This window comes from Peromyscus eremicus, unplaced genomic scaffold (genome assembly GCF_949786415.1).
Source record: "Peromyscus eremicus unplaced genomic scaffold, PerEre_H2_v1 PerEre#2#unplaced_32, whole genome shotgun sequence".
Classification (NCBI taxonomy): domain Eukaryota; kingdom Metazoa; phylum Chordata; class Mammalia; order Rodentia; family Cricetidae; genus Peromyscus; species Peromyscus eremicus.
In genome coordinates this window covers 2,987,706-3,131,884 of record NW_026734292.1, presented here as the reverse complement: position 1 = coordinate 3,131,884, position 144,179 = coordinate 2,987,706, and positions in this window count along the sequence as shown.

Below are 144,179 nucleotides of genomic sequence, written 5' to 3'. Positions count from 1 at the left end.
AGTAGAGTAGAAGAGTGCTGTTTTTTCAAAAGTAGAGTGTGAATCTTGTAAGGCAAGCTAGTGTTTGATTCCCATTCATAAACAGAGTTGAATCACATGCAGTTTCTGGTCCTATGAGCAGGAGCTGTTTTCTGGTAATGAAAGTCACTTTTGTGTTTCCAGTGCCATATACAGTGCAAATAGAACTCACGTCTGTTCCCACTAAGTACAGTGCATTGGACTGAAGAGAAGCTACAGTTCTTGTCAGTTACCTAAGCAGAGTTGAACTAGACACGGCCCATGTGTAGGAAGTGCAGTTCTTTTGTTCTAAGCAAGCTCACTCTTCTGGCCCTTTAAGAAACACAGTAGAGTAGAAGAGTGTTCTTTTCTCATAAGCAGAGTGTGTTTCTTGTAAGGGAAGTTTGTGTTTATTTCCCATTAATAAACAGAGTTGAATCACATGCAGTTTCTGTTTATATGAGCAAGAGTTGTTTTCTGGTAAGGAAAGTCACTATTGTGCTCCCATTTTCATACATATTGCAAATAACACTCGCATCGGTTCTCAGCAAGGACAGTGTATTGGAATCAATAGAAGCTACTGTTCCGTTCAGTTACCTAAGCAAAGTTGAAATATATGGCTCGTGTGTGCAGGAAGCACATTTCTTTTGTTCTGAGCAAGCTCACTGTTCTGGTCCTGTAGGAAACACAGGAGAGTAGAAGAGTGCTCTTTTCTCAAAAGCAGAGTTTGTTCTTTGTAAGGTGAGCTAGTGTTTTTTTTCCCATTCATAAATGGAGTTGATTCACATGCAGTTTATCGTCCTACGAGCAAGAGTTTTTTTTCTGGAAAAGAAAGTCACTTTTGTCCTCTCAGTGCCATACAGAGTGCAAATAGCACTTGTATCACTTCCCAGCCAGTACAGTGTATTGAACTGAAGTGAAGCAACTGTCCTTGTCAGTTTCCTAAACAGCATTGAACTAGAAATGGCCTGTGTGTGTAGGAAGCACAGTTCTTTTATTCTGAGCAACCTCACTCTTCTGGCCCTATAGGAAACACGGTACAGTAGAAGAATGCTCTTTTCTCAAAAGCAGAGTGTGTTTTTTGTAAGGCGAGCTAGTGTTTGTTTCCCATTAATAAACGGAGTTGAATCACATCCAGTTTCTGATCCTACAAGCAAGAGTTGTTTTCTGGTAGGAAAGTGACTATTGTGTTTCCTTTGCCATAAACTGTGTAAATATCTCTCGCATCTGTTCCCAGCAAGTACAGTGTGTTGGACTGAAGAGATGCTACTATTCTTGTTAGTTTCCTAAGCAGAATTGAACTAGATATGGCGCTTGTGTGTAGGAAGCACAGTTCTTTTGTTCTGAGCAAGCTCACTGTTCTGACCCTATAGTAAACAGTAGAGCAGAAGAGTGCTCTTTTCTGAAAAGCAGAGTGTATTTCTTGCTTTTGGCGAGCAATTGTTTGTTTCCCATTCATAAACGGAGTTGAATCACATGCAGATTCTGGTCCTATGAGCAAGAGTTCTTTTCTGGTAAGGAAAGTCACCATTGTGCTCCCAATGCAGTACACAGTGCAAATAGCACTCGCATCTGTTCCCAGCAAGTACAGTATATTGGACTGAAGAGAAGCTACTGTTCTTGTCAGTTTCCTAAGAATGTTGAACTCAATATGGCCCGTGTGTATAGGAAGCACAATTCTTCTGTTCTGAGCCAGTTCACTCTTCTGGCACTATAGGAAACACAGTAGAGTAGAAGAGTGCTCTTTTCTCACAAGCGGAGTGTGTTTCTTGTAAAACAAGCTAGTGTTTGTTTCTCATTCATAAAAGGAGTTGAATCACATGCAGTTTCTGGTACTATGAGCAAGAGTTGTTTTCTAGGCAAGGAAAGTCACTAATGTGTTCTCATTGCCATACACAGTGCAAATAGCACTTGTGTCTGTTCCCAGCAAGTACAGTGTATTGGACTGAAGAGAAGGTACTGTTCTTGTCAGTTTCCTGAGCAGTGTTGAACTAGATATGGCCTGTGTGTTTAGGAAGCACAGTTCTTTTGTTCTGAGCAAGCTCACTCTTCTGGCCCTATAGGAAACACAATATAGTAAAAGAGTGCTCTTTTCTTAAAAGCAGAATGTGTTTTTTGTAAGGCGAGCTAGTGTTTGTTTCCCATTCATAAACAGAGTTGAATCACATGCAGTTTCTTGTCCTACGAGCAAGAGTTGTTTTCTGGTAAGGAAAGTCACTATTGCGTTCCCATTGCCATGCACAGTGCAAATAGCCCTCGCGTCTGTTCCCAGCAAGTACAATGTATTGGACTGAGAGAAGCTACTGTTCTTGTCAGTTTCCTAAGCAGAGTTGAACTGGATATGGCCCGTGTGTTGGAAGCACAGTTCCTTTGTTCAGGCTAGCTCACTGTTCTGGCCCTATAGGAAACAGTGTAGAGTAGAAGAGTGCTCTTTTTTCAAAAGCAGAGTGTGTTTCTTGTAAGGCAAGCTAGTGAGTGTTTCCCATGCATAAACGGAGTTGAATCACATGCAGTTTCTAATCCTATGAGCAAGAGTTGTTTTCTGGTAAGGAAAGTCACTATTATGCTCCCATTGCCATACACAGTGCAAATAGCTCTTGTGTCTTTTCACAGAAAGTGCCCTGTATTGGACTGAAGAGAAGCTCCTGTTCTTGTCATGTCCCTAAGCAGAGTTGAACGAGATATGTCCCGTTTGTGTAGGAAGCACAGTTTTTTGGTTCTGTGCAAGCTCACCGTTCTGGCCCTATAGGAAACACAGTAGAGTAGAAGAGTGCCCTTTTTGTAGCTAGAGTTTTCCTTACTGGCCCACCTCAGGTCAAATCTCTCACCTGCCAGACCCACAGCTGCTCAAAACAACCAAGTAAACCCAGAGACTTATATTGGTTACAAACTGTATGGCCGAGGCAGGCTTCATGCTAACTGTTCTGACAGCTGAAATTAATCCATTTCTATAAATCTGTACCTTTGCCACGTGGCTTGTGGCTTACCCGTACTTTACATCTTTCTTGTCCTGATGGCGGCTGGCAGTGTCTCTCTCACCCAGCTTCCTGTTCTCTCAATTCATCTGTTAGTCTGGCCTATACTTCCTGCCTTGCCACTCGCCAATCAGTGATTTATTTATTGACCAATCAGCAAAACATTTGACATACAGACCATCCCACAGCACTTCCCATTTTCTTTTCTTAAAAAGGAAGGTTTTATCCTTTACACATCTCCAAAGTCAGCTTGGTATATTTGCGAATTTGGGTGTAGCTTCTCTTACTACTTCCTGCTGGAGGTGGCGCTGTATCTTATGGGGACACAAAAAATATTTTAGGATTATGGAGTAGTCCATGAGGGTGTATTGTCTGAGCCAGTTGCCTTGAAACCGTTCTGGATATTGGATCATCTGGGCCATGGTGTCATTGGAGACCTTATAGGTGGTATTGGCTGGTCAAACCAGATGTATCTTAATCTGGAACAAATCCATAGCCTCTGGCTTTCTGTGGAAACAAAAGCAGAGCCTCCTTTCCAAAGCAAAATATCCTTACATCCAAATTTTGAAGTCAAGGTACCTTTAAAATATATGTTTTGGCATAACTCAACAGCTTTTGTAATCAAATATTTTTCTTCAGTTATGAATATCAAAGAGAACATAATCCAGATTCTCTGTGTGGTAGCCATCTTTACGTGGCTTATTTTTTTATATTAGCTTGCGCCTATTGCTTTAAACTGCAGCCTTCTAAGCCTGAATGGGTGCTGGCGCTGTGGCTGCTGGCTCTGCCCACTTCAGCTTCCCAACATGACGGTGGGCCAATGGCTTCTGATGTGCAATGGAGCAGCAGCTGAAACAGTTATTCTTGAAGAGTAACTAAGCTCACGCCTCTCAATAGTAGACTGGCATTTGATAGAGGGATGTGGGGAAGAATGGGATGCTGCGATGAAACCATATGTACACAGCCAAGAAGAATAGACAGATGAATTAAAAAACCATCAAAAATTTCCAGAATTTAAAATCCTGAATCATGACATGACACTAGTGGAATTCAGGTGTTTCTGGTACATGGACTGCTCTCACCCAATGTGAGGTTGAACTGTTGACCTTGTGTACATCCTGCAGCTAGAGTTTTTCTGCCTGGCCACAGTCAGGACAAATCTCTCTCACCTGCCAGTCCCACAGCCACTCAGACCCGACCAAGTAAACACAGAGACTTATATTGGTTACAAACCTTATGACCGTGGCAGGCTTCTTGCTAACTGTTCTTACAGATTAAATTAATCCATTTCCATTAATCTATACCTTGCCACATGGCTCGTGGCTTACCAGCATCTTCACATGCTGTTTGTCATCGTAGCAGCTGGCAGTGTCTCTCTGACTCAGCCTTCCACTTCCCAGCTTTATTCTTCTCCTTGTCCTGCCTACACTTCCTGCCTAGTCAATGGCCAATCAGTGATTATTTTATTGACTAATCAGCAACACATTTGCCATACAGAACATCCCACAGCAACATCCTACTTCACAAATGAATCTGTCAGATATGCTAAGCCTATAGACTGAAGATGATGCCTCAGCATTGTGGAGAAACCTCAGGTGACTGTCCAGGCAGCTGGCTGTTTCTGTCAACTTACAAATTTTTTGGAAGTTGCTTGCATGCACTTTCTGTTTTTATTTTCATTAGCTAATATAATTTCCTCCTTGGGTCTCTGAGGGAGTTCAAGGTTAGTTAGTTAGTTATAGTTGAAGATAGTTAGGTATAGTTGAAGATTAATTAGGATAGAAAGTGAATTAGATACATTTTTGGACTTAACAAAATAGGATAATGAAATTATTATCTCTTAATTTGTCAAATACAAATGGACTAGACATTGTTTAGACATTTGTTAATTGTATATATTGTATATAGTTATTGTACTTTTGTATATAGTTTTTCTTTTGTTAGTTATAACCTTTTTCTTTTTTTCCTTTTTGTTAGAACAGAAAAGGGGAAATGTGGTGGTATTTCACTTGTACTGAAATGAGATTTTAATTGTATGTTAATAAATAAAGTTTCCTGGGGGTCAGAGCTATTAGAGCCATAGCAAGGATGTGGCAGTGGTGGTGCACGCCTTTAAGGACCTGGAATGCAGTACATGCAGGCAGTGACAAGGCAGTCATGTGTTTAGGTTTACAAAAAATGAGAAGGCAGAACAGCTAGACTATATAAAGACATACACACAGGAAATAGGCCCTTTCGGAGAGCTCTCTTGAATGAAGAGGATCACTGAAGAAGGGCGGGTGAGGCTCTTAGCTCTGACCTCTTTGCTTTCTTCTCTGAATAGGCTCTGTGTATCTTTATTAATAAGACGATGGTTACATCTACACGTTTCTCAAAAGCAGAGTGTGTTTCTTGTAAGGCAAGCTAGTGTTTGTTTCCCATTCATAAACAGAGTTGAATCACATGCAGTTTCTAGTCCTACGAGCAAGAGTTGTTTTCTGGTAAGGAAAGTAACTATTGGGCTCCCTTTGCCATACACAGTGCAAATGGCACTCGCGTCTGTTCCCAGCAAGTACAGTGTATTGGACTGAAGAGAAGCTACTGTTCTAGTCAGATTCCTAAGCAGAGTTGACCTAGAGATGGCCCGTGTGTTTAGGAAGCACAGTTCTTTTGTTCTGAGCAAGATCACCGTTTGGGCCCTATAGAAACACAGTAGAGTAGAAGAGTGCTCTTTTCTCAAAAGCCAAGTGTGTTTCTTTTAAGGTGAGCTAATGTTTGATTTCAATTCATAAACGGAGTTGAATCCCATGCAGTTTCTGGTCCTACGAGAAAGAGTTGTTTTCTGGTAAGGAAAGTCACTATTGCACTCCCATTGCCACACACAGTGCAAAGAGCACTTGGGTCTGTTCCCAGCAAGTACAATATATTGGACTGAAGAGAAGCTACTGTTCTTGTTAGTTTCCTAAGCACAGTTGAACTAGATATGGCCCGTGTGTGTAGGAAGCACAGTTTTTTTGTTCTGAGCAAGCTCACTGTTCTGGCCCTATAGGAAACGCAGCAGAGTATAAGACTGCTCTTTTCTCAAAAACAGAGTGTGTTTCTTGTAAGGTGAGCTAGTGTTTGTTTCACATTCCTAAATGGAGTTGAATCCCATGCAGTTTCTGGTACTACGAGTAAGAGTTGTTTTCTGGTATGGAAAGTTACTATTGCACTTCCATTGCCATACACAGTGCAAATGGCACTAGTGACTCTTCCCAGCAAGTACAGTATTGGACTGAAGAGACGCTACTCTTCTTGTCAGTTTCCTAAGCAGAATTGAACTAGATATGGCCTGCATGTGTAGGAAGTTCAGTTCTTTTATTCTGAGCAAGCTCACTGTTCTGGCCCTATGGAAACACAGTAGAGTAGAAGAGTGTTCTTTTCTCAAAAGTAGAGTGAGTTTCTTCTAAGGCAGCTAGTGTTTGTTTCCCATAAATAAACATTGTTGAATAACTTCCAGTTTTTCGACCTACAAGCAAGTGTTGTTTTCAGGTAAGAAAAGTCACTCTTGTGCTCCTACTGCCAAGTACAGTGCAAGTAGTACTTGTGTGTGTTCCCAGGAAGTACAGTGTATTGGACTGAAGAGAAGCTACAGTTCTTCCCTATTTCCTAAGTAGAATTGAACTACATATGGCCCGTGTGTGTAGGAAGAACAATTCTTTTGTTCTGAGCAAGCTCACTGTTCTAGCCCTGTAGGAAACACAGTAGAGTAGAAGAGTGTTCTTTTTTCAAAAGCAGAGTGTGTTTCTTGTAAGGCGAGCTACTGTTTGTTTCCCATTCATAAACGGAGTTGAATCACATGCAGTTTCTGGTCCTACGAACAAGAGTTGTTTTCCAGTAAGGAAAGTCACAACTGTGTTCTCATTGCCATGCACAGTGCATAAAGCACTCACTTCTGTTCCCAGCAAGTACAATCTAATGGACTGAAGAGAAGCTGCTGTTCTTGTCATTTTCTTAAGAAGAGTTGAACTAGATATGGCCCGTGTGTGTAGGAAGCACAATTTTTTTGTTCTGAGCAGCTAACTGTTCTAGACCTATGGAAACACAGTACAGTAGAAGAGTGCTCTTTTCTCAAAACCAGAGTGTGTTTCTTGTAAGGTGACCTAGCGTTTGTTTCCCTTTCATGAACGGAGTTGAATCACATGCAGTTTCCGGTTCTATGATCAAGAGTTGTTCTCTGGTAAAGAAGAAAAGTCACTATTGTTCCACCATTGCCATACACAGTGCAAGTAGCACTCGCATCTGTTCCCAGCAAGTACAGTGTATTGGACTGAAGAGAAGCTACTGTTCATGTCAATTTTCTAACCAGAGTTGAACTAGATAAGGCCCGTGAGTGTAGGTAGCACAGTTCTTTTGTTTAGAGCATGCTCACTGTTCTGGCCCTATAGGAAACACAGTGGAGTAGAAGAGTGCTCTTTTCTCAAAAGCAGCGTATCTCTTTTAAGGCAAGCTACTGTTTGTTTCCCATTCATAAATGGAGTAGAATCACATGCATTTTCTGGTTCTAGGAGAAAGAGTTGTTTTCTGGTAAGGAAAGTCACTATTATGCTCCCATTGCTGTACACATTGCAAATAGCACTCATGTCTGTTCCCAGGAAGTACAGTGTACTGGACTGAAGAGAATCTACTGTTCTTGTCACTTTCATAAGCAGAGTTGAACTAGATATGCCCTGTTAGTGTAGGAAGCACAGTTCTTTTGTTCCGATCAAGCTCACCATTCTGGCCCTATGGGACACACAGTAGTGGAGCTGAGTGCTCTTTTCCCAAAAGCAGAGTGTGTTTTTATAAGGCGAGATAGCATTTGTTTCCCCTCATAAACAGAGTTGAATCACATGCAGTTTCTGGTCCTATGAGCAAGAGTTTTTTTCTGGTTAGGAAAATCACTAATGCGCTCCCCCTGCTATACACAGTGCAAATAGCCCTCGCATCTGTTCCCAGCATGTACATTGTATTGGACTGAGGAGAAGCTACTGTTCTTGTCAGTTTACCAGAGTTAAACTATATATGGCCTGTGTGTGTAGGAAGCACATTTCTTTGTTCTGAGCAAGCTGACTTATCTGGCCAAAAAGCAACACAGTAGAGTAGATGAGTGCTCTTTTCTCAAAAGTAGAGTGTGCTTTTTGTAAGCAGAGCTAGTGTTTGATTCCCATTAATTAAAGGAGTTGAATCACATTCAGTTTCTGTTCCTATGAAGAAGAGTTGTTTTCTTCTAAGGAAAGTCACTATTGCGCTCCCATTGCCATACACAGTGCAAATAGCACTCGTGTATTTTCCCAGCAAGTACAGTGTATTGGACTGAAGAGAAGCTACTGTTGTTGTCGCTTTCCAAAGCAGAGTTGAACTAGATATGGCCCGTGTTTAGGAAGCACAGTTCTTTTGTTCTGTGCAAGCTCACAGTTCTGACCCTACAGGAAACACAGTAGAATAGAAAAGTGCTTTATTTAAAAGCAGAGTGTATTTCTCGTTTCTGACGAGCTAGTGTTTGTTTCCCATTCATAAACGGAGTTGAATCACATGCAGTTTTTGGTCCTTCGAGCCAGAGTTGTTTTTTTGGTAAAGAAAGTCACTATTGTGCTCCCACTGCCATACACAATTTTAAACGTGCTCACATCTGTTTCCAGCAAGTTCAGTGTATTGGACTGAAGTAAAGCTACTGTCAATTTCCTAAGCAGAGTTGAACTAGATATGCCCTGTGTGTTTAGGAAGAACAGTTCATTTATTCTGAGCAAGCTCACCCTTCTGGCCCTATTAGAAACACAGTAGAGTAGAAGAGTGCTGTTTTTTCAAAAGTAGAGTGTGAATCTTGTAAGGCAAGCTAGTGTTTGATTCCCATTCATAAACAGAGTTGAATCACATGCAGTTTCTGGTCCTATGAGCAGGAGCTGTTTTCTGGTAATGAAAGTCACTTTTGTGTTTCCAGTGCCATATACAGTGCAAATAGAACTCACGTCTGTTCCCACTAAGTACAGTGCATTGGACTGAAGAGAAGCTACAGTTCTTGTCAGTTACCTAAGCAGAGTTGAACTAGACACGGCCCATGTGTAGGAAGTGCAGTTCTTTTGTTCTAAGCAAGCTCACTCTTCTGGCCCTTTAAGAAACACAGTAGAGTAGAAGAGTGTTCTTTTCTCATAAGCAGAGTGTGTTTCTTGTAAGGGAAGTTTGTGTTTATTTCCCATTAATAAACAGAGTTGAATCACATGCAGTTTCTGTTTATATGAGCAAGAGTTGTTTTCTGGTAAGGAAAGTCACTATTGTGCTCCCATTTTCATACATATTGCAAATAACACTCGCATCGGTTCTCAGCAAGGACAGTGTATTGGAATCAATAGAAGCTACTGTTCCGTTCAGTTACCTAAGCAAAGTTGAAATATATGGCTCGTGTGTGCAGGAAGCACATTTCTTTTGTTCTGAGCAAGCTCACTGTTCTGGTCCTGTAGGAAACACAGGAGAGTAGAAGAGTGCTCTTTTCTCAAAAGCAGAGTTTGTTCTTTGTAAGGTGAGCTAGTGTTTTTTTTCCCATTCATAAATGGAGTTGATTCACATGCAGTTTATCGTCCTACGAGCAAGAGTTTTTTTTCTGGAAAAGAAAGTCACTTTTGTCCTCTCAGTGCCATACAGAGTGCAAATAGCACTTGTATCACTTCCCAGCCAGTACAGTGTATTGAACTGAAGTGAAGCAACTGTCCTTGTCAGTTTCCTAAACAGCATTGAACTAGAAATGGCCTGTGTGTGTAGGAAGCACAGTTCTTTTATTCTGAGCAACCTCACTCTTCTGGCCCTATAGGAAACACGGTACAGTAGAAGAATGCTCTTTTCTCAAAAGCAGAGTGTGTTTTTTGTAAGGCGAGCTAGTGTTTGTTTCCCATTAATAAACGGAGTTGAATCACATCCAGTTTCTGATCCTACAAGCAAGAGTTGTTTTCTGGTAGGAAAGTGACTATTGTGTTTCCTTTGCCATAAACTGTGTAAATATCTCTCGCATCTGTTCCCAGCAAGTACAGTGTGTTGGACTGAAGAGATGCTACTATTCTTGTTAGTTTCCTAAGCAGAATTGAACTAGATATGGCGCTTGTGTGTAGGAAGCACAGTTCTTTTGTTCTGAGCAAGCTCACTGTTCTGACCCTATAGTAAACAGTAGAGCAGAAGAGTGCTCTTTTCTGAAAAGCAGAGTGTATTTCTTGCTTTTGGCGAGCAATTGTTTGTTTCCCATTCATAAACGGAGTTGAATCACATGCAGATTCTGGTCCTATGAGCAAGAGTTCTTTTCTGGTAAGGAAAGTCACCATTGTGCTCCCAATGCAGTACACAGTGCAAATAGCACTCGCATCTGTTCCCAGCAAGTACAGTATATTGGACTGAAGAGAAGCTACTGTTCTTGTCAGTTTCCTAAGAATGTTGAACTCAATATGGCCCGTGTGTATAGGAAGCACAATTCTTCTGTTCTGAGCCAGTTCACTCTTCTGGCACTATAGGAAACACAGTAGAGTAGAAGAGTGCTCTTTTCTCACAAGCGGAGTGTGTTTCTTGTAAAACAAGCTAGTGTTTGTTTCTCATTCATAAAAGGAGTTGAATCACATGCAGTTTCTGGTACTATGAGCAAGAGTTGTTTTCTAGGCAAGGAAAGTCACTAATGTGTTCTCATTGCCATACACAGTGCAAATAGCACTTGTGTCTGTTCCCAGCAAGTACAGTGTATTGGACTGAAGAGAAGGTACTGTTCTTGTCAGTTTCCTGAGCAGTGTTGAACTAGATATGGCCTGTGTGTTTAGGAAGCACAGTTCTTTTGTTCTGAGCAAGCTCACTCTTCTGGCCCTATAGGAAACACAATATAGTAAAAGAGTGCTCTTTTCTTAAAAGCAGAATGTGTTTTTTGTAAGGCGAGCTAGTGTTTGTTTCCCATTCATAAACAGAGTTGAATCACATGCAGTTTCTTGTCCTACGAGCAAGAGTTGTTTTCTGGTAAGGAAAGTCACTATTGCGTTCCCATTGCCATGCACAGTGCAAATAGCCCTCGCGTCTGTTCCCAGCAAGTACAATGTATTGGACTGAGAGAAGCTACTGTTCTTGTCAGTTTCCTAAGCAGAGTTGAACTGGATATGGCCCGTGTGTTGGAAGCACAGTTCCTTTGTTCAGGCTAGCTCACTGTTCTGGCCCTATAGGAAACAGTGTAGAGTAGAAGAGTGCTCTTTTTTCAAAAGCAGAGTGTGTTTCTTGTAAGGCAAGCTAGTGAGTGTTTCCCATGCATAAACGGAGTTGAATCACATGCAGTTTCTAATCCTATGAGCAAGAGTTGTTTTCTGGTAAGGAAAGTCACTATTATGCTCCCATTGCCATACACAGTGCAAATAGCTCTTGTGTCTTTTCACAGAAAGTGCCCTGTATTGGACTGAAGAGAAGCTCCTGTTCTTGTCATGTCCCTAAGCAGAGTTGAACGAGATATGTCCCGTTTGTGTAGGAAGCACAGTTTTTTGGTTCTGTGCAAGCTCACCGTTCTGGCCCTATAGGAAACACAGTAGAGTAGAAGAGTGCCCTTTTTGTAGCTAGAGTTTTCCTTACTGGCCCACCTCAGGTCAAATCTCTCACCTGCCAGACCCACAGCTGCTCAAAACAACCAAGTAAACCCAGAGACTTATATTGGTTACAAACTGTATGGCCGAGGCAGGCTTCATGCTAACTGTTCTGACAGCTGAAATTAATCCATTTCTATAAATCTGTACCTTTGCCACGTGGCTTGTGGCTTACCCGTACTTTACATCTTTCTTGTCCTGATGGCGGCTGGCAGTGTCTCTCTCACCCAGCTTCCTGTTCTCTCAATTCATCTGTTAGTCTGGCCTATACTTCCTGCCTTGCCACTCGCCAATCAGTGATTTATTTATTGACCAATCAGCAAAACATTTGACATACAGACCATCCCACAGCACTTCCCATTTTCTTTTCTTAAAAAGGAAGGTTTTATCCTTTACACATCTCCAAAGTCAGCTTGGTATATTTGCGAATTTGGGTGTAGCTTCTCTTACTACTTCCTGCTGGAGGTGGCGCTGTATCTTATGGGGACACAAAAAATATTTTAGGATTATGGAGTAGTCCATGAGGGTGTATTGTCTGAGCCAGTTGCCTTGAAACCGTTCTGGATATTGGATCATCTGGGCCATGGTGTCATTGGAGACCTTATAGGTGGTATTGGCTGGTCAAACCAGATGTATCTTAATCTGGAACAAATCCATAGCCTCTGGCTTTCTGTGGAAACAAAAGCAGAGCCTCCTTTCCAAAGCAAAATATCCTTACATCCAAATTTTGAAGTCAAGGTACCTTTAAAATATATGTTTTGGCATAACTCAACAGCTTTTGTAATCAAATATTTTTCTTCAGTTATGAATATCAAAGAGAACATAATCCAGATTCTCTGTGTGGTAGCCATCTTTACGTGGCTTATTTTTTTATATTAGCTTGCGCCTATTGCTTTAAACTGCAGCCTTCTAAGCCTGAATGGGTGCTGGCGCTGTGGCTGCTGGCTCTGCCCACTTCAGCTTCCCAACATGACGGTGGGCCAATGGCTTCTGATGTGCAATGGAGCAGCAGCTGAAACAGTTATTCTTGAAGAGTAACTAAGCTCACGCCTCTCAATAGTAGACTGGCATTTGATAGAGGGATGTGGGGAAGAATGGGATGCTGCGATGAAACCATATGTACACAGCCAAGAAGAATAGACAGATGAATTAAAAAACCATCAAAAATTTCCAGAATTTAAAATCCTGAATCATGACATGACACTAGTGGAATTCAGGTGTTTCTGGTACATGGACTGCTCTCACCCAATGTGAGGTTGAACTGTTGACCTTGTGTACATCCTGCAGCTAGAGTTTTTCTGCCTGGCCACAGTCAGGACAAATCTCTCTCACCTGCCAGTCCCACAGCCACTCAGACCCGACCAAGTAAACACAGAGACTTATATTGGTTACAAACCTTATGACCGTGGCAGGCTTCTTGCTAACTGTTCTTACAGATTAAATTAATCCATTTCCATTAATCTATACCTTGCCACATGGCTCGTGGCTTACCAGCATCTTCACATGCTGTTTGTCATCGTAGCAGCTGGCAGTGTCTCTCTGACTCAGCCTTCCACTTCCCAGCTTTATTCTTCTCCTTGTCCTGCCTACACTTCCTGCCTAGTCAATGGCCAATCAGTGATTATTTTATTGACTAATCAGCAACACATTTGCCATACAGAACATCCCACAGCAACATCCTACTTCACAAATGAATCTGTCAGATATGCTAAGCCTATAGACTGAAGATGATGCCTCAGCATTGTGGAGAAACCTCAGGTGACTGTCCAGGCAGCTGGCTGTTTCTGTCAACTTACAAATTTTTTGGAAGTTGCTTGCATGCACTTTCTGTTTTTATTTTCATTAGCTAATATAATTTCCTCCTTGGGTCTCTGAGGGAGTTCAAGGTTAGTTAGTTAGTTATAGTTGAAGATAGTTAGGTATAGTTGAAGATTAATTAGGATAGAAAGTGAATTAGATACATTTTTGGACTTAACAAAATAGGATAATGAAATTATTATCTCTTAATTTGTCAAATACAAATGGACTAGACATTGTTTAGACATTTGTTAATTGTATATATTGTATATAGTTATTGTACTTTTGTATATAGTTTTTCTTTTGTTAGTTATAACCTTTTTCTTTTTTTCCTTTTTGTTAGAACAGAAAAGGGGAAATGTGGTGGTATTTCACTTGTACTGAAATGAGATTTTAATTGTATGTTAATAAATAAAGTTTCCTGGGGGTCAGAGCTATTAGAGCCATAGCAAGGATGTGGCAGTGGTGGTGCACGCCTTTAAGGACCTGGAATGCAGTACATGCAGGCAGTGACAAGGCAGTCATGTGTTTAGGTTTACAAAAAATGAGAAGGCAGAACAGCTAGACTATATAAAGACATACACACAGGAAATAGGCCCTTTCGGAGAGCTCTCTTGAATGAAGAGGATCACTGAAGAAGGGCGGGTGAGGCTCTTAGCTCTGACCTCTTTGCTTTCTTCTCTGAATAGGCTCTGTGTATCTTTATTAATAAGACGATGGTTACATCTACACGTTTCTCAAAAGCAGAGTGTGTTTCTTGTAAGGCAAGCTAGTGTTTGTTTCCCATTCATAAACAGAGTTGAATCACATGCAGTTTCTAGTCCTACGAGCAAGAGTTGTTTTCTGGTAAGGAAAGTAACTATTGGGCTCCCTTTGCCATACACAGTGCAAATGGCACTCGCGTCTGTTCCCAGCAAGTACAGTGTATTGGACTGAAGAGAAGCTACTGTTCTAGTCAGATTCCTAAGCAGAGTTGACCTAGAGATGGCCCGTGTGTTTAGGAAGCACAGTTCTTTTGTTCTGAGCAAGATCACCGTTTGGGCCCTATAGAAACACAGTAGAGTAGAAGAGTGCTCTTTTCTCAAAAGCCAAGTGTGTTTCTTTTAAGGTGAGCTAATGTTTGATTTCAATTCATAAACGGAGTTGAATCCCATGCAGTTTCTGGTCCTACGAGAAAGAGTTGTTTTCTGGTAAGGAAAGTCACTATTGCACTCCCATTGCCACACACAGTGCAAAGAGCACTTGGGTCTGTTCCCAGCAAGTACAATATATTGGACTGAAGAGAAGCTACTGTTCTTGTTAGTTTCCTAAGCACAGTTGAACTAGATATGGCCCGTGTGTGTAGGAAGCACAGTTTTTTTGTTCTGAGCAAGCTCACTGTTCTGGCCCTATAGGAAACGCAGCAGAGTATAAGACTGCTCTTTTCTCAAAAACAGAGTGTGTTTCTTGTAAGGTGAGCTAGTGTTTGTTTCACATTCCTAAATGGAGTTGAATCCCATGCAGTTTCTGGTACTACGAGTAAGAGTTGTTTTCTGGTATGGAAAGTTACTATTGCACTTCCATTGCCATACACAGTGCAAATGGCACTAGTGACTCTTCCCAGCAAGTACAGTATTGGACTGAAGAGACGCTACTCTTCTTGTCAGTTTCCTAAGCAGAATTGAACTAGATATGGCCTGCATGTGTAGGAAGTTCAGTTCTTTTATTCTGAGCAAGCTCACTGTTCTGGCCCTATGGAAACACAGTAGAGTAGAAGAGTGTTCTTTTCTCAAAAGTAGAGTGAGTTTCTTCTAAGGCAGCTAGTGTTTGTTTCCCATAAATAAACATTGTTGAATAACTTCCAGTTTTTCGACCTACAAGCAAGTGTTGTTTTCAGGTAAGAAAAGTCACTCTTGTGCTCCTACTGCCAAGTACAGTGCAAGTAGTACTTGTGTGTGTTCCCAGGAAGTACAGTGTATTGGACTGAAGAGAAGCTACAGTTCTTCCCTATTTCCTAAGTAGAATTGAACTACATATGGCGCGTGTGTGTAGGAAGAACAATTCTTTTGTTCTGAGCAAGCTCACTGTTCTAGCCCTGTAGGAAACACAGTAGAGTAGAAGAGTGCTCTTTTTTCAAAAGCAGAGTGTGTTTCTTGTAAGGCGAGCTACTGTTTGTTTCCCATTCATAAACGGAGTTGAATCACATGCAGTTTCTGGTCCTACGAACAAGAGTTGTTTTCCAGTAAGGAAAGTCACAACTGTGTTCTCATTGCCATGCACAGTGCATAAAGCACTCACTTCTGTTCCCAACAAGTACAATCTAATGGACTGAAGAGAAGCTGCTGTTCTTGTCATTTTCTTAAGAAGAGTTGAACTAGATATGGCCCGTGTGTGTAGGAAGCACAATTTTTTTGTTCTGAGCAGCTAACTGTTCTAGACCTATGGAAACACAGTACAGTAGAAGAGTGCTCTTTTCTCAAAACCAGAGTGTGTTTCTTGTAAGGTGACCTAGTGTTTGTTTCCCTTTCATGAACGGAGTTGAATCACATGCAGTTTCCGGTTCTATGATCAAGAGTTGTTCTCTGGTAAAGAAGAAAAGTCACTATTGTTCCACCATTGCCATACACAGTGCAAGTAGCACTCGCATCTGTTCCCAGCAAGTACAGTGTATTGGACTGAAGAGAAGCTACTGTTCATGTCAATTTTCTAACCAGAGTTGAACTAGATAAGGCCCGTGAGTGTAGGTAGCACAGTTCTTTTGTTTAGAGCATGCTCACTGTTCTGGCCCTATAGGAAACACAGTAGAGTAGAAGAGTGCTCTTTTCTCAAAAGCAGTGTATCTCTTTTAAGGCAAGCTACTGTTTGTTTCCCATTCATAAATGGAGTAGAATCACATGCATTTTCTGGTTCTAGGAGAAAGAGTTGTTTTCTGGTAAGGAAAGTCACTATTATGCTCCCATTGCTGTACACATTGCAAATAGCACTCATGTCTGTTCCCAGGAAGTACAGTGTATTGGACTGAAGAGAATCTACTGTTCTTGTCACTTTCATAAGCAGAGTTGAACTAGATATGCCCTGTTAGTGTAGGAAGCACAGTTCTTTTGTTCCGATCAAGCTCACCATTCTGGCCCTATAGGACACACAGTAGTGGAGCTGAGTGCTCTTTTCCCAAAAGCAGAGTGTGTTTTTATAAGGCGAGATAGCATTTGTTTCCCCTCATAAACAGAGTTGAATCACATGCAGTTTCTGGTCCTATGAGCAAGAGTTTTTTTCTGGTTAGGAAAATCACTAATGTGCTCCCCCTGCTATACACAGTGCAAATAGCCCTCGCATCTGTTCCCAGCATGTACATTGTATTGGACTGAGGAGAAGCTACTGTTCTTGTCAGTTTACCAGAGTTAAACTATATATGGCATGTGTGTGTAGGAAGCACATTTCTTTGTTCTGAGCAAGCTGACTTATCTGGCCAAAAAGCAACACAGTAGAGTAGATGAGTGCTCTTTTCTCAAAAGTAGAGTGTGCTTTTTGTAAGCAGAGCTAGTGTTTGATTCCCATTAATTAAAGGAGTTGAATCACATTCAGTTTCTGTTCCTATGAAGAAGAGTTGTTTTCTTCTAAGGAAAGTCACTATTGCGCTCCCATTGCCATACACAGTGCAAATAGCACTCGTGTATTTTCCCAGCAAGTACAGTGTATTGGACTGAAGAGAAGCTACTGTTGTTGTCGCTTTCCAAAGCAGAGTTGAACTAGATATGGCCCGTGTTTAGGAAGCACAGTTCTTTTGTTCTGTGCAAGCTCACAGTTCTGACCCTACAGGAAACACAGTAGAATAGAAAAGTGCTTTATTTAAAAGCAGAGTGTATTTCTCGTTTCTGACGAGCTAGTGTTTGTTTCCCATTCATAAACGGAGTTGAATCACATGCAGTTTTTGGTCCTTCGAGCCAGAGTTGTTTTTTTGGTAAAGAAAGTCACTATTGTGCTCCCACTGCCATACACAATTTTAAACGTGCTCACATCTGTTTCCAGCAAGTTCAGTGTATTGGACTGAAGTAAAGCTACTGTCAATTTCCTAAGCAGAGTTGAACTAGATATGCCCTGTGTGTTTAGGAAGAACAGTTCATTTATTCTGAGCAAGCTCACCCTTCTGGCCCTATTAGAAACACAGTAGAGTAGAAGAGTGCTGTTTTTTCAAAAGTAGAGTGTGAATCTTGTAAGGCAAGCTAGTGTTTGATTCCCATTCATAAACAGAGTTGAATCACATGCAGTTTCTGGTCCTATGAGCAGGAGTTGTTTTCTGGTAATGAAAGTCACTTTTGTGTTTCCAGTGCCATATACAGTGCAAATAGAACTCACGTCTGTTCCCACTAAGTACAGTGCATTGGACTGAAGAGAAGTTACAGTTCTTGTCAGTTTCCTAAGCAGAGTTGAACTAGACACGGCCCATGTGTAGGAAGTGCAGTTCTTTTGTTCTAAGCAAGCTCACTCTTCTGGCCCTTTAAGAAACACAGTAGAGTAGAAGAGTGTTCTTTTCTCATAAGCAGAGTGTGTTTCTTGTAAGGGAAGTTTGTGTTTATTTCCCATTAATAAACAGAGTTGAATCACATGCAGTTTCAGTTTATATGAGCAAGAGTTGTTTTCTGGTAAGGAAAGTCACTATTGTGCTCCCATTTTCATACATATTGCAAATAACGCTCGCATCGGTTCTCAGCAAGGACAGTGTATTGGAATCAATAGAAGCTACTGTTCCGTTCAGTTACCTAAGCAAAGTTGAAATATATGGCTCGTGTGTGCAGGAAGCACATTTCTTTTGTTCTGAGCAAGCTCACTGTTCTGGTCCTGTAGGAAACACAGGAGAGTAGAAGAGTGCTCTTTTCTCAAAAGCAGAGTTTGTTCTTTGTAAGGTGAGCTAGTGTTTTTTTCCCATTCATAAATGGAGTTGATTCACATGCAGTTTATCGTCCTACGAGCAAGAGTTTTTTTTCTGGAAAAGAAAGTCACTTTTGTCCTCTCAGTGCCATACAGAGTGCAAATAGCACTTGTATCTCTTCCCAGCCAGTACAGTGTATTGAACTGAAGTGAAGCAACTGTCCTTGTCAGTTTCCTAAACAGCATTGAACTAGATATGGTCCGTGTGTGTAGGAAGCACAGTTCTTTTATTCTGAGCAACCTCACTTTTCTGGCCCTATAGGAAACACGGTACAGTAGAAGAATGCTCTTTTCTCAAAAGCAGAGTGTGTTTTTTGTAAGGCGAGCTAGTGTTTGTTTCCCATTAATAAACGGAGTTGAATCACATCCAGTTTCTGATCCTACAAGCAAGAGTTGTTTTCTGGTAGGAAAGTGACTATTGTGTTTCCTTTGCCATAAACTGTGTAAATATCTCTCGCATCTGTTCCCAGCAAGTACAGTGTGTTGGACTGAAGAGATGCTACTATTCTTGTTAGTTTCCTAAGCAGAGTTGAACTAGATATGGCGCTTGTGTGTAGGAAGCACAGTTCTTTTGTTCTGAGCAAGCTCACTGTTCTGACCCTATAGTAAACAGTAGAGCAGAAGAGTGCTCTTTTCTGAAAAGCAGAGTGTATTTCTTGCTTTTGGCAAGCAATTGTTTGTTTCCCATTCATAAACGGAGTTGAATCACATGCAGATTCTGGTCCTATGAGCAAGAGTTCTTTTCTGGTAAGGAAAGTCACCATTGTGCTCCCAATGCAGTACACAGTGCAAATAGCACTCGCATCTGTTCCCAGCAAGTACAGTATATTGGACTGAAGAGAAGCTACTGTTCTTGTCAGTTTCCTAAGAATGTTGAACTCAATATGGCCCGTGTGTATAGGAAGCACAATTCTTCTGTTCTGAGCCAGCTCACTCTTCTGGCACTATAGGAAACACAGTAGAGTAGAAGAGTGCTCTTTTCTCACAAGCGAAGTGTGTTTCTTGTAAAACAAGCTAGTGTTTGTTTCTCATTCATAAAAGGAGTTGAATCACATGCAGTTTCTGGTACTATGAGCAAGAGTTGTTTTCTGACAAGGAAAGTCACTAATGTGTTCTCATTGCCATACACAGTGCAAATAGCACTTGTGTCTGTTCCCAGCAAGTACAGTGTATTGGACTGAAGAGAAGGTACTGTTCTTGTCAGTTTCCTGAGCAGTGTTGAACTAGATATGGCCTGTGTGTTTAGGAAGCACAGTTCTTTTGTTCTGAGCAAGCTCACTCTTCTGGCCCTATAGGAAACACAATATAGTAAAAGAGTGCTCTTTTCTTAAAAGCAGAATGTGTTTTTTGTAAGGCGAGCTAGTGTTTGTTTCCCATTCATAAACAGAGTTGAATCACATGCAGTTTCTTGTCCTACGAGCAAGAGTTGTTTTCTGGTAAGGAAAGTCACTATTGCGTTCCCATTGCCATGCACAGTGCAAATAGCCCTCGCGTCTGTTCCCAGCAAGTACAATGTATTGGACTGAGAGAAGCTACTGTTCTTGTCAGTTTCCTAAGCAGAGTTGAACTGGATATGGCCCGTGTGTTGGAAGCACAGTTCTTTTGTTCAGGCTAGCTCACTGTTCTGGCCCTATAGGAAACAGTGTAGAGTAGAAGAGTGCTCTTTTTTCAAAAGCAGAGTGTGTTTCTTGTAAGGCAAGCTAGTGAGTGTTTCCCATGCATAAACGGAGTTGAATCACATGCAGTTTCTAATCCTATGAGCAAGAGTTGTTTTCTGGTAAGGAAAGTCACTATTATGCTCCCATTGCCATACACAGTGCAAATAGCTCTTGTGTCTTTTCACAGAAAGTGCCCTGTATTGGACTGAAGAGAAGCTCCTGTTCTTGTCATGTCCCTAAGCAGAGTTGAACGAGATATGTCCCGTTTGTGTAGGAAGCACAGTTTTTTGGTTCTGTGCAAGCTCACCGTTCTGGCCCTATAGGAAACACAGTAGAGTAGAAGAGTGCCCTTTTTGTAGCTAGAGTTTTCCTTACTGGCCCACCTCAGGTCAAATCTCTCACCTGCCAGACCCACAGCTGCTCAAAACAACCAAGTAAACCCAGAGACTTATATTGGTTACAAACTGTATGGCCGAGGCAGGCTTCATGCTAACTGTTCTGACAGCTGAAATTAATCCATTTCTATAAATCTGTACCTTTGCCACGTGGCTTGTGGCTTACCCGTACTTTACATCTTTCTTGTCCTGATGGCGGCTGGCAGTGTCTCTCTCACCCAGCTTCCTGTTCTCTCAATTCATCTGTTAGTCTGGCCTATACTTCCTGCCTTGCCACTCGCCAATCAGTGATTTATTTATTGACCAATCAGCAAAACATTTGACATACAGACCATCCCACAGCACTTCCCATTTTCTTTTCTTAAAAAGGAAGGTTTTATCCTTTACACATCTCCAAAGTCAGCTTGGTATATTTGCGAATTTGGGTGTAGCTTCTCTTACTACTTCCTGCTGGAGGTGGCGCTGTATCTTATGGGGACACAAAAAATATTTTAGGATTATGGAGTAGTCCATGAGGGTGTATTGTCTGAGCCAGTTGCCTTGAAACCGTTCTGGATATTGGATCATCTGGGCCATGGTGTCATTGGAGACCTTATAGGTGGTATTGGCTGGTCAAACCAGATGTATCTTAATCTGGAACAAATCCATAGCCTCTGGCTTTCTGTGGAAACAAAAGCAGAGCCTCCTTTCCAAAGCAAAATATCCTTACATCCAAATTTTGAAGTCAAGGTACCTTTAAAATATATGTTTTGGCATAACTCAACAGCTTTTGTAATCAAATATTTTTCTTCAGTTATGAATATCAAAGAGAACATAATCCAGATTCTCTGTGTGGTAGCCATCTTTACGTGGCTTATTTTTTTATATTAGCTTGAGCCTATTGCTTTAAACTGCAGCCTTCTAAGCCTGAATGGGTGCTGGCGCTGTGGCTGCTGGCTCTGCCCACTTCAGCTTCCCAACATGACGGTGGGCCAATGGCTTCTGATGTGCAATGGAGCAGCAGCTGAAACAGTTATTCTTGAAGAGTAACTAAGCTCACGCCTCTCAATAGTAGACTGGCATTTGATAGAGGGATGTGGGGAAGAATGGGATGCTGCGATGAAACCATATGTACACAGCCAAGAAGAATAGACAGATGAATTAAAAAACCATCAAAAATTTCCAGAATTTAAAATCCTGAATCATGACATGACACTAGTGGAATTCAGGTGTTTCTGGTACATGGACTGCTCTCACCCAATGTGAGGTTGAACTGTTGACCTTGTGTACATCCTGCAGCTAGAGTTTTTCTGCCTGGCCACAGTCAGGACAAATCTCTCTCACCTGCCAGTCCCACAGCCACTCAGACCCGACCAAGTAAACACAGAGACTTATATTGGTTACAAACCTTATGACCGTGGCAGGCTTCTTGCTAACTGTTCTTACAGATTAAATTAATCCATTTCCATTAATCTATACCTTGCCACATGGCTCGTGGCTTACCAGCATCTTCACATGCTGTTTGTCATCGTAGCAGCTGGCAGTGTCTCTCTGACTCAGCCTTCCACTTCCCAGCTTTATTCTTCTCCTTGTCCTGCCTACACTTCCTGCCTAGTCAATGGCCAATCAGTGATTTATTTATTGACTAATCAGCAACACATTTGCCATACAGAACATCCCACAGCAACATCCTACTTCACAAATGAATCTGTCAGATATGCTAAGCCTATAGACTGAAGATGATGCCTCAGCATTGTGGAGAAACCTCAGGTGACTGTCCAGGCAGCTGGCTGTTTCTGTCAACTTACAAATTTTTTGGAAGTTGCTTGCATGCACTTTCTGTTTTTATTTTCGTTAGCTAATATAATTTCCTCCTTGGGTCTCTGAGGGAGTTCAAGGTTAGTTAGTTAGTTATAGTTGAAGATAGTTAGGTATAGTTGAAGATTAATTAGGATAGAAAGTGAATTAGATACATTTTTGGACTTAACAAAATAGGATAATGAAATTATTATCTCTTAATTTGTCAAATACAAATGGACTAGACATTGTTTAGACATTTGTTAATTGTATATATTGTATATAGTTATTGTACTTTTGTATATAGTTTTTCTTTTGTTAGTTATAACCTTTTTCTTTTTTTCCTTTTTATTAGAACAGAAAAGGGGAAATGTGGTGGTATTTTACTTGTACTGAAATGAGATTTTAATTGTATGTTAATAAATAAAGTTTCCTGGGGGTCAGAGCTATTAGAGCCATAGCAAGGATGTGGCAGTGGTGGCGCACGCCTTTAAGGACCTGGAGGGCAGTACATGCAGGCAGTGACAAGGCAGTCATGTGTTTAGGTTTACAAAAAATGAGAAGGCAGAACAGCTAGACTATATAAAGACATACACACAGGAAATAGGCCCTTTCGGAGAGCTCTCTTGAATGAAGAGGATCACTGAAGAAGGGCGGGTGAGGCTCTTAGCTCTGACCTCTTTGCTTTCTTCTCTGAATAGGCTCTGTGTATCTTTATTAATAAGACGATGGTTACATCTACACGTTTCTCAAAAGCAGAGTGTGTTTCTTGTAAGGCAAGCTAGTGTTTGTTTCCCATTCATAAACAGAGTTGAATCACATGCAGTTTCTAGTCCTATGAGCAAGAGTTGTTTTCTGGTAAGGAAAGTAACTATTGGGCTCCCTTTGCCATACACAGTGCAAATGGCACTCGCGTCTGTTCCCAGCAAGTACAGTGTATTGGACTGAAGAGAAGCTACTGTTCTAGTCAGATTCCTAAGCAGAGTTGACCTAGAGATGGCCCGTGTGTTTAGGAAGCACAGTTCTTTTGTTCTGAGCAAGATCACCGTTTGGGCCCTATAGAAACACAGTAGAGTAGAAGAGTGCTCTTTTCTCAAAAGCCAAGTGTGTTTCTTTTAAGGTGAGCTAATGTTTGATTTCAATTCATAAACGGAGTTGAATCCCATGCAGTTTCTGGTCCTACGAGAAAGAGTTGTTTTCTGGTAAGGAAAGTCACTATTGCACTCCCATTGCCACACACAGTGCAAAGAGCACTTGGGTCTGTTCCCAGCAAGTACAATATATCGGACTGAAGAGAAGCTACTGTTCTTGTTAGTTTCCTAAGCACAGTTGAACTAGATAAGGCCCGTGTGTGTAGGAAGCACAGTTCTTTTGTTCTGAGCAAGCTCACTGTTCTGGCCCTATAGGAAACGCAGCAGAGTATAAGACTGCTCTTTTCTCAAAAACAGAGTGCGTTTCTTGTAAGGTGAGCTAGTGTTTGTTTCACATTCCTAAATGGAGTTGAATCCCATGCAGTTTCTGGTACTACGAGTAAGAGTTGTTTTCTGGTATGGAAAGTTACTATTGCACTTCCATTGCCATACACAGTGCAAATGGCACTAGTGACTCTTCCCAGCAAGTACAGTATTGGACTGAAGAGACGCTACTCTTCTTGTCAGTTTCCTAAGCAGAATTGAACTAGATATGGCCTGCATGTGTAGGAAGTTCAGTTCTTTTATTCTGAGCAAGCTCACTGTTCTGGCCCTATGGAAACACAGTAGAGTAGAAGAGTGTTCTTTTCTCAAAAGTAGAGTGAGTTTCTTCTAAGGCAGCTAGTGTTTGTTTCCCATAAATAAACATTGTTGAATAACTTCCAGTTTTTCGACCTACAAGCAAGTGTTGTTTTCAGGTAAGAAAAGTCACTCTTGTGCTCCTACTGCCAAGTACAGTGCAAGTAGTACTTGTGTGTGTTCCCAGGAAGTACAGTGTATTGGACTGAAGAGAAGCTACAGTTCTTCCCTATTTCCTAAGTAGAATTGAACTACATATGGCCCGTGTGTGTAGGAAGAACAATTCTTTTGTTCTGAGCAAGCTCACTGTTCTAGCCCTGTAGGAAACACAGTAGAGTAGAAGAGTGCTCTTTTTTCAAAAGCAGAGTGTGTTTCTTGTAAGGCGAGCTACTGTTTGTTTCCCATTCATAAACGGAGTTGAATCACATGCAGTTTCTGGTCCTACGAACAAGAGTTGTTTTCCAGTAAGGAAAGTCACAACTGTGTTCTCATTGCCATGCACAGTGCATAAAGCACTCACTTCTGTTCCCAACAAGTACAATCTAATGGACTGAAGAGAAGCTGCTGTTCTTGTCATTTTCTTAAGAAGAGTTGAACTAGATATGGCCCGTGTGTGTAGGAAGCACAATTTTTTTGTTCTGAGCAGCTAACTGTTCTAGACCTATGGAAACACAGTACAGTAGAAGAGTGCTCTTTTCTCAAAACCAGAGTGTGTTTCTTGTAAGGTGACCTAGTGTTTGTTTCCCTTTCATGAACGGAGTTGAATCACATGCAGTTTCCGGTTCTATGATCAAGAGTTGTTCTCTGGTAAAGAAGAAAAGTCACTATTGTTCCACCATTGCCATACACAGTGCAAGTAGCACTCGCATCTGTTCCCAGCAAGTACAGTGTATTGGACTGAAGAGAAGCTACTGTTCATGTCAATTTTCTAACCAGAGTTGAACTAGATAAGGCCCGTGAGTGTAGGTAGCACAGTTCTTTTGTTTAGAGCATGCTCACTGTTCTGTCCCTGTAGGAAACACAGTAGAGTAGAAGAGTGCTCTTTTCTCAAAAGCAGTGTATCTCTTTTAAGGCAAGCTACTGTTTGTTTCCCATTCATAAATGGAGTAGAATCACATGCATTTTCTGGTTCTAGGAGAAAGAGTTGTTTTCTGGTAAGGAAAGTCACTATTATGCTCCCATTGCTGTACACATTGCAAATAGCACTCATGTCTGTTCCCAGGAAGTACAGTGTATTGGACTGAAGAGAATCTACTGTTCTTGTCACTTTCATAAGCAGAGTTGAACTAGATATGGCCTGTGTGTGTAGGAAGCACAGTTCTTTTGTTCTAAGCAAGCTCACTGTTCTGGCCCTATAGGAAACACAGTAGATTAGAAGAGTGGTCTTTTCTCAATAGCAGAGTGTGTTTCTTGTAAGGCGAGATAGTGTTTGTTTCCCATTCATAAACGGAGTTGAATCACATACAGATTCTTTATCTACAAGCAAGAGTTGTTTTCTGATAAGGAATATCACTGTTGCCCCTCCCTTGACATACACAGTGCAAGTAGCCCTCGCGTCTGTACCCAGTAATTAGAGTGTATTGGACTGAAGAGAAGCAACTGTTCTTTTCAGTTTCATAAGCAGAGTTGAACTAGATATTCCCCTTGAGTGTAGGAAGACCAGTTTTTTGTTCTAAGCAAGGTAACTGTTCTGATCCTATAGAAAACACAGTAGAGTAGAAGAGTGCACTTTTCTCAAAATCAGAGTGTGTTCCTTGTAAGGCGAGCTAGTGTTTATTTCCCATTCATAAATAGAGTTGAATCACATGCAGTTTCTGGTCCTATTAGAAAGAGTTGTTTTCTGGTAAGAAAAGTCACTAATGTGCTCCCATTGCCATACACAGTGCTAATAGCACTTGTGTTTGTTCCCAGCAAGTAGAGTGTATAGGACTGAATAGAAGCTACTGTTGTTGTCAGTTTTCTAAGCAGAGTTGAACTAGATATCACCCACGTATGTAGGAAGCACAGTTCTTTTGTTCTGAACAAGCTCACTGTTCTGGCCCTATAGGAAACACAGTAGAGTAAAAGAGTGCTCTATTCTCAAAAGCAGAGTGTGTTTCATGTAAGGCAAGCTATTGTTTGTTTCCCATTCAAAAATGGAGTTGGATCACAAGCAGTTTCTGGTCCTAAAAGAAAAAGTTGTTTTCTGGTAAGGGAAGTCACTAATGCGCTCCCATTGCCATATAGAGTGCAAATAGCTCTCACGTCTGTTCCCAGCAAGTACAGTGTAATGAACTGAAGAAGAGCTACTGTTCTTCTCAGTTTCCTAAGCAGAGTTGATCTAGATAAGGGTCATGTGTGTAGGAAGCACATTTCTTTTGTTCTGAGCAAGCTCACTATTCTGGCCCTATAGGAAACACTGTAGAGTGGAAGAGTGGTCTTTTCTCAAAAGCAGAGTGTGTTTCTTGTAAGGTGAGCTAGTCCTTGTTTCTCATTCATAAACGGAGTTTAATTACATTGCAGTTTCTTGTCCTATGAGCAAGAGTTGTTTTCTATTAAGGAAAGTCACTATTGTGCTTCTGTTGCCATACAGAGCAAATAACACTAGCGTCTGTTCCCATCAAGTACAGTGTATTGGACTGAAGAGTAGCTACTCTTCTTGTCAGTTTCCTAAGCAGAGTTGAACCAGATATGACCCGTATATGTAGGAAGCACAGTCTTTTGTTCTGAGCAAGCTCACTGTTCTGGCCCAAAAGGAAACAGAGTAGAGTAAAAGAGTTCTCGTTTCACAAAAGCAGAGTGTGTTTCTTGTAAGGCAAGATAGTGTTTGTTTTTCATTTATACACAGAGTTGAATCACAAGCAGTTTCTGGTCCTACGAGCAAGAGTTGTTTTCTGGTAAGAAAATTCACTATTGCGTTCCCATTGCCACACACATTGCATAAAGCACTCACGTCTGTTCCCAGCAAGTACAGTGTAATGAACTGAAGAAGAGCTACTGTTCTTCTCAGTTTCCTAAGCAAAGTTGATCTAGATAAGGGTCATGTGTGTAGGAAGCACAGTTCTTTTGTTTTGAGCAAGCTCACTATTCTGGCCCTATAGGAAACACTGTAGAGTAGAAGAGTGCTCTTTTCTCAAAAGCAGAGTGTGTTTCTTGTAAGGTGAGCTAGTGTTTGTTTCTCATTCATAAACGGAGTTTAATCACGTGCAGTTTCTTGTCCTATGAGCAAGAGTTGTTTTCTGTTATGGAAAGTCACTATTGTGCTTCTGTTGCAGTACAGAGCAAATAGCACTTGCGTCTGTTGCCATCAAGTACAGTGTATTGGACTGAAGAGAAGCTACTCTTCTTGTCAGTTTCCTAAGCCAGTTGAACAAGTTATGGCCTGTGTGTGTAGGAAGCACAGTTCTATTGTTCTGAGCCAGCTCACTGTTCTGGCCCTATAGGAAATACAGTAGAGTAGAAGAGTGCTCTTTCCTCAAAAGCAGAGTGTGATTCTTGTAAGGTGAGCTCCTGTTTGTTTCCCATTCATAAACGGAGTTGAATCACATGCAGTTTCTAGTCCTATGATCAAGAATTTTTTTCTGGTAAGGAAAATCACTATTGTGCTCCCATTGCTATGCGCAGTGCTAATAGCACTTGCGTCTGCTCCCAGTAAGTACAGTGTATTAGACTGTAGAGAAGCTACTGTTCTTGTCAGATTATTAAGCAGACTTGAAATAGATATGGCCTGTGTGTGTAGGAAGCACAGTTCTTTTATTCTGTGCAAGCTCACTCCTCTGGGCCTATAGGAAACACAGTAGAGGAGAAGAGTGCTCTTTTCTCAAAAGCAGAGTGTGTTTTTTGTAAGGCAAGCTAGTGTTTATTTCACGTTCATAAATGGAGTTGAATCACATGCAGTTTCTGGTCCTACGAACAAGAATTGTTTTCCGGAAAGGAAAGTCCCTACTGCGTTCTCATTGCCATACACAGTGCATAAAGCACTCGCTTCTGTTCCCAGCAAGTATAGTTTAATGGACTGAAGGGAAGCTACTGTTCTTGTGAGTTTCTTAAGAAGAGTTGAAATAGATGTGGCCCATGTGTAGGAAGCACAATATTTTTGTTCTGAGCAGCTAACTGTTCTGGCCCTATGAATACACAGTAGAGTAGAAGAGTACTCTTTTCTCAAAACCAGTATGTGTTTTTTGTAAGGCGAGCTAGTGTTTGTTTCCTTTTCATGAAAGGAGTTGAATCACATGCAATTTCCAGTTCTACGATCAAGAGTTGTTTTTTGGTAAAGAAAGTCACTATTGCGCTCCCATTGCCATACACTACAAAGAGCACTTGTGTCAGTTCCCAGCAATTACAATGTATTGGACTGAAGTGAATCTACTGTTCTTGTCAGGTTCCTAAGGAGAGCAGAACTAGATATGACCCATGTGTGTTGGAAGCACAGTTCTTTTTTTCTGAGCAAGCTCACTGTTCTGTCCTTATAGGAAATACAATAGAGTAGAAGAGTGCTCTTTTCTTAAAAGCTGAGTGTGTTTCTTATAAGGCGAGCTAGTGTTTGTTTCCCATTCATAAATGGAGTTGAATCACATGCAGTTTCTGGTCCTACAAGCAAGAGTTGTTCTCTGGTAAGGAAAGTCACTATTGTTCCACCATTGCCATACACAGTGCAAATATCACTTGCATCTGTTCCCAGCAAGTACAGTGTATTGGTCTGAAGAGAAGCTACTTTTCCTGTCAGTTTCTTAAGAAGTGTTGAACTAGTTATGGCCCCTGTGTATAGGAAGCACAATTTTTTTTGTTCTGATCAAGCTAACTGTTCTGTCCCTGTGGAAGCACAGTAGAGTAGAAGAGTGATCTTTTCCCCAAAACGGACTGTGTTTCTTGTTAGCCGAGCTAGTGTTTGTTTCCCATTCATAAACGAAGTTGAATATCATAAAGTTTCTGGTCCTACCACCAATAGTAATTTACTGGTAAGGAAAGTCACTATTGTGCTCCCTTTGCCATATACTGCAAACAGCATTCGAGTCTATTTTCAGCAAGTACAGAGTATTGGACTGAAAAGAAGGTACTCTTCTTGTAAATTTCCTAAGCAGAATTGAAATAAATAGGTACTGTGTGTGCAGGAAGCACATTTTTTTGGTTCTAAGAATGCTCAATGTAATGGCCCTATAGGAAACACAGGATAGTAGAAGAGTGCTGTTTTCTCAAAAGCAGAGTGTTTTTTTTTTAAGGCGAGCTAGTGTTGGTTTCCCATTCATAAACGGAGTTGAATCTCATGCAGTTTCTGTTCCTATGAGCAAGAGCTCTTTTCTGGTAATGAAAGTCATTATTATGCTCCCATTGTCATATACAGTGCAAATAGCACTCCCTTGTTTTGCCAACAAGTACAGTCTATTGGACTGAAAAGAAGCCACTGTTCTTGTCAGTTTCCTAAGCAGAGTTGAACTAGATATGGCGCTTGTGTGTAGGAAGCACAGTTCTTTTGTTCTGAGCAAGCTCACTGTTCTGACCCTATAGTAAACAGTAGAGCAGAAGAGTGCTCTTTTCTGAAAAGCAGAGTGTATTTCTTGCTTTTGGCGAGCAATTATTTGTTTCCCATTCATAAACGGAGTTGAATCACATGCAGATTCTGGTCCTATGAGCAAGAGTTCTTTTCTGGTAAGGAAAGTCACCATTGTGCTCCCAATGCAGTACACAGTGCAAATAGCACTCGCATCTGTTCCCAGCAAGTACAGTATATTGGACTGAAGAGAAGCTACTGTTCTTGTCAGTTTCCTAAGAATGTTGAACTCAATATGGCCCGTGTGTATAGGAAGCACAATTCTTCTGTTCTGAGCCAGTTCACTCTTCTGGCACTATAGGAAACACAGTAGAGTAGAAGAGTGCTCTTTTCTCACAAGCGGAGTGTGTTTCTTGTAAAACAAGCTAGTGTTTGTTTCTCATTCATAAAAGGAGTTGAATCACATGCAGTTTCTGGTACTATGAGCAAGAGTTGTTTTCTAGGCAAGGAAAGTCACTAATGTGTTCTCATTGCCATACACAGTGCAAATAGCACTTGTGTCTGTTCCCAGCAAGTACAGTGTATTGGACTGAAGAGAAGGTACTGTTCTTGTCAGTTTCCTGAGCAGTGTTGAACTAGATATGGCCTGTGTGTTTAGGAAGCACAGTTCTTTTGTTCTGAGCAAGCTCACTCTTCTGGCCCTATAGGAAACACAATATAGTAAAAGAGTGCTCTTTTCTTAAAAGCAGAATGTGTTTTTTGTAAGGCGAGCTAGTGTTTGTTTCCCATTCATAAACAGAGTTGAATCACATGCAGTTTCTTGTCCTACGAGCAAGAGTTGTTTTCTGGTAAGGAAAGTCACTATTGCGTTCCCATTGCCATGCACAGTGCAAATAGCCCTCGCGTCTGTTCCCAGCAAGTACAATGTATTGGACTGAGAGAAGCTACTGTTCTTGTCAGTTTCCTAAGCAGAGTTGAACTGGATATGGCCCGTGTGTTGGAAGCACAGTTCCTTTGTTCAGGCTAGCTCACTGTTCTGGCCCTATAGGAAACAGTGTAGAGTAGAAGAGTGCTCTTTTTTCAAAAGCAGAGTGTGTTTCTTGTAAGGCAAGCTAGTGAGTGTTTCCCATGCATAAACGGAGTTGAATCACATGCAGTTTCTAATCCTATGAGCAAGAGTTGTTTTCTGGTAAGGAAAGTCACTATTATGCTCCCATTGCCATACACAGTGCAAATAGCTCTTGTGTCTTTTCACAGAAAGTGCCCTGTATTGGACTGAAGAGAAGCTCCTGTTCTTGTCATGTCCCTAAGCAGAGTTGAACGAGATATGTCCCGTTTGTGTAGGAAGCACAGTTTTTTGGTTCTGTGCAAGCTCACCGTTCTGGCCCTATAGGAAACACAGTAGAGTAGAAGAGTGCCCTTTTTGTAGCTAGAGTTTTCCTTACTGGCCCACCTCAGGTCAAATCTCTCACCTGCCAGACCCACAGCTGCTCAAAACAACCAAGTAAACCCAGAGACTTATATTGGTTACAAACTGTATGGCCGAGGCAGGCTTCATGCTAACTGTTCTGACAGCTGAAATTAATCCATTTCTATAAATCTGTACCTTTGCCACGTGGCTTGTGGCTTACCCGTACTTTACATCTTTCTTGTCCTGATGGCGGCTGGCAGTGTCTCTCTCACCCAGCTTCCTGTTCTCTCAATTCATCTGTTAGTCTGGCCTATACTTCCTGCCTTGCCACTCGCCAATCAGTGATTTATTTATTGACCAATCAGCAAAACATTTGACATACAGACCATCCCACAGCACTTCCCATTTTCTTTTCTTAAAAAGGAAGGTTTTATCCTTTACACATCTCCAAAGTCACCTTGGTATATTTGCGAATTTGGGTGTAGCTTCTCTTACTACTTCCTGCTGGAGGTGGCGCTGTATCTTATGGGGACACAAAAAATATTTTAGGATTATGGAGTAGTCCATGAGGGTGTATTGTCTGAGCCAGTTGCCTTGAAACCGTTCTGGATATTGGATCATCTGGGCCATGGTGTCATTGGAGACCTTATAGGTGGTATTGGCTGGTCAAACCAGATGTATCTTAATCTGGAACAAATCCATAGCCTCTGGCTTTCTGTGGAAACAAAAGCAGAGCCTCCTTTCCAAAGCAAAATATCCTTACATCCAAATTTTGAAGTCAAGGTACCTTTAAAATATATGTTTTGGCATAACTCAACAGCTTTTGTAATCAAATATTTTTCTTCAGTTATGAATATCAAAGAGAACATAATCCAGATTCTCTGTGTGGTAGCCATCTTTACGTGGCTTATTTTTTTATATTAGCTTGAGCCTATTGCTTTAAACTGCAGCCTTCTAAGCCTGAATGGGTGCTGGCGCTGTGGCTGCTGGCTCTGCCCACTTCAGCTTCCCAACATGACGGTGGGCCAATGGCTTCTGATGTGCAATGGAGCAGCAGCTGAAACAGTTATTCTTGAAGAGTAACTAAGCTCACGCCTCTCAATAGTAGACTGGCATTTGATAGAGGGATGTGGGGAAGAATGGGATGCTGCGATGAAACCATATGTACACAGCCAAGAAGAATAGACAGATGAATTAAAAAACCATCAAAAATTTCCAGAATTTAAAATCCTGAATCATGACATGACACTAGTGGAATTCAGGTGTTTCTGGTACATGGACTGCTCTCACCCAATGTGAGGTTGAACTGTTGACCTTGTGTACATCCTGCAGCTAGAGTTTTTCTGCCTGGCCACAGTCAGGACAAATCTCTCTCACCTGCCAGTCCCACAGCCACTCAGACCCGACCAAGTAAACACAGAGACTTATATTGGTTACAAACCTTATGACCGTGGCAGGCTTCTTGCTAACTGTTCTTACAGATTAAATTAATCCATTTCCATTAATCTATACCTTGCCACATGGCTCGTGGCTTACCAGCATCTTCACATGCTGTTTGTCATCGTAGCAGCTGGCAGTGTCTCTCTGACTCAGCCTTCCACTTCCCAGCTTTATTCTTCTCCTTGTCCTGCCTACACTTCCTGCCTAGTCAATGGCCAATCAGTGATTTATTTATTGACTAATCAGCAACACATTTGCCATACAGAACATCCCACAGCAACATCCTACTTCACAAATGAATCTGTCAGATATGCTAAGCCTATAGACTGAAGATGATGCCTCAGCATTGTGGAGAAACCTCAGGTGACTGTCCAGGCAGCTGGCTGTTTCTGTCAACTTACAAATTTTTTGGAAGTTGCTTGCATGCACTTTCTGTTTTTATTTTCGTTAGCTAATATAATTTCCTCCTTGGGTCTCTGAGGGAGTTCAAGGTTAGTTAGTTAGTTATAGTTGAAGATAGTTAGGTATAGTTGAAGATTAATTAGGATAGAAAGTGAATTAGATACATTTTTGGACTTAACAAAATAGGATAATGAAATTATTATCTCTTAATTTGTCAAATACAAATGGACTAGACATTGTTTAGACATTTGTTAATTGTATATATTGTATATAGTTATTGTACTTTTGTATATAGTTTTTCTTTTGTTAGTTATAACCTTTTTCTTTTTTTCCTTTTTATTAGAACAGAAAAGGGGAAATGTGGTGGTATTTTACTTGTACTGAAATGAGATTTTAATTGTATGTTAATAAATAAAGTTTCCTGGGGGTCAGAGCTATTAGAGCCATAGCAAGGATGTGGCAGTGGTGGCGCACGCCTTTAAGGACCTGGAGGGCAGTACATGCAGGCAGTGACAAGGCAGTCATGTGTTTAGGTTTACAAAAAATGAGAAGGCAGAACAGCTAGACTATATAAAGACATACACACAGGAAATAGGCCCTTTCGGAGAGCTCTCTTGAATGAAGAGGATCACTGAAGAAGGGCGGGTGAGGCTCTTAGCTCTGACCTCTTTGCTTTCTTCTCTGAATAGGCTCTGTGTATCTTTATTAATAAGACGATGGTTACATCTACACGTTTCTCAAAAGCAGAGTGTGTTTCTTGTAAGGCAAGCTAGTGTTTGTTTCCCATTCATAAACAGAGTTGAATCACATGCAGTTTCTAGTCCTATGAGCAAGAGTTGTTTTCTGGTAAGGAAAGTAACTATTGGGCTCCCTTTGCCATACACAGTGCAAATGGCACTCGCGTCTGTTCCCAGCAAGTACAGTGTATTGGACTGAAGAGAAGCTACTGTTCTAGTCAGATTCCTAAGCAGAGTTGACCTAGAGATGGCCCGTGTGTTTAGGAAGCACAGTTCTTTTGTTCTGAGCAAGATCACCGTTTGGGCCCTATAGAAACACAGTAGAGTAGAAGAGTGCTCTTTTCTCAAAAGCCAAGTGTGTTTCTTTTAAGGTGAGCTAATGTTTGATTTCAATTCATAAACGGAGTTGAATCCCATGCAGTTTCTGGTCCTACGAGAAAGAGTTGTTTTCTGGTAAGGAAAGTCACTATTGCACTCCCATTGCCACACACAGTGCAAAGAGCACTTGGGTCTGTTCCCAGCAAGTACAATATATCGGACTGAAGAGAAGCTACTGTTCTTGTTAGTTTCCTAAGCACAGTTGAACTAGATAAGGCCCGTGTGTGTAGGAAGCACAGTTCTTTTGTTCTGAGCAAGCTCACTGTTCTGGCCCTATAGGAAACGCAGCAGAGTATAAGACTGCTCTTTTCTCAAAAACAGAGTGCGTTTCTTGTAAGGTGAGCTAGTGTTTGTTTCACATTCCTAAATGGAGTTGAATCCCATGCAGTTTCTGGTACTACGAGTAAGAGTTGTTTTCTGGTATGGAAAGTTACTATTGCACTTCCATTGCCATACACAGTGCAAATGGCACTAGTGACTCTTCCCAGCAAGTACAGTATTGGACTGAAGAGACGCTACTCTTCTTGTCAGTTTCCTAAGCAGAATTGAACTAGATATGGCCTGCATGTGTAGGAAGTTCAGTTCTTTTATTCTGAGCAAGCTCACTGTTCTGGCCCTATGGAAACACAGTAGAGTAGAAGAGTGTTCTTTTCTCAAAGTAGAGTGAGTTTCTTCTAAGGCAGCTAGTGTTTGTTTCCCATAAATAAACATTGTTGAATAACTTCCAGTTTTTCGACCTACAAGCAAGTGTTGTTTTCAGGTAAGAAAAGTCACTCTTGTGCTCCTACTGCCAAGTACAGTGCAAGTAGTACTTGTGTGTGTTCCCAGGAAGTACAGTGTATTGGACTGAAGAGAAGCTACAGTTCTTCCCTATTTCCTAAGTAGAATTGAACTACATATGGCCCGTGTGTGTAGGAAGAACAATTCTTTTGTTCTGAGCAAGCTCACTGTTCTAGCCCTGTAGGAAACACAGTAGAGTAGAAGAGTGCTCTTTTTTCAAAAGCAGAGTGTGTTTCTTGTAAGGCGAGCTACTGTTTGTTTCCCATTCATAAACGGAGTTGAATCACATGCAGTTTCTGGTCCTACGAACAAGAGTTGTTTTCCAGTAAGGAAAGTCACAACTGTGTTCTCATTGCCATGCACAGTGCATAAAGCACTCACTTCTGTTCCCAACAAGTACAATCTAATGGACTGAAGAGAAGCTGCTGTTCTTGTCATTTTCTTAAGAAGAGTTGAACTAGATATGGCCCGTGTGTGTAGGAAGCACAATTTTTTTGTTCTGAGCAGCTAACTGTTCTAGACCTATGGAAACACAGTACAGTAGAAGAGTGCTCTTTTCTCAAAACCAGAGTGTGTTTCTTGTAAGGTGACCTAGTGTTTGTTTCCCTTTCATGAACGGAGTTGAATCACATGCAGTTTCCGGTTCTATGATCAAGAGTTGTTCTCTGGTAAAGAAGAAAAGTCACTATTGTTCCACCATTGCCATACACAGTGCAAGTAGCACTCGCATCTGTTCCCAGCAAGTACAGTGTATTGGACTGAAGAGAAGCTACTGTTCATGTCAATTTTCTAACCAGAGTTGAACTAGATAAGGCCCGTGAGTGTAGGTAGCACAGTTCTTTTGTTTAGAGCATGCTCACTGTTCTGTCCCTGTAGGAAACACAGTAGAGTAGAAGAGTGCTCTTTTCTCAAAAGCAGTGTATCTCTTTTAAGGCAAGCTACTGTTTGTTTCCCATTCATAAATGGAGTAGAATCACATGCATTTTCTGGTTCTAGGAGAAAGAGTTGTTTTCTGGTAAGGAAAGTCACTATTATGCTCCCATTGCTGTACACATTGCAAATAGCACTCATGTCTGTTCCCAGGAAGTACAGTGTATTGGACTGAAGAGAATCTACTGTTCTTGTCACTTTCATAAGCAGAGTTGAACTAGATATGGCCCGTGTGTGTAGGAAGCACAGTTCTTTTGTTCTAAGCAAGCTCACTGTTCTGGCCCTATAGGAAACACAGTAGATTAGAAGAGTGGTCTTTTCTCAATAGCAGAGTGTGTTTCTTGTAAGGCGAGATAGTGTTTGTTTCCCATTCATAAACGGAGTTGAATCACATACAGATTCTTTATCTACAAGCAAGAGTTGTTTTCTGATAAGGAATATCACTGTTGCCCCTCCCTTGACATACACAGTGCAAGTAGCCCTCGCGTCTGTACCCAGTAATTAGAGTGTATTGGACTGAAGAGAAGCAACTGTTCTTTTCAGTTTCATAAGCAGAGTTGAACTAGATATTCCCCTTGAGTGTAGGAAGACCAGTTTTTTGTTCTAAGCAAGGTAACTGTTCTGATCCTATAGAAAACACAGTAGAGTAGAAGAGTGCACTTTTCTCAAAATCAGAGTGTGTTCCTTGTAAGGCGAGCTAGTGTTTATTTCCCATTCATAAATAGAGTTGAATCACATGCAGTTTCTGGTCCTATTAGAAAGAGTTGTTTTCTGGTAAGAAAAGTCACTAATGTGCTCCCATTGCCATACACAGTGCTAATAGCACTTGTGTTTGTTCCCAGCAAGTAGAGTGTATAGGACTGAATAGAAGCTACTGTTGTTGTCAGTTTTCTAAGCAGAGTTGAACTAGATATCACCCACGTATGTAGGAAGCACAGTTCTTTTGTTCTGAACAAGCTCACTGTTCTGGCCCTATAGGAAACACAGTAGAGTAAAAGAGTGCTCTATTCTCAAAAGCAGAGTGTGTTTCATGTAAGGCAAGCTATTGTTTGTTTCCCATTCAAAAATGGAGTTGGATCACAAGCAGTTTCTGGTCCTAAAAGAAAAAGTTGTTTTCTGGTAAGGGAAGTCACTAATGCGCTCCCATTGCCATATAGAGTGCAAATAGCTCTCACGTCTGTTCCCAGCAAGTACAGTGTAATGAACTGAAGAAGAGCTACTGTTCTTCTCAGTTTCCTAAGCAGAGTTGATCTAGATAAGGGTCATGTGTGTAGGAAGCACATTTCTTTTGTTCTGAGCAAGCTCACTATTCTGGCCCTATAGGAAACACTGTAGAGTGGAAGAGTGGTCTTTTCTCAAAAGCAGAGTGTGTTTCTTGTAAGGTGAGCTAGTCCTTGTTTCTCATTCATAAACGGAGTTTAATTACATTGCAGTTTCTTGTCCTATGAGCAAGAGTTGTTTTCTATTAAGGAAAGTCACTATTGTGCTTCTGTTGCCATACAGAGCAAATAACACTAGCGTCTGTTCCCATCAAGTACAGTGTATTGGACTGAAGAGTAGCTACTCTTCTTGTCAGTTTCCTAAGCAGAGTTGAACCAGATATGACCCGTATATGTAGGAAGCACAGTCTTTTGTTCTGAGCAAGCTCACTGTTCTGGCCCAAAAGGAAACAGAGTAGAGTAAAAGAGTTCTCGTTTCACAAAAGCAGAGTGTGTTTCTTGTAAGGCAAGATAGTGTTTGTTTTTCATTTATACACAGAGTTGAATCACAAGCAGTTTCTGGTCCTACGAGCAAGAGTTGTTTTCTGGTAAGAAAATTCACTATTGCGTTCCCATTGCCACACACATTGCATAAAGCACTCACGTCTGTTCCCAGCAAGTACAGTGTAATGAACTGAAGAAGAGCTACTGTTCTTCTCAGTTTCCTAAGCAAAGTTGATCTAGATAAGGGTCATGTGTGTAGGAAGCACAGTTCTTTTGTTTTGAGCAAGCTCACTATTCTGGCCCTATAGGAAACACTGTAGAGTAGAAGAGTGCTCTTTTCTCAAAAGCAGAGTGTGTTTCTTGTAAGGTGAGCTAGTGTTTGTTTCTCATTCATAAACGGAGTTTAATCACGTGCAGTTTCTTGTCCTATGAGCAAGAGTTGTTTTCTGTTATGGAAAGTCACTATTGTGCTTCTGTTGCAGTACAGAGCAAATAGCACTTGCATCTGTTGCCATCAAGTACAGTGTATTGGACTGAAGAGAAGCTACTCTTCTTGTCAGTTTCCTAAGCCAGTTGAACAAGTTATGGCCTGTGTGTGTAGGAAGCACAGTTCTATTGTTCTGAGCCAGCTCACTGTTCTGGCCCTATAGGAAATACAGTAGAGTAGAAGAGTGCTCTTTCCTCAAAAGCAGAGTGTGATTCTTGTAAGGTGAGCTCCTGTTTGTTTCCCATTCATAAACGGAGTTGAATCACATGCAGTTTCTAGTCCTATGATCAAGAATTTTTTTCTGGTAAGGAAAATCACTATTGTGCTCCCATTGCTATGCGCAGTGCTAATAGCACTTGCGTCTGCTCCCAGTAAGTACAGTGTATTAGACTGTAGAGAAGCTACTGTTCTTGTCAGATTATTAAGCAGACTTGAAATAGATATGGCCTGTGTGTGTAGGAAGCACAGTTCTTTTATTCTGTGCAAGCTCACTCCTCTGGGCCTATAGGAAACACAGTAGAGGAGAAGAGTGCTCTTTTCTCAAAAGCAGAGTGTGTTTTTTGTAAGGCAAGCTAGTGTTTATTTCACGTTCATAAATGGAGTTGAATCACATGCAGTTTCTGGTCCTACGAACAAGAATTGTTTTCCGGAAAGGAAAGTCCCTACTGCGTTCTCATTGCCATACACAGTGCATAAAGCACTCGCTTCTGTTCCCAGCAAGTATAGTTTAATGGACTGAAGGGAAGCTACTGTTCTTGTGAGTTTCTTAAGAAGAGTTGAAATAGATATGGCCCATGTGTAGGAAGCACAATATTTTTGTTCTGAGCAGCTAACTGTTCTGGCCCTATGAATACACAGCAGAGTAGAAGAGTACTCTTTTCTCAAAACCAGTATGTGTTTTTTGTAAGGCGAGCTAGTGTTTGTTTCCTTTTCATGAAAGGAGTTGAATCACATGCAATTTCCAGTTCTACGATCAAGAGTTGTTTTTTGGTAAAGAAAGTCACTATTGCGCTCCCATTGCCATACACTACAAAGAGCACTTGTGTCAGTTCCCAGCAATTACAATGTATTGGACTGAAGTGAATCTACTGTTCTTGTCAGGTTCCTAAGGAGAGCAGAACTAGATATGACCCATGTGTGTTGGAAGCACAGTTCTTTTTTTCTGAGCAAGCTCATTGTTCTGTCCTTATAGGAAATACAATAGAGTAGAAGAGTGCTCTTTTCTTAAAAGCTGAGTGTGTTTCTTATAAGGCGAGCTAGTGTTTGTTTCCCATTCATAAATGGAGTTGAATCACATGCAGTTTCTGGTCCTACAAGCAAGAGTTGTTCTCTGGTAAGGAAAGTCACTATTGTTCCACCATTGCCATACACAGTGCAAATATCACTTGCATCTGTTCCCAGCAAGTACAGTGTATTGGTCTGAAGAGAAGCTACTTTTCCTGTCAGTTTCTTAAGAAGTGTTGAACTAGTTATGGCCCCTGTGTATAGGAAGCACAATTTTTTTTGTTCTGATCAAGCTAACTGTTCTGTCCCTGTGGAAGCACAGTAGAGTAGAAGAGTGATCTTTTCCCCAAAACGGACTGTGTTTCTTGTTAGCCGAGCTAGTGTTTGTTTCCCATTCATAAACGAAGTTGAATATCATAAAGTTTCTGGTCCTACCACCAATAGTAATTTACTGGTAAGGAAAGTCACTATTGTGCTCCCTTTGCCATATACTGCAAACAGCATTCGAGTCTATTTTCAGCAAGTACAGAGTATTGGACTGAAAAGAAGGTACTCTTCTTGTAAATTTCCTAAGCAGAATTGAAATAAATAGGTACTGTGTGTGCAGGAAGCACATTTTTTTGGTTCTAAGAATGCTCAATGTAATGGCCCTATAGGAAACACAGGATAGTAGAAGAGTGCTGTTTTCTCAAAAGCAGAGTGTTTTTTTTTTAAGGCGAGCTAGTGTTGGTTTCCCATTCATAAACGGAGTTGAATCTCATGCAGTTTCTGTTCCTATGAGCAAGAGCTCTTTTCTGGTAATGAAAGTCATTATTATGCTCCCATTGTCATATACAGTGCAAATAGCACTCCCTTGTTTTGCCAACAAGTACAGTCTATTGGACTGAAAAGAAGCCACTGTTCTTGTCAGTTTCCTAAGCAGAGTTGAACTAGATATGGCCCGTGAGTGTAGGAAGTACAGTTCATTTGTTCTGAGCAAGTTCACTGTTCTTGCCCTATAGGAATCACAGTAGAGTAGAAGAGTGCTCTTTTCTCAAAAGCACAGTGTGTTTCTTGTAAGGCGAGCTAGTGTTTGTTTCCCAATCATAAACAGAGATGAATCACATGCAGTTTCTGGTCCTACGAGCAAGAGTAGTATTCTGGTAAGAGAAGTCACTATTGTGTTCCCATTGCCATATACAGTGCAAATAGAAGTCGCGTCTGTTCCCAGCAAGTACAGTGTATTAGACTGAAGAGAAGATACTGTTCTTGTTAGTTTCTTAAGCAGAGCTGAACTAGATATGACCCATGTGTGTACGTGCACAGTTCTTTGGTTCTGTGCAAGCTCACTGTTCTGGCCAAAAGGAAACACAGTAGAGTAGAAGAGTGCTCTTTTCTCAAAAGAAGAGTGTGTTTATGGTAAGGCAAGCTAGTGTTTTTCTCAAATTCATAAAAGGAGTTCAATCACATGCAGTTTTTGATATTAGGTGCCACAGCTGTTTTCTGTTAAGGAAAGTCACTATTGCACTCCCATTGCCAAACACAGTGCAAATAGTGCTCGTGTCTGTTCCCAGCAAGTACAGTGTATTGGACTGAAGAGTAGCTACTGTTCTAGTCAGTTTCCTAAGCAGAGTTGAACTAGATATGGCCCGTGTGTGTAGAAAACACAGTTCTTTATTCTATTCAAGCTCACTGTTCTGGCCCTGTAGGAAGCACAGTAGAGAAGAAGAGAGTCCTTTTCACAAAAGCAGAGTGTTTTTTTTGTTAGGCGAGACAGTGTTTATTTCCCATTCATAAATAGAGTTGAATCACATGCAGTTTCTTGTCCTACAAGCAAGAGATGTTTTCTTATAAGGAAAGTCACTATTGTGCTCCCATTGCCATACACAGTGTAAATAGCATTCGAGTCTGTTCCCAGCAAGTACAGTGTATTGGACTGAAAAGAAGCTACTGTTCTTTTCAGTTTCCTAAGCAGAGTTGAACTAGATATGTCTCGTGTGTGTAAAAAGTACAATTTTTTTGTTCTGAGCAAGCTAACTCTTCTGGGCCTATGGAAGCACAGTAGAGTAGAAGAGTGCTCTTTTCCCAAAACCAGAGTGTGTTTCTTGTAAGGCGATATAGTGTTTGTCACTATTGCACTCCCATTGCCAAACACAGTGCAAATAGTGCTCGTGTCTGTTCCCAGCAAGTACAGTGTATTAGACAGAAGAGAAGCTACTGTTCTTGTCAGTTTCTTAAGCAGAGTTTAACTAGATATGGCCCATGTGTCTAGGAAACACAATTTTTTTGTTCTGAGCAATCTCACTGGTCTGGCCCTTTGGTAAACACTTTAGAGTAGAAGAGTGCTCTATTCTCAAAAGCAGTGTGTGTTTCTATTTGGCGTGCTAGTGTTTGTTTCCCATTGAAAAACTGAGTTGAATCACATGCAGTTTCTGGTCCTAGGAGCAAGAGTTGTTTTCTGTTAAGGAAAGTAACTATTGGGCTCCCTTTGCCATGCACAGTACAAATAGCTCTTGCGTTGGTTTCCAGCAAGTACACTGTATTGGACTGAAGAGAAGCTACTGTTCTTGTCAGTTTTCGAAGGAAGTTGAACTAGATATGGCCCTTGTGTGTAGGAAACACAGTTCTTTTGTTCTGAGCAAGCTCACTGTTCTGGCCCTATGGGAAACCCTGTAGAGTAGAAGAGTGCTGTTTTCTCAAAAGCAAAGTTTGTTTCCTGTAAGGCAAGCTAGTGTGTGTTTCCCATTCGTAAACAGAGTTGAATCACATGCAGTTTCTGGTCCTATGAGCAAGAGTTGTTTTCTGGTAAGGAAACTCACTCCTGTGCTTCCATAGCCATTCGCAGTTCAAATAGCACAGCTGCTGTTCCCAGAATGTACAGTATATTGGACTGAAGAGAAGCTACTGTTCTTGTCAGTTTCCTAAGAAGTGTTGAACTAGTTATGGCCTGTGTGTAGGAAGCACAGTTCTATGGTTCTGAGCAACCTCATTGTCTGGCCCTACAGGAAACAGAGTAGAAGATTGCTCTTTTCTAGTAAGCAGAGTGTGTTTCTTGTAAGGCAAGATAGGGTTTGTTCCCATTCATAAACGTAGTTGAATCACATCAAGTTTCTAGTCCTATTAGAAAGAGCAGTTTTCTGGTAAGGGATGTCACTACTGCACTCCCATTGTGTGTTTCCCATTCGTAAACGGATTTGAATCACATGCAGTTTCTGGTCCTAAGAGCAAGAGTTGTTTTCTAGTAAGGAAAGTCACTATTGCGCTCCCCTTGCCTACAAACTGCAAATAGTACTCGTGTCTGTTCCCAGCAATTACAGTGTATTGGCCGGAAGAGAAGCTACTGTTCTTGTCAGTTTCCTAAGCAGAGTTGAACTAGATATGGCCCCTGTGTGTAGTATGTACTGTTCTATTGTTCTGAGCAAGCTCACTGTTCTGGCCCTATAGGAAACACAGTGGAGTAGACAAGTGCTCTTTTCTCAAAAACAGAGTGTGTTTCTTGTAAGGCGATATAGTGTTTGTTCCCATTCATAAATGGAGTTGAATCACATGCTGCTTCTGGTCCTATGAGCAAGAGCTGTTTTGTGGTAAGGAATGTCACTATTGGGCTCATATTGTCATGCACAGTGCAAATAGCAGTAGTGTCTGTTCCCAACAAGTACAGTGTATTGGACAGAGGAGAAGCTACTGTTCTTATGAGTTTCCTAAGCAGAATTGAACTAGATATGGCCCATTTGTGTAGGAAGCACATTTCTTTTGTTCTGAGCATGCTCACTGTTCTAACCGTATATGAAACAGAGTAGAGTTGAAGAGTGGTCTATTCTGAAAAGCAGAGTGTGTTTCTTGTAAGGCGATGTAGTGTTGGTTTCCCTTTCATATTTGGAGTTGAATCACATGCAATTTCTGGTTCTATGAACAAGAGTTGTTTTCTGGTAAGGAAAGTCACTATTTCACTCCCATTGCCATACACAGTACAAATAGCAGTCGTGTCTGTTCCTAGCAAGTACAGTGTATTAGACAGAGGAGAAGCTACTGTTCTTGTGAATTTCCTAAGCAGAGTTGAACTAGATATGGCCCATGTGTGTAGCAAGCACAGTTCTTTTGTACTTAATAAGCTCTCTCTTCTGGCACTTTAGGAAAAACATTAGAGTAGAAGAGTATTCTTTTTTCAAAAGCAGAGTGAGTTTCTTGAAAGGCAAGCTACTGTTGGTTTCCCATTCTTAAACAGAGTTGAATCACATGGAGTTTCTGGTCCTACAAGTAAGACTTGTTTTCTGTTAAGGAAAGAAAGTATTTTGCTCCCATCGCCATACATAGTGCAAATAGCACTCGCGTCTGTTCACAGCAACTACAGTTTATTGGACTGAAAAGGAGCTACTGCTCTTGTCTGTTTCCTAAGGGAGTTGAACTAGATATGGTTAGTGAGTGTAGGAAGCACAGTTCTTTTGTTCTGAGCAAGCCCACTGTTCTGGACTTTAGGAAACACAGTAAAGTAGAAGAGTACTCTTTTGTGAAAAGCAGAGTGTATTTCTAGTAAGACGAGCTAGTGTTTGTTTCCCATTCATAAATAGAGTTGAATCACATGCAGTTTCTGATCTAATGAACAAGAGTGTTTTTTATGGTAAGGAAAGTCACTATTGTGCTTCCAATGCCATACACAATGCAAATAGCACTCACGTCTGTTCCCAGGATGAACAGTGTATTGGAATAAAGAGAAGCTCCTGTTCTTGTCAGTTTCTTAAGCAGAGTTGAACTAGATCTAGCCGTGCGTGTAGGAAGCACAGTTCTTTTTTTTTTTTTTTTTTTTTTGAGCAAGCTCATTGTTCTGGCCATTTAGGAAACACATAAGAGTCGAAGAGTGCTCTTTTCTAAAAGGCAGAGTATCTTCCTTGTGAGGCAAACTAGAGTTGGTTTCTACTACATGAACGGAGTTGAATTCCATGCAGTTTCTGGTCCTTTGAGCAAGATTTGTTTTATGGTAATGAAAGTCACTATTGCGCTCCCATTACCATACACAGTGCTAATAGCACTGGTGTCTTTTCCACAAGTACAGTGTATTGGACTGAAGAAAAGATACTTTTCTTGTAAGTTTCCTACGCAGACTTGAACTAGATATGGCCCGAGTGTGAAGAAAGCACAGTTCTTTTGTTCTGAGCAAGCTCACTGTTCGGGCCCTATAGGAAACATAGCAGAGTAGAAGAGTGCTCTTTTCTCAAAAGCAGAGTGTGTTTTTTTGTAAGGCGAGCTAGTGTTTGTTTCCCATTCATAAACGGAGTTGAATCACATGCAATTTATGGTCCTCCGAGCAAGAGTTGTTTTCTGCTAAGGAAAGTCACTATTGCACTCCCATTGCCATACACAGTGCTAAAAGCACTCGCGTCTGTTCCCAGCAAGTACAGAGTATTGGACAGAAGAGAAGCTATTCTTCTTGTCAGTTTCCTAAGCAGAGTTGAACTAGATATTGCCCGTGTGTGCAGAAAGCACAGTTCTTTTGTTCTGAGCAAGCTCTGTCTTCTGGCTCTAAAGAAAACACAGTAGAGTAGAAGAGTGCTCTTTTCTCAAAATAGATGGTCTTTCCTGTAAGGTAAGGTATTGTTGGTTTCTTATTCATAAACGGAGTTGAATCACATGCAGGTTCTGGTCCTATGATCAAAGAGTTGTTTACTGGTAAGGAAAGTCACTATTGTGCTCCCTTTTCCATACACAGTGCAAATTGCACTCATGTCTGTTGGCAGCAAGTACAGTGTATTGGATGGAAGAAAAGCTACTGCTCTTGTCAGTTTCCTAAGCAGAGTTGAGCTGGATCGGGCCCGTTTGTGTGGGAAGAACAGTTCTTTGTTCTGTGCAAGCTCACTGTTCTGGCCCTACAGGAAAAACAGTAGAGTAGAAGAGTGCTCTTTTCTCAAAAACAGAGTGTGTTTCTTTTAAGGCAAGCTACTGTTTGTTTCTCATTCATAAACGGAGTTGAATCACATTAGTTTCTGGTACTTTGAGCAAGAGTTGTTTTCTTGTAAGGAAAGTCACTATTGTGCTCCCATTGCCATACAAAGTGAAAAGAAACCTGGATTCTGTTTCCAGCAAGTACAGTGTATTCGACTGAAGAGAAGCTACTGTTTCTGTCATTTTCCTAAGAAGAATTGCACTAGATATGCGCCGTGTGTGTAGGAAGCACAATTCTTTTGTTCTGAGAAAGCTCACTGTTCTGGCCTCATAGGAAACACAGTAGAGTAGAAGAGTGCTCTTTGCGCCAAAGCAGAGTGTGTTTCTCGTAAGGCAAGCTAGTGTTTGTTTCCCATTCATAAACGGAGATGAATCACATGCAGTTTCTCGTCCTTCGAGCAAGAGTTTTTTTTCTAGTAAGGAAATCACTATTGTGCTCCCATTGCCATACCCAGTGCAAACAGCACTCGCATCTTTTCCCAGCACTTACAGTGTATTGCACTGAAGAGAAGATATTGCTCTTGTCAGTTTCCTAAGCAGAGTTGAACTAGATATCGCCCGTGTGTGTAGGACGCACAGTTCTTTGTTATGAGCAAGCTCACTCTCTGGCCCTCTAGGAAACACAGTAGAGTAGAAGAGTTCTATTTTTTTCAAAAGCAGAGTGTGTTTCTTGTAAGGAGAGCTAGTGTTTGTTTCCCATTCATAAACAGAGTTGAATCACAAGCAGTTCCTGGTCCTATAAGCAAGACTTGTTTTCCGGTAATAAAGTCACTATTGTGCTCCCATTCCCATACTAAGTGTAAATAGCACTCGTGTCTCTCCCCAGCAAGTACAAGATGTTGGACTGAAGAGAAGCAACTGTTCTTGTAGGATTCCTAAGCAGAGTTGAACTAGATATGGCCATTGTGGAGGAAGCACCGTTGTTTTGTTCTGAGCATGCTCACTGTTCTGGCACTATAGGAAACACAGTAGAGTAGAAGAGTGCTCTTTTCTCAAAAGCAAAGTGTGTTTCTTGTAAGGCGAGATAGTATTTGTTTGTGATTCATAAACAGAATAGAATCATGTACAGTTTCTGGTGCTACCAAGAAGAGATATTTTCTGGTAAAGAAAGTCACTATTGTGCTCTCATTGCTATACACAGGTCAATTTGCACTCATGTCTGTTCCCAGAAAGTACAGTGTATTGGACTGAAGAGAAGCTACTCTTCTTGTCAGTTAACTAAGCAGAGTTGAACTAGATATGGCCCGTGAGTGTAGGAAGCAAAGTTCTTTTGTTCTGAGCAAGCTCACTGTTCTGGCTCTATAGGAAACACAGTAGATTAGAAGAGTGCGCTTTTCTCAAAAGAAGAGTGTATTGCTTGTAAGGCGAGGTAGTGTTTGTTTCCCATTCATAAAAGGAGTTGAATCACAAGAAGTTTCTGGTTCTACGAGCAAGAGTTGTTTTTGGGTAAGGAAAGTCACTATTGTGCTCCCATTGCCATACACAGTGCAAATAGCACTCGCGTCTGTTCCCAGCAAGTACAGTGCATTGGATTGAAGAGAAGCTACTGTTCTGATCAGTTGCCTAAGCAGAGTTGAATTAGATATGACCCGTGAGTGTAGGAAGCAAAGTTCTTTTGTTCTGAGCAAGCTCACTGTTCTGGCTCTGTAGGAAACACAGTAGACTAGAAGAGTGCGCTTTTCTCAAAAGAAGAGTGTATTGCTTGTAAGGCGAGGTAGTGTTTGTTTCCCATTCATAAAAGGAGTTGAATCACATGCAGTTTCTGGTTCTACGAGCAAGAGTTGTTTTTGGGTAAGGAAAGTCACTATTGTGCTCCCATTGCCATACACAGTGCAAATAGCACTCGCGTCTGTTCCCAGCAAGTACAGTGCATTGGATTGAAGAGAAGCTACTGTTCTGATCAGTTGCCTAAGCAGAGTTGAACTAGATATGACCTGTGTGTTTAGGAAGCACAGTTCTTTACCTCTGAGCAGACTCACTGTTCTGGCCCTATAGGAAACACAGATGGAGTTAAGAGTCCTCTTTTATTAAAAGAAGAGTGTGTTTCTTGTATGATGAGCTAGTGTTTGTTTCCCATTCATAAACAGAGTTGAATCACATGCAGTTTCTAGTTCTACCAGCAACAGTTGTGTTCTGGTATGGAAAGTCTCTATTTTGCTCCCATTGCCATACACAGTGCAATTGGTACTCAAGTCTCTTCTCAGCAAGTACAGTGTTTTGGACTGAAGAGAAGCTACTGTTCTTGTCAGTTACCTAAGCAGAGTTGAACTAGATATGTCCCATGTGTGTAGGAAGCAAAGTTCTTTTGTTCTGAGCAAGCTCACTGTTCTGGCACTATAGGAAACCCCGTAGAGTAGAAGAGTGCTCTTTTCTCAAAAGTGGAATGTGTTTCTTGTAAGGCAAGCTAGTGTTTGTTTCCCATTTATTAACGGAGTTGAATCACGTGCAGTTTCTGTTCCTAGAAGCAAGAGTTGTATTCTGGGAAGAAGTCACTATTGCACTCCCATTGCCATACACAGTGCAAATAGCACTCGTGTCTATTCCCAGCAAGTAAAGTGTATTTTACTGAAGAGAGGCTACTGTTTTTGTCAGCTTCCTAAGCAGTGTTGAACTAGATATAGCCCGTGTGTGTAGGAAGCACAGTTCATTTTTTCTGAGCCTGCTCATTGTTCTGGCCCTATAGGAATCACAGTAGAATAGAAGAGTGCTCTTTTCTCAAAAGCAGAGTGTTTTTCTTGTAAGGCGAGATAGTGTTTGTTTGTGATTCATAAACGGAGTAGAATCATATGCAGTTTCTGCTGCTACGAAATAGAGTTGTTTTCTGGTAAGGAAAGTCACTATTATGCTCCCATTGCTATACACAGGTCAATTCACACTCGCGTCTGTTCCCAGAAAGCACAGTGTATTGGACAGAGGAGAAGCTACTGTTCTTGTCAGTTTCTTAAGAAGAGTTGAATTAGATATGGCCCATGTGTGTAGGAATCACAGTTCTTTTGTTCTGAGCAAGCTCATTATTCTGGCCCTATGGAAACACAGTAGGGTAGAAGAGTGCTCTTTTCTCAAAAGCAGAGTGTTTTTTTGTAAGGAGAACTCGTGGTTGTTTCCCATTCATAAACGGAGTTGAATCACATGCAGTTTCTGGTCCTATGAGCAAGAGTTGTTTTCTGGTAAGGAAAGTCACTATTTCACTCCCATTGCCATACACACGGCAAATGGGACTCACGTCTGTGTTCAGCAAATACAGTGTATTGGACTGAAGAGAAGCTACTATTCTTGTCAGTTTCCTAAGCAGAGTTGAACTAGATATGGCTCGTGTGTGTAGGAAGCACAGTTCTTTTGTTCTGAGCAAGCTCACTGTTCTGGCCCTATAGGAAACACAGTAGAATAGAAGAGTACTCTTTTCTCAAAAGCAGAATGTGTTTCTTGAAGGCGAGATAGCATTTGTTTCCCATTCATAAATGGAGTTGAATCAGATGCAGTTTCTGGTCCTACGAGCAAGTATTTTCTGGTAAGAAAAGTCACTATTGTGCTTCCATTGCCAAACTAGGTGCAAATAGCACTCGCGTCTGTTTCCAGGAAGCACAGTGTATTGGACAGTAGAGAAGCTACTGTTCTTGTCAGTTTACTAAGCAGAGTTGAAATATATATCGCCTGTGTGTTTTGGAAGCACATTTCTTTTGTTCTGAGCAAGCTCACTCTTCTGCCCCTATAGGAAACACAGTAGAGTAGAAGAGTGCTCTTTTCTCAAAGTCAGAGTGTGTTTCTTGTAAAGCAAGCTAGTTTTTGTTTCCCATTCATAAACTGAGTTGAATCACATGCAGTTTCTGGTCTTATGAACAAGAGTTGTTTTCTGGTAAGGAATGTCACTATTGCGTTCCCATTTCCATACACAGTGCATAAAGCACTCTCGTCTCTTCCCAGCAAGTACAGTGAAATGGACTGAAGAGAAGCTACTGTTCTTGTCAGTTTCCTAAGTAGATTTGAACTAGATATGGCCCGTGTGTATAGGAAGCACAGTTCCTTTGTTTTGAGCAAGCTCACTGTTCTGCCCCTATAGAAAACACAGTAGAGTAGAAGAGTGCTCTTTTCTCAAAGTCAGAGTGTGTTTCTTGTAAAGCAAGCTAGTGTTTTTTTCCCATTCATAAGCAGAGTTGAATCGCATGCAGTTTCTGGTCCTTTGAGCAAGAGATGTTTTCTGGTAAGGAAAGTCACTGTTGTGCTCCCATTGCCATACACAGCGCAAATAGCACTGACGTCTGTTCCCAGCAAGTACAGTGTATTGGCCTGAAGAGAAGCTACTGCTCTTGTCAGTTTCCTAAGCAGAGTTGAACTAGATATGGCCCATGTGTGTAGGAAGCACAGTTCCTTTGTTCTGAGGAAGCTCACTGTTGTGGCCCTATAGGAAACAGAGTAGCGTAGAGAGTGATCTTTTCTCAAATCTGCATGTGTTTCTTGTAAGGCAAGCTAGTGTTTGTTTCCCATTCATAAACGGAGTTGAATCACATGCAGTTTCTGGTCCTGCCATCAAGAGTTGTTTTCTGGATCCCTGGGCACCAGCCACTCTGGGGAAGACCTGCCCAACTTGGTCACAGGTTCTGGCCACTGGACAGGTTCCCTTCTAGCCCCACTGGGAAGAATCTCCTTCTCCAAGACCCCTGGCAGTCCCTGCATTCTCCACGCTCTGCCCCCATTCCCATCCGCCCAAGCACCAAGCCTCTTCCTGAGACTTAGAGGCTGGCCCCTAGCTCCCATCTTGCCCCGGACTGCCCTTCTGGAGTACAGGTGAGTCCCCTTGCTTGCCCCAGACCCCATCCCTGGGCACAAGCCACTCCGGGGAAGACCTGCCCAACTTGGCCCCAGGTTCTGGCCATCCGGCAGGTTTCCTTCTAGCCCCACTGGGAACGATCCCCTTCTCCAAGACCCCTGGCAGACCCTGCCATCTCCATGCCCTGCCGCCATGCCCATCCGCCCGAGCCCCAAGCCTCTTCCTGAGACTTAGAGGCCGGCCCCCAGCTCCCATCTTGGCCCTGACTTCCCTTCTGGAGCACAGCTCTCATCCTGCCCCGGACTTCCAATTTGGACAAGAGCGCTCCCATCTGGACAAGAGAGAGAGACTTCCTGAATCTGTCTGCTCTGTCTGAACCAAGTGTGTGGATAAGGCCAAGAACGAACCACTAGGAGATGGGCAGACGTAAAGGCAGAAACACATACAACAAAATGAATAGCAATACAGCATCACCAGGCCCTAGCCCTCCTTTAACACCTAGACCTGAACATCAGAAATTGGAAGAAGCAGAAGAAAATAGCCTTATGAATGACATCATGAAGAAGCTAGAGGCTTGTGTAGAGGAAAAGACAAAAAAATGTGAAGAATGCTATAAACAACTAGAGGAAATGGCAAACAAATTAGAAGAAATCAATAAAGTCCTGGAAGAAAACAATAAAGTACTGAAAGAAAATCAAGAATAATAAATGAAACAAAGGAAGGAAACAGTCCAAGACCTGAAAAGGGAAATAGAAAAATAAAAAAGACACAAACAGAGGGAATGCTGGAAATAGAAAATCTGAGAAAATGATTGGGAACTTCAGATGCAAATATAATCAACAGAATGCAAGAGATGGAAGAGAGGATCTCTAGCGTTGAAGATACAGTAGAAGAAATAGATTCATCAGTCAAAGAAAACACTAACGCCAACAAAGTCATGAACCAAAATATCCAGGAAATTTGGGACACCATGAAAAGACCAAACCTACGAATAATAGGGGTAGAAGAAGGAGAAGAATACCTACTCAAGGGCACAGAAAATATATTCAACAAAATCATAGAAGAAAACTTTCCCAACTTAAAGAAGGAAATGCCTATGAAGATACAAGAAGCCTATAGAACACCAAACAGACTAAATCCCCAAAAAAAGTCCCCTTGCCACATAATAACTAAACAACTAAACATACAGAATAAAGAAAGAACATTAAGAGCAGCAAAGGAAAAAGGCCAAGTGACATATAAAGGCAAACCTATCACAATAACACCCGATTTCTCAATGGAGACTTTGAAAGCCAGAAGGACCTGGACAGATGTAATGCAGACACTAAGAGAACATGGATGTCAGCCTGGACTAATATACCCAGCAAAACTTTCAATCATCATAGATGGAGTGAACATGACATTCCATGACAAAGCCAGATTTAAACAATATTTATCCACAAACCCAGCCCTACAGAAAGCCCTAGAAAGAAAATTCCAACCTAAGGAAGTCAGATACACCCTCGAAAACACAGACAATAGATAAAGCCACAGCAGTAAACCCCAACGAAGAGAAGTACACACACATCACCACCAAAAAATAACAGGAATGAACAATCACTGGTCATTAATATCCCTCAATATCAATGGACTTAATTCACCTATAAAAAGACATAGGCTTACAGAATGGATACAAAAGCAGGACCCATCTTTCTGCTGCATACAAGAAACACATCTCAAATTCAAAGATAGACACTACCTAAAAATAAAAGGCTGGGAAAAGACTTTCCAATCAAATGGTCTTAAGAAACAAGTGGGTGTAGCCATCCTGATATCCAGCAAAATAGACTTCAAACTAAAATCAATCAAAAGAGATCAAGAAGGGCATTACATACTCATCACAGGAAAGATCCACCAAGATGAAGTCTCAATTCTGAATATTTATGCCCCAAACACAAGGGCACACACATATGTAAAAGAAACATTACTAAAGCTTAAATCACATATAGAACCCTACACATTAATAGTGGGAGACCTCAACACCCCACTTTCACCACTGGACAGATCTCCCAAATTGAAACTTAACAGAGAAATAAAGGACTTAACTGATGTCATGACTCAAATGGACTTAATCGATATCTACAGAACATTCCTTCCTAACAAAAAAGAATATACCTTCTTCTCAGCAACCCATGGAACCTTCTCTAAAATTGACCACATACTTGGCCACAAAACAAATCTAAACAGATACAAAACAGTTGAAATAACCTCCTGTGTTCTATCAGACCACCATGGTCTAAAGTTGGATTTCAACAACAACAAAACTTCAGAAAACCTACAATCTCATGGAAACTGAATAATACCTAACTGAATCACCAATGGGTTAAGGAAGAAATAAAGAAAGAAATTAAAGACTTCCTAGAGATCAACGAAAATGAAGACACCACATATCCAAACCTATGAGACACTATGAAAGCAGTACTAAGAGGGAAATTAATAGCACTGAATGCCCACATAAATAAGTTGGAGAAATCTCACACTAGTGACTTAACAGCACACCTGAAAGCTCTAGAACAAGAAGAAGCAAAGTCTCCCAGGAAAAAATAGATGCCAGGAAATTATCAAAGTGAGAGCTGAAATCAATAAAATAGAAACAAAGAGAACAATACAAAAAATTAATGAAACAAAGAGTTGGTTCTTTGAGAAAATCAACAAGATAGACAAGCCCTTATCCAAACTAACCAAAAGACAGAGAGAGAGCATCCAAATCAACAAAATCAGAAATGAAAATGGGGACATAACAACAGACATTGAGGAAATCCAGAGAATCGTCAGGTCATACTTCAAAAATCTCTATTCCACAAACTGAAAAACCTAAAAGAAATGGATAATTTTATGGATCGGTACCACATACCTAAATTAAATCAAGACCAGATAAACTATTTAAATAGTCCAATAACCCCTAACAAAATAGAAACAGTCATTAAAAGTCTCCCAACCAAAAAAAGCCCAGGACCAGATGGTTTCAGTGCAGAATTCTACCAGATCTTCAAAGAACAGTTAATACCAATACTCTCTAAATTGTTCCACACAATAGAAACAGAAGGAACATTTCCAAACTCCTTCTATGAGGCTACAATTACCCTGATTCCTAAACCAAACAAGGATACAACAAAGAAAGAGAATTACAGACCGATCTCCCTCATGAACATTGATGCAAAAATACTCAATTAAATACTGGCATACAGACTCCAAGAATTCATCAAAACAATTATCACCATGATCATGTAGGATTCATTCCAGGGATGAAAGGATGGTTCAACATAAGAAAGTCTGTCAATGTAATACACCATATAAACAAACTCAAAGAAAAAAACCACATGATCATCTCACTAGATGCTGAAAAGGCATTTGACAAAATCCATCACCCCTTCATGATAAAGGTCTTGGAGCGATCAGGAATACAGGGAACATATTTAAAAATAATAAGGGCAATTTACAGCAAGCCAACAGCCAACATCAAATTAAATGGAGAGAAACTCAAAGCAATTCCACTCAAATCAGGAAGGAGGCAAGGCTGTCCGCTCTCCCCATATTTATTCAATATAGTACTTGAAGTTCTAGCCAGAGCAATAAGACAACATAAGGAGATTAAGGGGATACAAATTGGAAAGGAAGAATTCAAGCTTTCCCTATTTGCAGATGACATGATAGTATACTTGAGCAACCCCAAAGATTCCACCAAGGAACTGACACAGCTTATAAACACCTTCAGCAACATAGCAGGATACAAGATCAACTCAAAAAAATCAGTAGCCCTCCTATATACAATGGACAAAGAATCAGAGAAGGAAATCAGAGATACATCACCATTTACTATAGCCACAAATGATATAAAATACATTGGGGTAACACTAACCAAGCAAGTGAAGGACCTATATGACAAGAACTTTAAGTCCCTGAAAAAAGAAATTGAAGAAGATGTCAGAAAATGAAAAGGTCTCCCATGCTCCTGGATAGGCAGGACTAACATAGTAAAAATGGCAATCTTACCAAAAGCAATCTACAGATTCAATGCAATCTCCATCAAAATACCAACACAATTCTTCACAGACCTGGAAAGAATAATACTCAACTTCATATGGAAAAACAAAAAACCCAGGATAGTCAAAAGAATCCTGTACAATAACACGACCTCTGGAGGCATCACAATCCCTTACTTCAAGCTGTACTATAGAGCTACAGTAATAAAAACAGCTTGGTACTGGCATAAAAACCGACATATGGACCAATGGAAACGAATTGAAGACCCTGACATTAATCCACACACCTATGAACATATAATTTTTGACAAAGAAGACATAAGTGCACAATGGAAAAAAGAAAGTATCTTCAACAAATGGTGCTGTCAAAACTGGATATCAATATGTAGAAGGCTGCAAATAGATCCATATCTATCACCGTGCACAAAACTTAAGTCTAAGTGGATCGAGGACCTCAACATAAATCCAGCTACTCTGAACCTGCTAGAAGAGAAAGTAGGAAGTAGTCTTGAATGCATTGGCATAGGAGACCACTTTCTAAGTAGAACACCAATAGCACAGACACTGAGAGAAACAATCAATCAATGGGACCTCTTGAAACTGAGAAGCTTTTGTAGAGCAAAGGATATGGTCAACAAGGCAAAGCGACAGCCCACAGAATGGGAAAAGATCTTCACCAACCCCACATCTGACAGAGGACTGATATCCAGAATATATAAGGAACTCAAGAAATTAGACATCAAAATGCCCAACAGTCCAATTAAGAAATGAGCTATAGAACTAAACAGAGAATTCTCAACAGAGGAAACTCAAATGGCTGCAAGACATTTAAGGAATTGCTCATCATCCCTAATCATCAGGGAAATGTAAATCAAAACAACTCTGAGATACCACCTGTCAGAATGGCTAAGATCAAAAACACTGAAGACACCTTATGCTGGAGAGGATGTGGAGCTAGGGGAACTCTCCTCCACTGCTGGTGGGAATGCAAACTTGCACAACCACTTTGGAAATCAATATGGCGCTTTCTTAGAAAAGTGGGAATCCATCTCCCCCAAGATCCAGCTATACCACTCTTGGGCATATACCCAAGGAATGCTCAGCCACACCACAAGAGCACTTGTTTAGCTATGTTCATATCAGCATTGTTTGTAATAGCCAGAACATGGAAACAACCTAGATGCCCTTCAACTGAGGAATGGATAAACAAAGTGTGGTATATATAGACAATGGAATACTACTCAGCAGAGAAAAACAATGACATCATGAGGTTTGCAGACAAATGGATGAATCTAGAAAAAATTATCCTGAGTGAGGTAACCCAGACTCAGAAAGACAAACATGGTATGTACTCACTCATAGGAGGATACTAGATGTGGAACAAGGATGACTGGCCTGCTACTCACATCACCAGGGAGGCTACCTGGAAAACAGGACCCCAAGAAAGACACGGGGATCGCCCAATGACAGAGAAATGGAATGAGATCTACATGAACAGCCTGGACATGAGTGGGGGTAGTGAAGGGCGAGGGTTGAGGGAAAGAGAGCTTGGGTGAGTGGGAGATCCCAGCTGGATAAACAACAGAGAAGGAGAACAAGGAATAGGAGACCATGGTAAATGAAGACCACATGAGAATAGGAAGAATCAAAGTGCTAGAGAGGCCCACAGAAATCCACAAAGATACCCCCACAACAGACTGCTGGCAATGGTCGAGAGACAGCCCAAACTGACCTACTCTGGTGATGGGATGGCCAAACACCCTAATTGTCGTGCTAGAAACCTCATCCAACTACTGCGGGATCTGGATGCAGACATCCATGACTAGGCCCCAGGTGGATCTCTGGGAGTCCAATTAGCAAGAATGAGGAGGGTTTATATGAGCGAGAATTGTTGAGACCAAGGTTGGAAAAGCACAGGGACAAATAGCCAAATGAACGGAAACATATGAAATATGAACCAATGCCTGAGGGGTCACCAACTGGATCAGGCCCTCTGAGTGGGTGAGACAGTTGATTGGCCTGATCTGTTTGGGAGGCATCCAGGCAGTGGGAATGGGTCCTATGCTCATTCCATGAGTTGGCTATTTGAAACCTGGGGCCTATGCAGGGTCGCTTGGCTGGGCCTGGGAGGAGGGGACTGGACCTACCTTGACTGAGTCTACCGGGTTGATATTAGGCTGCGGGGAAGGCTTTGCCCTGGAGGAGATGGGAATGGGGGACGGGCTGGGGGGGAAGTGGGGGGAAGGTGAGGGGGGCGGGAGGGGGAGAACAAGGGAATCCGTGGCTGATATGTAGAATTGATTTGTGTTGCAAAATAAAAATTTAAAAAATTTTATGTTGGGTACACTTATGGCCCAGTGCTATCTTTACCCTCTTCAGCTTACAATCTTGGTAGAATGAAACACTTGCTAAACAAGTCAACAAATGCATATACAAAATTTCAATTTTTCATGTACAATGGATTATCTGTGAGCTACATTCAAAACACTGCACCAGGATGGTCAGAGGTGGCTTTTATAGGTTTTGGATCTTTGCATCAAGGCTTAAAAATGGCAGGTGGATAGAAGAAGCCTACAGTAAGGGAGAAGAACCTCCAGATATAAGAAGACTGAGTGCCAAGCTGTTAATTAGTGTTCTGGATACCCAAGGAAAACTCATAAACTGTTGTGACTGGAGTGGATTCAGTGGGATTGGGAATTCTTTAGGGTAAGACAGGCTACACAGGAAGGCTGGTAGCTGGTGATGCCTTTGGACCACTCTAGACATGTATGAGTTTTACTTAGGGTGAGATAAGAATCCTCTACAGGGTATTAGTCAAAGGAGATACATACATCTTTGTTTCAAATGGATGACCCCCTAGTGTGGGAAATAGAGTTGAATAGATAGCAGGAGGAAAAACAAGAGGGGACATAGCAGTCTCAATACATAATGGATGGAGATACAGCACCAATATGGTGGATGTGGTCAGATCCAGGATATATTTAAAAGGATGAACTGACAGCTCTTCTGTGACATTGAATGTAGAATGTGACATTCATTAAGAAAGCGAGGAATCTTATGGACCTGGCTTAAGCGATTGCCAACACAGTACAAATAGAACTGGCGACTCTTCCCAGCAAGTAAAGAGTATTGGACTGACTAGAAGTTACTGTTCCTGTTAGTTTCCAAAGCAGAGGTGAACTAAATATGGCCCATGTGTGTTGGAAGCACAGTTCTTTTGTTCTGTGCAAGTTCACTTTTCTGGCCTTATGGGAAACACAGTAGTGAAGAAGAGTGCTGTTTTCTCAAAAGAAGAGTGTGTTTCTTGTAAGGTGAATTGTGTTTGTTTCCCATTCATGAACGGGGATAAATCACATGCACTTTCTGTTTCTACGAGCAAGAGTTGTTTTCTGGTAAGGAAAGCCACTATTGCTTTCCTTTTGCAATAAACAGTGCAAGTAGCACTTGTGTCTGTTCCCAGCAAGTACAATGTATTGGACTGAGAGAAGCTACTCTTCTTGTCAGTTTCCTTAACAGAGTTGAACTAGACATGGCCCTTGTGTGTAGGAAGCACAGTTCTTTTGTTCTGAGCAAGCTCACTGTTCTGTCCTTATAGGAAACACAGTAGAGAAGAAGAGTGCTCTTTTCTCAAAAGCAGAGTGTGTGTCTTGTAAGGCGAGCTAGTGATCATTTCCCATTCATAAAAGGAGTTGAATCACATGCAGTTTCTGGTCCTATGACCAAGAGTTGTTTTCTGGTAAGAAAAGTCACTATTGTTCCCCCATTGCCATACACAGTACAAATATCACTCACGTCTCTTCCCAGAAAGTACAGTGTATTGGATGGAAGAGAAGCTATTGTTCTTGTCAATTTTCTAAGAAGAGTTGAACTAGATATGGCACGTGTATAGGAAGCACAATTCTTTTGTTCTGAGCAAGCTAACTCTTCTGGTCCTATAGGAAATACAGTAGAGTAGAAGTGTGCTCTCTTCTCAAAAACAGAGTGTGTTTCATGCAAGGCGAGGTAGTGATTGTTTCCCATTCATAAACGAAGTTGAATCACATGCAGTTTCTGGCCCTATGAGCAAGAGTTGTTTTCTGGTAAGGAAAGTCACTGTTGTGCTCCCATTCCCATACACAGTGCAAGTCGCACCTGCGTCTGTTTCCAGTAAGTACAGTGTATTGGACTGAAGAGAGGCTACTCTGCTTTTCAGTTTCCTAAGCCGAGTTGAACAAGATATGGCCCAAGTGTCTAGGAAGCACAGTTCTTTTGTACTGAGCAAGCTCACTGTTCTGGCCCTAAAGGAAACACAGTGGAGTAGAAGAGTGCTCTTTTCTCAAAAGCAGAGTGTGTTTCTTGTAAGCGAGAAGTGTTTTTTTCCCATCCATAAATGAAGTTGAATCACATGCAGTTTAGAGTCCTTGGAGCAAGAGTTGTTTTCTGGAAAGGAAAGTCACAATTATTCCCCCTTTGACATACACAGTGCAAATAGCACTCACGTCTGTTCCCAGCAAGTACAGTGTATTGGACTGAAGAGAAGCTATTGTTTTTGTCAATTCCCTAAAGAGAGATGAACTAGATATGGCACATGTGTATACGAAGCACAGTTCTTTTGTTCTGAGCAAGCTAACTGTTTTGGTCCTTTAGGAAACAAGTAGAGTAGATGAGTACAATTTTCTCAAAAGCAGAGTGTTTTCCTTGTAAGACAAGCTATTGTTTGTTTCCCATACATAAACGGAGTTGAATCACATGCTGTTTCTGGTCCTACGAGCAAGAGATATTTTCTGGTAAGGAAAGTCACTGTTGCGCTTCAATTGCCATACACAGTGCAAATAGCACTGGCGTCTCTTCCCAGCAAGTACAGTATATTGGAATGAAGAAAACCTACTGTTCTTGTCTGTTTGCTAAGAGTTGAAATAGATATTCCCCGTGTGTGTAGAAAGCACAGTTCTTTTGTTCTGAGGAAGCTCACTGTTGTGGCCCTACAGGAAACAGAGTAGAGAGTGATCTCTTCTCAAAAGCAGCATGTGTTTCTTCTATTGCGAACCAGTGTTTGTTTCCCATTCACAAACGGAGTTGAATCACATGCTGTTTGTGGTCCTACCATCAAGAGTTTTTTTCTTGAGAGGAAAGTCACTATTGTGCTCCCATTGCCATACACAGTACAAATAGCACTCGCATCTGTTCCCAACAAGTACTGTGTATTGGACTGAAGAGAAGCTACTGTTCTTGTCTGTTTCCCATTCATAAAGGGAATTGAATCACATGCAGTTTCTGGTCCTATGAGCAAGAGTTGTTTTCTGGTAAGGAAAGTCACTCCTGTGCTCCCATTGCCATACACACTGCAAATAGCACTTGTGTCTGTTCCAGAATGTACAGTGTATTGGACTGAAGAGAAGCTACTGTTCTTGTCAGTTTCCTAAGCAGTGTTGAACTAGATATGGCCTGTGTGTGTAGGAAGCACAGTTCTTTTGTTCTGAGCAAGTGCACTGTGAAGGCCCTATAGAAAAGAGTGTAGAGTAGAAGACTGCTCTTTTCTCAAAAGCAGAGTGTGTTTCTTGTAAGGCGAGTTAGTGTTTGTTTGCCATTCATAAACGGAGTTGAATCATATGCAGTTTCAGGTCCTACCAGCAAGAGTTGTTTTCTGGTAAGGAAAGTCACTATTGCGCTCCCATTGCCATACACAGTGCAAATAGCACTCGTGTCTGTTCCCAGCATGTACAGTGTATTGGACTGAAGAGAAGCTACTGTTCTTGTCAGTTTCTTAAGTGGAATTGAACTATATATGGCCCGTGTTTTTGTGAAGCACAGTTCTTTTATTCTGCACATGCCCACTGTTCTGGACCTACAGGAATCAAAGTAGAGTAGAAGAGTGCTCTTTTCTTAAAAGTGGAGTATGTTTCTTGTAAGGTGAGTTAGTGTTTGTTTACCACTCCTAAATGGAAATGAATCACATGAAGTTTCTGGTCCTACGAGCAAGAGTTGTTTTCTGGTAAGGAAAGGCACTATTGTGCTCTCATTGCCATACTCACTGCAAATAGCATTGGTGTCTGTTCCTAGCATGTACAGTGTATTGGACTGAAGAGAAGCTACTGTTCTTTTCAGTTTCTTAAGCATAGTTGAACTACATATGGCCCATGTGTGGAGGAAGCACAGTTCTTTTCTTCTGAGCAAGCTCACTCTCCCAAAACTATAGGAAGCATAGTAGAGTAGAAGAGTGCTCTTTCCTCAAAAGAAGACTGTGTTTCTTGTAAGGCAAGTTAATGTTTGCTTGCCATTCATAAACGGAGTTGAATCCCATGAAGTTTCTTGTCCTACGAGCTAGAGTTTTTTCTAGTAAGGAAAGTCACTATTTTGTTCCTATTGCCATACACAGTTCTAATAGCACTCGCCCCTGTTCCCACCATGTACAATGTATTGGACTGCAAAGAAGCTACTGTTCCTGTCATTGTCCTAAGCAGAGTTGAAGTAGATATGGCTCATGACTGTAGGAAGCACAGTTCTTTGATCTGAGAAAGGTCACTCTTCCGGCCCTATAGGAAACACAGTAGAGTGGAAGAGTACTCTTTTCTCAATAGCAGAGTGTGTTACTGTAAGGTGAGCTAGTCTTTCTTTCCCATGCATAAATGGAGTTGAAACACATGCAGTTTCTGATTCTATGAGCAAGAGGTTTTTTTTTTTGGTAAGGATAGTCACTGTTGTGCTACCTTTGCCATGCACTGTAAAAATGGCACACTCAACTGTTCCCAGCAAGTACAGTGTATTGGACTAAAGAGAAGCTACTGTTCTAGTCAGTTTCCTAAGCAGAGTTGAACTAGATATGGCCCGTGTGTGTAGGAAAAACAGTTCTTTTGTTCTGAGCAAGTTCACTCTTCCGGCCCTGTAGGAAACACAGAGAGTAGAAGAGTGCTCTTTTCTCAAAAGCAGAGTGTGTTTCTTGTAAGGTGAGCGTGTGTTTGTTTCCAATTCCTAAACGGAGTTGAATCACATGCAGTTTCTGGTCCTATGAGCAAGAGTTGTTTTCTGGTAAGGAAAATCTTATTGTGCTCACATTGCCTTACACAGTGCAAGTAGCACTCTCGTCTGTTTTCAGCAAGTACAGTTTATTGGCCTGAAGAGAAGCTACTGTTCTTGTCAGTTTCCTAAGCAGAGTTGAACTATATATGGCCCATGTGTGTAGGAAGCACAGTTCTTTTGTTCTGCGCAAGCTCACTCTTCCGGCCCTATAGGAAACACAGTAGAGTAGAAGAGTGCTTTTTTCTCAAAAGAAGAGTGTGTCTCTTGTAAGGCGAGCTAGTATTTGTTTACCATTTATTACGGAGTTGAATCACATGCAGTGTCTGGTGCTATGAGCAAGAGTTTTTTTTCTGGTAAGGAAAGTCTTTATTGAGGTCCATTGCCATACACAGTGCAAATAGCACTCGCGTCTTTTCCCAGCAAGTACAGTGTATTAGACTGAAGAGAAGCTACTGTTCTTGTCAGTTTCCAAAGCAGAGTTGATCTAGATATGGCCCATGTGTGTAGGAAGCACAATTCTTTTGTTCTGAGAAAGCTCACTCTTCTGGCACTATGGAAATCCAGTAGAGTAGACAAGTGCTCTTTTCTCAAAAGCAGAGTGTGTTTCTTATAAAGGGAGGTAGTGTTTGTTTCCCATTCTTAAACGGAGTTGAATCACATGTAGTATCTGGTCTATGAGCAAGAGTTGTTTTCGTGTAAGGAAATCACTATTGTGCTCCCATTACTATACAAATTGCAAATAGCAGTCATTCTGTCCCCAGTCATTACAGTGTATTGGACTGAAGATAAGCTACTGTTCTTGTCAGTTTCTTATGAAGATTTGAACTAGATATGGCCCGTGTGTGTAGGAATCACAGTTCTTTTGTTCTGAGCAAGCTCAGTCTTCTGGCCCTATGGAAACCCAGTAGAGTAAAAGAGTGCTCTTTTCTCAAAAGCAGAGTGTGTTTCTTGTAATGGGAGGAAGAGTTTGTTTCCCATTCTTAAACGGAGTTGAAACATATACAGTATCTGGTTCTATGTGGAAGAGTTGTTTTCTTGTAAGGAAATCACTATTATGATACTATTACCTTACAAATTGCAAAGAGCACTCATTCTGTTCCCAGCAAGTACAGTGTATTGGACTGAAGAAAAGCTACTGTTTTGGTCAGTTTCCTAAGCAGATTTGAACTAGATATGGCCCGTGTGTGTAGGAAGGCCATTTCTTTTGTTCTGAGCAAGCTCACTGTTCTGGTCCTGTAGGAAACACAGTAGAGAAGTAGATTGCTCCTTTCTCAAAAGCAGTGTGTTTTTCTTGTAAGGTGAGCTAGCGTTTGTTTCCCATTTATAAAGGGAGTTGAATCACATGCAGTTTCTGATCCTATGAGCAAGAGTTGTTTTCTGGTAAAGAAAGTCACCATTGTGCTTTCTTTGCCATACACAGTGCAAGTAGCACTCGAGTCTGTTTTCAGTAAGTACTGTTTGTTAGACTGAAGAGAAGCTACTCTTCTTGTCAGTTTCCTAAGCATAGTTGAACTACATATGCCCCATGTGTGGAGGAAGCACAGTTCTTTTCTTTTGAGCAAGCTCACTCTCCCGAAACTATAGGAAGCATAGTAGAGTAGAAGAGTGCTCTTTCCACAAAAGAAGAGTGTGTTTCTTGTAAGGCAAGCTAGTGTTGTATCCCATTCAAAAGCAGAGTAGAATTAAATGCAGTTTCTGGTACTATGAGCAAGAGTTATTTTCTGGTAAGGAAAGTCACTATTGAGCTCCCATTGCCATACACAGTGCAAATAGCACTCGCTTCTGTTCCCAGCAAGTACAGTGTATTGGACTGAAGAGAAGCTGCTGTTCTTGTCAGTTTCCTAAGCAGAGTTGAACTAGATATGGCCCGTGTGTGTAGGAAGCACAGTTCTTTGCTCTCATCAAGTTAACTGTTCTGGCCTTTTGGAAACACAGTAGAGTGGAAGAGTGCTGTTTTCTTAAAACCAGAGTGTGTTTCTTGTAAGGCGAGCTAGTGTTTGTTTCCCATTCATAAACAGAGTAGAATTACTTGCAGTTTCTGGTCCTATGAGCAAGAGATGTTTTCTTGTAAGGAAAGTCACTATTGATCTCCCATTGCCATACACAGTGCAAATGACACTTGCGTATGTTGCAAGCAAGTACAGTATTTTGGATTGAAGAGACACTACTGGTCTTGTCAGTTTCCTAAGCAGAATTGACCTAGAAATGGCCCATGTGTGTAGGAAACACAGTTTTTTTGTTCTGAGCAAGCTCACTCTTCTGGCCCTATGGAAACCCAGTAGAGTAAAAGAGTGCTCTTTTCTCAAAAGCAGATTGTGTTTCTTGTAATGGGAGGTAGTGTTTGTTTCTCATTCTTAAACGGAGTTGAATCACATGTAGTATCTGGTCTACGAGCAAGTATTGGTTTCTTGTAAGGAAATCACTATTGTGGTTCCATTACCATATAAATTGCAAATAGCACTCATTCTGTTCCCAGTCATTACAGTGTATTGGACGAAGAGAAGCTACTGTTCTTGTCAGTTTCCTATGAAGATTTGAACTAGATATGGCCCATGTGTGTAGGAAGCACATTTCTTTTGTTCTAAGCAAGCTCACTGTTCTGGCCCTGTGGAAACACATAGAGTAGAAGAGTGCTCGTTTTTCAAAAGCTGAGTGTGTTTCTTGTAAGGTGAGCTGGTGTTTGTTTCCCATTCAAAAACTTACTTGAATCACATGCAGTGTCTGATCCTATATGCAAGAGTTGTTTTCTGGTAAGGGAAGTCCCTATTGAGTTCCCATTGCCATACACAGTTCAAATAGCACTCGCATCTGTTCGCAGCAAGTAGAGTGTGTTGGACTGAAGATAAGCTACTGTTCCTGTCAGTTTCCTAAGCAAAGTTGAACTAGATAAGGCCCGTGTGTGTAGGAACCACAGTTCTTTGTTCTGACCATGCTAATTATTCTGGCCCTATGGAAAATCTGTAGAAGAGTGCTCTTTTCTCAAAAGCAGAGTGTGTTTCTTGTAAGGCGAGCTAGTGGTTGTTTCACATTCATAAACAGAGTTGAATCACATTTAGTTTCTGGACTTACGAGCAAGATTTATTTTCTGGTAAGGAAAGTCACTAATGTGATGCCTTTGCCATACACATTGAAAAAGAGCCCTAGCGTCTGTTTTCAGCAAGTACAGTGTATTGGACAGAAGAGAAGCTATTGTCCTTGTCAGTTACTTAAGCAGAGTTGAACTAGATATGTCTCCTCTGTGTAGGAAGCACAATTCTTTGGTTCTGAGTAAGGTCACTGTTCTGGCACTATAGGAAACACAGTAGAGAAGAAGAGTGCTCTTTTCTAAACAGCAGTGTGTGTTTCTTGTAAGGCGAGCTAGTGTGTGTTTCCCATTCATAAACTGAGTTGAATTACATGCAGTTTCTGCTCCTATGAGCAAGAGTTTTTTTCTGGAAAGGAAAGTCACTATTGAGCTCCCATTTCCATACAAAGTGCAAAGGGCAATCATGTCTGTTCCCAGCAAGTACAGTGTATTGGACTGAAGAGAAGTTATTGTTCTTGTCAGTTTCCTAAGCAGAGTTAAACTAGATATGGCTCTTGTGTGTAGGAAGCACAGTTTTTTTGTTTTGAGCAAGCTCACTGATTTGCCCCAGTAGAAAACACAGTAGAGTAGAAGAGTGCTCTTTCTCAAAAGCAGAGTGTGTTTCTTGTAAAGTGAGCTAGTGTTTGTTTCACATTCTTAAATGGAGTTGCATTAAATACAGTTTCTGGTCCTATGAGCAAGAGTTGTTTTATGATAAGGAAAATCACCATTGAGCTCCCATTGCTAAACACAGTGCAAATGGCACTCGCGTCTATTCCCAGCAAGTACAGTGTATTGCACTGAAGAGGAGCTACAGTTCTTGTCCATTTCATAAGCAGAGTTGAACAAGATATGGCCTGTGTGTGTAGGAAGCACATTTTTTTTTCTGATCAAGCTAACTATTCTAGCCCTATGGAAACACAGTAGAGTAGAAGAATACTGTTTTATAAAAAGCACAGTGTGTTTCTTGTAAGGCGAGCTAGTGTTTGTTTCCCATTTATAAAAGGAGTGGAATCACATGCAGTTTCTGGTCCTATGATCAAGAGTTGTTTTCCGGTAAAAAAAAAAGTCACTATTAGGCACTCATTGCCTTCCACAGTGCAAGAAGCACTCGCCTCTGTTCGCAGCAAGTACAGTTTATTGGACTGAACAGAAGCTACTGTTTTTGTCAGTTTCCTAAGCAGAGTTGAATTATATATGGCCCGTTTTGTGGGAAGCACTGTTTTTTGTTCTGATCAAGCTAACTATTCTGGTCCTATAGAATCTCTGTAGAGTCGAAGAGTGCTCTTTTCTCAAAAGCAGAGTGTGTTTCTTGTAAGCCGAGCTAGTGTTTGTTTCCCATTCATAAACGGAGTTGAATCACGTGCAGTTTCTGGTCCTACAAGCAAGTGTGGTTTTCTCATAAGGAAAGTCACTATTCTGCTCCTATTGCCATACACAGTGTATATAGCATGTGCGTCTGTTCCCAGGAGGAACAGTGTATTGGACTGAAGAGAAGCCAGTTTTCTCTTCAGAGTTGAACTAGTTATGGCCCTTTTTTTAGATATGGCCGGGGAGTGTAGGAAACACAGTTCATTTGTTCTGAGCGGGTTCACTGATCTGGCCGAATAAGAAACACAGCAGAGAAGAAGAGTGCTCTTTTCTCAAAAGCAGAGTGTGATTCTTGGAAGACGATCTAGTGTTTGTTTTCCATTCATAAACAGAGTTAAATCACATGCAGCTTATGGCCCTATGAGCAAGAGTTGTTTTCTGGTAAGGAAAGTCACTATTATGCTCCCATTGCAATACACAGTTCAAATAGCACACGCACCTGTTCCCAGCAAGTACAGTGTGTTCGACTGAAGAGAAACTACAGTTCTTGTCAGTTTCCTAAGCAGAGTTGAATGAGATATGGCCCGTGAGTGTAGGAAGTACAGTTCTTTTGTTCTGAGCAAGCTCACAGTTCTGGCCCTTTGATAACACAGTAGAGAAGAAGAGTGCCCTTTTCTGAAAAGCAGAGATTGTTTCTTATAAGGCAAGCTAGAGTTTGGTTCCCATTCATAAACGGAGTTGAATCACATGCAGTTTCTCATCTCACGAGCAAGAGATGTTTTCTGGTAAGGAAAGTCATTATTGTGCTTTCATTGCCTTACAAAATGCAAGTAGCACGCACATCTTTTCGCAGCAAGTACAGTGTATTGGACTGAATAGAAGCTACTGTTCTTGTCAGTTTCCTAAGTAGAGTTGACCTGATAAGGCCCGTGTGTGTAGGAAGCACAGTTCTTTTCTTCTGAGCACACTCACTCTTCTGACCTATAGGAAACACAGAAGTCACCATTGAGCTCCCATTGCCATATTCAGTAAAAATGGCACTCGTGTCTTTTCCGAGCAAGTACAGTGTATTGGAGTGAGGAAAAGCTACTGTTTCTGTCAGTTTCCTACGCAGAGTTGAACTAGATATGGCCCGTGTGTGTAGGAGCCCAATTCTTTTGTTCTGAACAAGCTCACTCTTCCTGCCCTATAGGAAAAACAATAGAATAGAATAGTGCTGTTTTTTGTCAAAAGCAGAGTGTGTTTCTTGTAAGGTAAGCTAGTGTTTGATTCAATTTATAAACGCAATTGAATCACATGCAGTTTCTAATCCTAGGAGCAAGACTTACTTTTGATAAGGAAAGTCACTATTGTCCTCCCATTCCCATACACAGTGCATATAGCATTCTCGTCTGTTCCCAGCAACTACAGTGTATTGGACTAAAGAGAAGCTGCTCTTCTTGTCAATTTCTTAACCAGAGTTGAACTGGACATGACCTGTTTGTGTAGGAAGCACAGTTCTTTTTTTCTGAGCAAGCTTACTGTTCTGGCCCAATAGGAAACACAGTAGATTAGAAGAGTGTTATTTTCTCAAAAGCAGAGTGTGTTTCTTTTAAGGCGAGCAAGTGTTTGTTTTCCATTCATAAACGGAGTTGAATAACAAGCAGTTTCTGGTCCTACGAGCAAGAGCTGATTTCTGGTAAGGAAAGTCACTATTGCGCTCCCATTGCCATACACAGTGAAAATGGCACTCGCGTCTTTTCCCAGCAATTACAGTGTATTGGAATGAAGGAAAGCTGCTGTACCTGTCAGTTTCCTAAGCAGAGTTGAACTAGATATGGCCCGTGTGTATAGAAAGCACATTTCTTTTGTTCTGAGGAAGCTCACTGTTCTGCCCCTATGATAATACAGTATAGTAGAAGAAGAGTGCTCTTTTCTCAAAAGCAGAGTGTGTTTCTTGTAAGGAGAACTAGTGTTTGTTTCCATTCATAAACGGAGTTGAATCACATTCAGTTTCTATTAGTATGAGCAAGAGTTTTTTTTCAGGAAAGGAAAGTCACTATAGCACTCCCATTACCATACACAGTGCAAATAGCACTTGCGTCTTTTGCCAGAAACTACAGTGTTTTGAACTTTAGAGTGGCTACTGCTCTTCTCAGTTTGCAAAGCAGAGTTGAACTAGATGTGGCCCGTGTGTGTAAGAAGCACAGTTCTTTTCTTCTCAGCAAGCTTACTGTTCTATCCCTATAAAAAACACAATAGAGTAGAAGAGTGCTCTTTTCTCAAAAGCAGAGTGTGTTTCTTGTAATGCGAGCTAGTGTTTGTTTCACATTCATAAACAGAGTTGAATCACATGTAGTTTCTGCTCCTACAAGCAAGTGTTGCTTTCTGGTAAGGAAAGTCACTATTTTGCTCCTTTTGCCATACACAGTGAAAATAGCTTGTGTGTCTGTTCCCAGAAGGTACAGTGTATGGGACTGAATAGAAGCTACTGTTCCTGTCAGTTTCCTCAGCAGAGTTGAACTAGATATGGACATTTTTTGTAGGAAGCACAGTTCTTTTGTTCTGAGCAAGCTCACTGTTCTGGCCCTATAGGAAACACAGTAGAGGAGAAGAGTGCTCTTTTCTCAAAAGCAGAGTGTGTTTCTTGTAAGACGAGCTAGTGTTTGTTTCCCATTCATAAACAGAGTTGAATCACATGCAGTTACTGGTCTGACGAGCAATTGTTGTTTTCTTGTAAGGAATGTCACTATTGTGCTCCCATTGCCATACACAGTGAAAATGGCACTTGCGACTTTTCCAGCAAGTACAGTGTATTGGACTGAAGAAAAGCTACTGTTCTTGTCAGTTTCCAAGCAGAGTTGAACTATATATGGCCCATGTGTGGAGGAAGCACAGTTCTTTTGTTCTGAGCAAGCTCACTGTTCTGGCCCTATTGTAAACACAGTAGAGTAGAAGATTGCTCTTTTCTCAAAAGCACAGTGTGTTTCATGTAAGTCGAGCTAGTGTTTGTTTCCCATTTATAAACGGAGTTGAATCACATGCAGTTTCTGTTCCTACAAGCCAGTGTTTTTTCTGCAAAGGACAGTCACTATTGTGTTCCCATTGCCATACACAGTGCAAATAGCACTCACATCTGTTCCCAGCAAGTACAGTATATTGGAATGAAGAGAAGCTATTGTTCTTGTCAGTTTCTTAAAAAGAGATAAACTAGATATGGCCCGTGCATGTAGGAGGCACAGTTCTTTTTTCTGTGCAAGTTCATTGTTCTTCCCCTATAGGAAACACAGAGTGCTCTTTTCTCAAAAACAGAGTATGTTTCTTGTAAGGTGAGCTAGTGTTTGTTTTCCATTCATAAACAGAGTAGAATTACATGCAGTTTCTCCTCCTATGAGCAAGATTTGTCTTCTGGTAAGGAAAGTCACTATTGAGCTCCCATTGCCATACACAGTGCAAATGGCACTCGTGTCTGTTGCAAGCAAATACAGTGTATTCTACTGAAGAGAAGCTACTGTTCTTCTCGGTTTCCTAAGCAGAGTTGAACTACATATGGCCCATGTGTGTAGGAAGCACAGTTCTTTGCTCTGATCAAGCTAACTATACTGGCCCTATGGAAACATAGTAGAGTGGAAGAGTGCTCTTTTCTAAAAGCAGAGTGTGTTTCTTGTAAGGCGAGCTAGTGTTTGTTTCCCATTCATAAACAGAGTGGAATTACTTGCAGTTTCTGGCCCTATGAGCAAGAGGTGTTTTCTGGTAAGGAAAGTCACTATTGAGCTCCCATTGCCATACACAGTTCAAATAGCACTTGCACATGTTCCCAGCAATTACAGTGTATTGGATTGAAGAGAAGCTACTGTGCTTGTGAATTTCCTAAGCAGATTTAAACTAGATATGGCCCATGTATTAGGAACAACAGTTCTTTTGTTCTGAGCAAGCTCACTGTTCTGTCCTTATGAGTACACAATAGAGTAGAAGAGTGCTCTTTGATCAAAAGCAGAGTATGTTTCTTTTAAGTCGATGTAGTGTTTGTTTCCCATTCATAAACAGAGTTGAATCACGTGCAGTTTCTGGTCCTACAAGCAAGTGTTGCTTTCTGGTAAGGAACGTCACTATTGTGCTCCTATTGCCATACACAGTGAAAATAGCATGTGCATCTCTTCCCAGCAGGTACAGTGTATTGGACTGAAGAGAGGCTACTGCTCTTGTCAGTTTCCTAAGGAGAGTTGAGCTAGATATGGCCCTTTTTGTAGGAAGCACAGTTCTTTTGTTCTGAGAAAGGTCACTGTTCTGGCCCTATAGGAAACACAGTAGAGGAGATGAGTGCTCTTTTCTCAAAAGCAGAGTGTTTTTCTTGTAAGGCAAGCAAGGATTTGTTTCTCATTCATAAACTAAGTTGAATCACATGCTGTTTCTGGTCCTACCAGCACGAGCTCTTTTCTAGTAAGGAAAGTCACTATTGTGCTCCAATTGCCACACACAGTGAAAATAGCACTCGCGTCTGTTCCCAGTAAGTACAGTGTATTGGACTGAAGAGAAGCTACTGTTTTTGTCAGTTTCATAAAAGGAGTTGAACTGGATATGGCCCGTGTGTGTAGGAAGCACAGTTCTTTTGTTCTGAACATGCTCACTGTTCTGGCTCTATAGGAAACACAGTAGAGTAGAAGAGTGCTCTTTACTCAAAAGCAGAGTGTTTCTCCTGTAAGGTGAGGTAGTGTTTGTTTCCCATTCATAAAGGGAGTTGAATCACATACAGTTTCTGGTCCTATGAGCAAGAGTTGTTTTTTGGTAAGGAAAGTCACTATTGTGCTCCAATTGCCATACACAGTTCAAATAGCACTCTGGCCTGATCCCTGCAAATACAGTGTATTCGACTGAAGAGAAGCTATTGTTCTTGTCAATTTCCTAAGCAGAGTTGAACTAGATAGGCCCCATGTGTGTAGGAAGCACAGATCTTTTGTTCTGAGCAAGCTCATTGTTCTGGACCTATAGGAAAAACAGTAGAGTAGAAGAGTTCTCTTTTTTCAAAAGCAGAGTGTGTTTCTTGTAAGGCAAGCTAGGGTTTGTTTCCCATTCATAAATGGAGTTGAATCACATGCAGTTTCTGGTCCTATGTGTAAGATTTGTTTTCTGGTAAAGAAAGACACTGTTACGCGCCCATTGCCTTACACAGTACAAGTAGCACTCGCCTCTGTTCGCAGCCAGTACAGTTTATTGGACTGAAGAGCAGCTACTTTTCTTGTCAGTTTCCTAAGCAGAGTTTAACTAGATATGGTTGTGAGTGTATAGAAGCACAGTTATTTTGTTCTGAGCAAGCTTACGCTTCTGGCCCTAAGTAAACACAGTAGAGTAGAAGAGTGCTCTTTTTGAAAAGCAGAGTGTGTTTCTTGTTAGGCGAGCTAGTGTTTGTTTCCCATTGATAAACGGAGTTGGATCACATGCTGTTTCTGGTCCTATGAGCAATATTTGTTTTCTGGTAACGAAAGTCACTATTGAGCTTCCATTGCAAAACACAGTGCAAAGAGCACACGTGTCTGTTCCCAGCAATTACAGTGTATTGAACTGAAGAGAAGCAACTTTTCTTGTCACTTTCCTAAGCAGAGTTGAACTAGATATGGCCAGTGTGTGTAGGAAGCACAGTTCTTTTGTTCTGAGCAAGCTCACTGTTCTGGCCGTATAGAAAACAAGGTAGAGTAGAAGAGTGCTCTTTTCTCAAAAGCAGAGTATGTTTCTTGTAAGACGAGCTAGTGTTTGTTTCACATTCGTAAACAGAGTTGAATCACATGTAGTTTCTGGTCCTACAAGCGTTTTTTTCTGGTAAGAAAAGTGACTATTGTGCTCCTATTGCCATACACAGTGAAAATAGCTTTTGTGTCTGATCCCAGACGGTACAGTGTATGGGACTGAAGAGAAGTTACTGTACTTGTCAGTTTCCCCAGCAGAGTTGAACTAGATATGGACATTTTTTGTAGGAAATACAGTTTTATTGTTCTGATAAAGCTCACTGTTCTGGCACTATAGGAAACACAGTAGAGGAGAAGAGTGCTCTTTTCTCAAAAGCAGAGTGTGTTTCTTGTAAGACGAGGTAGTGTTTGTTTCCCATTTATAAACGGAGTTGAATCACATGCAGTTACTGGTCCGATGAGCAAAAGTTGTTTTCTGGTAAGGAATGTCACTATTGTGCTCCCATTGCCATACACAGTGAAAAAGGCACTCGCGACTTTTCCCAGCAAGTACAGTGTATTGGACTGAAGAAAACCTACTGTTTTTGTCAGTTTCCTAAGCAGAGTTGAACTAGATATGGCCCGTTAATGGAGGAAGCACAGTTCTTTTGTTCTGAGCAAGCTCACTCTTCCGGCCCTATAGGAAGCACAGTAAAGTAGAAGAGTGCTCTTTTCTGAAAAAAAGACTGTGTTTCTTGTAAGGCGACCTAGCATTTGTTTCCCATTTATAAACAGAGTTGAATCACATGCAGTTTCTGGTCCAAAGAACTAGAGTTGTTTTCTGGTAAGGAAAGTCACAATTTTGCTCCAATTGCCATACAGAGTGTCAATAGCACTCACGTCTGTTCCCAGAAATTACAGTGTATTGGACTGAAGAGAAACTACTATTCTTGTCAGTTTCCTTAACAGAGTTGAACTAGATATTGCCCGTGTGTGTAGGAAGCACAGTTCTTTTGTTATGAGCAAGCTTACTATTTTGGCCCTATAGGAAACACAGCAGAGTACAAGAGTGCTCTTTTCTCAAAAGCAGTGTGCAAATAGCACTCGCGTCTCTTCCGAGCAAGTACAGTGTATGGGACTGAAGAGAAGTTACTCTTCTTGTCAGGTATCTAAGCAGATTTGAACTAGATATGGCCCGTGTGTAGGAAGCACAGTTCTTTTGGTCTGAGCAAGGTCATGGTTCTGGCCCAATGGCAAACACAGCAGAGTAGAAGTGTGCAATTTCCTCAAAAGCAGAGTGTGTTTCTTGTAAGGTAAGCTAGTGTTTGTTTCACATTCAGAAACAGAGTTGAATCACATGCAGTTTCTGGTCCTATGAGCAAGAGTTGTTTTCTGGTAAGGAAATTCACTATTGTGCTCCCATTGCCATACACAATGAAAATAGCACTCGCGTCTGTTCCCACCAAATACAGTGTATAGGACTGAAGAAAGCTAATGTTCCTGTCAATTTCCTAAGCAGAGTTAAACAAGATATGGTCTGTGGGTTTAGGAAGCACAGTTTTTTTTTTGAGCAAGCTTACTCTTCTGGCTCTATAGGAAACACAGTAGAGTAGACCAGTGCTCTTTTCTCAAAACCAGAGTGTGTTTCTTGTAAGACGAGCTAGCGATTGTTTCCCATTCATAAACGGAGTTTAATCACATGAAGTTTTTGGTCCTACGAACAAGAGTTGTTTTCTTGTAAGGAAAGTCACTACTGCGCTCCCATTGACATACACAGTGCAAATAGCACTCACATCTTTTCCCAGCAAATACAGTGTATTGGACTGAAGAGAAGCTACTGTTCTTGTCAGTTTCCTAAGGAGAGTTGAACTAGATATAGCCCATGTGTTTAGGAAATACAGTAATTTTGTTCTGAGCAACCCAATGTTCTGGCCTTACAGGAAACAGAGAAGAGTAGAAGAGTACGCTTTTCTCAAAAGCAGAGTGTGTTTCTTGTAAGGGGAGCTAGTGTTTGTTTCCCATAAGTAAACATTGTTGAGTCACAACCAGTTTCTGGTCCTACAAGCAAGAGTTGTTTTCTGTTAAGGAAAGTCACTATTGCGCTCCTAATTGCCAAGCACAGCGCAAATAGTACTTGTGTGTGTTCCAAGCAAATACAGTGTATTGGAGTGAAGATAAGCTACTGTTCTTGTCTATTTCCTAAGTAGAGTTGAACTAGATATGGCCCATGTGTGTAGGAAGCAGAGATCTTTTCTTCGGATCAAGCTCACTGTTCTGGCCCCTTTAGGAAACACAGTAGAGTAGAAAAGTGCCCTTTCCTCGAGCAGAGTGTGTTTTTTGTAAGGCATGCTGGTGTTTGTTTCCCATTCAAAAACGGAGCTGACTCATATGCAGGTCTGGTCCTACGAACAAGAGTTGTTTTCTGGTAAGAAAAGTAACTATTGTGCTCCCATTGCCATACACAGTACAAATAGCACACGCGTCTGTTCCCAGCAATTACAGTGTATTGAACTGAAGAGAAGCAACTTTTCTTGTCACTTTCCTAAGCAGAGTAGAACTAGATATGACCCGTGTGTGAAGGAAGCACAGTTTTTTTTTGTTTTGAGCAAGCTCACTGTTCTGGCCCTATAGGAAACACAGTAGAATAGACGTGTGCTCTTTTCTCAAAAGCAGAGTGTTTCTTGGAAGTTGATCTAGTGTTTGTTTCTCATTCATAAACAGTTGAATCACAGCAAGTTTCTGGTCCTATGAGCAAGAATTGTTTACTGGTAAGGAAAGTCACTATTGTGCTACCATTGCAATACAGAGTCGAAATAGCACTCATGTCTTTTCCCAGCAAGTACAGTGAATTGGACTGTTGAGAAGCTTCAGTTCTTGTCAGATTCCTAAGCAGAGTTGAACTAGATATGGTCGGTGTGTGTAGGAAGCACAGTTCTTTGTACTGAGCAAGCTCACTCTTCTGGCCCTGTAGGAAATACAATAGAGAAGAGTGCTTTTTTTCTCAAAAGCAGAGTGTTTTACTTGTAAGGCCAGCTAGTGTTTGTTTCCCATTCAAAAACGGAGTTGAATCACATGAAATTCCTGGTCCTACGAGCAAGAGTTGTTTTCTGGTAAGGAAAGTCACTATTGTGTTCCTATTGCCGTACACAGTGCAAATAGCACTCGTGTCTGTTCCCAGCAAGTACAGTGTATTGGACTGAAGAGAAGGTACTGTTTTTGTCAGTTTCCTAAGCAGAGTTGAACTAGATATGGCCAGTGTGTGTAGGAATCACATTTCTTTTGTTCTGAGCAAGCCCAATGTTCTGGCCTTATAGGAAACAGAGAAGAGAAGAAGAGTACGCTTGTTTCTCAAAAGCAGAGTGTGTTTCTTGTAAGGGGAGATAGTGTTTGTTTCCCATAAATAAACATTGTTGAATCACATCCAGTTTCTAGTCCTATAAGCAAGAGTTGTTTTCTGGTAAGGAAAGTCACTATTGTGCTCCTATTGCCAAGCACAGTGCAAATAGTACTTGTGTGTGTTCCCAGCCAGTACAGTGTATTGGACTGAAGATAAGCTACTGTTCTTGTCTATTTCCTAAGTAGAGTTGAACTAGATATGGCCCATGTGTGTAGGAAGCAGAGATCTTTTCTTCTGATCAAGCTCACTGTTCTGGCCCTTTAGGAAACACAGTAGAGTAGAAGAGTGCCCTATTCTCAAAAGCAGAGCATGTTTCTTGTAAGGCAAGCTAGTGTTTGTTTCCCACTCATAAATGGACTTGACTCACATGCAGGTCTGGTCCTATGAGCAAGAGTTGTTTTCTGGAAAGGAAAGTAACTATTGCACTCCCATTGCCATGCACAGTGCAAACAGCACTCTCGTCTATTCCCGGCAAGTACAGTGTATTGGACTGAAGAGAAGCTACGGTTCTTGTCAGTTTCCTAAGCACAGTTGAAATAGATGTGGCCCGTGTGTGTAAGAAGCACAGTTCTTTTGTTTTGAGCAAGCTCACTCTTCTGGCCCTATAGGAAACACTGTAGAGTAGAAGTGTGCTCTTTTCTCAAAAGCAGAGTGTGTTTCTTGTAAGTAGATCTAGTGTTTGTTTCTCATTCATAAACAGAGTTGAATCAGAAGAAGTTTTTGGTCCTATGAGCAAGAGTTGTTTTCAGGTAACAAAAGTCAGTATTGCGCTACCATTGCAATACAGAGTGGAAATAGCACTCATGTCTCTTCCCAGCAAGTACAGTGTATTGGACTGACAAGAAGCTGGAATTCTTGTCAGTTTCCTAAGCAGAGTTGAACTATATACGGCCCCTGTGCGTAGGAAGCAAAGTTCTTTTGTTCTGAGCAAGCTCACTCTTCTGGCCCTATAGGAAACACAGTAGAGTAGAAGAATGCTCTTCTCTCAAAAGTAGAGTGTGTTTCTTGTAAGGTGAGCTAGTGTGTGTTTCCTAATCATAAATGGAGTTGAATCACATGCAGTTTCTGGTCATATGAGCAAGAGTTGTTTTCTGTTAATCAAAGTCTCTTTTGTGCTCCCAAAGCCATACACAGTGCAAATAGCACACTCATTTGTTGCCCGCAGGTACAATGTATTGGACTGAAGAGAAGCTACTGTTCTTGTCAGTTTGCGAAGCAGAGTTGAACTATATATGGCCCCTGTGTTATCAAAGCATAGTTATTTTGTTCTCAGCAAGCAAACTGTTCTGGCCCTTTGGAAACACAGTAGAGTAGAAGAGTGCTCTTTCTCAAAAGCAGATTGTGCTTCTTGTAAGGGGAGCTAGTGTTTGTTTCCCATTCATAAACAGAGTTGAAACACATGCAGTTTCTGTTTCTATAAGCAAGAACTGTTTTCTTGTAAGTAAAGTCACTATTGGGCTCCAATTGCCATACAAAGTGCAAATATCACTCGCGTCTGTTCCCTGCAAGAACAGTGTATTTCACTGAAGTAAAGCTACTGTTCTTGTCAGTTTCCTAAGCAAAGTTGAACTAGATATGGCCCGTGTGTGTAGGAAGCACAGTTCTATTGTTCTGAGCAAGCTCACTCTTCGGGCCCTATAGGAAACACAGTACAGTAGATGAGTGCTCTTCTCTCAACAGCAGAGTCTGTTTTTTGAAAGGCAAGCTAGTGTTTGTTTCCCATTCATAAACGGAGTTGAATCACATGCAGTTTCTGGTCCTACTAGCAAGAGTTGTTTTCTGGTAAGGAAAGTCACTATTGCGCTCCCATTGCCATACACAATGCAAATAGCTCTCGCGTCTGTTCCCTGCAAGTACAGTGTATTGGACTGATGAGAAGCTACTGTTCTTTTTAGTTTCCTTATCAGAGTTGAACTATATATGTCCGGTGTATGAAGAAGCACAGCTCTTTTGTTCTGAGCAAGCTCACTGTTCTGGCCCTTTGGAAACACAGAAGAGTAGAAGAGTGCTCTTTTATCAATAGCCGAGTGTGTTTCTTGAAAGGCAATCTAGTGTTTGTTTTCCATTCATAAAGGGAGTTGAATCACATGCAGTTTCTGATCACATGAGTAAGAGTTGTTTTTTGGTAAGAAAGGAACTATTGTGCTCCCTTTGCAATACACAGTGCAAATAGCACTGGCATCTGTTCCCAACATATACAGTGTATTGGACTGAAGAGAAGCTCCTTTTCTTGTCAGTTTCCTAAGCAGAGTTGAAGTAGATATGGCCCGAGTGTGTAGGAAGCACAGTATGTTTGTTTTGAGCAAGCTCAACCTTCTGGTCCTATAGGAAACACGGTAGAATAGAGGAGTGCTCTTTTATCAAAAGCAGAGTATATTTCTCATAAGGCGAGGTAGTGTTTGTTTTTCATTCATAAACGGGGTTTAATCACATGCAGTTTCTGGTCCTATGATCAAGAGTTGTTTTCTGGTATGGAAAGTCACTATTGTACTCCCATTGCCATACACAGTGCAAAGAGCACTAGCATCTTTTCCCAGCATGCACAGTTTCTTGGACTGAAGAGAAGCTACTGTTCTTGTCAGTTTCCTAAGGAAAGATGAAATAGATATGGCCCGTGTGTGTAAGAAGCACAGTTCTTTTGTTCTGAGCAAGCTCACTGTTCTGGCACTATAAGAAACACAGTAGGGTAGAAGAGTGCCCTTTTTTCAAAAGTAGAGTGTGTTTCTTGTAAGGCAAGCTAGCGTTTGTTTCTCATTCATAAACCGAGTCAAATCACATGCAGTTTCTGGTCCAATGAGCAAGAGTTATTTTCTGGTAAGGAAAGTCACTATTCAGCTTTCAGTGCCATACAAAGTGCAAACAGCACTCGCATCTGTTCCCAGCTGGTAGAGTGTATTGGACTGAAGAGAAGCTGCTGTTCTTGACTGTTTCCTAAGCATATTAGAACTACATATGACCATATGTGTAGGAAGCCCAGTTCTTTTGTTCTGCTCAAGCTCATTCTTCAGGCACTTTAATAAATACAGTACAGTAGAAGAGTGCTATTTTCCCAAAAGTAGTGTTTCTTTTAAGGCGAGCTAGTGTTTGTTTCCCATTTATAAACGGAATTGAATCAAATGCAGTTTCTGCTCCTAGGAGCAAGAGTTGTTTTCTGGTAAGGAAAGTCACTATTGTGCTCCTATTTCCATACACAGTGCAAATAGCACTCGCATCTGTTCCCAGAAAGTACAGTGTATTAGACTGAAGAGACTTGTGTTCTTGTCACTTTTCTAAGCACTGTTGAACTAGATATGGCCCGTGTGTGTAGGAAGCACAGTTCTTTTGTTCTGAGCATGCTCACTCTTCTCTCCCTATAGAAAACACAGTAGAGTAGAAGAGGGTTCTTTTCTCAAAATCAGAGTGTGTTTCTTGTTAGGCGAGCTAGTGTTTATTTCCAATTCATAAACGGAGTTGAATCACATGCAGTTTCTGGACCTATGAGCTAGACTTGTTTTCTGGTAAGGAAAGTCACTACTGCGCTCCCATTTCCATACACTGTGCAAAAAGCACTCGCTTCTGTTCCCAGCAAGTACAGTGTATTGAACAGAAGAGAAGCTACTGTTCTTGTCAGTTTCCTAACCAGAGTTGAACTAGATATGGCCCGTGTGTAGGAAATACAGTACTTTTGTTCTGATGAAGCTAAGTGTTCTGGCCTTTGGAAACACATTAGAGTAGAAGAGTGCTCTTTTCTCAAAAGCAGAGTGTGTTTCTTGTAAGGCGAGCTAGCATCTGTTTTCCATTCCTAAAATGAGGTTAAGCACATGCAGATTCTAGTCCTAAGAGCAAGAGTTGTTTTCTTGTAAGGAAAGTTACAATTGCGCTCCTATTTCCATACCCAGTGCAAATAGCACTTCCCAGCAAGTACAGAGTATTGGACTGAAGAGAAGCTACTGTTCTTGTCAGTTTTCTAAGCAGAGTTGAACTAGATATGGCCCGTGTGTGTAGAAAGCACAGTTCTTTTGTTCTGTGCAAGCTTACTCTTCTGGCACTTTAAGAAACACAGTAGAGTAGAAGAGTGCTCTTTTCTCACAAGCAGAGTGTGTTTCTTGTAAGGCAAGCTAGTGTTTGGTTCCCATTCATATACGGAGTTGAATCACTTGCAGTTTCTGTTCCCATGAGCAAGAGTTGTCTTCTTGTGAAAGTCACTATTGTGCTCCCGTTGCCATGCACAGTGCAAATAGCACTGGCGTCAGTTTCCAGCAAGTACAGAGTATTGGACTGAAGAGGAGCTACTATTCTTGTCAGTTTCCTAAGCAGAGTTGAAGTGGATATGGCCCGTGTGTAGGAAGCACAGTTCTTTTGTTCTGAGCATGCTAACTGTTCTGGCGCTTTCGAAACAAAGTAGAGAGCAAGAGTGATTTTTCTCAAAAGCAGAGTGTGATCCTTGTAAGGCGAGCTAGTGTTTTTCATTCATAATCGGTGTTGAATCACATGCAGTTTCTTGTCCCACAACTAAGACTTGTTTTCTGTGAAGAAACGTCACTATTGCGCTCCCATTGAAATGCACAGTGCAAAAAGCACTCGCGTATGATCCCACAAAGCACAGTTTTTTGGACTGATGAGAAACTACTGTTCTTGTCAGTTTCCTAATCAGAGTTGAACTAGGTATGGCTAGTTTGTATAGGAAGCACAGTTCTTTTGTTCTGAGCAAGCTCACACTTCTGGATCTATAGGAAATACAGTAGAGTAGAAGAGTGCTCTTTTTTCCAAAGCAGAGTGTATTTCTTGTAACGCAAGCTAGTGTTTGTTTTATAATCATAAATGAAGTTGAATGACATGCAGTTTCCTGTCCTACAAGCAAGAGCTGTTTCCTGACAAGAAAAGTCATTATCACGCTCATATTGCAATACAGAGTGCAAATAGCACTCGCGTCTGTTCCCAGTAACTACAGTGTATGGTACTGAAGAGAAGCTACTGTTCTTGTCGTTTACATAAGCAGAGTTGAAATATATATGGCCGTGTGTGTAGGAAGCAAAGTTCTTTTGTTCTGAGCAAGGTCACTGTTCTGGCCCTATGGAAACACAGTAGAGTAGAAGAGTGCTCTTTTCTCAAGAGCAGAGTGTGTTTCTTGTAAGGCGAGCTAGCGTTTGTTTCCTATTTATAAACAGTGTTGAATCAAATGCAGTTTTTGGTTTTACGTGCAAGAGTTGTTTTCTGGTAAAGAAAGTCGCTATTGAGCTCCCATTGCCATACACAGTGAAAATAGCACTCACATTTCCTCCCAGGAAGTACAGAGTATTAGACTGAAGAGAAGCTACTGTTCTTGTCAGTTTCTTAAGCAGAGTTGAGCTAGATATGTCTCGTGTGTGTAGGAAGCACAGTTCTTTGTTCTGAGCAAGCTGACTGTCTGTCCCTGTGGAAACACAGTAGAGTAGAAGAGTGTGCTTTTCTCACAAGCAAAGTATGTTTCTGGTAAGGCGAGCTGATATTTGTTTCCCGTTCTGAAATGGAGTTGAATTACAAGCAGTTTCAGGTCCAATTAGCAAGAGATGTTTTCTGGTAAGGAAAGTCCCTATTGTGCTCCCATTGCCATACACAGTGCAAATAGCACTCATGTCTGTTCCCAGGAAATACAGTGTATTGGACTGAAGAGAAGCTACTGTTCTTGTCAGTTTCCTAAGCAGAGTTGAACTAGGTATGCACCATGTTTGTAGGAAGCACAGTTCTTTTGTTCTGAGCAAGCTCACTGTTCTGGACTTCAGGAAACACAGTAGAGTAGCAGAGTGCTCTTTTCCAAAAGCAGAGTGTGTTTCTTCTAAAACTAGCTGGTGTTTGTTTCCCATTCATAAACATTGTTGAATCCCATGCAGTTTCTGGTCCTTTGAGCAAGAGTTGTTTTCTGGAAAGGAAAGTCACTATTGTACTCCCATTGCCACGCACAGTGCAAACTGCACTCTCTTCTGTCTCCAGCATGTAAAGAGTATTGGACTGAAGAGAAGCTTGTGTTCTTGTCAGTTTACTAAGCAGAGTTGAACTAGATATGGCTGTGTGTGTAGGAAACACAGTTCTTTTGTTCTCAGCAAGCTCACTCTTCTGGCCCTAAAGGAAACACAGAAGAGTAGAAGAGTGCTCTTTACTCAAAAGCAGTGTGTGTTTATTGTAAGGCGAGCTAGTGATTGTTTCCCATTCATAAACTGAGTTGAATCACATGCAGTTTCTGGTCCTACGAGCAAGAGTTGTTTTCTGGTAAGGAAAGTGACTATTGTGCTCCCATTGCCATGCACAGTGCAAATAGCACTCGCGTAAGTTTCCAAAAAATCACTGTTTCTTGGACTGAAGAGAAGCTAATCTTCGTGTCAGTTTCCTAAGTAGAGTTGAACTAGATATGTCCCGTGTGAGTAGGAAGCACAGTTCTTTTGTTCTGAGCAAGCTCACTCTTCTGGCCCAATGGAAACACAGAAGAGTAGAAGTGTGCTCTTTCTCAAAAGCAGAGTGTGCTACATTTAAGGCAAGCTAGCGTTTGTTTCCATTCATAAACCATGTTGAATCACATGCAGTTTCTGGTCCTATGAGCTAGACTTGTTTTCTGGTAAGGAAAGTCACTATTGTGCTCCCATTGTCATACAGTGTGCAAAAAGCACTCGTGTCTGTTTCCAGCAAGTACAGTGTATTGTACTGACTCTTCTGACCTATTGGAAACACAGTACAGTAGAAGAGTGAGTGCTCTTTTCTCAAAAGCAGAGTCTGTTTCTTGTAAGGCGAGCTAGCATCTGTTTTTAATTCATAAACGGAGTTTAAGCACATTAAGTTTCTGGTCCCACGACCAAGAGTTGTTTTCTGGTAAGGAAAGTCACTATTGTGCTTCCATTGCTATACACAGTGCAAATAGCACTGACATCCGTTCTCAGCAAGTACAGTGTATTGGACATAAGAGAAGCTGCTGTTCTTGTCATTTTCCTAAGCAGAGTTGAACTAGATATGTCCCGTGTGTGTAGGAAGCACAGTTCTTTTGTTCTGAGCTAGCTTACTTTTCTGGCCCTATAAGAAACACAATAGAGTAGAAGAGTGCTCTTTTCTCAAAAGCAGAGTGTGTTTATTGTAAGGGGAGCTAGTGATTGTTTCCCATTCATAAACAGAGTTGAATCTCATGCAGTTTCTGGTCCCTCGAGCAAGAGTTGTTTTCTGGTAAGGAAAGTCACTATTGGGCTCCCAATGCCATGCACACTGCAAATAGAACTCACATAATTTCCCACAAAGCACAGTTTCTTGGACTGAAGAGAAGCTACTCTTCTTGTCGGTTTCCTAAGCAGAGTTGAACTAGATATGGCCCATGTGTGTAGGAAGCACAGTTCTTTTGTTCTGAGCAACCTCACTCTTCTGGCCCTATTGGAAACACAGTAGAGTAGATGAGCGCACTTTTTTCAAAAGCAGAGTTTGTTTCTTGTAAGGCAAGCTAGCGTTTGTTTCTCATTCATAAACCGAGCTGAATCACATATAGTTTCTGGTCCAAAGAGCAACAGTTATATTTCCGGTAAGGAAAGTCACTATTCAGCTCCCAGTGCCATACACAGTGCAAACAGCACTTGCGTCTGTTCTTAGCTAGTACAGTGTATTGGACTGAAGAGAAGCTGCTGTTCTTTTCAGTTTCCTAAGCAGAGTTGAACTAGATATGACCGTGTGTGTAGAAAGCACAGTTCTTTTGTTCTGAGCAAGCTCACTCTAATGGCTCTATAGGAAACACTTTAGAGTAGAAGAGTGCTTTTTCTCAAAATCAGTGTTTCTTGTAAGGAGAGTTAGTTTTTGTTTACCATTCATAAACAGAGTTGAATCACATGCCACTTCTGGTCCTAAGAGCAAGAGTTGTTTTCTGGTAAGGAAAGTCACTATTGTGCTCCCATTGCCATACACAGTGCAAATAGCAATCGCATTTGTTCCCAGCAAGTACAGTGTATTGGACTGAAGAGACTTGTGTTCTTGTCACTTTTCTAAGCAGTGTTGAACTAGATATGGCCCATGTGTATAGGAAGCACAGTTCTTTTGTTCTTAGCAAGCTCACTCTTCTCTCCCTATAGGAAACAATGTAGAGTTGATAAGTGCTATTTTCTCAAAACCAGAGTGCGTTTCTTGTTAGTCGAGCTAGCATCTGTTTTCCATTTATAAACGGAGTTGAATCTCATGCAGTTTCTTGTCCCACGAGCAAGTTTTTTTTTCTCTTAAGGAATGTTCCTATTGTGCTCCCATTGACATACACAGTGCAAATAGCACTGGTGACACTTTCCAGGAAGTACAGTGTATTGGACTGAAGTGAAGCTAATGTTCTTGTCTGTTTCCTAAGCAGAGTTGAACTAGATATGGCCCGTGTGTAGGAAGCACAGTTCATTGTTCTGAGCAAGCTCACTCTTTTGGCCCTATAGGCCACACAGTGTAGTAAAAGAGTGCTCTTTTCTCAAAAAAAGAGTGTGTTTCTTTTAAGGCAAGCTAGTGTTTGTTTTCCATTCATAATCGGAGTTGAATCACATGCGGTATCTGATCCTACTAGCAAGAGTTTTTTTCTGGTAAGGAGAGTCACTATTGTGCTCCCATTGCCATAAACAGTGCAAATATCACTCGCATCTTTTCCAAGCAAGCATAGTTTATTGGACTGAAGAGAAGCTACTGTTCTTGTCAGTTTCCTAACCTGAGTTGAACTGGATAAGGCCTGTGTGTGTAGGAAGCACACTTCTTTTGTTCTGAGCAATCTCACTCTTCTGGACCTATAGGAAACAGTAGAGTAGAAGAGTGCTCTTTTCTGTAAAGCAGAGTGTGTTACTGAAGAGAAGCTACTGTTCTTGTCAGTTTACCAAGTAGAGTTGAATTAGATATGTCCCGTGTGTGTAGGAAGTACAGTTCTTTTTTTTTTTGAGCAAGCTCAATCTTCTGGCCCTATAGAAAACACGGTAGAGAAGAGTGCTGTTTTCCGAAAAGCAGAGTGTGTTTTTTATAAGCTAGCTAGTTTTTGTTTGCCATTCATAAACGGAGGTGAATCACATGCATTTTCTGGTCCTACAAGAAAGAGTTATTTTCTGGTAATGAAAGTCACTATTGCGCACTGATTGCAATACACAGTGCAAATAGCATTCACGTCTGTTTCCATCAAGTGAAGTGTATTTGGCTGAAGAGAAGCTACTGTTCTTGTCAGTTTCCTAAGCAGAGTTGACCTAGATATGACCGGTGTGTAGGAAGCATAGTTCTTTTTTTCTGAGCAAGCTCACTCTTCTGGCCCTATAGGAAATACAGTAGAGTAGAAGAGTGCTTTTTTCAAGAGCACAGTGGGTTTTTTGTAAGGCGAGCTAGTGTTTGTTTCTCATTCACAAACGGAGTTGAATCAAATGCAGTTTCTGGTCCCATGAGCATGAGTTGTTTTCTGGTAAGGAAAGTCACTATTGAGTTCCCATTGCCTTACACAGTGCAAAATGCACTCGTGTCTCTTCCCAGCATGTACAGTCGAATGGACTGAACAGAAGCTACTGTTCTTGTCAGTTCTCTAAGCAGAGTTGAATGAGATATGGCCTCTGTGTGTAAGAAGCACAGTTCTTGTGTTCTGAGCAATCTCACTGTTCTGGCCTTTTGGAAACACAATAGAGTAGAAGAGTGCTCTTTTCTCAAAAGCAGAGAGTGTTACTGAAGAGAAGCTACAGTTCTTGTCAGTTTACCAAGCAGAGTTGAACTAGATATGTCCCTAGGGTGTGGGAAGCACAGTTCTTTTGTTCTGATGAAGCTCACCCTTCTCACCCTACAGGACACACAGTAATGGAGCTGAGTGCTCTTTTCCCAAAAGCAGAGTGTGTTTTTATAAGGCGAGAGATTGTTTGTTTTCCATTCATAAACAGAGTTGAATCACATGCAGTTTCTGGTCCTATGAGCAAGAGTTTTTTTTTCTGGTTAGGAAAATCACTAAAGCGCTCCCACTGCTATACACAGTGCAAATAGCCCTCGCATCTGTTCCCAGCATGTACAGTGTATTGGACTGATGAGAAGCTACTGTTCTTGTCATTTTATCAAGCAGAGTTAAACTATATATGGCTTGTGTGTGTAAGTAGCACATTTCTGTTGTTCTGAGCAAGCTGACTTTTCTGGCCCAAAAGCAACACAGTAGAGTAGAATAGTGCTCTTTTCTCAAAAGCAGAGTGTGTTTTTTGTAAGCCGAGCTAGTGTTTGATTCCCATTCATTAAAGGAGTTGAATCACAATCAGTTTCTCTTCCTATGAGCAAGAGTTGTTTTCTGGTAAGGAAAGTCACTATTGCGCTCCCATTTTCATATACAGTGCAAATAGCACTCATGTCTGTTCCCGGCAAGTACAGTGTATTTTACTGAAGAGAAGCTACTGTTGTTGTCACTTTCCAAAGCAGAGTGAACTATGTATGGCTTGTGTGTAGGAAGCACAGTTCTTTTGTTCTGAGCAAGCTCACTCTTCTGGCCCTATAGGAAACACAGTAGAATAGAAAACTGCTTTTTTTCAAAAGCAGAGTGTATTTCTCGTTTTTGACGAGCTAGTGTTTGTTTCCCATTCATAAATGGAGTTTAATCAACTGCAGTTTTTGGTCCTTCGAGCTAGAGTTGTTTTTTGGTAACGAAAGTCACTATTGTGCTTCCATTGCCATACACAATGCTAAAAGTGCTCGCGTCTGTTCCCAGCAAGTTCTGTGTATTGGACTGAAGTAAATCTACTGTTCTTGTCAATTTCCTAAGCAGAGTTGAACTAGATATGCCCTGTGTGTTTAGGAAGAACAGTTCTTTTATTCTGAGCAAGCTCACCCTTCTGCCCTATTGGAAACACAGTAGAGTAGAAGAGTGCTGTTTTCTCAAAAGTAGAGTGTGAATCATGTAAGGCAAGCTAGTGTTTGATTCCCATTCATAAACACAGTTGAATCACATGCAGTTTCTGGTCCTATGAGCAAGAGTTGTTTTCTGGTAATGAAAGTAACTTTTATGCTCCCTGTCCATACACAGTGCAAATAGAACTCGCTTCTGTTCCCACTTAGTACAGTGCATTGGACTGAAGAGACACTACAGTTCTTTTCAGTTTCCTAAGCAGAGTTGAACTAGACATGGCCCATGTGTAGTAAGCACAGTTCCTTTGTTCTAAGCAAGCTCACTGTTCTGGCCCTATAAGAAACATAGTAGAGTAGAAGAATGTTCTTTTCTCAAAAGCAGAGTGTGTTTCTTGTAAGGCAAGCTTGTGTTTATTTCCCATTAATAAACAGAGTTGAATCACATGCAATTTCTGGTTATATGAGCAAGAGTTGTTTTCTGGTAAGGAAAGACACTATTGTGCTCCCATTGTCATACATATTGCAAATAGCACTCGCATCGGTTCTCAGCAATAACAGTGTATTGGAATGAATAGAAGCTACTTTTCCTGTCAGTTACCTAAGCAAAGTTGAAATATATGGCTCGTGTGTGCAGGAAGCACATTTCTTCTGTTCTGAGCAAGCTCAGTGTTCTGGCCCTGTAGGAAACACAAGAGAGTAGAAGAGTGCTCTTTTCTCAAAAGCAGAGTTTGTTCTTTGTAAGGCGAGCTAGTGTTTTTTTCCCTTTCATAAACGGAGTTGATTCACATGGAGTTTATCGTCCTAAGAGTAAGATTTTGTTTTCTGGAAAAGAAAGTCAGTTTTGTGCTCCCAGTGCCATGCACAGTGCAAATACACTCGTGTCTCTTCCCAGCCAGTACAGTGTATTGAACTGAAGTGAAGCAGTTTCTTAAACAGCATTGAACTAGATATTCCCCGTGTGTGTAGGAAGCACAGTTCTTTTGTTCTGAGCAAGCTCACACTTCTGGCCCTATAGGAAACACGGTACAGTAGAAGAATGCTCTTTTCTCAAAAGTAGAGTGTGTTTTTTGTAAGGCCAGCTATTGTTTGTTTCCCATTCTTAAACGGAGTTGATTCACATGCAGTTTCTGGTCCTACAAGCAAGAGTTGTTTTCTGGTAGGAAAGTAACAATTGTGTTCCCTTTGCGATAAACTGTGTAAGTAGCACTCATGTCTGTTCCCAGCAAGTACAGTGTATTGGACTGAAGAGACGCTACTGTTCTTGTCAGTTTCCTAAGCAGAGTTGAACTAGATATGGCCCGTGAGTAGGAAGCACAGTTCTTTTGTTCTGAGCAAGCTCACTGTTCTGGCCATATAGGAAAAACAGTAGAGTAGAAGAGTGCTCTTTTCAGAAAAGCAGAGTGTATTTCTTGCTTTTGGCGAGCTATTGTTTGTATACCTTTCATAAACGGAGTTGAATCACATGCAGTTTCTGGTCCTATGAGGAAGAGTTTTTTTCTGGTAAAGAAAGTCACCATTGTGCTCCCATTGCAGCACACAGTGCAAATAGCACTCGCATCTGTTCCCAGCAAGTACAGTATATTGGACTGAAGAGAAGCTACTGTTCTTGTCAGTTTCCTAAGCAGAGTTGAACTCGATATTGCCCGTGTCTTGGAAGCACAGTTCTTTTGTTCACGCAAGCTCACTGTTCTGGCCCATTAGGAAACACAGTAGAGTAGAAGAATGCTCTTTTTTCAAAAGCAGACTATGTTTCTTGTAAGGCAAGCTAGTGAGTGTTTCCCATGCATAAACGGATTTGTATCACATTCAGTTTCTGGTCCTATGAGCAAGAGTTGTTTTCTGGTAAGGAAAGTCACTATTATGCTCCCATTGCCATACACAGTGCAAATAGCTCTTGTGTCTTTTCACAGCAAGTTCCCTGTATTGGACTGAAGAGAAGCTACTGTTCTTGTCTTTTTCCTAAGCAGATTTGAACGAGATATGGCCCGTTTGTGTAGGAAGCACAGTTCTTTGGTTCTGTGCAAGCTCTCTGTTCTGGCCCTATAGCAAACACAGTACAGTAGAAGAGTGCTCTTTTTGTAGCTAGAGTTTTCATGCCTGGTCCACCTCAGGACAAATCTCTCACCTGCCAGACCCACAGCTGCTCAAACCCAACCAAGTAAACCCAGAGTCTTATATTGTTACAAACTGTATGGCCGTGGCTGGCTTCATGCTAACTGTTCTGACAGCTTAAATTAATCCATTTCTATAAATCTGTACCTTGCCACATGGCTTGTGGCTTCCCGGTACTTTACATCTTCCTTGTCCTGACGGCGGCTGGCAGTGTCTCTCTCACCCAGCTTCCTGTTCTCTCAATTCTCCTGTTAGTCCCGCCTATATATCCTGCCTTGCCACTCGCCAATCTGTGATTTATTTATTGACCAATCAGCAACACATTTGACATACAGACCATCCCACAGCACTTCCCATTTTCTTTTCTTAAAAAGGAAGATTTTAACCTATACACATCTCCAAAGTCAGGTTGGTATATTTGTGAATTTGGGTTTAGCTTCTCTTACTACTTCCTGCTGGAGGGGGCGCTGTATCTTATGGGGAACAAAAAATATTTTAGGATTATGGAGTAGTCCATGAGGGTGTATTGTCTGAGCCAGTTGCCTAGAAACGTGTCTGGATATTGGATCATCTGGGCCATGGTGTCATCAGAGACCTTACAGGTGGTCTTGGCTGGTCAAACCTGATGTATCTTAATCTGGAACAAATCCATAGCCTCTGGCTTTCTGTGGAAACAAAAGCAGAGCCTCCTTTCCAAAGCAACATATCATTACATCCAAATTTTGAAGTCAAGGTACCTTTAAAATATACATTTTGCCATAACTCAACAGCTTTTGTAATCAAATGTTTTTCTTCAGTTACGAATATCAAAGAGAACATAATCCAGATTCTCTGTGTGGTAGCCATCTTTACGTGGCTTATTTTTTTATATTAGCTTGAGCCTATTGCTTTAAACTGCAGCCTTCTAAGCCTGAATGGGCACTGGTGCTGTGGCTGCTGGCTCTGCCCACTACAGCCTCCCAACATGATGGTGGGCCAATGGCTTCTGATGTGCAATGGAACAGCAGCTGAAACAATTATTCTTGAAGAGTAACTAAGCTCACGCCTCTCAATAGTAGACTGGCATTTGATAGAGGGATGTGGGGAAGAATGGGATGCTGAGATGAAGCCATATGTACACAGCCAAGAAGAATGGACAGCTGAATTAAAAAACCATCAACAATTTCCAGAATTTAAAATCCTGAATCATGACATGACACTAGTGGAATTCAGGTGTTTTTGGTACATGGATTGCTCTCATCCAATGTGAGGTTGAACCATTGACCTTGTGTACATCCTGTAGCTAGAGTTTTTCTGCCTGGCCACAGTCAGGACAAATCTCTCTCACATGCCAGTCTCACAGCCACTCAGACCCGACCAAGTAAACACAGAGACTTATATTGGTTTCATACTGTATGGCCATGGCAGGCTTCTTGCTAACTGTTCTTACAGCTTAAATTAATGCATTTCCATCAATCTATACCTTGCCACATGGCTCGTAGCTTACTGGCATCTTCACATGCTGTTTGTCATCGTAGCAGCTGGCAGTGTCTCTCTGACTCAGCCTTCCACTTCCCAGCTTTATTCTCCTCCTTGTCCTGCCTACACTTCCTGCCTAGTCAATGGCCAATCAATATTTTATTTACTGACTAATCAGCAACACATTTGCCATACAGAACATCCCACAGCAACATCCTACTTCACAAATGAATCTGTCAGATATGCTAAGCCTATAGACTGAAGATGATGCCTCAGCATTGCGGAGAAAACTCAGGTGACTGTCCAGGCAGCTGGCTGTATGTGTCACCTTACAAATTTTTTGGAAGTTGCTTGCATGCACTTTCTGTTTTTATTTTCATTAGCTAATATTATTTCCTTCTTGGGTATCTAAGGGAGTTGAAGGTTAGTTAGTTATAGTTGAAGATTAGTTAGGTACAGTTGAAGATTAATTAGGATAGAAAGTGAATTAGATACATTTTTGGACTTAACAAAATAGGATAATGAAATTATTATCTCTGAATTTGTCAAATACAAATGGACTAGACATTGTTTAGACATTTGTTAATTGTATATATTGTATATAGTTATTGTACTATTGTATATAGTTTTTCTTTTGTTAGTTATAAACTTTGTATTTTTTTCCTGTTTATTAGAATAGAAAAGGGGAAATGTGGTGGCATTTTACTTGTACTGAAATGTGATTTTAATTGTATGTTAATAAAGTTTCCTGGGGGTCAGAGCTATTAGAGCCATAGCAAGTGTGTGGCAGTGGTGGCACACGCCTTTAAGGAACTAGAGGGCGGTACATACACACAGTGACTAGGCAGTCAGGTGTTTAGGTTTACAAACAATGAGAAGTCAGAAGAGCTAGACTATATAAAGACATACACACAGAAAGTAGGCCCTTTCGGAGAGCTCTATTGACTGAAGAGGAACACTGAAGCAGGGAATGTGAGGCTCTTAGCTCTGAACTCTTGGCTTTCTTCTCTGAATCGGCTAATTCTATCTTAATTAATAAGACGGTTGGTTACATCTACACGTTTCTCAAAAGCAGAGTGTGTTTCTTGTAAGGCAAGCTAGTGTTTGTTTCCCATTCATAAACGGAGTTGAATCACATGCAGTTTCTGGTCCTAAGAGCAAGAGTTGTTTTCTGGTAAGGAAAGTCACTATTGTCCTCCCAAAAACATACACAGTGAAAAAAGCACACGTGTCTGTTCCCAGCAAGAACAGTGTTTTGGACTGAACAGAAGCTACTGTTCTTGTCAGTTTCCTCAGCAGAGTTGAACAAGATATGGCACCTGTGTGCAGGAAGTACAGTTCTTTGTTCTGAGCAAGCTCACTGTTCTGGCCCTATAGTAAACACAGTAGAGTAGAAGAGAGCTCTTCTCTTAAAAGCAGACTGTGTTTCTTGTAGGGCAAGCTAGTGTTTGTTTCCCATTCACAAACGAGTTGAATCACATGCAGTTTCTGGTCTTATGAGCAAGAGCTGTTTTCTGGAAAGGAAAGTCACTATTGTGCTACAATTGCCATGCACAGTGCAAATAGCACTCTCATCTGTTTCCAGCAAGTACAGTGTATTGGACTTAACAGAAGCTACTGTTCTTGTCAGTTTCTAAGCAGAGTTGAATGAGATATGGCCCGTGTGTGTAAAAAGCACAGTTCTTTTGTTCTGAGCAAGCTCACTCTTATGGCCCAATGGAAACCCAGTAGAGTAGAAGAGTGCTCTTTTCTCAAAAGTAGAGTGTGTTTCTTGTAAGGCGAGCTATCATTTGTTTCACATTCATAAACGGAGTTGAATCTCATGCAGTTTCTGGTCCTATGAGCAATAATTGTTTTCTGGTAAGGAAAGTCACTATTGTGCTCCCATTGCCATACACAGTACAAATACCACTGGCGTCTGTTCCCAGCAAGAACAGTGTATTGGACTGAAGAGAAGATACTGTTCTTGTCAGTTTCCTGAGCAGAGTTGAACTAAATATGGCCGTGTGTCTAGGAAGCACAGTTTTTTGTTCTGAGCAAGCTCACTCTTATGGCCCAATAGGAAATACATTAGAGTAGAAGAGTACTCTCTTATCAAAAGCAGAGTATGTTTCTTGTAAAGCAAGCTAGCGTTTGTTTCCCATAAATAAACATTGTTGAATCACATCCAGTTTCTGGTCCTCCTTGCAAGAGTTGTTTTCTGGTAAGGAATTTCACAATTGTGCTCCTATTGCCAAGCACAGTGCAAAAATACTTGCGTGTGTTCCCACCCAGGACAGTGTATTGGACTGAAGAGAAGCTACTGTTCTTCTCAGTTTCCTAAGCAGAGTTGAACTAGATATGGCCCGTGTGTGTAGTCAGCACAATTCTTTTGTTCTGAGCAAGTTCACTGTTCTAGTCCTATAGGAAACACAGTAAAGTTGAAGAGTACTCTTTTCTCAAAAGAAGAGTGTGTTTCTTGTAGGGTGAGCTAGTGTTTCTTTTCCATTCATAAACGGAGTTGAATCACATCCAGTTTCTGGTCCTACGAGCAAGAGTTGTTTTCTGGTAAGGAAAGTCACTGTTGTGCTCCCATTGCCATATACATTGCAAATAGCATTCGCGTCCGTTCCAAGCATTTACAGTGTATTTGACTGAAGAGAAGCTACAGTTCTTGTCAGTTTCCTAAGCAGAGTTTAAATAGACAAGGCATGTGTGTGTTGAAAGCACAGTTCTTTTGTTCAGAGCAAGCTCACTGTTCTGCTCTTATATAAAACACAGTGGAGTAGAAGAGTGCTCTTTTCTCAAAAGTAGAGTGTGTTTCTTTTAAGGTAAGCTAGTGTTTGTTTCCCATTCATAAATGGAGTTGAACCCCATGCAGTTTCTCTTCCTACGACAAGAGTTGTTTTCTTGTAACAAAAGACACTATTGTGCTCCCATTGCCATACACAGTGCAAATAGCACTCGCGTCTTTTCCCAGAAATTACAGTGTATTTGAATGAAGAGAAGCTACTGTTCTTGTCAGTTTCCTAAGGAGAGTTGAATTAGATATGTTCCGTGTGTGTAAGAAGCACATTTCTTTTGTTCTGAGGAAGCTCACTCTTCTGGCTCTATAGGAAAAACAGTAGAGTAGAAGAGTGCTCTTTTCTCAAAAGCAGAGTGTGTTTCTTATAATGCGAGATAGTATTTGTTTCCCATTAATAAACATTGTTGATTCACATGCAATTTCTGGTCCTACGAGCAACAGATGTTTTCTGGTAAGGAAAGTCACTATTGCCTTCCTATTGCCAATCACAGTGCAAATAGTACTTTCATTTATTCCCAGCAAGTACAGTGTATTGGACTAAACAGAATCTACTGTTCTTGTCAGTTTCCTAAGCAGATTTTAAGTAGATATGGCCTTAGTGTATAGGAAGCACAGTTCTTTTGTTCTGAGCAAGCTAACTGTTTTTGCCTTTTGGAAACACAGTAGAGTAGAAGAGTGCTCTTTTCTAAAAAGCAGAGTGTGTTTCTTGTAAAGAGAGCTAGTGTCAGTTTCCCATTCATAAACAGATTTGAATCACATGCAGTTTCTGTTCCCAAGAAAAAGAGTTGTTTTCTGGTAATGAAAGTCACTATTGTGCTTTCTTTGCCATATACATTGCAAGTAGCACTCGCGATTATTTCCAGCAAGTACAGTGTATTGGACTGAAGAGAAGCTACTGTTCTTGTAAGTTTCCTAAGCAGTGTTGAACTAGATATGGCCAGTGTGAAGGAAGCATGGTTCTTTTTTTCTGATAAAACTCTCTCTTCGATCCCTACAGGAAACACAGTAGAGAAGAAGAGTGCTCTTTTCTGAAGAGCAAAATGTGTTTCCTGTAACACGAGGTAGTGTTTGTTTCTCATTCATAAACGGAGTTGAATCACAGGAAGTTTCAGGTCCTATGAGCTAGAGTTGTTTTCTGGTAAGAAGAGTCACTATTGCGCTCCCATTGCCATACACAGTGCAAATAGCACTCGCGTCTGTTCCCAGCAAGTACAGTGTATTGGACTGAAGAGAAACTTCTCTTCTTGTCAGTTTCCCAAGCAGAGTTTAACTAGATATGGCCCGTGTGTCTAGGAAGCACAGTTCTTTTGTTCTGAGCAAACTCTGTAGTGGCCCTAAGGAAACAGAATAGAGTAGAAGAGTGCACTAAGCCAGGCGGTGGGGGCCCACGCATTCAATCTCAGCACCTGGGAGGCAGAGGCAGACGTATCTCTGTGAGTTAGAGGCCAGCCTGCTCTCCAAAGCGAGTTCAAATAAGGACACAATGCTACACAGAGAAACCCTGTCTCGAAAAAAATAAACAAACAAACAAAAAAAAGAAGAGTGCACTTTTCTTAAAAGCAGATTGTGTTTTTTGTAAGGCGAGCTGGTGTTTGTTTCCCACTCATAAACGGAGTTGAATCAAGTGCAACTTCTGGCCCTCAAGCAAGTGTTGTTTTCTGATAAGGAAAGTCACTCTTGCGCTCCCATTGCCATACACAGTGCAAATAGCACTTGTGTTTGTCCCAGTAAGTTCAGTGTATTAGACTTAAGAGAAACTACACTTATTAGTTTCCTAAGAGAGTTGAACTAGATATGGCATGTGTGTGTAGGAAACACAGTTCTTTGTTCTGAGCAAGCTCATTTTTCTGGCCCTATAGGAAATAGAGTAGAGTAGAAGAGTGCTCTTTTCTCAAAAGCAGAGTGTATTTTATGTAAGTTGATCTAGTGTTTATTTCCCATTCATAAACGGAGTTGAATCACATGAAGTTTCTGATCCTACAAGCAAGAGTTGTTTTCTGGAAAGGACAGTCACTATTGTGCTCCAATTGCAGTACACAGTGCAAATACCACTCAAGTCTTTTCCTAGCAAGTACAGTGTATTGGACTCAAGAGAAGCTACTGTTCTTGTCAGTTTCCTAAGAAAGTTGAAATAGATATGGCAAATGTGTGAAGGAAGCACAGTTCTTTTTCTGAGCAAGCTCAATGTTCTGGCCCTATAAGAAAAACAGTAGAGTTGAAGAGTGCTCTTTTCTCAATAGAATAGTGGGTTGCTTGTAAGGCGAACTAGTGTTTGTTTCCCATTCATAAACGGAGTTGAATCACATGCAGTTTCTGGTGCTAGGAGCAAGAGTTGTTTTTGGTAAGGAAAGTCACTATTGTGCTCCCTTTGACAAACACAGTGCAAATAGCACTCACATCTGTTCCCAGCCAGTACAGTGTATTGGACTAAAGAGAAGCTACTGTTCTTGTCAGTTTTCTGTGCAGAGTTGATCTAGATATGATCCGTGTGTGTAGGAAGCACAGTTGTTTATTTCTGAGCAAACTCACGGTTCTGGCCTTAAGGAAACACAGTAGAGAAGAAGAGTGCTTTTTTTTCAAAAGCAGTGTGTGTTTCTTGAAAGGCGAGATAGCATTTGTTTCCCATTCATAAATGGAGTTGAATCACATGCAGAATCTGCTCCTAAGAACAAGAGTTGTTTTCTGTTAAAGAAAGTCACTATTGTGGCCCAATTGCCATAAACAGTGCAAATAGCACTCATGTCTGTACCCAGCAATACAGTGTATTGGACTGAAGAGAAGCTACTGTTCTTGTCAGTTTAATAAGCAGAGTTGAAGTAGATATGACTCATGTGTGTAGGAAGCACAGTTCTTTTGTTCTGAGCAAGCTAACTGTTCTGGCACTATAGCAAACACAGTAGAGTAGAAGAGTGCCCTTTTCTCAAAAGCAGAGTGTGTTTCTTTTAAAGGGAGCTAGTGTTTGTTTTCCATTCATAAACACAGTTGAATCTTATGCAGTTTCTGTTCCTACAAGCACGAGTTGTTTTCTGGTAAGAAAAGTCACTAGTGCGATCCCATTGCCATACACAATGCATATAGCACTCGTGTTTGTTCCCAGCAACTACAGTGCTGGACTGAAGAGAAGCTAGTGTTCTTGTAAGTTTCCTAAGCAAAGTTGAATTAGATATGGCCCATGAGTGTAGGAAGCACAGTTCTTTTGTTCTGAGCATGCTCACTGTTCTGGCCATGTAGGAAACACAGTAGAGTAGAAGAGTGCTCTTTTCTCAAAAGCAGAGTATGTCTTTTTTAAGGCAAACTACTGTTTGTTTCCCATCCATAAATGGAGTTGAATTACATGCATTTTCTGGTCCTAGGTGCAAGAGTTGTTTTCTGGTAAGGAAAGTCACTATTGCGCTCCCATTGCCATACACAGTGCAAATTGCACTCACGTCTGTTCTGAGCAAGTACAGTGTATTGGACTGAAGAGAATCTCTAATGTTCTTGTCACTTTCGCAAGCAAAGTTGAACTAGATATGGCCCGTGCGTATGGGAAGCACAGTTCTTTTGTTCTGAGCTAGCTCACTGTTCTGGCCCTAGAGTAAACACACTGGAGTAGAAGAGTGCTCTTTTCTCAAAACAGAGTGTGGTTCTATTAAGGCGAGCTAGTGTTTGTTTCCCATTTATAAATGGAGTTGAATCACATGCAGTTCTGGTCCTACGAGCAAGAGGTTTTTTTTTTGGAAAGGAAAGTCAATATTGCGCTCCTATTTCCATACACAGTGTAAATAGCACACACAACTATTCCCCGCAAGTACAGTCTATTAGACTGAAGAGAAGCTACTGTTCTTGTCAGATTCCTAAGCAGAGTTGAACTAGATATGTCCCGTGTTTGTAAGAAACACAGTTATTCTGTTCTGAGCAAGGTCACAGTTCTGGAGCTATAGGAAATACAGTAGAGTAGAAGAGTGTTCTTTTGTCAAAAGCAGACTGTGTTTCTTGTAAGGCGAGCTGGTGTTTGTTTCCCATTCATAAACAGAGTTGAATCACATGCATGGTTCTGGAACTACTAGCAAGAGTTTTTTCTGATAAGGAATATCACTATTGCCCCTCCATTGCCATACACAGTGCAAGTAGCACTCGGGTCTGTTCCCATCAATTACAGTGTATTGGACTGAAGAGAAGCTATTGTTCTTGTGAGTTTCATAAGCAGAGTTGAACTAGCTTTGGCCCGTGAGTGTAGGAAGCACAGTTCTTTTGTTCTAAGAAAGCGCACTGTTCTGGTCATATAGAAACACAATAGAGTAGAAGAGTGCTCTTTTCTCAAAAACAGAGTGTGATTTTTGTAAGGCGAGCTAATGTATGTTTTCCATTCATTACGGAGTTGAATCACATGCAGTTTCTCGTCCTACGAGCAAGAGTTGTTTTCTAGGAAGAAAAGTCACTATTGTGCTCCCATTGCCATACACAGTACAAATATCACTCAGGTCTGTTGTCAGCAAGTACAGTGTTGGATTGCAGAGAAGCTACTGTTCTTGTCAGTTTCCTAAGCAGAGTTGAACTCAATATGGCCCGTGTGTAGGAAGTTCAGTTCTTTTCTTCTGCGCAAGCTCACTGTTCTGGCACTTTTGGAAACACAGTAGAGTAGAACAGTGCTGTTTTCTCAAAAGAGAGTGTGTTTCTTATAAGTCGAGCTACTGTTTGTTTCCCATTCATAAAGGTAGTTGAATCACATGCAATTTCTGGTGCTATGAGCAAGAGTTGTTTTTTAGTAAGGAAAGTCACTATTGTTTTCCCATTATTATACATAGTGAATATAGCACCCATGTCTGTTCCCAGCAAGTACAGTGTATTGGAATGAATAGAAGCTCCTGTTCTTGTCATGTTACTAATCAGAATTGTACTAGATATTGCCCATGTGTTTAGTAAGCACAGTTTTTTGTTTCTGAGAAATCTCTCTGTACTGTTCCTATAGGAAACACAGTAGAGTAGAACAGTGCTATTTTCTCAAAAGCAGACTGTGTTTATTGTAAGGCGAGCTAGTGTTTGTTTCCCATTCATAAACGGAGTTGACTCACATGCAGTTTCTGGTCCTACGAGAAAGTATTTTTTTCTGGTAAAGAAAGTCACTATTGTGCTCCCCTTTCTATACACAGTGCAAATAGCACTCATGTCTGTACCCAGCAAGTACAGTGTATTGTACTGAAGAGAAGCTAATCTTTGTGTCAGTTTCCTAAGTAGAGTTGAACTAGCTATGTCCCGTGTTTGTAGGAAGCACAGTTCTTTTGTTCTGAGCAAGCTCCCTGTTCTGGCCCTATAGGAAACACAGTAGAGTAAAAGAGTGCTCTTTTCTCAAAAGCAGAGTGTGTTTCTTGTAAGGCGAGCTAGTGTTTGTTTCCTTTTCATAAACGTATTGAATCACATTCAGTTTCTGTATATACGAGCAAGAGTTGTTTTCTGATAATGAATATCAGTATTGCCCCTCCATTGCCATACACAGTGCAATAGCACTCGTGTCTGTTCCCAGCGTTTACAGTGTATTGGACTGAACAGAAGCTACTGTTCTTGAAAGTTTTTTATGCAGAGTTGAACTAGATATGGCCCGTGAGTGTAGGAAGGACAGTTCTTTTGTTCTAAGCAATGTAACTGTTCTGGCCACATATGAAACACTTGAGAGAAGATGAGTTCTCTTTTCTCAAAAGCAGAGTGCGTTTCTTGTAAGGCAAGCTACTGTATGTTTCCCATTCATGAAAGGAGTTGAATCACATGCAGTTTCCGGTCCTAAGAGCAAGTGTTGTTTCCAAGTAAGAAACGACACTATTGTGTTCCCATTTCCATACACATTGCAAATAGCACTCGGGTCTGTTCCCAGCAAGTACTGTGTATTGGACTGAAGAGAAGCTACTGTTCTTGTCAGAGTCCTAAGCAGAGTTGACCTAGATATGTCCCGTGTGTGCAGGAAACACAGTTCTTTTGTTCTGAGCATCTCACTGTTCTGGCACTATAGGCAACACAGTAGAATAGAACAGTGTTCTTTACTCCAAAGCAGAGTGTGTTTCTTGTAAGACGAGCTAGTGTTTGTTGCCCATTCATAAAAGAGGTTGAATCACATGCAGTGTCTGGTGCTACGAGCAAGAGTTGTTTTCTGACAAGCAATATCACTTATGTGCCTAAGTTTCCATTCACAGTGCAAGTAGCACTTGCGTCTTTTTCCAGCAAGTACAGTGTATTGGACTTAAGAGAAGCAACTGTTCTTGTCAGTTTCATTAGCAGAGTTGAATAGATATGGTCCGTGAGTGTAGGAAGCACAGTTCTTTTGTTCTAAGCAAGCTCACATTTCTGGCCCTATAGGAATCACATGAGAGTAGAACAGTCTCTTTTCTCAAAAGCAGAGTGTGTTTCTTGTAAGGTGAGATACAGTTTGTTTCCCATTCAAAAACAGAATTGAATCACATACAGTTTCTGATGCTATGAGCAAGAGTTGTTTTTTAGTAAGGAAAGTCACTATTGTGCTCCCAATGCCATACACAGTGAAAGTAGCACTCACGTCTGTTCCCAGCAAGTACAGTGTATTGGACTGAAGAGAATCTACTGTTCTTGTCACTTTCATAAGCAGAGTTGAACTAGATATAGCCTGTGAGTGTAGAAAGCACAGTTCTTTTTTTCTAAGCAAGCTCACTGTTCTGGCCCTATAGGAAACACAGTAGAGTAGAAGAGTACTATTATCTCAAAAGCAGAGTCTCTTTCTTGTAAGGCGAGCTACTGTTTGTTTCCCATTCAGAAACGGAGTTGAATCACATGCAGTTTTTGGTGCTAGGAGCAAGAGTTTTTTTTTTTTTTTTTTTATAAAGAAGTCACTATTGCGCTGCAATTGCCATACACAGTGCAAATAGCACTTGTGTCTCTTCCCAGCAAGAACAGTGTATTTGACTGAAGAGAAGCTACTGTTCTTGTCAGGTTACTAAGCAGAATTGAACTAGATATTGCCTGTGTGTGTAGGAAGCACAGTTCTTTTGTTTGAGCAAGCTCACAGTTCTGGCCCTAAAGGAAACACATTAGAGTAGAACAGTGCTCTTTTCTCAAAAGCAGAGTGTGTTTGTTGTAAGGTGAGATACTGTTTGTTTCCCATTCAAAAACGGATTGAATCACATGCAGTTTCTGGTGCTACGAGCAAGAGTTGTTTTTTAGTAAGGAAAGTCACTATTGTACTCCCATTGCCATACACGGTGCAAGTAGCACTCGCGTCTGTTCCCACCAAGTACAGTGTATTCGACTGAAGAGCAGCTACTGTTCTTGTCAGTTTCCTAAGCAGAGTTGAAGTAGATATGGCTCGTGAGTATAGGAAGCACAGTTATTTTGTTCTTAGCAAGCTTCCTCTTCATGCCATATAGAAACACAATAGAGTAGAAGAGTGCTCTTTTCTCAAAAGCAGAGTGTGATTCTTGTAAGGCAAGCAACTGTATGTTTCCCATTCATTACGGAGTTGAATCACATGCAGTTTCCGGTCCTATGAGCAAGAGTTGTTTTCTAGTAAGGAAATTCACTATTGTGATCCCATTGCCATAAACAGTACAAATATCACTCGCGTCTGTTCCCAGCAAGTACAGTGTTGGATTACAGAGAAGCTACTGTTCATGTCAGTTTCCTAAGCAGAGTTAAACTCGATATGGCCCGTGTGTAGGAATTACAGTTCTTTTCTTTGTGCAACTCACTCTTCTGGCACTATTGGAAACACAGTAGAGTAGAACAGTGCTCTTTTCTCAAAAGCAGAGTGTGTTTCTTGTAAGGCGAGCTAGTGTTTGTTTCCCTTTCATACACGGAGTTGAATCACATGCAGTTTCTGGTGCCATGAGCAAGAGTTGTTTTCTGGTAAGGAAAGTCACTATTACGCTCCCATTGCCATACACAGTGCAAATAGCACTCACTTCTGTTCCCAACAAGTACAGTGTATTGGACTGAAAAGAATCTACCGTTCTTGTCACTTTCGTAAGCAGAGTTGAACTAGATATGGCCTGTGAGTGTAGGAATATCATTTATTTTGTTCTAAGCAAGCTCACTGTTCTGGCCCTATAGAAAACACAGTAGAGTAGAAGACTACTATTATCTCAAAAGCATAGTCTCTTTCTTGTAAGGCGAGCTACTGTTTTTTTCCCATTCATAAACGAAGTTGAATCACATGCAGTTTCAGGTGCTATGATCAAAAGACTTTTTTTTAGTAAGGAAAGTCACTATTGGGCTCCCATTACCTTACACAGTTAAAATAGCACTCGCATCTGTTTCAAGCAAGTACACTCTATTGGACTGTGGAGAAGCTACTGTTTTTGTCAGTTTACTAAGCAGAGTTGAACTAGATATTGCCCGTGTGTGTAGGAAGCACAGTTCTTTTGTTCTGAGCAATCTCACAGTACTGGCCCTATAGGAAACACATTAGAGTAGAACAGTGCTATTTTCTCAAAAGCAGAGTGTGTTTTTTGTAAGGTGAGCTATTGTTTGTTTCCCATTCGTAAACAGAGTTGACTCACATGCATTTTCTGGTGCTATGAAAAAGTGTTGTTTTCTGGTAAAGAAAGTCACTATTATGCTCCCATTGACTTGCACAGTGCAAATAGCACTCACGTCTATTCCCAGCAAGCACAGTGTATTGGACTGAAGAGAAGGTACTGTTCTTGTAAGAATACTAAACATAGTTGAACTAGATATGGCCTGTGAGAGTAGGAATCACAGTTCTTTTGTTCTGAGCAAGCTCACTGTTCTAGCCCTATAGGAAACACAGTAGAGTAGAAGAGTGCTCTTTTCTCAAAAGCAGAGTGTGTTTCTTGTAAGGCGACATAGTGTTTGTTTCCCATTGATAAACGGAGTTGAATCACATACAGTTTCTGTATCTACGAGCAAAAGTTGTTTTCTGATAAGGAATATCACTGTTGCCCCTCCATTGCCATACAGAGTGCAAGTAGCCCTCGCGTCTGTCCCAGCAATTAGAGTGTATTGGACAGAAGAGAATATACTGTGCTTTTCAGTTTCATAAGCAGAGTTGAACTAGATATGGCCCGTGAGTGTAGGAAGGCCAGTTCTTTTGTTCTAAGCAAGGTAACTGTTCTGGCTCTATATGAAACACATTAGGGAAGATGAGAACTCTTTGCTCAAAAGCAGAGTGTGTTTCTTGTAAGGCGAGCTACTGTATGTTTCCCATTTATAAAGGCAGTTGAATCACATGCAGTTTCCGGTCCTGCGAGCAAGAGTTGTTTTCTAGTAAAAGTCACTATTGTGTTCCCATTGCCATACACAGTGCAAATAGCACTTGCGTCTGTTCCCAGCAAGAACAGTGTATTGGACTGAAGAGAAGCTACTGTTCTTGTCATTTTCCTTAGCAGAGTTGAACTAGATATGTACCGAGTTTGTAGGAAACACAGTTCTTTTGTTCTGAGCAATCTCATTGTTCTGGCCCTCTAGGAAACACAGTAGAATAGAACAGTGCTCTTTACTCCAAAGCAGAGTGTTTTTCTTGTAAGATGACCTAGTGTTTGTTTTCCTTTCATAAACAAATTTGAATCACATGAGTTACTGGTGCTAGGAGCAAGAGTTGTTTTTTAGTAAGGAAAGACACTATTGCGCTCCCATTACCATACACAGTGCAAATAGCACTCGCATCTGTTCCCAGCAAGTACAGTGTATTGGACTGAAGAGAAGCAACTGTTCTTGTCAGGTTACTAAACAGAGTTGAACTAGATATTGCCCGTGTGTGTAGGAAGCACAGTTCTTTTGTTTTGAGAAATCTCACAGTACTGTCCCTATAGGAAACACAGTAGAGTAGAACAGTGTTATTTTCTCAAAAACAGAGTGTGTTTCTTGTAAGGCGAGCTAGTGTTCGTTTCCCATTTGTAAATGGAATTGACTCACATGCATTTTCTGGTGCTATGAGAAAGTGTTGTTTTCTGGTAAAGAAAGTCACTATTGTGCTCCCATTTCCATACACAGTGCAAATAGCACTCATGTCTGTACCGAGCAAGTACAGTGTATTGGACTGAAATGAAGCTACTGTTCTTGTCAGTTTCCTTAGCAGAGGTGATCTAGATATGTACCGAGTTTGTGGAAAACACAGTTCTTTTGTTCTGAGCAAGCTCACAGTTCTGGCCCTATAGGAAACACAGTAGATTAGAAGAGTGCTCTTTTCTCAAAAGCAGATTGTGTTTCTTGTAAGGCGAGCTAGTGTTGGTTTCACATTCATAAACGGAGTTGAATTTCATGCAGTTTCTGGCCCTACGAGCAAGAGTAATTTCCTCGTAAGGAAAGTCACTATTACGCTCCCAATGACATACACAGTACAAATAGCACTCACGTCTATTCACAGCAATACAGTGTATTAGACTGAAGAGAATCTACTGTTCTTGTAAGAATACTAAACACAGTTGAACTAGATATGTCCCGTGTTTGTAGGAAACACCGTATTTTTTTTCTGAGCTAGCTCACTGTTCTGGACCTATAGGAAACACAGTAGAGTAAAGGAGTGCTCTTTTCTCAAAAGTAGAGTGTGTTTCTTGTAAGCTGAGCTTGTGTTTGTTTCCCGTTCGTAAACGAAGTTCACTCACCTGTAGTTTCTGGTCCTATGAGAAAGAGTTGTTTTCTGGTAAGTAAAGTCACTATTGTGCTCTCATTGTCATATACAGTGCAAATAGCACTCACATCTCTTCCCAGCAAGTATACTGTATGGACTGAAGAGAATGTACTGTTCTTGTAAAAATCCTAAACATAGTTGAACTAGATATGGCTCAGGAGAGTAGGAATCACAGTTCTTTTGTTCTGAGCAAGCTCACTGTTCTGGCCCTATAGGAAACACAGTAGAGTAGAAGAGTGCTCTTTTCTCAAAAGCAGAGTGTGTTCCTTGTAAGGAGTGCTAGTGTTTGTTTTCCATTCATAAATGGAGTTGAGTCACATGCAGTTTTGGGTCTATGAGCAAGAGCTGTTTTCTGGTAAGAAAAGTCACTATTTTGCTCCACTTTCCATACACAGAGCAATAGCACTCGCGTCTGCTCCCAGCAAGTACAGTGTATTGGACTTTAGAGACGCTACTTTTTCTCAGTTTCCTAAGCAGAGTTGAACTAGATGTGGCCAGTGTGTATGGGAAGCACAGATCTTTTGTTCTGAGCTAGCTCACTGTTCTGGCCCTAGAGTAAACACAGTAGAGTAGAAGAGTGTTCTTTTCTCAAAAGCAGATTGTGTTTATGGTGTTTCTTGTGAGCTAGTGTTTTTTTCCCATTCATACACGGAGTTGAATCACATGCAGATTCTGTATCTCCGAACAAGAGTTGCTTTCTGATAAGGAATGTCACTATTGCCCCTCCATTGCCATACACGGTGCAAGTAGCACTCGCTCCTGGCCCTAAGAGCAAAAGTTGTTTTCTGAAGATAGTCATTATTACGCTCCCTTTGCCATACACAATGCAAATAGCACTCACGTCTGTTCCCAGCAAGTACAATGAGTTGGACTGAAGACAATTTACTGTTCTTGTCAGAATCCTAATCAAAATTGAACTTAATATGGCTCGTTTGTGTAGGAAGCACAGTTCTTTGTTCTGAGCAAGCCCTCTGTTCTGGCCCTATAAGAAACACAGTAGAGTAAAAGAGTGCTCTTTTCTCAAAAGGAGAGTGTGTTTCTTGTAAGCTGAGCTTGTGTTTGTTTCCCATTCATAAACGGAGTTGACTCACCTGCACTTTCTGGTCCTACGAGAAAGAGTTGTTTTCTGGTAAGGAAAGTCACTATTGCGCTCCCATTGTCATACACAGTGCTAATAGCACTCACATCTATTCCCAGCAAGTATAGTGTATTGGACTGAAGAGAATGTACTGTTCTTGTAAAAATCCTAAACATAGTTTAACTAGATATGGCCCGTGAGAGTAGGAATCACAGTTCTTTTGTTCTGAGCATGCTCACTGTTCTGGCCCTATAGGAAACACAGTAGAGTAGAAGAGTGTTCTTTTCTCAAAAGCAGAGTGTGTTCCTTGTAAAGCGAGCTAGTGTTTGTTTCCCACTCATAAACAGAGTTGAGTCACATGCAGTTTTGGGTCTATGAGCAAGAGCTGTTTTCTGGTAAGAAAAGTCACTATTATGCTCCAATTTCCATACACAGTGCAATAGCACTCGTGTCTGTTCCCAGCAAGTACAGTGTATTGGACTGAAGAGAAGCTACTGTTCTTGTCAGGTTACTAAGCAGAGCTGAACTAGGTATGTCCAGAGTTTGTAGGAAGTACAGTTTTTTTCTTCTGAGCAAGCTCACTGTTCTGGCACTATTGGAATCACAGCAGAGTACAGCAGTTCTCTTTTCCCAAAAGCAGAGTGTGGATCTACTAAGGCGACATAGTGTTTGTTTCGCATTTATAAACGAAGTTGAATCACATGCAATTCTGGTCCTTCTAGAAAGTGTTGTTTTCTGGTAATGAAATTCACTATTGTGCTCCCATTGCCATACACATTGCAAATAGCACTCGCGACTGTTCACAGCAAGTACAGTGTATTAGACTAAAGAGAAGCTACTGTTCTTGTCAGAATCCTAAGCAACGTTGAACTAGATGTGTCCTGTGTTTGTAGGAAACACAGTTCTTTTGTTCTGAGCAAACTCACAGTTCTGGACCTATAGGAAATACAGTAGAGTATAAGAGTGCTCTTTTCTCAAAAGCAGAGTGTGTTCCTTGTAAGGCAAGCTAGTGTTTGTTTCCCATTCATAAACGCAGTTGCATCACATGCATATTCTGTTCCTATGAGCACGATTTGCTTTCTGTTAAGGAAAGTCACTAGTACACTCCCATTGCCATAGACAGTGCAAATAGTACTCGTGTTTGTTCCCAGAAAGTACAGTGTTGGACTGAAGAGAAGCTACTGTTCTTGTCAGTTTCCTAAGCAGAGTTGAACTAGATATGGCCTGCGAGTATAGGGAGCACAGTTCTTTTGTTCTGAGTAAGCTCACTGTTCTGGCCCTATAAAAACACAGTAGAGAAGAAGATTGCTCTTTTCTCAAAAGCAGAGTGTGTTTCTTGTAAGGCAAGCTAGTGTTTGTTTCCCATTCATAAACGGAGTTGAATTACATGCAGTTTCTGTTCTTACCAGCAAGAATTGTTTTCTCGTAAGGAAAGTCATTATTGCACTCCCTTTGCCATACACAGTGCAAATAGCACTCACATCTGTTCCCAGCAAGTACAGTGTATTAGACTGAAGAGAAGCTACTGTTCTTTTCAGTTTCATAGGCAGAGTTGAACTAGATATGGGTCGTGTGTGTAGGAAGCACACTTCTTTGTTCTGAGCAAGCAACTATTCTGGTCCTATATGAAACATAGTAGATTAGAAGAGTTCACTTTTCTCAAAAACAGAGTATGTTTCTTGTAAGGCGAGAAAGTGTGTGTTTCTCATTCATAAATGGAGTTGAATCATGGGCCGTTTCTGGTCCTATTAAAAAGAGTTTTTTTCTGGTAAGGAAAGTCACTAATGCGTTCCCATTGACATACACAGTGCAAATTGCACTTGCCTCTGTTCCCAGCAAGTGCAGTGTATTTTACTGAAAAGAAGCTACTGTCCTTGTCAGTTTCTGAAGCAGAGTTGAGGTAGATATGACCCGTGTACGTAGGAAGCACAGTTCTTTTGTCCTGTACAAGCTCACTGTTCTGGCCCTAAAGGAAACACAGTAGAGTAGAAGAGTGCTCTTTTCTCAAAAGCAGACTGGGTTTATTGTAAGTAGAACAAGTGTTTGTTTTCCATTCATAAGCAAAGTTGTATCACAAGCAGTTTCTGTTCCTATGAGCCAGAGCTGTTTTCTGATAAGGAAAGTCACTATTGCGCTCAAATTGCCATGCACACGGCATATGGGACTTACGTCTGTTTTCAGCAAGTACAGTGTACTGGACTCAAGAGAAGCTACTGTTCTTGTCAGTTTCCTAAGCAGAGTTGAATTACATATGGCTCGTGTGTGTAGGAAGTACAGTTCTTTTGTTCTGAGCAAGCTCACTGTTATGGCCCTATTAGAACCACAGTGAAGAAGAAGAGTGTTCTTTTCTCAAAAGCTGAGATTGTTTCTTGTAAGGCGAGACAGTGTTTGATACCCATTTGTAAAAGGAGTTAAATCACAGGTAGTTTCTGGTCACACGAGCAAGTGTTGTTTTCCGGTAAGGAATGTCACTATTGCGCTCCCATTGCCATACTCAGTGCAAATAGCACTTGCGTCTGTTTCTAGTAAGCGCAGTGTATTGGACTGAAGAGAAGAAACTGTTCTTGTTAGTTTCCTAAGCAGAGTTGAAATAGATATGGCCCGAGTGTGTAGAAAGCACAGTACTTTTTTTCTGAGCAAGCTCACTGTTCTGACCCTATAGGAAACACAGTAGACTAGAAGAGTGCTCTTTTCTCAAAGGCAGAGTTTGTTTCTTGTAAGGCCAGCTAATTTTTGTTTCCCATTCATAAACTGAGTTGAATTACATGAAGTTTCTGGTCCTATGAACAAGAGTTATTTTCTGGCAAGGAAAATCACTTTACATTCCCATGGCCATACACAGTGCATAAAGCACTCGCATCTGTTCCCAGCAAGTACAGTGTAAAGTACTGAAGAGAAGCCACTGTTCTTGTCAGTTTCTTAAGCAGACTTGAACTAGATATGGCACGTGTGTGTAGGAAGCACAGTTCTTTTATTCTGAGCAAGCTCACTCCTCTGGGCCTATAGGAAACACAGTTGAGGAGAAGAGTGCTCTTTTCTCAAAAGCAGAGTGTGTTTCTTGTAAGGCAAGCTATTGTTTGTTTCAAATTCATAAACGGAGTTGTTTCACATGCAGTTTTTTGTCCAATCAGAATGAGTTGTTTTCTGGTAAAGAATATCACTAATGTGCTCCCATTGCCATACTCAGAGCAAATAGCACTTGTGTATGTTCTCAGCAAGTACAGTGTATTGGACTGAAGAGAAGCTACCGTTCTGTCAGTTTCCTAAACAGAGTTGAACTAGATATGGCCCGTGTGTAGTTAGCACAGTTCTTTTGTTTTGAGCATTCTAAATGTTCTGATCCTATAAGAAACACAGTAGAGTAGAAGAGTGCACTTTTCTCAAAAGCAGAGTGTGTTCACTGTAAGGCGAGCTAGTGTTTATTTCCCATTCATAAACGGAGTTGAATCATGTGCATTTTCTGGTGCTATTAGAAAGAGTTGTTTTATGGTAAGAAAAGTCACTAATGTGCTCCCATTGCCATACACAGTGCAGATAGCATTCGTGTCTGTTCCCAGCAATAGAGTGTATAGGACTGAATAGAAGCTACTGTTGTTGTCAGTTTCCTAAGCAGAGTTGAACTAGATATGACACGTGTATGTAGAAAACACAGTTCTTTTGTTCTGAACAAGCTCACTCTTCTGGACATATAGGAAACACAGTAGAGTAAAGAGTGCTCTATTCTCAAAAGCAGAGTGTGTTTCTTGTAAGGCGAGCTAGTGTTTGTTTCCCATTCAAAAACGGAGTTGGATCACATGCAGTTCTGGTCCTACGAGAAAAAGTTTTTTTCTGGTAAGGAAAGTCACTATTGTGCTCCCATTGCCATATAAAGTGCAAATAGCACTTGCGTCTGTTCCCAGCAAGTACAGTGTATTGGACTGAAGAGAAGCTACTGTTCTTGTCAGTTTCCTAAGCAAAGTTGAACTAGATATGACCCGTGTACATAGGAAGCACAGTCTTTTGTTCTGAGCAAGCTCATTGTAATGAACTGAAGAAGAGCTACTGTTCTTGTCAGTTTCCAAAGCACAGTTGAACTAGATAAGCGTCATGTGTGTAGGAAGCACAGTTCTTTTGTTCTGAGCAAGCTCACTATTCTGGCCGTATAGGAAACACTGTAGAGTAGAAGAGTGCTCTTTTCTCAAAAGCAGAGTGTGTTTCTTGTAAGGTGAGCTAGCGTTTGTTTCTCATTCATAAATGGAGTTGAATCACAAGCAATTCTGTTTCCTACAAGCAAGAGTTGTTTTCTGGTAAGGAAAGGAACTATTGTGTTCCCATTGCCTTACACAGTGAAAATTGCAGTCGCGTCTGTTCCTAGCAATACAATGTGTTGGACTGAAGAGAATCTACTATTCTTGTCAGTTTCCTAAGTAGAGTTGAACTAGATATGGCCCGTGTGTCTAGGAAGCATATTTCTTTTGTTGTGAGCAAGCTCACTCTTCTGGCAAAATAGGAAACACAGTAGAATAGAAGAGTGCTCTATTCTCAAAATCAGTGTGTTTCTTGTAACGCAAGCTAGTGTTTGTTTTACCATTCATAAATGGAGTTTAATCACATACAGTTTCTTGTCCTATGAGCAAGAGTTGTTTCCTGCTAAGGAAAGTCACTATTGTGCTTCTGTTGCCATACAGAGCAAATAGCACTCGCATCTGTTCCCATCAAGTACATTGTATTGGACTGAAGAGAAGCTACTCTTCTTGTCAGTTTAATAAGCCAGTTGAGCTAGATATGACCCCTGTGTGAAGGAATCACATTTCTTTTTTTCTGAGCAAGCTCACTGTTCTAGCCCTATAGGAAACACAGTAGAGTAGAAGAGTGCTCTTTCCTCAAAAGCAGAGTGTGATTCTTGTAAGGCAAGCTAGTGTTTGTTTCGCATTCATAAACGGAGTTGAATCACATGCAGTTTCTGGTCCTACGAACAAGAATTGTTTTCTGGTAAGGAAAGTCACTACTGCATTCTCATTGCCATACACAGTGCATGAAGCACTCGCTTCTGTTCCCAGCAAGTATAGTCTAATGGACTGAAGAGAAGCTACTCTTCTTGTCAGTTTCTTAAGAAGAGTTGAACTAGATATGGCCTATGTGTAGGAAGCACAATTTTTTTGTTCTGAGCAGCTAACTCTTCTTGCCCTATGGAAACACAGTAGAGTAGAAGAGTGCTCTTTTCTCAAAACCAGAGTGTGTTTCTGGTAAGGCGAGCTAGTGTTTGTTTCCCTTTCATGAATGGAGTTGAATCACATGCAATTTCTGTTTCTATGAACAACAGTTGTTCTTTGGTAAAGAAAGAAACTATTGTGCTCCCATTGCCATACACAACAAATAGCACTCGTGTCATTTTCCAGCAATTACAATGTATTGGACTGAAGTGAAGCACATTTCTTTTGTTCTGAGCAAGCTCAATATTCTGTCCTTATAGGAAACACAATAGAGTAGAAGAGTGCTCTTTTCTTAAAAGCTGAGTGAGTTTCTTGTAAGGCAAGCCAGTTTTTGTTTCCCATTCATAAATGGAGTTGAATCACATGCAGTTTCTGGTCCTATGAGCAAGAGTTGTTCTCTGGTAAGGAAAGTCACTATTGTTCCACCATTGCCATATACAGTGCAAATATCACTCACAACTGTACCCAGCAAGTACAGTGTATTGGACTGAATAGAAGCTACTTTTCCTTTCAGTTTCTTAAGAAGTGTTGAACTAGATATGTCCCGTGTGTGTAGGAAGCACAATTTTTTTGTTCTTAGCAAGCTAACTGTTCTGTCCCTATTGAAGCACAGTAGAGTAGAAGAGTGCTCTTTTCTCAAAACCAGAGTGTGTTTCTTGTTAGGTGAGCTAGTGTTTGTTTCCCATTCATAAACAAGTCGAATATCATGAAGTTTCTGGTCGTACTACCAATAGTAGTTTTCTGGTAAGGAAAGTCACTATTGTGCTCCCTTTGCCATATACTACAAATAGCATTCGAGTCTGTTTTCAGCAAGTACAGAGTATTAGACTGAAAAGAAGCTACTGTTCTTGTAAGTTTCCTATGCAGAGTTGAACTAAATATGGACTGTGTGTGTAGGAAGCAGAGTTTTTTGGTTCTAAGAATGCTCAATGTAATGGCCCTATAGGAAAAACAGAAGAGTAGAAGAGTGCTGTTTTCTCAAAAGCAGAGTGTGTTTCTTGTAAGGCGAGCTAGCGTTTGTTTCCCATTCATAAACAGAGTTGAATCACATACAGTTTTTGATACTATGAGCGAGAATTATTTTCTGGTAAGGAAAATCACTATTGCGCTCCCACTGCCATACACAGTGCAAATAGCACTCACGTCGGTTCCCAGCAAGTACAGTGTATTGGACTGAAAAGAAGTTACTGTTCTTGCCAGTTTCCTAGAGCAGAGTAGAACTACATATGGCCTGGGAGTGTAGGAAGCACAGTTCTTTTGTTCTGAGCAAGCTCACTGTTCTGGACCTATAGAAAAACAGAAGAGTAGTGCTCTTTTATTAAAACCAGAGTATGTTTCTTGTAGGCAAGCTAGTGTTTGTTTCCCATTCATAAACAGAGTTGAATCACATTCAATTTCTTGTCCTATGAGCAAGAGTTGTTATCTGGTAAGGAAAGTCACTATTGTGCTCCCATTGCCATGCACAGTGCAAATAACACTCGCGCCTGTTCCCAGCATGTACAGTGTATTGCACTGAAGAGAAGCTACTGTTCTTGCCAATTTTCTAAGCTGAGTTGAACTAGATATGGCCCATGTGTACAGCAAGCACTGTTCTTTTGTTCTGAGCAAGCTCACTGTTCTGGCCCTATAGGAAACATAGTTGAGTAAAGGAGTGCTCTTTTATCAAAAGCAGAGTGTGTTTTTTGTAAGGCGAGCTAGTGTTGGTTTCCCATTCATAAACGGACGTGAATCTCATTCAGTTTCTGTTCCTATGAGCAAGAGCTCTTTTCTGGTAAGGAAAGTTATTATTGTGCTCCCATTGCCATATACAGTGCTAATAGCACTTCCTTCTGTTGCCAACAAGTACAGTCTATTGGACTGAAAAGAAGCTACTGTTCTTGTCAGTTTCCTAAGCAGAGTTGAACTAGATATGGCCTGTGAGTTTAGTAAGTACAGTTCATTTGTTCTGAGCAAGTTCACTGTTCTTACCCTATAGGAAACACAGTATAGTAGAAGAGTGCTCTTATCTCAAAAGCACAGTGTGTTTCTTGTAAGGCGAGCTAGTGTTTGTTTTACATTCATTAATGGAGTTCAATCACATGCAGGTTCTGATTCTAAGAGCAACAGTTGTTTTATGTTAAGGAAAGTCACATTTGCGCTCCCATTGCAAACACAGTGCAAATTGCACTCGCGTCTGTTCTCAGCAAGTATAGTGTACTGGACTGAAGAGTAGCTACTGTTCTTGTCAGTTTCCTAAGCAGAGTTGAACTAGATATGGCCCATGTGTGTAGGAAGCACAGTTCTTTATTCTGATCAAACTCACTGTTCTAGCACTGTACGAAACACAGTAGAGTAGAAAAGAGCCCTTTTCTCAAAAAAAAAGGATGTGTTTCTTGTTAGGCGAGATAGTGTTTATTTCCCATTCACAAATGGAGTTGAATCACATGCAGTTTCTTGTTCTACGAGCAAGAGTTGTTTTCTGGTAAGGAAAGTCACTATTGTGCTCCAATTGCCATACACAGTGCAAATAGCATTCGAGTCTCTTCCCAGCAAGTACAGTGTATTGGACTGAAGAGAAGCTACTGTTCTTTTCAGTTTCCTAAGCAGATTTGAACTAGATATGGCCCGTGTGTGTAGGAAGCACAATTCTTTTGTTCTGAACAAGCTCTCTCTTCTGGCCCTGTAGGAAACACAGTACTGTAGAAGAATGCTCTTTTCTCAAAAGCAGAGTGTGTTTCTTGTAAGGCAGGGAAGTGTTTGTTTCCCATTCATAAACGGAGTTCAATCACATGCAGTTTCTGGTCCTACGTGAAAGAGTTATTTTTTGTAAGGAAAGTCAATATTGCATTCCCATTGCCATACACAGGGCAAATAGCATTCGCTTCTGTTCCCAATAATGCAGTGTATTGGACTGAAGAGAAGCTACTGTTCTTGTCAGTTTCCTAAGTAGAGTTTAACTAGATATGTCTCGTGTGTGTAGGAAGCACAGTTGTTTTGTTCTGAGCAAGCCCACTCTTCTGGCCCTACAGATAACAGAGTAGAGTATAAGAATTCTCTTTTCTCAAAAGCAGAGAGTGTTTCTTGTAAGGCGGTGTAGTGTTGTTTCCCATTCATAAATGGTGTTGAATCACATGCAGTTTCTGGTCCTATGTGAAAGAGTTGTTTCCTGGTAAGGAAAGTCACTGTTGCCTTCCCTTTGCCATACACAGGGCAAATAGCATTCGAGTCAGTTCCCAGAAAGTGCAGTGTATTGGACTGAAGAGAAGCTACTGTTCTTGTCACTTTCCTAACCGGAGTTTAACTAGATATGGCTCGTGTGTGTAGGAAGCACAGTTTTTTTTTTAAATTTTTATTTTGCAATACAATTAAGTTCTACATACAGGAACAGATTCCCTTGTTCTCCCCCCTCCCGCCCCCCTCACCTTCCCCCCAGCCCGCCCCCATTACAATCTCCTCCAGGGCAAAGCCTTCCCCACAGACTGAGATCAACCTGGTGGACTCATTCCAGGTAGGTCTAGTCCCCTCCTCCCAGGCCGAGCCAAGGGACCCTGCATAGGCCCCAGGTTTCAAACAGCGGACTCATGCAATGAGCACAGGACCCGGTGCCACTGCCTGGATACCTCCCAAACAGTTCAGGCCAATCAACCCACTCAGAGGGCCTGATCCAGTTGGTGACCCCTCAGCCATTGGTTCATATTTCATGTTTTTCCGTTTGTTTGGCTATTTGTCTCTGTGCTTTATCCGACCTTGGTCTCAACAATTCTCTCTCATATAAACACTCCTCATTCTCGCTAATTGGACTCCCAGAGATCCACCTGGGGCCTAGTCATGGATCTCTGCATCCAGATCCCTCAGTAGTTGGATGAGGTTTCCAGCACAACAATTAGGGTGTTTGGCCATCCTATCACCAGAGTAGGTCAATTCGGACTGTCTCTCGACCATTGCCAGCAGTCTGTTGTGGGGGTATCTTTGTGGATTTCTGTGGGCCTCTCTAGCACTTTATTTCTTCCTATTCTCATGTGGTCTTCATTTACCATGGTCTCCTATTCCTTGTTCTCCCTCTCTGTTGTTGATCCAGCTGGGATCTCCCACTCACCCAAGCTTTCTTTCCCTCGACCCTCGCCCTTCACTACCCCCACTCATGTCCAGGCTGTTCATGTAGATCTCATTCCATTTCTCTGTCATTGGGCGATCCCAGTGTCTTTCTTGGGGTCCTGTTTTCCAGGTAGCCTGCCTGGTGATGTGAGTAGCAGTCCAGTCATCCTTGATCCACATCTAGTATCCTGTTATGGGTGAGTACATACCATGTTTGTCTTTCTGAGTCTGGGATACCTCACTCAGGATGATTTTTTCTAGGTCCATCCATTTGTCTGCAAACCTCATGATGTCATTGTTTTTCTCTGCTGAGTAGTATTCCATTGTGTATATGTACCACATTTTTTTATCCATTCTTCAGTTGAAGGGCATCTAGGTTTTTTCCATGTTCTGGCTATTACAAACAATGCTGATATGAACATAGCTGAACAAGTGCTCTTGTGGTGTGGTTGAGCATTCCTTGGGTATATGCCCAAGAGTGGTATAGCTGGATCTTTGGGGAGATGGATTCCTACTTTTCTAAGAAAGCGCCATATTGATTTCCAAAATGGTTGTACAAGTTTGCATTCCCACCAGCAGTGGAGGAGAGTTCCCCTAGCTCCACATCCTCTCCAGCATAAGGTGTCTTCAGTGTTTTGATCTTAGCCATTCTGAAAGGTGGTATCTCAGAGTTGTTTTGATTTGCATTTCCCTGATGATTAGGGATGATGAGCAATTCCTTAAATGTCTTGCAGCCATTTGAGTTTCCTCTGTTGAGAATTCTCTGTTTAGTTCTATAGCTCATTTCTTAATTGGACTGTTGGGCATTTTGATGTCTAATTTCTTGAGTTCCTTATATATTCTGGATATCAGTCCTCTGTCAGATGTGGGGTTCGTGAAGATCTTTTCCCATTCTGTAGGCTGTCGCTTTGCCTTGTTGACCGTATCCTTTGATCTACAAAAGCTTCTCAGTTTCAAGAGGTCCCATTGATTGATTGTTTCTCTCAGTGTCTGTGCTATTGGTGTTCTATTTAGAAAGTGGTCTCCTATGCCAATGCATTCAAGACTACTTCCTACTTTCTCTTCTAGCAGGTTCAGAGTAGCTGGATTTATGTTGAGGTCCTTGATCCACTTAGACTTAAGTTTTGTGCACGGTGATAGATATGGATCTATTTGCAGCCTTCTACATGTTGATATCCAGTTTTGACAGAACCATTTGTTGAAGATACTTTCTTTTTTCCATTGTGCACTTATGTCTTCTTTGTCAAAAATTTTATGTTCATAGGTGTGTGGATTAATGTCAGGGTCTTCAATTTGATTCCGTTGGTCCATATGTCGGTTTTTATGCCAGTACCAAGCTGTTTTTATTACTGTAGCTCTATAGTACAGCTTGAAGTAAGGGATCGTGATGCCTTCAGAGGTCGTGTTATTGTACAGGATTCTTTTGACTATCCTGGGTTATTTGTTTTTCCATATGAAGTTGAGTACTATTCTTTCCAGGTCTGTGAAGAATTGTGTTGGTATTTTGATGGGGATTGCATTGAATCTGTAGATTGCTTTTGTTATGATTGCCATTTTTACTATGTTAGTCCTGCCTATCCATGAGCATGGGAGACCTTTTCATTTACTGACATCTTCTTCAATTTCTTTTTTCAGGGACTTAAAGTTCTTGTCATATAAGTCCTTCACTTGCTTGGTTAGTTTTACCCCAAGGTATTTTATATTTGCATCTGAATTTCCCAATCATTTTCTCAGATTTTTTATTTCCAGCATTCCCTCTGTTTGTGTCTTCTTCATTTTTTCTATTTCCCTTTTCAGGTCTTGGACTGTTTCCTTCCTTTGTTTCATTTATTATTCTTGATTTTCTTTCAGTACTTTATTGTTTTCTTCCAGGACTTTATTGATTTCTTCTAATTTGTTTGCCCTTTCCTCTAGTTGTTTACAGCATTCTTCACATTTTTTTGTCTTTTCCTCTACACAAGCCTCTAGCTTCTTCATGATGTCATTCATAAGGCTATTTTCTTCTGCTTCTTCCAATTTCTGATGTTCAGGTCTAGGTGTTGGAGGAGGGCTAGGGCCTGGTGATGCTGTATTGCTATTCATTTTGTTGTATGTGTTTCTGCCTTGACGTCTGCCCATCTCCTTGTGGTTCGTTCTTGGCCTTATCCACACACCTGGTTCAGACAGAGCTGACAGATTCAGGAAGTCTCTCTCTCTTGTCCAGATGGGAGCTCTCTTGTCCAAATTGGAAGTCCGGGGCAGGATGGGAACTGTGCTCCAGAAGGGAAGTCAGGGGCAAAATGGGAGCTGGGGGCCGGCCTCTAATTCTCAGGAAGAGGCTTGGGGCTTGGGCAGATGGGCGTGGGGGAAGGGCATGGAGATGGCAGGGTCTGCCAGGGGTCTTGGAGAAGGGGATCATTCCCAGTGGGGCTAGAAGGAAACCTGCCGGGTGGCCAGAACCTGGGGCCAAGTTGGGCAGGTCTTCCCCGGAGTGGCTGGTGCCCAGGGATGGGGTCTAGGGCAAGCAAGGGGACTCACCTGTACTCCAGAAGGGCAGTCCGGGGCAAGATGGGAGCTAGGGGCCAGCCTCTAATCTCAGGAAGAGGCTTGGGGCTTGGGCGGATGGGAATGGGGGAAGAGCGTGGAGAATGCAGGGACTGCCAGGGGTCTTGGAGAAGGGGATTCTTCCCAGTGGGGCTAGAAGGGAACCTGTCCAGTGGCCAGAACCTGTGACCAAGTTGGGCAGGTCTTCCCCAGAGTGGCTGGTGCCCAGGGATCCAGAAAACAACTCTTGATGGCAGGACCAGAAACTGCATGTGATTCAACTCCGTTTATGAATGGGAAACAAACACTAGCTTGCCTTAAAAGAAACACATGCTGCTTTGAGAAAAGATCACTCTCTACTCTCCTCTGTTTCCTATAGGGCCACAACAGTGAGCTTCCTCAGAACAAAGGAACTGTGCTTCCTACACACATGGGCCATATCTAGTTCAACTCTGCTTAGGAAACTGACAAGAACAGCAGCTTCTCTTCAGGCCAATACACTGTACTTGCTGGGAACAGACGTCAGTGCTATTTGCGCTGTGTATGGCAATGGAAGCACAACAATGACTTACCTTACCAAAAAACATCTCTTTCTCGTAGGACCAGAAACTGCATGCGATTCAACTCTTTTTATGAATGGGAAACAAACACTAGCTCGCCTTACAAGGAACACAATCTCCTTTTGAGAAAAGTATACTCTTCTACTCTACTGTGTTTCCTATAGGACCAGAACAGTTAGCTTGCTCAGTACAAAGGAACTGTGCTTCCTATACACACGGGCCATATGTAGTTCAAATCTACTTAGGAAACTGACAAGAACAGTAGCTTCTCTTCAGTCCATTTCACTGTACTTGCTAGGAAGAGACGAAAGTGCTTTATGCACTGTGTATGGAAATGGGAACGCAATAGTGACATTCCTTACCAGAAAACAACTCTTGTTCATAAGACCAGAAACTGCATGTGATTCAACTCAGTTTATGAATGGGAAACAAAAACTAGCTTGCTTTACAAGAAACACACTCCGACTTTGAGAAAAGAGCACTCTTCTACTCTACTGTGTTTCCTATAGGGGCAGAACAGTGAGCTTGCTCAGAACAAAAGAAATGTGCTTCCAAAACACACAGGCGATATATAGTTCAACTCTGCTTAGTAAACTGTCAAGAACAGTATCTTCTCCACTGTCCAATACACTGTGCTTCCTGGAAACAGACGCGAGTGCTATTTGCACCTAGTTTGGCAGTGGGAGCACAATAGTGACTTTTCTTACCAGAAAATACTTGCTCGTAGGACCAGAAACTGCATCTGATTCAACTCCGTTTATTAATGGGAAACAAATGCTATCTCCCCTTCAAGAAACACATTCCGCTTTTGAGAAAAGAGCACTCTTCTACACTACGGGGTTTCCTATAGTGCCAGAACAGTGAGCTTGCTCAGAACAAAAGAACTTTGCTTCCTACACACAAGGGCCATATCTAGTTCAACTCTGCTTAGGTAACTGACAAGAACAGTAGCTTCTCTTCAGTCCAAAACACTGTACTTGCTGAGAAGAGACTTGAGTACCAATTGCACTGTGTATGGCCTTGGGAGCAAAACAGAGGCTTTCCATACCAGAAAACAACTGTTGCTGGTAGAACTAGAAACTGCATGTGATTCAACTCCGTTTATGAATGGGAAACAAACACTAGCTCGCCATTCAAGAAACACACTCTTCTGTTAATAAAAGAGGACTCTTAACTCCATCTGTGTTTCCTATAGGGACAGAAAAGTGAGTCTGCTCAGAGGTAAAGAACTGTGCTTCCTACACACACGGGTCATATCTAGTTCAACTCTGCTTAGGCAACTGATCAGAACAGTAACTTCTCTTCAGTCCAATACACTGTACTTGCTGGGAACAGACGCGAGTGCTATTTGCACTGTGTATGGCAATGGGAGCACAATAGTGACTTTCCTTACCCAAAAACAACTCTTGCTCGTAGAACCAGAAACTGCATGTGATTCAACTCCTTTTATGAATGGGAAACAAACACTACCTCGCCTTACAAGCAATACACTCTGCTTTTGAGAAAAGAGCACTCTTCTAGGCTACTGTGTTTCCTATAGAGCCAGAACAGTGAGCTTGCTCAGAACAAAAGAACTTTGCTTCCTACACTCACGGGCCATATCTAGTTCAACTCTGCTTAGTTAACTGACAAGAAGAGTAGCTTCTCTTCAGTCCAATACACTGTACTTTCTGGGAATAGACACGAGTGCAAATTGACCTGTGTATAGCAATGAGAGCACAATAGTGACTTTCTTTACCAGAAAATATCTCTTCTTGGTAGCACCAGAAACTGTATATGATTCTATTCCGTTTATGAATCACAAACAAATACTATCTTGCCTTACAAGAAACACACTTTGCTTTTGAGAAAAGAGCACTCTTCTACTCTACTGTGTTTCTTATAGTGCCAGAACAGTGAGCAGGCTCAGAACAAAACAACGGTGCTTCCTCCACACGGGCCATATCTAGTTCAACTTTGCTTAGGAATCCTACAAGAACAGTTGCTTCTCTTCAGTCCAATATCTTGTACTGCTGGGAAGAGACACGAGTGCTATTTACACTGGGTATGGGAATGGGAGCACAATAATGACTTTATTACCGGAAAACAAGTCTTGCTTATAGGACCAGGAACTGCTTGTGATTCAACTCTGTTTATGAATTGGAAACAAACACTAGCTCTCCTTACAAGAAACACACTCTGCTTTTGAAAAAAATAGTACTCTTCTACTCTACTGTGTTTCCTAGTGGGCCAGAGAGTGAGCTTGCTCATTACAAAGAACTGTGCGTCCTACACACATAGGCGATATCTAGTTCAACTCTGCTTAGGAAACTGACAAGAGCAATATCTTCTCTTCAGTGCAATACACTGTAAGTGCTGGGAAAAGATGCAAGTGCTGTTTGCACTGGGTATGGCAATGGGAGCACAATAGTGATTTCCTTGCTAGAAAAAAAACTCTTGCTCGAAGGATGAGAAACTGCATGTGATTCAACGCCGTTTATGAATGGGAAACAAACACTAGCTTGCCCTACGAGAAACACACTCTGCTTTGGAGCAAAGAGCACTCTTCTACTCTCCTGTGTTTCCTATAAGGCCAGAACAGTGAGCTTTCTCAGAACAAAAGAATTGTGCTTCCTACACACACGTCCCATATCTAGTGCAATTCTTCTTAGGAAAATGACAAGAACAGTAGCTTCTCTTCAGTCGAATACACTGTACTTGCTGGAAACAGAAGCCAGGTTTCTTTTCACTTTGTATGGCAATGGGAGCACAATAGTGACTTTCCTTACAAGAAAACAACTCTTGCTCAAAGTACCAGAAACTAATGTGATTCAACTCCGTTTATGAATGAGAAACAAATAGTAGCTTGCCTTAAAAGAAAAACACTCTGTTTTTGAGAAAAGAGCACTCTTCTACTCTACTGTTTTTCCTGTAGGGCCAGAACAGTGAGCTTGCACAGAACAAAGAACTGTTCTTCCCACACAAATGGGCCAGATCCAGCTCAACTCTGCTTAGGAAACTGACAAGAGCAGTAGCTTTTCTTCCGTCTAATACACTGTACTTGCTGCCAACAGACACGAGGGCAATTTGCACTGTGTATGGAAAAGGGAGCACAATAGTGACTTTCCTTACCAGTAAACATCTCTTTGATCATAGGACCAGAACCTGCATGAGATTCAACTCCGTTTATGAATAAGAAACCAACAATACCTCACCTTACAGGAAAGACAATCTATTTTAGAAAAGAGCACTCTTCTACTCTACTGTGTTTTCTTTAGAGCCAGAAGACAGTGCTTGCTCAGAACAAAAGAACTGTGCTTTCTGCACACACGGGCAATATCTAGTTCAACTCTGCTTAGGAAACTAACAAGAAGAATAGCTTCTCTTCTGTCCAATACTCTGTACTTGCTGGGAACAGACGCGAGTGCTTTTAGCACTGTGTATGGCAATGGGAGTGCAATAGTGACTTTCCTTAGCAGAAAACAACTCTTGCTCGTAGGACCAGAAATTGCATGTGATTCAACTCCGTTTATGAATGGGAAACAAACACTAGCTCGCCTTACAAAAAACACACTCTGCTTTTGAGAAAAGAGCACTCTTCTACTCTGCTATGTTTCCTATAGGGCCCAAACAGTGAGCTTGCTCAGAACAAAAGAAATGTGCTTTCTTCACACTCGGGCCATATCTAGTTCAAGTCTGCATAGGAAACTTACACGAAAAGTATCTTCTCTTCAGTCCAATACACTGTACTTGTGGAAAAGACGCCAGTGCTATTAGCACTGTGTATGGTAATGGGAGCGCAATAGTGACTTTCATTACCATAAAACAAATCTTGCTCATAGGACCAGAAATTGCATGGAATTCAACTCTGTTCATGTAGTAGAAACCAACTCTAGTTTGCATCACAAGGAAGATACTCTGCCTTTTAGAAAAGAGCACTCTTCGACTCTTATGTGTTTCCTAAATGGCCAGAACAATGAGCTTGCTCAAAAAAATGAACTGTGCTTCCTACACGCATGGCTAGATCTAGTTCAACTCTGCTTAAGAAACTGACAAGAACAGGAGCTTCTCTTCATTCCAATACACTGTTCATCCTGGGAACAGACGTGAGTGCTATTTACATTGTGTATGGCATTGGAAGCACAGTAGAGACTTTCCTTACCATAAAAAAAAAACTCTTGTTCATTGGATCAGAAACTGCATGTGATTCAACTCCATTTATGAATGGGAAACAAACACTAGCTCGTCTTACTAGAAATACACTCTGCTTTTCACAAAAGAGCATTCTTCTACTCTACTGTGTTTCCTAAAGACGAGAACAGTGAGCTTGCTCAGAACAAAAGAACTGTGCTTCCTACACTCACTAACCATATCTAGTTCAACTCCCTTAGGAAACAGACAAGAGCAGTAGCTCCTTTTCAGTCCAATAAACTGTAGTTGCTGTGAACAGACGCGAGTGCTATTTGCACTATGTATGGCGATGGGAGCAAAATAATTTCTTTCCTTAACAGAAAACATGTCTTACTTGTAGGACCAGAAACTCCATGTGATTCAACTCTGTTTAAGAATGGGAAACCAACAGTAGCTTACCTTTCAAGAAACTCACTCTGCTTTTGAAAAAAGAGTACTCTTCTACTCTTCTGTTTTTCCTAAAGTGCCAGAAGAGAGAGCTTATTAAGTACAAAAGAACTGTGCTTGCTACACACATGGGCCATATCTAGTTCAACTCTGCTTAGGAAATTCACAAGAACAGTAGCTTCTCCTCTGTCTAATACACTGTACTTGCTAGGAACAGACATGACTGCTATTTGTACTGTGTATGGCAATGGGAGTGAAATAGTGACTTTCCTTACCAGAAAACAACGCTTGTTCATAGTACCAGAAATTGCATGTGATTCAAATCCAAATATGAAAGGGAAACCAACACTACATCGCCTTACAAGAAACACACTCTGCTTTTCAGAATAGACCACTCTTCGACTCTACTCTGTTTCATATACGGCTAGAACAGTGAGCATGCTCAGAACAAAAGAAATGTGCTTCCTACACAAATGGGCCATATCTAGTTCAATTCTGCTTAGGAAACTCATAAGAACAGTAGCTTCTCCTCTGTCCAATACACTGTACTTGTTGGGAAAAGACACGACTGCTATTTGCACTGTGCATGACAATATGAGCCCAATAGTGACATTCCTTACCACAAAACAGCTCTTGCTCATAGGACCAGAAGCTGCATTTGATTCAACTCCGTTTATGAATGGGAACAAACACTATATCGCCTTACAAGAAACACACTCTGTTTTTGAGAAAAGAGCACATGTCTACTCCACTGTGTTTCCTATAGGGCCAGAACAGTGACCTTGCTCAGAACAATAGAACAGTGCAAACAACACACAGGGGCCATATCCCGCTCAACTCTGCTTAGGAAACTGACAAGAGCAGTAGCTTTTCTTCCGTCTAATACACTGTACTTGCTGCCAACAGACACGAGGGCAATTTGCACTGTGTATGGAAAAGGGAGCACAATAGTGACTTTCCTTACCAGTAAACATCTCTTTGATCATAGGACCAGAACCTGCATGAGATTCAACTCCGTTTATGAATAAGAAACCAACAATACCTCACCTTACAGGAAAGACAATCTATTTTAGAAAAGAGCACTCTTCTACTCTACTGTGTTTTCTTTAGAGCCAGAAGACAGTGCTTGCTCAGAACAAAAGAACTGTGCTTTCTGCACACACGGGCAATATCTAGTTCAACTCTGCTTAGGAAACTAACAAGAAGAATAGCTTCTCTTCTGTCCAATACTCTGTACTTGCTGGGAACAGACGCGAGTGCTTTTAGCACTGTGTATGGCAATGGGAGTGCAATAGTGACTTTCCTTAGCAGAAAACAACTCTTGCTCGTAGGACCAGAAATTGCATGTGATTCAACTCCGTTTATGAATGGGAAACAAACACTAGCTCGCCTTACAAAAAACACACTCTGCTTTTGAGAAAAGAGCACTCTTCTACTCTGCTATGTTTCCTATAGGGCCCAAACAGTGAGCTTGCTCAGAACAAAAGAAATGTGCTTTCTTCACACTCGGGCCATATCTAGTTCAAGTCTGCATAGGAAACTTACACGAAAAGTATCTTCTCTTCAGTCCAATACACTGTACTTGTGGAAAAGACGCCAGTGCTATTAGCACTGTGTATGGTAATGGGAGCGCAATAGTGACTTTCATTACCATAAAACAAATCTTGCTCATAGGACCAGAAATTGCATGGAATTCAACTCTGTTCATGTAGTAGAAACCAACTCTAGTTTGCATCACAAGGAAGATACTCTGCCTTTTAGAAAAGAGCACTCTTCGACTCTTATGTGTTTCCTAAATGGCCAGAACAATGAGCTTGCTCAAAAAAATGAACTGTGCTTCCTACACGCACGGCTAGATCTAGTTCAACTCTGCTTAAGAAACTGACAAGAACAGGAGCTTCTCTTCATTCCAATACACTGTTCATCCTGGGAACAGACGTGAGTGCTATTTACATTGTGTATGGCATTGGAAGCACAGTAGAGACTTTCCTTACCATAAAAAAAAAACTCTTGTTCATTGGATCAGAAACTGCATGTGATTCAACTCCATTTATGAATGGGAAACAAACACTAGCTCGTCTTACTAGAAATACACTCTGCTTTTCACAAAAGAGCATTCTTCTACTCTACTGTGTTTCCTAAAGACGAGAACAGTGAGCTTGCTCAGAACAAAAGAACTGTGCTTCCTACACTCACTAACCATATCTAGTTCAACTCCCTTAGGAAACAGACAAGAGCAGTAGCTCCTTTTCAGTCCAATAAACTGTAGTTGCTGTGAACAGACGCGAGTGCTATTTGCACTATGTATGGCGATGGGAGCAAAATAATTTCTTTCCTTAACAGAAAACATGTCTTACTTGTAGGACCAGAAACTCCATGTGATTCAACTCTGTTTAAGAATGGGAAACCAACAGTAGCTTACCTTTCAAGAAACTCACTCTGCTTTTGAAAAAAGAGTACTCTTCTACTCTTCTGTTTTTCCTAAAGTGCCAGAAGAGAGAGCTTATTAAGTACAAAAGAACTGTGCTTGCTACACACATGGGCCATATCTAGTTCAACTCTGCTTAGGAAATTCACAAGAACAGTAGCTTCTCCTCTGTCTAATACACTGTACTTGCTAGGAACAGACACGACTGCTATTTGTACTGTGTATGGCAATGGGAGTGAAATAGTGACTTTCCTTACCAGAAAACAACGCTTGTTCATAGTACCAGAAATTGCATGTGATTCAAATCCAAATATGAAAGGGAAACCAACACTACATCGCCTTACAAGAAACACACTCTGCTTTTCAGAATAGACCACTCTTCGACTCTACTCTGTTTCATATACGGCTAGAACAGTGAGCATGCTCAGAACAAAAGAAATGTGCTTCCTACACAAATGGGCCATATCTAGTTCAATTCTGCTTAGGAAACTCATAAGAACAGTAGCTTCTCCTCTGTCCAATACACTGTACTTGTTGGGAAAAGACACGACTGCTATTTGCACTGTGCATGACAATATGAGCCCAATAGTGACATTCCTTACCAGAAAACAGCTCTTGCTCATAGGACCAGAAGCTGCATGTGATTCAACTCCGTTTATGAATGGGAACAAACACTATATCGCCTTACAAGAAACACACTCTGTTTTTGAGAAAAGAGCACATGTCTACTCCACTGTGTTTCCTATAGGGCCAGAACAGTGACCTTGCTCAGAACAATAGAACAGTGCAAACTACACACAGGGGCCATATCTAGTTCAACTCTGCTTAGGAAACTGACAAGAACAGTAGCTTGTCTTCTGGCCAATACACTGTACTTGCTGGGAACAGACACGAGTACTATTTGCAGTTTGTAGGCAAGGGGAGCGCAATAGTGACTTTCCTTACTAGAAAACAACTCTTGCTCTTAGGACCAGAAACTGCATATGATTCAACTCCGTTTATGAATGGGAAACACACAATGGGAGTGCAGTAGTGACATCCCTTACCAGAAAACCGCTCTTTCTAATAGGACTAGAAACTTGATGTGATTCAACTACGTTTATGAATGGGAACAAACCCTATCTTGCCTTACAAGAAACACACTCTGCTTACTAGAAAAGAGCAATCTTCTACTCTGTTTCCTGTAGGGCCAGACAATGAGGTTGCTCAGAACCATAGAACTGTGGTTCCTACACACAGGCCATATCTAGTTCAACTCTTCTTAGGAAACTGACAAGAACAGTAGCTTCTCTTCAGTCCAATATACTGTACTTTCTGGGAACAGAAGATGTGCTATTTGCACTGCAAATGGCTATGGAAGCACAGGAGTGAGTTTCCTTACCAGAAAACAACTCTTGCTCATAGGACCAGAAACTGCATGTGATTCAACTCTGTTTATGAATGGGAAACACACACTAGCTTGCCTTACAGGAAACAAACTTTGCTTTTGAGAAAACAGCACTCTTCTACTCTACAGGGTTTCCCATAGGGCCAGAACAGTGAGCTTCCTCAGAACAATAGAACTGTGCTTCCTACACACAAGGGCCATATCTAGTTCAACTTCCTTCAAAAACTGACAAGAACAGTAGCTTCTCTTCAGTCCAATACAGTGTACTTGCTGGAAACTGACGCTAGAGCTATTTGTACTGTGCATGGCAAAGGGAGCCCAATAGTTACTTTCCTTAACAGAAATCAACTCTTGCTCCTAGGACCAGAAACTGCATGTGATTCAACTCAGTTTTTCAATGGGAAACAAACACTAGCACGCCAAATAGAAACACACACTGCTTTTGAGAATAGAGCACTCTTCTACTCTAAAGTGTTTACCAAAGGGCCAGACCAGTGAGATTGCTCAGAACAAAAGAATTGTGTTTCCTAGACACATGGGCCATATCTAGTTAAACTCTGCTTAGGAAACTGACAAGAACAGTAGCTTCTCTTCTGTCTAATACACTGTACTTGATGGCGTCAGGCATGAGTGCTCTTTGTACTGTGCATGGCAATGGGAACGCAATAGTGACTTTTCTTCCCAGAAAACAACTCTTGCTCATAAGACAAGAAACTGCATGGAATTCAATTCCGTTTATGAATGGGAAACAAACACTAGCTTGCATTAAAAGAAACACACTCTGCTTTTGAGAAAAAGCACTCTTCTACTCTACTGTGTTTCCTATAGGGCCAGAACAGTGAGCTTTCTAAGAACAAATGAACCGTGCTACCTACAACCACGGGCCATATCTAGTTCAACTCTGCTTAGGAAATTGAAAAGAACAGTAGATTCTCTTTAATCCAATACACTGTATATGCTGGGAACAGACGCAAGTGCTATTTGCACTGTCTATAGCATTGGGAACTCATAGTTACTTTCCTTACAAAAGAACAACTCTTGATCTTAGGACCAGAAACTGCATTTGATTCAACTCCGTTTATGAATGGGAAACAATGCTACCTCGCCTTGCAACAAAAACACACTCTGCTTTTGACAAAAGAGCACTCTTCTACTCTACAGTGTTTCCTATAGGGCCAGAATAGTGAGCTTGCTCAAAACAAAAGAACTGTGCTTCCTACACACATGACCCTTATCTAGATCAACTCTGCTTAGGAAACTGAGAAGAACAGTAGCTCTTCTTCAGGTCATTACACTGTACTTGCTGGGAACAGACGTGAGTGCTTTATGCAATGTGTGTGGCAATGGGAACGCAATAGTGACTTTTCTTACCGGAAAACAACTCTTGCTCGTAGGACCAGAAACTGCTTGTGATTCAACTCTGTGTATAAATGAAAAACAAACACTATCTTGCCTTACAAGAAACACACCCTGCTTTTGAGAAAAGAGCACTCTTTTACTCTACTCTGTTTCCTTTTGGGCCAGAACAGTGAGCTTGCTCAGAACAAAAGACTGTGCTTCCTACATATACGGGTCATATCTGGTTCAACTCTGCTTAGAAAACTGACAAGAAGAGTAGCTACTTTTCAGTACAATACACTGTACTTGCTGGGAACAGACGCAAGTGTTATTTGCTCTGTATGGCAACAGAAGCACAATAGTGACTTTCCTTAACAGAAAACATCTCTTGCTCATAGGACAAGAAACTGCAATGTAATTAAACTCCGTTTATGAATGAGAAACAAGGACTAGCTCACCTTACAAGAAACACACTCTGCTTTTGAGAAAAGACCACTCTTCCACTCTATGGTGTTTCCTATAGGGCCAGAATAGTGAGCTTGCTCAGAACAAAAGAAATGTGCTCTTACACACATGACCCTTATCTAGATCAACTCTGCTTAGGAAACTGAGAAGAACAGTAGCTCTTCTTCAGTTCATTACACTGTACTTGCTGGGAACAGACGTGAGAGCTATTTGCACTGTATATAGCAATGGGAGCGCATTAGTGACTTTCCTTACCAGAAAACAACTTTTTCTTGTAGGACCAGAAACTGCATGTGATCCAATTCCATTTTTGAATGGGAAACAAACAATAGCTTGCCTTACATGAAACACACTCTGCTTTTGAGAATAGAGCACTCTTTTACTATACTGTGTTTCCTATAGGGCCAGAACAGTGAGCTTGTTCAAAACAAAAGAACTGTGTTTCCTACATACACGGGTGATATCTAGTTCAACTCTGCTTAGGAAACTGACAACAACAGTAGCTTCTATTCAGTCCTATACACTCTACTTGCTGGGAACAAACACAAGTGCTATTAGCACTGTGTATGGCACTGGGAGCACATTAGTGACTTTTCTTACCAGAAAACAACTCTTTCTAATAGGACCAGAAACTGCATGTGATTCAACTCCATTCATGAATGGGAAATAAACACTAGCTCGCCTTACAAGGAACACACTCTGCTTTTGAGAAAAGTGCACTCTTCTACTCTACTGTGTTTCCTATAGGATCAGAACAGTTACCTTGCTTAGAACAAAAAACTGGTCTTCCTACACTCAAGGGGAATATCTAGTTCAACTCTGCTTATGAAACTGAAAAGAACAGTAGCTTCTCTTCAGTCCAATACACTCTAATTACTGGGTACAGACGCGAGGGCTACTTGCACTGTGTATGTCAATGGAGGGGCAACAGTGATATTCCTTATCAGAAAACAACTCTTGCTTGTAGATAAAGAATCTGTATGTGATTCAACTCCGTTTATGAATGGGAAACAAACACTATCTCGCCTTACAAGAAACACACTCTGCTCTTGAGAAAAGAGCACTCTTCTACTCTACTGTGTTTCCTATAGGTCCAGAACAGTGAGCTTGCTTAGAACAAAAGAACTGTGCTTCCTACACTAACAGGGAATATCTAGTTCAATTCTGCTTATGAAAGTTACAAGAACAGTAGATTCTCTTCAGTCCAATACACTGTACTTCCTGGGAACAGACATGAGTGCTATTTGCAATGTGTACAGCATTGGGAGCATAATAGTGACTTTCCTTACCAGAAAACAACTCTTTCTCCTCGAACCAGAAAATGCATGTGATTCTACTCCATTTATGAATGGGAAACAAACAGTAGCTTGCCTTAAAAGAGATACACTGCTTTTGAGAAAAGAGCACTCTTCTACTCTACTGTGTTTCCTATAGGGCCAGAACAGTGAGCATGCTCTAAACAAAAGAACTGTGCTACCTACACTCATGGGCCTTATCTAGTTCAACTCTTGTTAGAAAACTGACATGAACAGTAGCTTCTCTTCAGTCCAATACACTGTACTTGCTGGGAACAGATGCGAGTGCTACTTGCACTGTGTATGGCAATTGTGGAACAATAGTGATTTTCCTTCTTTAACAGAGAACAACTCTTGATCATAGAACCGGAAACTGCATTTGATTCAACTCCGTTCATGAAAGGGAAACAAACACTCGCTCACCTTACAAGAAACACACTCTGGTTTTGAGAAAAGAGCACTCTTCTACTCTACTGTGTTTCCATAGGTCTAGAACAGTTAGCTGCTCAGAACAAAAAAATTGTGCTTCCTACACACACGGTCCATATCTAGTTCAACTCTTCTTAAGAAACTGACAAGAACAGCACCTTCTCTTCAGTCCATTAGATTGTACTTGCTGAGAACAGAAGTGAGTGCTTTATGCACTGTGTATGGCAATGAGAACACAGTTGTGACTTTCCTTACTGGCAAACAACTCTTGTTCGTAGGACCAGAAACTGCATGTGATTCATCTCCGTTTGTGAGTGGGAAACAAACACTTGCTTGCCTTACAAAAAACACACTCTGCTTTTGAGAAAAGAGTACTCTACTACTCTACTGTGTTTCTTATACTGCCAGAACAATGTGCTTGCTCAGAACAAAGACCTGTGATTTCTACACACACGGTCCATATCTGGGTCAACTCTGCTTAGAAAACTGAAAAGAACAGTAGCTTCTCTTCAGTCCTTTACACTGTGTTTGCTGGGACAGATGCGTGTGCTATTTGCACTGAGTATGAGAATGAGAGCTCAAAGTGACTTCCTTACCAGAAAAAAAAACTAGTGCTTGTAGGACCAGAAACTGCATTTCATTCAACTCCGTTTATTTATGAAAACAAATACTTGCTCACCTTACAGGAAACACACTCTGCTTTTTAGAAAAAAGCTCTCTTCTACTCTACTGTTTTTCCCATAGAGCCAGAACAGTGAGCTTGCTAAGAACAAAAGAACTGTACTTCCTACACACATGGGTCATATCTAGTTCAACTCTGCTTAGCAAACTCACAAGAACCGTACCTTCTCTTCAGTCCAATACCCTGTGCTTGCTCGGAACAAACGCGAGTGCCATTTGCACTGTGTATGGCAATGTTCCACAATAGTGACTTTCCTTAACAGAAAACAACTCTTACTCATAGGACAAGAAACTGCATTTGATTCAACTCTGTTTATGAATGGGAAATAAGACTAGCTTGCCTTACAAGAAACACACTACCTTTGAGAAAAGAGCACTCTTCGATTCTACTGTTTTTCCTATTTTGCCAGAAGAGTGAGCTTACTCACAACAAAAGAACTGTGCTTCCTAGACACACGAGCCATATCTAGTTCAACTCTACTTAGGAAACCGACAAGAACAGTAGCTTCTCTTCAGTCCAACACACTGTATTATTGGGAACAGACGCGAGTGAAATTTGCACTGTGTAAGGCAATGGGAACACAATAGTTCTTTTCTTTACCAGAAAACAACTCTTGCTCATAGGAACAGAACTGTATGTGATTCAACTCCATTTATGAATGAGAAACAAACACTAGCTCATCTTACAAGAAACACACTCTGCTTTTGAGAAAAGAGCACTCATCTACTCTAAGGTGTTTCCTATAGGGCCAGAATAGTGAGCATGCTCAGAAGAAAAGAACTGTGCTTCCTAAATACTTGACCCTTATCTAGTTCAACTCTGCTTAGGAAACTGAGAAGAACAGTAGCTCTTCTTCAGTTCATTACACTGTACTTGCTGGAAACAGACGTGAGTGCTTTATGTACTGTGTGTGGCAATGGGAACGCAATAGAGACGTTCCTTACCAGAAAACAACTCTTGCTTGTAGGACCAGAAACTGCTTGTGATTCAACTCTGTTCATGAATGAAAAACAAACACTAGCTCGCCTTACAAGAAACACACTCTGCTTTTGAGTAAAGAGCACTCTTATACTCTACTGTATTTCCTATAGTTCTAGAACTGTGAGTTTGCTCAGAACAAAAGAACTGTGCTTCCTATGTACACGGGTCATATCTACTTCAACTCTCCTTAAGAAAATGACAAGACTGACAAGAACAATAGCTTGTCTTCAGTCTAATACACTGTACTTTCTGGGAACAGACGCGAGTGTTATTTGCACTGTTTATGGCAAATGGAGCGCAATAGTGACTTTCCTTACTAGAAAACAACACTTTATAGTAGGACCAGAACTGCATGTGATTAAACTCCGTTTATAAATGGAAAACAAACACTAGCTCTCGTTACTAGTACCACACTCTGCTTTTTTGGAAAAGAGCACTGTTTTCCTCTACTGTGATTCCAATAGTGCCAGAACAGTGAGCTTGCTCAGAAGAAAAGAACTGTACTACCTACAAACTCTGGACATACCCAGTTCAGCTCTGCTTAGGAAACTGACAAGAAGAGTAGCTACTCTTCAGTCCAATACACTGTACTTGCTGGGAACAGACGCGAGTGCTATTTGCACTGTGTATGGAAATGGGAGCACAATACTAACTTTCCTTACCAGAAAACAACTCGTTCTCATAGTACGAGAAACTGCATGTGATTCAACTCCGTTTATAATTGGGAAACAAACACTAGCTCGCCTTACAAAAAACACACTCTGCTTTGAGAAAAGAGTACTCTTCTACTCTACTGTGTTTACTCTAGGGCCAGAACAGTGAGCTAGGTCAGAACAAAAGATCTGTGCTTCCCATACACACTGGCCAAATAAATTCAACTCTGCTTAGGAAACTGACAAGAACAGTAGCTTCTCTTCAGTCCAATACACTGTACTTGCTGGGTATAGACATGAGTGCTCTTTGCACTGTCTATGGAAATGGGAGCACAATAGTGACTAACTTTAGCAGAAAAAAATACATTCTTATAGGACCAGAAACTGCATGTGAGTCAACTCTGTTTATGAATGGGAAACAAACACTAACTCGTCTTACAATGAACACACTCTGCTTTGGAGAAAAGAGCACTGTTCTACTCTAATGAGTTTCCTATAGGGACAGTACAGTGAGATTTCTCAGAACAAAAGAACTGTGCTTCCTAAACACATGGGCAATATCTAGTACAATTCTGATTACTAACCTGACAAGAACAGTACCTTCTCTTCATTCCAATACACTGTACTTGCTGGGAACAGACGCGAGTCCTATATTCACTATTTATAATAATGGGAGCGCAATAGTGACTTTCCTTACTAAAAAACAACTCTTGCTCGTAGCACCAGCAACTGCATGTGATTCAACTCCGTTTATGAATGGGAAACAAACAGAAGCTTGCCTTACAAGAAACACACTATCTTTTGAGAAAAGAGCACTCTTCTACTCTACTGTGTTTCCAATAGTGCCAGAAAAATGAGCTTGCACAGAAGAAAAGAACTGAACTTCCTACACACGGGCCATACCGAGTTCAACTCTGCTTAGAAAACTGACAAAAACAGTAGCTTCTCTGCAATCCAACACTGTACTTGCTGGCAACAGACGTGAGTGATGTTTGCACTGTGTATGGCAATGGGAGCACAATAGTGAATTTTCTTACTAGAAAACAACTCTTGCTCGTAGAACCAGAAACTGCATGTGATTCAACTTCATAATGAATGGGAAACATACAGTAGCTTTCTTTAGAAAAATCACACTCTGTTTTTGAGAAAAGAGCACTCTTCTACTCTATTGTGTTTCCATGTGGACAGATAAGTGAGTTTTCTTAGAACAAAAGAACTGTGCTTCCTACACTCATGGGCCAAAGCTAATTCAAATCTGCTTTTGAAACTGAGAAGAACAATAGCTTCTCTTCAGTCCAATACACTGTACTTGTTGGGAACAGACCCAAGTGCTTCTTGCACTGTGTATGGCAATGGAGGGGCAATAGTGATATTCCTTATCAGAAAACAACACTTGCTCGTAGATACAAAACCTGCATGTGATACAATTCCGTTTATGAATGGGAAACAAACACTAGCTCGCCTTACAAGAAACACAGTCTGCTTTTGAAAAAAGAGCACTCTTCTACTCTACTGTATTTCCTATAGGTCCAGAACTGTGAGATTGCTCACAAAAAAAGAACTGTGTTTCCTACAAACACGGGACATATCTAGTTCAACTCTGCTCAGAATTCTGACAAGAAGAGTAGCTTTTCCTTTGTCTAATACACTGTAATTGCAGAGAACAGTCGTAAATGCTATTTGCACTATGTATGGCAAAGGGAGCGCAATAGTGACTTTCCTTGCCAGAAAACCACTCTTGCTCACACGACAAGAAACTGCATGTGATTCAACTCTGTTTATGAATGGGAAACAAACACTAGCTCGCCTTTCAAGAAACACACTCTGCTTTTGCCGGGCGGTGGTGGCGCATGCCTTTAATCCCAGCACTCGGGAGGCAGAGCCAGGCGGATCTCTGTGAGTTCGAGGCCAGCCTGGGCTACCAAGTGAGTTCCAGGAAAGGCACAAAGCTACACAGAGAAACCCTGTCTCGAAAAACCAAAAAAAAAAAAAAAAAAAAAAAAAGAAAAGAAAAGAAAAAGCCGGGCGGTGGTGGCGCACGCCTTTAATCCCAGCACTCGGGAGGCAGAGCCAGGCGGATCTCTGTGAGTTCAAGGCCAGCCTGGGCTACCAAGTGAGTTCCAGGAAAGGCGCAAAGCTACACAGAGAAACCCTGTCTCGAAAAACCAAAAAAAAAAAAAAAAAAAAAAAAAAAGAAACACACTCTGCTTTTGAGAAAAGAGCACTCTTCTACTCTACTGTGTTTCCTAAAGTGCCAGACCAGTGAGCTTGCTGTAACAAACGAACTGTGCTTCCTACACACACAGGCCATATCTAGTTCAAATCTGCTTAGAAAACTGACAAGAACAGTTGCTTCTCTTCATTCCAATACACTGTACTTGTTTGGAATAGACGTGAGTGCTATTTTCACTGTTAATGGAAATGGGAGCACAATAGTGATATTCCTTACTAGAAAACAACTCTTGCTGGTAGGACCAGAACTACATTTGATTCAACTCCATTTATAATTGGGAAACAAACACTAGCTCACCTTACAAGAAACAAACTCTGCTTTTGAGTAAAGAGGACTGTTCTACTCTACGGTCTTTCCTATAGGGCCAGAACAGCGAGCTTGCTCAGAACAAAGAACTGTGCTTCCTAAACTCACGGGCGATATCTATTCAACTCTACTTATGAAACTGACAAGAAAAGTAGCTTCTCTTCATTCCAATACACTGTACTGGCTGGTAACAGAGGCGAGTGCTACTTGCACTGTGTATGGCAACGGAGGCGCAATAGTGATATACTTTATCAGATAACAACTCTTGCTCATAGCATCAGAAACTGCATGTGATTGAACTCCGTTTATGAATCTGAAACAAACAGTAGCTCACCTTACAAGAAACACACTCTGCTTTTGAGAAAAGAGCACTGTTCTATTCTACTGTGTTTCTTATTGGGCCAGAACAGTGAGCTTGCTCAGAACAAAAGAATTGTGTTCCTACACACAAGGCCATATCTAGTTAAACTCTGCTTAGGAACCTGACAAGAACAGTAGATTCTCTTCAGTCCAATACACTGTACTTGCTGGGAACAGACAAGAGTGATATTTGCGCTGTGTATGGCAAAGGGAGCGCAAAAGTGACTTCCCTCACCAGAAAACAACTCTTGCTCCTAGGACCAGAAAATGCATGTGATTCAACTCCATTTATGAATGGGAAAAAAACAATAGCTCGCCTTAAAAGAAACACATTCTGCTTTTGTGTAAAGAGTACTCTTCTCCTCTACTGTGTTTGCTACAGGACCAGAACAGTGAGTTTGCTTAGAAAAAAAGAACCATGCTTCCTACACTCACGGGTCATATCTAGTTAAACTCTGCTTAGTAACTGACAAGGACAGTAGCTTCTTTTCATTCCAATACACTGTACTTGCAGGGAACAAAGGCAAGTGCTATTTTCACTCTGTTTGGCTATGGGAGGGCAATAGTGACTTTCCTTACAAGAAAAGAACTCCTGCTCCTAGGAACAGAAACTGCATGTGATTCAACTCTGCTTATGAATGGGAAACAAACACTGGCTTGCCTTACAAGGAACACACTCAGCTTTTGAGAAAAGAGCACGCTTCTTCTCTACTGTGTTTCCTATAGGGCCAGAAGAGAGAGCTTACTCAGAACAATAGAACTGTGCTTCCTACACACGGGCCATATCAAGTTCAACTCTTCTTATGAAACTGACAAAAACAGTAGATTCTCTTCAGACCAATACACTGTAATTGTTTGGAACAGACGTGATTGCCCCTTGCACTTTGTATGGCAATGGAGGGTCAATAGTGATATTCCTTATAAGAAAGCAACTCTTGCTCAGAGATACAGAAACTGCATATGATTCAACTCCGTGTATGAATGGGAAACAAACAATAGCTCGCCTTTCAAGAAATGCACTCTGCTTTTGAGAAAAGAGCACTCTTCTACTCTACTGTGTTTGCCATAGGGGCAGAAGAGTGAGCTTGCTCACAACAAAAGAACTGTGCTTCATACACACAAGGGCCATATCTAGTTCAACTTTGATTTGGATTCTGACAAGAACAGTACCTTCTCTTCAGTCCAATACACTGTACTTGCTTGGTCAGATGTGAGTGCTATTTGCACTGTGTGTGGCAATGGGAGCGTAACAGTGACTTTCGTTACCAGAAAACAACTCTTGCTTGTAGGACCAGAAACTGCATCTGATTCAACTCCGTATATGAATGGGAAACAAACACTAGCTCATCTTACATGAAACACACTCTGCTTTTGAGAAAAGAGCATTCTTCTTCTCTACTGTGATTTCTATATGGCCAGAAGAGTGAGCTTGCTCAGAACAAAAAAAGTGTAATTCCTACACATGGGCCATATCTAGTTCAACTCTGCTTAGGAAACTGAAAAAACAGTAGCTTGTCTTCAGATCAATACACTATAATTGTTTGGAACAGACGCAAATGCTATTTGTACTGTGTATATAAATGGGAGTGCAAAAGTGACTTTCTTTACCAGAATACAACATTTGCTCATAGGACCAGAACTGCATGTGATTCAACTCCGTTTATGAATGGGAAAAAAACACTAGCTCATCTTACTAGAAACACTCTCTGCTTTTGAGAAAAGATCACTCTTCTACTCTACTGTGTTTCCTATGTGGCAAGAACAGGGAGCTTGCTCAGAACTAAAGATATGTGCTTCCAACTCTCCCGGAACATATCTAGTTCAACTATGCTTAGGAAACTGACAAGAACAGTAGCTTCTCTTCAGTCCAATACACTGTACTTGCTGGGAACAGACACGAGTGCTACTTGTACTGTGTATGGCAATGGAGGGGCAATAGTGATATTTCTTATCAGAAAACAACTCTTGCTCGTAGATATAGAAACTGCATGTGATTAAACTCTGTTTATGAATGGGAAACAAACACAGGCTCGCCTTACAAGAAAAACACTCTGCCTTTGACAAAAGAGCACTTTCTACTCTACTGTGTTTCCTATAGGGCCAGAACAGGGAGCTTGCACAGAACAAAAGAATTGTGCTTCCTACTCTCATGGGCCATATCTAGTTCAACTCTGCTTAATCTGACAAGAACAGCAGCTTTTCTTTAGTCCAACACTGTACTTGCTGGTAACAAACGCGAGTGCTATTTGCACTGTGAATGGCAATGGGAGTGCAATAGTGACATTCCTTACCAGAAAACAAGTCGTACACATAGGAACAGAAACTGCATGTGAGTCAACTCCGTTTATGAATGGGAAACAAACACTAGCTAGCCTTACAAGAAAAACACTCTGCTTTTGAGAAAAGAGAACTCTTCTACTCTACAGTATTTCCTATAGAGCCAGAACAGTGAGCTTGCTCAGAACAAAAGAACTGTGCTTCCTACACACACAGTCCATATCTAGTCCAACTTTGTTTAAAATTCTCACAAGAACAGTACCTTCTCTTCAGTCCAAATACACTGTATGTGCTGGGAACAGACACGAGTGCTATTCGAACTAAGTATGGCAATGGGAGCCCAATACTGACTTTCCTTACCAGAAAAAAAAAACACTTGCTCGTAGGACCAGAAACTGCCTGTTATTCAACTCATTTTATGAATGGGAATCAAAACCTATCTCGCCTTACACGAAACACACTCTGTATTTGAGAAAAGAGCACTATTCTTCTCCACTTTGTTTCTAATAGGGCCATAACAGTAAGCTTGCTCAGAACAAAAGTACTGTACTTCCTACACACACGGGCCATATGTAGTTCAACTCTGCTTAGGAAACTGACAAGGACAGTAGCTTCTCTTCAGTACAATACACTGTACTTGCTGGGAACAGACGCGAGTGCCGTTGGCACTGTGTATGGCAATGGGAGCACAATATTGTCTTTCCTTACCAGAAAACAACTCTTGTTCATAAAACCAGAAACTGAATGTCATTCAACTCCGTTTACGAATGGGTAACAAATGCTAGCTAGACTATCAAATAAAACACTCTGCTTTTGAGAAAAGAACACTCTTCTACTCTACTGTGTTTCCTATATGGCCTGAACAGTGATCAACCTCAGAACAAAAGAGCTGTGCTTCCTAAACACATGAGCCATATCTAGTTCAACTCTGCATAGGAAACTGACAAGAACAGTAACTTCTCTTCAGTCCAATACACTGTACTTCCAGGGAACAGAAGCGAGTGCTATTTGTAGTGTGTATAGAAATGGGAACGCAATATTGACTTTCCTTACCAGAAAACAACTCTTGCTCATAGGACCAGAAATTGCATGTGATTCAACTCCTTTTATGAATGGGAAACAATCAGTAGCTCTCCTTACAAGAAACACACTTTGCTTTTGAGAAAAGAGCTCTCTTTTACTCTACTGTTTTTTATAGGGCCCGAAAGTGAGCTTTCTGAGAACAAAAGAACTGTGCTTCCTACACACAGGGGGCATCTGTAGTTCAACTCTGCTTAGGAAAATGACAAGAACAGTAGCTTCTCTTCAGTTCAATACACTTCACTTGCTGGGAAGAAACGTGTGTGTTATTGTACAGTGTATGACAATCGGAGCGCAATAGTGACTTTCCTTACCAGAAAATAACTCTTGCTAATAGGACAAGAAACTGCATGTGATTCAACTCCATGTATGAATGTAAAACAACCACTATCACACCTTACTAGAAACACTCTGCTTTTGATATAAGAGCACAATTCTACTCCACTGTGTTTCTTATAAGGCCAGAATAGTGAGCTTGCTCAGAGCAAAAGAACTGTGCTTCCTACAAACACGGCCCATGTATAGTTCATCTCTACTTAGGAAACAGACAAGAACAGTAGCTTCTCTTCAGTCCAATACACTGTACTTGCTGGGAACAGACACGAGTGCTATTTGCACTGTGTATGGCATTGGGAGCGAAATAGTGACTTTCCTTAGCAGAAAACAACTCTTGCTCCTAGGACCAGAAACTGGAAGTGATTCAACTCCGTTTATGAATGGGAAACAAACACTAGCTCGCCTTACAAGAAACACACTCTGCTTTTGTGAAAAGAGCATTCTTCTACTATACTGTGTTTCTGTAGGGCAAGAACAGTTAGCTTGCTCAGAATGAATTAACTTTGCTTCCTACACACAGGGGCATGTCTAGTTCAACTCTGCGTAGGAAAATGACAAGAACAGTAGCTTCTCTTCAGTCCAATACACTGTACTTCCTGGAAACAGACATGAATGCTATTGTACAGTGTATGACAATGGAAGCGCAATAGTGACTTTCCTTACCAGAAAAAAACTCTCGCTCGTAGGACCAGAGACTGCATGTGATTCAACTCCTTTATAAATGGGAAACAAAAACTAGTTCTCCTTACAAGAGACACTTTGCTTTTGAGAAAAGAGCACTCTTGGACTTTATTGTGTTTCCATAGGGCTAGAACAGTTTGCTTGCTCAGAACAAATGAACTGTGCTTCCTACACACACGGGGAATATCCAGTTCAACTCTGCTTAGGAAACTGATAAGAACAGTAGTTTTTCTTCTGTCCAATACACTGGACTTGCTGGGAACAGACGTCAATGCTATTTGCACTGTGTATGGCAATGGGAGCACAGTAGTGACTTTCCTTACCAGAAAAGAACTCTTGCTCGTAGGACCAGAAACTGCATGTGATTCTACTCCGATTTTAATGGGAAATAAACACTAGTGTTCCTTACAAGAAACACACTCTTCTTTTGTGAAAAGAGCACTCTTCTACTCTACTGTATTTCTGTAGGGCCAGAACAGTCAGCTTGCTCAGAACAAAAGAACTGTGCTTCCTAAACACACAGGGCATATCTAGTTTCACTCTTCTTAGGAAAATGACAAGAACAATAGCTTCTCTTCAGTCCATTACACTGTACTTGCTGGGAAGAGACGCAAGTGCTATTGTACAGTGTATGACAATGGGAGCGCAATAGTGACTTTCCTTACCAGATGACAAATGTTGCTTGTAGGACAAGAAACTTCATGTGATTCAACTCCATTTATGAATAGAAAGCAAACACTAGATCGCCTTACTAGAAACACACTCTCCTTTCAGAAAAGAGCTCTCCTCTACTCTACTGTGTTCCCCTAAGGCTAGAACAGTTTGCTTGCTCAGAACAAAAGAACGGTGCTAACTACACACACAGGCCATATCTAGTTCAACTCTGCTTAGGAAACTAATAAGAAGAGTAGCTTCTCTTCAGTCCAATACACTGTACTTGCTGGGAACAGACACGAGTGCTATTTGCACTATATATGGCAAAGGGAGCATAATAGTGACTTTCCTTTCCAGATAACAAGTCTTGCTCGTAGGACCAGAAAATGTATGTGAATCAACTCCGTTTATGAAGGGGGAAGCAAGACTAGCTCGCCTTACAAGAAATATACTCTGCTTTTGAGAAAAGAGCACTCTTCTACTCTACTGTGTTTTCTATAGGGCCAGAACAGTGAACTTGATCAGAACAAAAGAAATGTGCTTCCTACACACACGGGCCATTTCTCGTTCAACTCTGCTTAAGAAACTGACAATAACAGCACCTTCTCTTCAGTTCAATACACTGTACTTGCTGGGAACAGAAGCGAGTGCCATTTGCACTGTGTATGGCAATGGGAGCCCAATAGTGTCTTTCCTTACCAGAAAACAACTCTTGTTCATAGGACCAGAAACTGAATGTCATTCAACTCCATTTACGAATGGGTAACAAACTCTAGCTCAACTATCGATTAAAACACTCTACTTTTGAGAAAAGAACACTCTTCTACTCTACTGTGTTTCCTATAGGACCCGAACAGTGATCAAGCTCAGAACAAAATAACCGTGCTTCCTAAACACACTGGCCACATCTAGTTCAACTCTGCATAGGAAACTGACAAGAACAGTAACTTCTCTTCAGTCCAATACACTGTACTTCCAAGGAACAAACGCGAGTGCTATTTGTAATGTGTATGGCAATGAGAGTGCAATAGTTACTTTCCTTTCAAAAAAACAGCTCTTGCTCATAGGACCAGAAACTGCATGTGATTCAACTCCGTTTATGACTGGGAAACAAACACTAGCTCGCTTTACAAGAAACACACTCTGCTTTTGAGAAAAGATCACTCTTCTACTCTACTGTGTTTTTTATAGGGCCGGAACTGTGAGCTTGCTGAGAACAAAAGAACTGTATTCCTAAACACAGGGGCCATATCTAGTTCAACTCTGCTTAGGAAACTGACAAGAACAGTAGCTTCTCATCACTCCAATACACTGTACTTGCTGGGAAGAGAGGCCAGGTCAATTTGCACTGTGTATGGCAATGGAAGTGCAATAGTGACTTTCCTTAGAAGAAAACAACTCTTGGTCATAGGACCAGAAAGTGTATGTGATTCAATTCCGTTTATGAAGGAAAAACCAACACAAGCTCACATTGCAAGAAATACACTCTGCTTTTGAGAAAAGAGCACTCTTCTATTCTACTGTGTTTCCTAAATGGCACAAACTTTGAGCTTACTCAGAACAAAAGAACTGTGCTTTCTAAACACACAGCTATAAAAATGTTCAAATCTGCTTAGAAAACTGACAAGAGCAGTAAATTCCCTTCAGTTCAAAACATTGTACTTGCTGGGAAGAGACGCGAGGATTATTAGCACTGTGTATGGCTATGGGAGCGCAATAGTGAATTTCCTCAACAGAAAACAACTCTTACTCTTAGGACCAGAAACTGCATGTGATTCAACTCCATTTATGAATGGGAAACAAACACTAGCTCACTTTACAAGTAACACATTCTGCTTTTAAGAAAAGAGTAGTCTTCTACTCTACTGTGTTTCCTATAAGGCCAGAACAGTGAGCTTGCTCAGAACAAAAGAACTGTGCTTCCTACACACACAGCCCATATCTAGTTCAACTCTGCTTAAGAAACTGACAAGAACAGTAGCTTCTCTTCAGTCCAATACACTGTACTTCCAGGGAACAAATGCGAGTGTGTTTGGCAATGGGAAGGCAAGAGTGACTCTTTTTACCAAAAAACAACTCTTGTTTGTAGGACCAGAAACTGCATGTGATTCAACTCCATTTAGAACTGGGAAACAAACACTACATCGCCTTCCAAGAAACACACTCTGCTTTTGAGAAAAGAGCACCCTTCTACTCTACTGTGTTTCCTATAGGGCCAGAAGAGACAGCTTGCTCAGAACAAAAGAACTGTGCTTCCTACACACACGGGCCATATCTAGTTCAACTCTGCTTAGGAAAATGACAAGAACAGTAGCTTCTATTCAGTCCAATACACTGTACTTGCTGAAAACAGACGCTAGTGCTATTTGCACCGTGAATGACAATGGGAACTCAATAGTGACTCTTCTTAACAGAATACAACTCTTGCTCATAGGACCAGAAACTGCATGTGATTCGACTCCATTTAAGACTGGGAAACAAATACTAGCTTGCCTTCCAAGAAACACACTCTGATTTTGAGAAAAGAGCATTCTTCTACTCTACTGTGTTTCGTATAGGGCCAGAAGAGTGAGCTTGCTCAGAAGAAAAGAACTGTCCTTCCTAGACACACGGGGATACCTAGTTCAACTCTGCTCAGGAAACTGACAAGAACAGTAGCTTCTCTTCAGTCCAATACACTGTACTTGCTGGGAAAAGACGCCAGTGCTCTTTGCACTGTGTATGGCAAATAGAACGCCATAGTGACTATTCTTACCAGAAAACAACTCTTGCTCATAGGACAAGAAACTGACTGAGACTCAATTCCATTTAGGACTGGGAAACAAACACTAGCTCGCCTTCCAAGAAACACACTCTGCTTTTGAGAAAAGAGCATTCTTCTACTCTACTGTGTTTCCTATAGGGCCAGAAGAGTGAGCTCACTCAGAACAAAAGAACGGTGCTTCCTACACACACGGGCCATATCTAGTTCAACTCTGCTTAGGAAACTGACAAGAAAAGTAGGTTCTTTTCAGTCCAATACACTGTACTTGCTGGGTACAAACGCCAGTGTTATTTGCACTGTGTATGTCAATGGAAGCACAATAGTGACTTCTTACAAGAAAACAACTTTTGCTCTTAGAACCAGAAACTGCATGTGATTCAAAAATTTAGGACTGAGAAACAAACAATAGCTCGCCTTCCAAGAAACACAACTGCTTTTTAAAAAAGAGCACTCTTCTACTCGACTGAGTTTCCTATGTGGCCAAAAGCTTGAGCTTGCTCAGAACAAAAGAACTGTCTTTCCTACACACACGGGCCATATCTGTTCAACTCTGCTTAGGAAACTGACAAGAACAGTAGCTTCTCTTCAGTCCAATACATTGTACTTGCTGGGAACAGACGCGAGTGCTATTTACACTGTGTATGGCAATGGGAGCATAATAGTGACTGTTCTCACCAGAAAACAACTCTTGGTCATAGGACGAGAAACTGCATGTGAATCAACTCCATTTCTGACTGGGAAACAAACACTAGCTCGCCTTCCAAGAAACACACTCTGCTATTGAGAAAAGAGCACTCTTCTATTCTACTGTGTTTCCTATAGGGCCAGAACAGTGAGCTTGCTCAGAAAAAAAGAACTGTGCTTCCTACACACACTGGCCATATTAAGCACAACTCCGCTTAGGAAATGACAAGAACAGTAGCGTCTCTTCAGTCCAATACACTGTACTTGCTGGGAACAGACACCAGTGCTATTTGCACTGTATATGGCAATGGGAGCACAATAGTGACTCTTCTAACCAGAAAACAACTTTTGCTCGTAGGACCAGAAACTGCATGTGATTCAACTCCATTTAGGACTGGGAAACAAACACTAGCTCACCATACAAGAAATGAACTCTGCTTTTGAGAAAAGAGCACCCTTCTACTCCATTGTGTTTCCTATAGGGACAGAAGTGTAAGGTTGCACAGAACAAAAGAACTGTGCTTCCTACACTCTCGGGCCATATCTAGTTCAACTCTGCTTAGGAAACTGAGGAGAACAGTAGCTTCTCTTCAGTCCAATACACTGTACTTGCTGGGAACAGACACGAGTGCTATTTGCACTCTGCTTGGCAATGGGAAGGCAATAGTGACTCTTTTTACCAGAAAACAACTCTTGTTCGTAGGACCAGAAACTGCATGTGATTCAACTCCATTTAGGACTGGGAAACAAACACTAGCTCGCATTCCAAGAAATACACTCTGCTTTTGAGAAAACAGCACTCTTCTACTCTACAGTGTTTCCTATAGGGCCAGAAGAGACAGCTTGCTCAGAACAAAAGAACTGTGCTTCCTACACACACGGGCCATATCTAATTTAACTCTTCTTAGGAAACTAAGAAGAATAGTAGCTTCTCTTCAGGACAATACACTGTACTTGCTGGGAACAGACGCGAGTTCTATTTGCACTTTGTATGCCAATGGGAGCACAATAGTGACTCTTCTTACCGGAAAACAACTCTTATTCTTAAGTCCAGAAACTGCATGTGATTCAACTCCATTTAGGACTGGGAAACAAACACTAGCTCGCCTTCCAAGAAACACACTCTGCTTTTGAGAAAAGAGCACTCTTCTACTCTACTGTGTTTCCTATAGGGCCAAAAGAGAGAGCTTGCTCAGAACAAAAGGACCCTGCTTCCTACACACAGGGGCCATATCAATTTTAACTTTGCTTAGGAAACTGACAAGAAGAGTAGCTTCTCTTCATTCCAATAAACTGTACTTGCTGGGAACACACGCGAGTGCTAGTTGCACTGTGTTTGGCAATGTGAAGGCAATAGTGACTCTTTTTACCAGAAAACAATTCTTGTTCATAGGACCAGAAACTGCATGTGAATCAACTCCATTTAGGACTGGGAAACAAACACTAGCTCGCCTTCCAAGAAACACACTCTGCTTTTGAGAAAAGAGCACTCTTCTACTCTACTGTGTTTCCTAAAGGGCCAGAAGAGACAGCTTGCTCAGAACAAAAGAACTGTGCTTCCTACACACACGGGTCATATCTAGTTCAACTCTGCTTAGGAAAATGACAAGAACAGTAGCTACTCTTCAGTCCAAAACACTGTACTTGCTGGGAACAGACGCGAGTGCTATTTGCACTGTGTATGGCAATGGGAGCACAATAGTGAGTTCTTACGAGAAAACAACTCTTGCTCATAGGACCAGAAACTGCATGTGATTCAACTCCATTTTTGGCTGGGAAACAAACACTAGATCCCCTTCCAAGAAACACACTCTGCTTTTGAGAAAAGAGCACTCTTCTACTCTACTCTGTTTCCTATAGGGCCAGAACACTGAGCTTGCTCAGAACAAAAGAACTGTGCTTCCTACACAAACGAGCCATATCTAGTAAACTATGCTTAAGAAACTGACAAAAACAGTAGCTTCTCTTCAGTCCAATACACTGTGCTTGCTGGGAACAGACACGAGTGCTATTTGCACTGTGTATGGCAATGGGAGCACAATAGTGACACTTCTTACCAGAAAACAACTCTTGCTCATAGGAGAAGAAACTGCATGTGATTTAACTCCATTTAGGACTGGGAAACAAACACTAGCTCGCCTTCCAAGAAACACACTCTGCTTTTGAGAAAAGAGCACTCTTCTACTCTACTGTGTTTCCTAAAGGGCCAGAAGAGACAGCTTGCTCAGAACAAAAGAACTGTGCTTCCTACACACACGGGTCATATCTAGTTCAACTCTGCTTAGGAAAATGACAAGAACAGTAGCTACTCTTCAGTCCAAAACACTGTACTTGCTGGGAACAGACGCGAGTGCTATTTGCACTGTGTATGGCAATGGGAGCACAATAGTGAGTTCTTACGAGAAAACAACTCTTGCTCATAGGACCAGAAACTGCATGTGATTCAACTCCATTTTTGACTGGGAAACAAACACTAGATCCCCTTCCAAGAAACACACTCTGCTTTTGAGAAAAGAGCACTCTTCTACTCTACTCTGTTTCCTATAGGGCCAGAACACTGAGCTTGCTCAGAACAAAAGAACTGTGCTTCCTACACAAACGAGCCATATCTAGTAAACTATGCTTAAGAAACTGACAAAAACAGTAGCTTCTCTTCAGTCCAATACACTGTGCTTGCTGGGAACAGACACGAGTGTTATTTGCACTGTGTATGGCAATGGGAGCACAATAGTGACACTTCTTACCAGAAAACAACTCTTGCTCATAGGAGAAGAAACTGCATGTGATTCAACTCCATTTAGGACTGGGAAACAAACACTAGCTCGCCTTCCAAGAAACACACTCTCTTTTGAGAAAAGAGCACTCTTCTACTCTACTGTGTTTCCTATAGGGCAAGAAGAGTGAGCTTGCACAGAACAAAAGAACTGTGCTTCCTACACACACGGGCCATATCTAGTTCAACTCTGCTTAGGAAAATGACAAGAACAGTAGCTTCTCTTCAGTCTAATGCACTGTACTTTGCTGGGAACAGACGCGAGTGCTATTTGTACTGTGTATGAAAATGGGAGCGCAATAGTGACACTACTTACCAGAAAACAACTCTTGCTTGCAGGTCCAGAAACTGCATGTGATTCAACTCCATATAGGACTGGGAAACAAACACTAGCTTGCCTTCCAAGAAACACACTCTGCTATTGAGAAAAGTGCATTCTTCTACTCTACTGGGTTTCCTATATGGCCAAACACTTAGCTTGCACAGAACAAAAGAACTGTGCTTCCTACATTCACGGGCCATATCTAGTTCAACTCTGCTTAGGAAACTGACAAGAACAGTAGCTTCTCTTCAATCCAATAAACAGTAGTTTGCTGGGAATAGATGCTAGTGCTATTTGTACTGTGTATGGCAATGGGAGCACAATAGTGACTCTTCTTACCAGAAAACAACTCTTGCTCGTAGTACCTGAAACTGCATGTGATTCAACTCTATTTCTTACTTGGAAAC